The sequence below is a fragment of the Pelobates fuscus genome, chromosome 3 (assembly GCF_036172605.1).
Source record: "Pelobates fuscus isolate aPelFus1 chromosome 3, aPelFus1.pri, whole genome shotgun sequence".
Taxonomy (NCBI): domain Eukaryota; kingdom Metazoa; phylum Chordata; class Amphibia; order Anura; family Pelobatidae; genus Pelobates; species Pelobates fuscus.
This window is the reverse complement of record NC_086319.1, coordinates 378,311,732-378,424,248: the sequence shown is the minus strand read 5'-3', so window position 1 is coordinate 378,424,248 and position 112,517 is coordinate 378,311,732. Positions and strand designations below refer to the sequence as shown.

Sequence of the window (112,517 nt, the reverse complement as noted above, 5' to 3'; positions counted from 1 at the left end):
ATGCCCTCATTTCTAGCTCGACTTGTCTCTCTACTCATACAGTGACTTGCTACTAATTATGTTCCAGAATTAAATTAAATGCTAGCTTGTTTAGGATTCGTGGTCACCTTCTTAGATGTAAAACTCATAACATACATTGGGCCTGCTTAGTGCCAGCATGTCTAGCTACCATATCCTGTTATCAATTCTGGTATATATTATTAGTTGATGCAAACTGCACCAGGCTGAGAAGCGTTCTCGTAAATCTACCTTCACAGGCAGTCTAGGCAGTGGGTGTTGGAATCCGGTGGCTCAACAATCTTGCTTAAAAGTTTCCACCTTACCCAGCATGTGAAACAATTGTTTATGTTCATTTTCATTTCTACTATCCTTACAGACAGCCAGTATAGCCTGTTAATTAGGATCTGTTCTGTCTCTCCACTGTCTAACTCACTTAGTAATGTAATTGGTAAAAACAAAAAACATCCAGTTGACCCATATGCCATTTCGATGATTATATGGTTTGTTTAGCACTATGCTTGTGATTGCTGTTGTGGCCTAGCAAGCTTACTGTTACTCCATGCACGATATTAATAAAGATTGACAAAAATAAATCAATAATGAGGCCACTTTACAAAATTATAAATCCCTGAGTAATGCTGCATATATTACATACATGGGATTCCAGCATGACATCCAGACTGGAAAACGGGTCTGCAGATTGAAATAAGGAATGGGCTTTTAAAAATGTTTTACTGGCTACCTTGACCAACATTTAGAGGGAGACATTCTCCTGTAGGTTTTGTCTTTACTGTGACATTGCCTTTTCTGAAGTAACAAACACTGATAGGGTTTAATGAAATAGTTTTGCATAATTTTATAACTTTTTACATTACAAACAATTGTTTAACTAAAGTAATGCCATGTACAGAATTTAGGCTGCTATGAAAAATTTTACGAACCCCTGGTATAGAAGGACAATGAAGATGTGAAACAAGCAAGGTTGAGCCATAGACCATCTATGGTCCTTTCGATCATTGAAAGACCGAAGATATCTTCTCATTGTCCTGTTGGAATGTTGTGGTTTTCTTGTTTAAACACAATGGACACTTGAAATAAAGAAGAATATTCAGTGTAAGCCCTGGGGCCACAGCCAATTATCCCAAATAACCGGTTTAACTGGTAATAGTAGATTTCATGTGGGTGTTTAAATCACATTGATCGGTTATCACATTACCCAGTTCAGCAGCTGGAATATGGAAAAGGTGACAGCAACCTATAAGGAGTAACAATTATCTGATGATTCATTACATACCTGAATGGACGTACTTGAAAATGAGAAGTCTCTATCTTTCCTGGTAAAATATTTTATAATGACTGAAAACGGTTATCAGGAGTTTTATCAATGTATTTTAACAATAGTTTGCCAGAGGCTGCCGATACTGTAGATTATATTAAACCGTACATTTAAAGGGACACTATAGTAGTCACCCAGACCACTTCAGCTCAATGAAGTGGTCTGAATGCCATGTCCCTCAGGTTTTAACCCTTCAGATGCAAACATAGCAGTTGCAGAGAAACTGCTATGATTACATTTGGGGTTAAGCCAGCCTCTAGTGGCTGTCTTCTGGACAGCGACTAGAGGCGCATCTGCGATGCTGGAGGCATATTATGCCATTGCACAGAGCATCCATAGGAAAGCATTGAGAAATGCTTTCCAATGGACACTTTGAATGGGCATGTGCATTCGGCTCCGCTGACGTCGGCGGGGGAGGAGAGGTCACCAGCGCCTGGGGAGACTGGCACTGGAATAAAGTAGGTGGCTGAAGGGGTTTTAACCCCTTCAGCGCCACAGGAGGGGTACCCTGAAGGCACTATAGTGTCAGGAAAACCGCTTTTTTTCCTGACACTATAGTGATCCTTAAAAAAACAAAACTCCAGTATACATATTATGCCAAATGTCTAATTTATGTCTTCTTCCTATATTGAATCTGTATGTTAGAGCAGATAGAATGCTATTGTTAGTGTGTATCCATATGTACACACTATCACTGACCATGATTTGAATAGTAGCTGTATAGGGATTGGTTGGAGACAACAAATAGCCAATCTGATTTGGTATCAAATTGGCAAATAAGGATCTTATTCCACATCTTCCTGCAGTTTATTATCTATGTTTTCTGAATTTAAGGGCTACTGCTCGTTATAAAATGGTTGACAGAAGTGTCCTATACATTTTCACAAACTAGTCTGTTTGCCAAGAAGAACAGAAAACCAGTAATACAAGTACACAATAATAAGTCCTGCGCTCAAACTCCCACTACTCTTGGGCGGCAGCAATGACCATAGCACACTTCAGCACCAATGCATACATTAAAAAAAAAAAAAAAGTTACCTGCGCACTTGCATCCCAATGTATAACTAAATAAATGGAGGTTATTCTGTAACTCCTATGGCCATTAGATGCAAGCCTACCTGCCACGTCCAGGCAATGTTTCCTATTAAGGGCTAATAAGTATGTTGAGGTTTAGAAAAATACCCCTCTCTGTCTCATTAGAGATTTCTTTGCCTGAAGCTGAAGGAAGCAAGGTGAATTGTTAGTGTAGGACCCACCTGAGAGGTTTGCCTTGACGTGGCAGGTGTGCTTACATCTAATGGCCATTAGAATGGAACTAAAAACCTAAAATTTATATAAATATACATAGAAAATAATAGGGGAATCATAGATTTCCAGAAAGTTTACTTGCCCCCTATATTTAAAGGACCACTATAGGCACCCAGACCACTCCAGCTCAATGAAGTGGTCTGGGTGCCAGGTCCCCCTAGTTTTAACCCTGCAGCTGAAAACATAGCAGTTTCAGAAAAACTGCTATGTTTCACTGAGGGTTAATCCAGCCTCTAGTGGCTGTCTCACTGACATCGGCAAGGAGGCAGGCCAAACACCGTTTTGGCTGCTCAGCACTTCCTCATACAGATTTATTGAATTAATGCATCTCTATGAGGAAAATTTAGCGTCCCCATGCAGAACGTGGAGACGCTAAACGGCAGTGCTGCTTACTGTGCAGCACTGCCCTAGGAAGCATTTCCAGTGGCCATCGGAGGAGTGGCCACTTGGTGGTGTCCCTAGGGACAATGTAAACACTGCAATGATTATACTCACCAGAACAACTACATTAAGCTGTAGTTGTGGTGACTATAATGTCCCTTTAACACAAGTTATAGATTAATTTTAACTATTTTTTCCCCAATGGGGTAAAATCCAGGCAAGTGTCAATTCTTCTCTGCGTCATCATTATTCCACAGTCTGAAAACCAAGCGTTACCCTTGCACACAAAACGTGCATTCAGAAACCATATTCTATTAATTTTTTTACTGCACCTCCACGTTTTTACTACACACTTTCAAGATTTGTTTAAACTAGCAGCTGAAAAAAAAATGTTACTGCTAACTCAATACCAGGCAAAACCTTTTATTGACTTTAGGATGGCAAAAGGCTGATTTGCATTGTGGAAAACTGAGCCTTCGACCTTGATTGTTGAACAGATGCTACACTCATTGTATTAACCAACTAAACTATCGCACTGATTGATAATCATAATGCAAATTTGTGATGCTTCAGCAAATCCTAATTATTAAATTCAAAACATAACAACGGCCAAACGTAAACATGACATAAATAGACAACAGCTTTTATTAACATGCTTTTGAAAAATGTTAAATACAATCACAGTTCCTAAAAAAATATTTCTATATGAGAAAAAAAAAGCATATCCACTAAAAGCTATTCAGAAATGGGGGGGAAATTGAAAATAATATATTTTTTGGGGGGATGTTTGTTAATTATAAGGCAACAAAAAAAAAAATCAGATATACTCCAGATGTTTATTCCATTATATAATTGTTACAGAATAACTTTGAACAGCAAAACTTGTGCCCACACAACTGGTCAATATTCCAAAGTCCACTATGGCTATCAAATCATTTTAAACAGTGTGCCATAGTAAATATTTTTTTCCTCAACTACTACAGTGATTTTTGTAAAAAAAAAAAAATATTCTCCTTTTTTCCCCCAATAATTTTTTTTTTTTTACATTTTATTTTTAACACGATTAGTTGTCTATGTCCAGTGGTAAACATTGTTAAATTTACACCCGTCTTTTTGAGCGATAAACTAAGAAAATGGATTGGTTAAGTAGATCAATATAATAGCAGTACTTTGCTTCTATCTCCCCAAAATACATACATATATACACACACACACTATATATATATATATATAATATATATATATATATATATATATATATATATATATATATATATATATATATGTAAAGAAGAAATAGAACTTGGTTAAAAGATTTTTGTTTTTGTTTTGATTATAGAAAATATTCTACCAGTAACCATATTTTACACCAAGTACAGACTGAAGCTAATCTGAAAAGGCATTTTAAAATTACACATATGCCAGTCTCCATTCGGATGACCAAATGGGGAGGATGTAGATTGGACTCTTTTCAAGAATTCTGCAAAATTTTGATTCGCGAACCATGTATAAATCTGGAAATGTTTTGTATTTTTCTTCTCCCACCGGGTACTTTGCGTTAATCAAATTGTAGTCCCAACCTACTACTGAAAGTACCATCAGATCAAGGGAAGGACTGCATATGTTTTAGATCCGAGCCTTGTCACTTGAAAGAATATACAAAGGACAAACCATTATTTAAAAATGCTAAAATACTCATAGAACTAGTAGGTACTATGTTCCACCTCGGCTTTTAACATGGCACTACAAATAGTTCATCAGCCACTGTGCTACAAAGCACCATTGCATTTCACGCTGTCAAAATAAATCGGTTTAGCTTGGTAATTCTTGTTTGGACTTCCAGGCATGGTCTTCAGCTGCATGGACTTTGTCGGGTCAGATATGTTCCCATCAAGAGAATACATCATAATTTTTTTCATTATAGTCAGGAGCCCCTCGTAACTGTGTTAGTTCCAATATCTACTAGTGTATCAAAAAGTACAGAGGCCACCAGAAAATGGAAAGCCATCAGACCAGATCTGGTGAATGCCTAACTAGACAACGTAGCTAGAGAGTTCTCCTTTAAGGGATACAACTCGCCCTTGATTAGGTAAGGTTTAACGCTTCCAAATAGTCTGCATAACCCTTTGACCAGTTCCATTCTGTGAACCTTTGGTTTACAAGGGGCTGAGTGATGGGATCGTTTAATAAGTCCTGATGACTTGAGAGGGTTTTTGAAAAGGCAGATGGAAAGGGACAGAGATGGTGAAGTTTGAGTGTTGTCACCAAAACTGTGGCTTTGCAGGAGCAGTTGGAGGAGGCCTCCTGAAAAAAAGGAAAAACATTAAACATAAGTAAAATAATGTAACAGGCATATTATACTTCATTTGAAGAAATCTAAATAATAATAAAATAAAAAAACACAGTTATTAGTATTACAAAATAGATTTTTCTTTATACATTGCAACACAAATTGTATTGGAAATTTAATTCTCAAAAAAACAAGCTGAATTGCCAAATGTTCTCAAAAAGAAGAAGGAAGACACTTCAATCCAAAGATCAATATACCACCATTGACACGTTTCATGCATACTGGCATTTCATCAGAGACAATCAAATTCTCTCCCAGGTATTGACTGCCATGTAAAACTAATCAGATGAAATGGTAACATAATACATTTACCTTTTTTTTTTATATATAAATTCCATTTGGCCTCATAGAGTGCTATGTATACAAATAGGCCAATATGATGCCATGAGGGTTATATGGCTACTTGGTCCCAATTCTTGTGAACTGGAAGACAAGGCTGATTCATTCGTTTAGTTTTTTTCCTCTGGTTCTACATACGATCTTGGTTTGAAGTCTCATAATGGTTAGTGAGACACACGGCTGTTTCTGGTTAGGGATCGTCACCTCAGATTACCATAAATATAAAGTGAAGCCTGCAGCCTTTGAAGGCTCGAACAAAGATCAAAAAGTTGCCATAATAAAAAGGAATTTAAAAAAATAAATAAAAATAAATTCAAAACAAGGTTGTGGACTGTTTCTTTATGGTTTTAAGTAACCGTGTATCACCCTAGTTAGTATGTGTTTCATTCAATCACTTTCGCAGTGGGAGAGACCTTTAGACTATTTACCATAATTTGATGAGCTTCAAAAAGTATGACCTTTCTAAACTTTAGCAGAAGTTAATTTTGAGGCAGTTCAAAGCAAAACCGGCACCACCACCAATTCCTGAATGGAATATTTTATTACAAAGTATCTGTTTGTCTAATTAAATTGATGGAGTCAAGACTTCTAAACATCTGTACGTTGTGTGCACACTAAGGAGGCATATGCTACACAAATCCCGACCTTCCCTGTCCGGCTCTCTGAGAAAGCAATATGTGATAAGAGTTTAGCAAATGTCTATGGGAACTCTTGTGTATATTAAACAAGATCTTGATTTGCTTTTCTGATCAATTGAGGAGAGGCCATTACGCATCCCCCCCAACCGCTGACAGTTTTCACTTGACCCTTTAAACCCAGATTTATACTGCAAGAATTAGTACTTTTATTCCATAAATCTCTGCTGGACAGGAGTTTATGAGATAGGACCAGATGCCATAGACCAGAATAAGAGACTAGTGATTGGTGGAACCTCTACCTGGTCTGGTAGGAATCGGAATACTACTGACACTTGCCTGTGCAAATGCTCGGCTTTGGAGTTTAAAAAGGGATTTAAAATAATAATAATAATAATATATATATATATATATATATATATATTTGCTTATTCATTATCTATACAGAAATGAATCTGTTTCAATAAGATATTTTGTTTTTGTTCTAAAAGACATTTTCAGTTACATAAATGGCGGTCATCAAGTTGTGATGTCACCCACATTATTCTGGAATATCTAAGGCCACACTCATACATTGCCGTGTTGTATTTTAAAATGTCAGGAGTTATAATGTAATTTGTGTTTTGTACAACTTTATCCCACGAAATGGAAGCGGATTACTTACAAATTCACAAGTACAGAGCGTCTGACGACCTAAAACTGGTACTGCTCTTTACTACAAACAGGGAGGGGGCTAAAACTAATCTGGCTCTAGGACACTATAGTTAGGAAAACAGGTTTGTTTTCATAAAACTACTGTATTACTTTAAGACTGGTTGACTTTTGACATCACCAGCATATGGTCAAAATGCTCTTACCAAGTTTAAAGGGACACTATAGGCATCAAAATAACTTGATCTATACACCAAAACTGCTTCATTAAGATAAGTACCCTGCTGCCGCACTGCTCAATTCTCTGCCATTTGGCAGTTAAATCATTTTTGTTTCCGTTTATGCAGACCTAGCAACACCTCCCCTGGCTGTGGATCAAACGGCCTGCATGAAAACAGATGGTGTTAAATTGCTTTAGAAATTATATATCCTGCTCTGTAAATTGAACTTTAAGTACAAACAGGAGACTCATGCAGGGTCTAGCAGGCTATTACCAAAGCAGGAGATAAGGAATTCTAAATTAAACAGAATTTACAATAAAGTGTTATCATTAGATGACTCTTTACAGGAAGTGTTTAGAAGGCTGCGTGAGTAACATACAGGGAGGTGTGGCTAGATATCCATAAACAAATTGCTTTAACTCTTGAATGGCTGAGAATTAAGCAGTGAGACTGCGAGGGCATTATCTATACACCAAAACCACCCCATAAAGCTAAAGTTGTCCAACTATTTTTCCAAATTCATGGCTTGGTTGTATATATTTCCTCAAGATCTGCTTTGCCCATAATTCATTCAATCACAGGTGTGTAGTGTAAACTTGCAGAGTCGTAATTGCCTCAAAAACCTGTAATTGTACAGATGTTGATGCTGTATCTTCCTCTAATCTAAATGTTCTCTCCAGTTCAGAGGCAGATTCCGGACTTCTCTCCCAACTCATGGCTCTCAGTCTTTGTTGTAGAATGCTATTCTACTCATCTCACCTTATCAGTTTCTCAACTTCCTGACATCAAACACGTAATTATTACTTCCATATGATTACGAACTTCTCAGTTTTGTTTTTCTATTTACTTACTTCAATTTACATCCAAGCTTCTTGAATGAATGATGTTCAATAAAGCTAGCATTCTCAATTTTCAATACAGTTACATTTCTTCTCTCAGCATCCCATTAGAGAGATTTTATTGCAGGAATACACCCCTTGATCATTTTGCTGCTTTGAACATGGTGGTCAATTCACTTCTCCTTGGCCATTGCAACCTCAGTCTTTAAGAGATTGTCGATTCTTTTCTTACCCATCAGTTTGCCCTTCCACTATCTCTCTATAGCACCTCATTCTCTTTGATAGTTTGCTTTGAGTATGTCAAGCTACAGTTCAAGGATCCTGTTTTATGATATACGGCCACTCTTGAGGACTTCATATTCTTTGAATTCTAATCTCACTCGTAGGGCAATGATACCAAGATAGCATATCTTCACATATACCATGTCTCTTCTAGTAGGTTGTGTCTGCTTCCTGATAGACTACACAAAATTGTACTTCCCACATAGTCTTTGTCCATGAAGTCCTACTAATGCAGCAGATCTGAGGGACAGAATGCTCAAGTGTGGTGCCATAGAGAAGGAATAGAGATATTCTTTGAAGAGGACCAAATCTCCTTCAATTCATGTCAGTTGCCCTATTATCAACCCTACGTGCAAGCCTTCTGGGCCAACTCGCTGATGGATATGTGAGGAGGGACAACACAGTGGATATTGAAGAAAAATATATAATTCAAGGCTGTTTTTACTCCAAAACATTGTGAGTGACCAATTGTGATTGCACACTATTACTAGTTCCCTCACAGTTAAACGCTATGTTCTTTTGATTTGCATTTAGCAGATTATCCCCTACTCTATTTTGTATACATTTGCTGAAGACAAGAGGAAGTCTTTGGGGATTTACCTGGATACTTCACCTAAAACACAGGTAAGTCTTGGTTTGCTTCAAATTATATAGTTTTTTTCACTGGGGTTGTGTTCACATATATTGCTGCTTTTCTGGGCCTTGGCACTGCTATTGGAAATACTCCTTTTTTCTTCCTATCAAATCAATTTCTCATTCCTGGTACTACCACCATCTTAACCCCTTAAGGACACATGACATGTGTGACATGTCATTATTCCCTTTTATTCCAGAAGTTTGGTCCTTAAGGGGTTAAAAAAACACAGCCTCACATTCAATCCTTTCCAAGTCTGTTTACACGCTCAACAGCTACCATTTCATTTACTGTGACATAGTTCAGAAAATTAGTTAAACCACTTCTTCACCTGTTGCTTTTCTTAACCGCCTCACACCTGTACCCCAATCTTATCATTGATAATTCACAAATACATTTAATTTCAGGCTGTCCGATCAGCCAATGACTTTGGCCAAGCCTCTGGATCTTTGCACTGCATTGCCCGTTCAGCAATTTAGGTAATCCCCAAGAAACCTATTTCTTTAAAGGACATTTGACGGTTTCATTTCCCTTACTATGACAGTACGCACACTTTCACTTCGTATTAGGGTGTATTATGTCTATAACAAGTGTTGCGTACAGAAAATTATTAAAAGTGAGGCGGTCACCATGGAAAGCAGCAGGAGCATTGCACTGGTGACCCTCCCATTTCAGGCTTCCACAAGTTCTCAGAAGAGACACTTTTTATACATAACCCCAAACGTTTCTGCTTCCCATCTAGTATAACCATCTTCACCTTCACACTCTACATAAATGCATAATACATTGAGCCAATACTGCATATTGTTCTCATTCCTAGATTTCATCCTTCCTTAGGGATATATTACACGTTTTATTTTCCTTAGTTATAGACCAATCTCTTCAGACTGTATGGATCATGTTCTGTTGCATTAAATTAATTTACCTCTTGCAACCGAACGGGAGTTTTTTTTCATTAATTTCTATGGGGGCAATGATAGATGTATTTCATTTTAACCACTGGTATAGAGTCTCCACAGACTCACTAAAGAGGGAAGGAGAATTCCTTAGCTCAGTAAGGGGCAGTGTTAAACTCTGCAGAGGGTGGTGAGATTACAGCACCATAATTTAGAAGCAGCAGTTTCCATCTCCAAATGGGGTCTCTAAGCCACCTAGGTGGGTTATATTTTACAGCACCTTCAACTATAGAAGGTTTTTACCATGTACTATTCTCTTCCAATATTTAATTAACATTTCTAAATAATTTGGAGAAGGAAAATGAGTTAGAAGGGGTTTATATGAAGTTATAGGGTTAGTTTATAAGGAGTAATAGGAGGAGTTATAGGGTGAGGTTATATGGAGTAATAGGAGGAGTTATAGGGTGAGGTTATATGGAGTAATAGGAGGAGTTATAGGGAGAGGTTATATGGAGTAATAGGAGGAGTTATAGGGAGAGGTTATATGGAGTAATAGGAGGAGTTATAGGGAGAGGTTATATGGAGTAATAGGAGGAGTTATAGGGAGAGGTTATATGGAGTAATAGGAGGAGTTATAGGGAGAGGTTATATGGAGTAATAGGAGGAGTTATAGAGAGAGGTTATATGGAGTAATAGGAGGAGTTATAGAGAGAGGTTATATGGAGTAATAGGAGGAGTTATAGGGAGAGGTTATATGGAATAATAGGAGAAGTTATAGGGAGAGGTTATATGGAGTAATAGGAGGAGTTATAGGGTGAGGTTATATGGAGTAATAGGAGGAGTTATAGTGAGAGGTTATATGGAGTAATAGGAGGAGTTATAGGGAGAGGTTATATGGAGTAATAGGAGGAGTTATAGGGAGAGGTTATATGGAGTAATAGGAGGAGTTATAGAGAGAGGTTATATGGAGTAATAGGAGGAGTTATAGAGAGGTTATATAGAGTAATAGGAGGAGTTATAGGGAGAGGTTATATGGAGTAATAGGAGGAGTTATAGGGAGAGGTTATATGGAGTAATAGGAGGAGTTATAGTGAGAGGTTATATGGAGTAATAGGAGGAGTTATAGGGAGAGGTTATATGGAGTAATAGGAGGAGTTATAGAGAGAGGTTATATGGAGTAATAGGAGGAGTTATAGGGAGAGGTTATATGGAGTAATAGGAGGAGTTATAGGGAGAGGTTATATGGAGTAATAGGAGGAGTTATAGAGAGAGGTTATATGGAGTAATAGGAGGAGTTATAGAGAGGTTATATAGAGTAATAGGAGGAGTTATAGGGAGAGGTTATATGGAGTAATAGGAGGAGTTATAGGGAGAGGTTATATGGAGTAATAGGAGGAGTTATAGGGAGAGGTTATATGGAATAATAGGAGGAGTTATAGAGAATGGTAATATGGAGTAATAGGAGGAGATATAGGGAGTAATAGGAGGAGATATAGGGAGTAATAGGAGTTATAGAGAGAGGTTATATGGAGTAATAGGAGGAGTTATAGAGAGAGGTTATATGGAGTAATAGGAGGAGTTATAGAGAGAGGTTATATGGAGTAATAGGAGGAGTTATAGAGAGAGGTTATATGCAGTAATAGGAGGAGTTATAGAGAGGTTATATGGAGTAATAGGGGGAGTTATAGGGAAAGGATATATGGAGTAATAGGAGGAGTTATAGAGAGGTTATATGGAGTAATAGGAGGAGTTATAGAGAGGTTATATAGAGTAATAGGAGGAGTTATAGGGAGAGGTTATATGGAGTAATAGGAGTTATAGGGAGAGGTTATATGGAGTAATAGGAGTTATAGGGAGAGGTTATATGGAGTAATAGGAGGAGTTATAGGGAGAGGTTATATGGAATAATAGGAGGAGTTATAGAGAGGATATATGGAGTAATAGGAGGAGTTATAGGGAAAGGATATATGGAGTAATAGGAGGAGTTATAGAGAGGTTATATGGAGTAATAGGAGGAGTTATAGGGAGAGGTTATATGGAGTAATAGGAGGAGTTATAGAGAGGTTATATGGAGTAATAGGAGGAGTTATAGAGAATGGTAATATGGAGTAATAGGAGGAGTTATAGAGATTGGTAATATGGAGTAATAGGAGGAGATATAGGGAGTAATAGGAGGAGTTATAGAGAGAGGTTATATGGAGTAATAGGAGGAGTTATAGAGAGAGGTTATATGGAGTAATAGGAGGAGTTATAGAGAGAGGTTATATTGAGTAATAGGAGGAGTTATAGAGAGAGGTTATATGGAGTAATAGGAGGAGTTATAGAGAGAGGTTATATGGAGTAATAGGAGGAGTTATAGAGAGAGGTTATATGGAGTAATAGGAGGAGTTATAGGGAGAGGTTATATGGAGTAATAGGAGGAGTTATAGGGAGAGGTTATATGGAGTAATAGGAGGAGTTATAGAGAGATTATATGGAATAATAGGAGGAGTTATAGGGAGAGGTTATATGGAGTAATAGGAGGAGTTATAGGGAGAGGTTATATGGAGTAATAGGAGGAGTTATAGGGAGAGGTTATATGGAGTAATAGGAGGAGTTGGCTATATGGAGTTAGATTATTTTAATCAGCAAATGTCAGTTTAAACAGTAATAACAGAGTAAAAAATTATGACAAGATTCATAGTTTCTACTTGAAAAAGCAAGCAGGTACATGAAGTTTATTAAAAAGACAAAGTCACCAAAGTAAAGGACACCCAGAAGAGAAATCACCAGTCACTAGAAGAATAAAGTTCCCTTTATTTTAAACTTTATTAATAAGGTACAGAATGGGGCAGGTACACATCTGCAGAGTTGTGTTGATGTGTTAACAAGTCATCGCTTTCCAGTTAACAAAGAACATTTCTAATGTCAAGCCGATCCTCTCCACCTAGAAAGCTAAATTCAGAATATACCAAATCACAAGACAGCAATATAGAGCACTGAGTATCTATCTCGCTTCCCATATACCGTGCCGAGGAGAGTGTAGATTTACACATTGCAGGTCCTTCAAGCTGTATAGGACTATCAGAATGGTCAAGCCATGTATCTCAAGCTCTTCGGTCCGGGTGGGAATTGTGGTCCTACTTGAGCTAAAGACGCATGGCTTCACCACTGCAGATATATTGACCATTTTAGTTCTGCATTATCAGGAATTCAGTGATGCCTTCAGATGTATTGAAAGGTGAAATACTACCTGTGGCAACTGCAATGTGATATACAGATTTCTATACGCACATAAATAAAAGGAAAGCAGATTCCGAACGTGCTTCGGGTGAGGCACGAGAGGAACGTGTGCAACAATGGTGTAATTTCCTTGCAAACATTTAATTGGACTTGAAATATTATCAATAAAATTTTTTAAAAATATATGTATCTAAGGAGAACAGATCATGATTATTATAGACCGTGTTGTGAACGGGTTTGGGGGTCTTATACAAGGTGCAGAGGTTCTAAAATGGGAAGAATGACCCATTTTAGCTCTCGACTTGTTGATAGATTTTCATGAAGTCATCACAGCCAACATGACCGTAATCTACCAAATATGATGCCATATAAACAATCTCATATTACCATTCCGGGACATGATAGCGGCCTTTAATGCCATGTTGAGTGGTTATGAACAATCTAATGCTAAGACATATTTGTGAGCAATATCCACTTATGACATCAGTGGCCACTTATCTTTTTTCTTCAGATTACCTAATCAGAAATGTGGTTAGCTGTCCTTTATCTAATTAAGATAAGGGGGTATCACATTATTAGACATGTTGCTGGGACCTTCATACACCATATTGATATGTAGTGGGCCCTATTAGAGTACTTTCTTGCTAACCTCCTTATGTGCTAATGATAATGTGTTTATATGCGCAAAGTGAGGATATGGTCAGTTAATTTCATAACTCCTCTCACAGCTCAGAAATTGGCATAAAGGTATACTGTAGGCATTGTAACCATTTCATCTCGCTGAATTCGCTTTATAACACTAAATAAGGGCCCTGAACACCGACAGTGCGGCCCCCACTGGAGGTAAGGCTAAGGCAGAGATTTCACACTTCCGTCTACCCATGTTAATTCATACCTACGATGGGTGCTGTGATAGGCTAGACACTCTCAGTTAATCACAGCCACCCGCTGTTGCTCAGGCTAATGCTTCCTTAGTTCACGCAGCAGATAGGGGATACGATGCTGGGGACTCTCGTTTAGCATTAAAACATTAACCAGTTGGGTAGAAAGATGGCACCTTCAATTTGCAGGGTGTTCTTTTTAATAATAGGTCACATCTCCTTTACAACAAGAGGACTATGCAATGTGTTTCTACAGATCATTCCGAAAAGTGCTGGTCATGTATCTTCTATTCCACATACAATCCGCAAATCCCAAGCCCTGCATGCAGCATTAAGGCACTGATTAAAAATAATCAAAACTATAAATGCTGCTTATCAGTTGGCACAGGATAGAGCTTTTGCCATTACGGGAAAATGGATTCAAATACTTTTTTCTTAAATTTTACCTTCCCCCAGGAAAAAACAAACCCCCACCCCCCAAAATGTACATTTCATAGGGATAGAAGAACATTTTAATTCTACACATGGAATATGTAGAAGCTATTTATATTACAAAAGTTGGTTAAATACAGGATCCTGCATCCATCAGACTAGATTTTCCATATTACACACCAGTGTTGTTAAACGATTTTGTTCAGCATCTCATTATACCCTGCTTTTGTTTCTCGTTACTTCATCTTCAGTCAAAGCAACCATTTCTGGGATAGAAATAGACTTTGGAGCCCAACCAATTCATGAAAGAGTTTAAAATCATGACCTAGAACTTGGTGGTTAAAGAGTCTGCCATTTTGAAGAGGCAAGCTTGAGATGCGCAAAAGGGATTTACAAATTAGGTTACAGCTGGTAACGTCCGAGGTCAGAGCTGCACAGAAAGTAATTCTAGACAAACAGGAGGAAAGGTCTAGAAGGCAGCCATTTTGAATGAACCAAGAGTTATGCACTTTAAAATATGTTTAGACAATACAGTGCCGATTATTTTTACTCTCGGATTTATATTTTCTGTAGAGAATAGTTCTAGAAATTTCAAATTTCTAAATCAGGAAGCAACCGTGAGGTAAATTGGCTTCCAAAACATAATTGCACAAAAATTAGAAGCTTCTTTAAAATGCAGCGTTATCATTTTGTAAATAAATACAGTTATGCACCGAGGATAGGAGAGAGACTATAAAACGATCAAAATGGCAGCTTCTGTCACTTCCATTCTAGAAACCTCTTATCCCTTCAGAAGAGCGTGACTAGTCTGGACGTCTCACACTCTACAGATACTGTGGGGAGGTCACAATCTTAAGATATATTTCATTTATATCATTTTCACGAATCATAGAAAGTCTATTTCTATCAGACTGGTCAAGAATGAGGCGCATGAATTACACAGCTGGGAGGACTCCACGTCTGTGAAAAAAACGAAGACTGGAACACCCCCTGTGTATAATCCTCTCTTTCTTTCTCCCTCATCCCAAACTGATAACTGCAGAGTTGCCATCGCTAATGCCCCCATGGGCCTCTCTTGACTCTTAGTCTAGCAAAGAGGGCTCTGCCGGTCGGATTATGGTTGGCCGGTTTGGGGCGGCAGGAGGTCTCCGGCTGCAAAGAGAGATAGCGGAGGTGAGGTGGGCACAAACATGGAGTAGATTAAAGTTTGTTTAGCATATCAAAAGAAAACGTCAGGGGCATCAAGCCACCAATGTTTTTCTCACTGTTCATATAGAAAATCATTTTTATTTCGCAGTTTGATACACTCATTTATCTAATATGCAGCATTTTACATTCCCTTATAGGTAGCGGTCCCGCAGTCCTCCAGTTGTTGCACTACAAATGCTCATGAAGAGCTGTAATCAGAGAAGAAGTAGAACATTGCTTTTAAATAGTACTTCCACGAATCCACTCATTGAACTACAGCTCCTTTGATGCTCTTATGACCCATTTTAAGAAAAACAGCTGGAAAGTAGGCTACGAGTTTGCTACAAAGGATAATTAGCATACACTCATTGTCAGAGCAGAGATGCAAGTTAATTTTACAGCTGTGTTCATCATTGACATTAAGGATTTATACATTAATAATAAACACAGTGTGTTCATTACCAACGTATAGAAATTCAGCGGTAGGTAACCTTCGGCTCTCTTGATGTTATGGACTACATCTTCCATAACGCTTTAACAGCTGGAATGTTGACAAAGTATTAAGGGAGATGAAGTCCATAACATCTGGAGAAACAAACGTTGCCTACCCCTGGGGTCCACACTTAGTATTATTATACAGCACAGAGTGTTCATTATCAGTGTATAGATACTCAGGATCATTATACAGCACAGTGTGTTCATTATCAGTGTATAGATACTCAGGATCATTATACAGCACAGTGTGTTCATTATCAGTGTATAGATACTCAGGATCATTATACAGTGCAGTGTGTTCATTATCAGTGTATAGATACTCAGTATTATTATACAGCGCGGTGTGTTCATTATCAGTGTATAGATACTCAGTATTATTATACAGTGCAGTGTGTTCATTATCAGTGTATAGATACTCAGTATTATTATACAGCGCAGCGTGTTCATTATCAGTGTATAGATACTCAGTATTATTATACAGGGCAGTGTGTTCATTATCAGTGTATAGATACTCAGTATTATTATACAGGGCAGTGTGTTCATTATCAGTGTATAGATACTCATTATTATTATACAGCGCAGTGTGTTCATTATCAGTGTATAGATACTCAGTATTATTATTATACAGCGCAGTGTGTTCATTGTCAGTGTATAGATACTCAGTATTATTATACAGCGCAGAGTGTTCATTATCAGTGTATAGATACTCAGTATTATTATACAGCACAGTCAGTTCATTATCAGTGTATAGATACTCAGTATTATTATACAGTGCAGTGTGTTCATTATCAGTGTATAGATACTCCTTATCATTATACAGCGCAGCATGTTCACTATCAGTGTATAGATACTCAGTATTATTATACAGTGCAGTGTGTTCATTATCAGTGTATAGATACTCAGTATTATTATACAGTGCAGTGTGTTCATTATCAGTGTATAGATACTCAGTATTATTATACAGCGCAGTGTGTTCATTGTCAGTGTATAGATACTCAGTATTATTATACAGCGCAGTGTGTTCATTATCAGTGTATATATACTCAGTATGATTATACAGTGCAGTGTGTTCATTATCAGTGTATTGATACTCAGTATTATTATAAAGTGCAGTGTGTTCATTATCAGTATATAGATACTCAGTATCATTATACAGTGCAGTGTGTTCATTATCAGTGTATAGATACGCAGTATTATTATACAGCGCAGTGTGTTCATTATCAGTGTATAGATACTCAGTATCATTATACAGTGCAGTGTGTTCATTATCAGTGTATAGATACTCAGTATTATTATACACTGCAGTGTGTTTCGTATATAGATACTCAGTATTTATTATTATACAGCGCAGTGTGTTCATTATCAGTGTATAGATACTCAGGATCATTATACAGCGCAGTGTGTTCATTATCAGTGTATAGATACTCGGTATCATTATACAGTGCAGTGTGTTCATTATCAGTGTATAGATACTCGGTATTATTATACAGTGCAGTGTGTTCATTATCAGTGTATAGATATTCAGTATTATTATACAGTGCAGTGTGTTCATTATCAGTGTATAGATACTCAGTATTATTATACAGGGCAGTGTGTTCATTATCAGTGTATAGATACTCAGTATTATTATAAAGTGCAGTGTGTTCATTATCAGTGTATAGATACTCAGTATTATTATACAGCGCAGTGTGTTCATTATCAGTGTATAGATACTCAGTATTATTATAAAGTGCAGTGTGTTCATTATCAGTGTATAGATACTCAGTATTATTATACAGTGCAGTGTGTTCATTATCAGTGTATTAATACTCAGTATTATTATACAGCGCAGTGTGTTCATTATCAGTGTATAGATACTCTGTATCATTATACAGCGCAGCGTGTTCATTATCAGTGTATAGATACTCAGTATTATAATACAGGGCGGTGTGTTTATTATCAGTGTATAGATACTCAGTATTATACAGCGCAGTGTGTTCACTATCAGTGTATAGATACTCATATTATACAGCGCAGTGTGTTCATTATCAGTGTACAGATACTCAGTATTATTATACAGGGCAGTGTGTTCATTATCAGTGAATAGATACTCGTATTATTATACAGCGCAGTGTGTTCATTATCAGTGTATAGATACTCAGTATTATTATACAGCGCAGTGTGTTCATTATCAGTGTATAGATACTCAATATTATTATACAGTGCAGTGTGTTCATTATCAGTGTATAGATACTCAGTATTATTATACAGGGCAGTGTGTTCATTATCAGTGAATAGATACTCGTATTATTATACAGCGCAGTGTGTTCATTATCAGTGTATAGATACTCAGTATTATTATACAGCGCGGTGTGTTCATTATCAGTGTATAGATACTCAGTATTATTATACAGTGCAGTGTGTTCATTATCAGTGTATAGATACTCAGTATTATTATACAGTGCAGTGTGTTCATTATCAGTGTATAGATACTCAGTATTATTATACAGCGCAGCGTGTTCATTATCAGTGTATAGATACTCAGTATTATTATACAGGGCAGTGTGTTCATTATCAGTGTATAGATACTCAGTATTATTATACAGTGCAGTGTGTTCATTATCAGTGTATAGATACTCATTATTATTATACAGCGCAGTGTGTTCATTATCAGTGTATAGATACTCAGTATTATTATTAGACAGCGCAGTGTGTTCATTGTCAGTGTATAGATACTCAGCATTATTATACAGCACAGTGTGTTCATTATCAGTGTATATATACTCAGTATGATTATACAGTGCAGTGTGTTCATTATCAGTGTATTGATACTCAGTATTATTATAAAGTGCAGTGTGTTCATTATCAGTATATAGATACTCAGTATCATTATACAGTGCAGTGTGTTCATTATCAGTGTATAGATACTCAGTATTATTATACAGCGCAGTGTGTTCATTATCAGTGTATAGATACTCAGTATCATTATACAGTGCAGTGTGTTCATTATCAGTGTATAGATACTCAGTATTATTATACAGCGCAGTGTGTTCATTATCAGTGTATAGATACTCAGTATTATTATACAGCGCAGCGTGTTCATTATCAGTGTATAGATACTCAGGATCATTATACAGCGCAGTGTGTTCATTATCAGTGTATAGATACTCGGTATCATTATACAGTGCAGTGTGTTCATTATCAGTGTATAGATACTCAGTATCATTATACAGCGCAGTGTGTTCATTATCAGTGTATAGATACTCGGTATCATTATACAGTGCAGTGTGTTCATTATCAGTGTATAGATACTCGGTATTATTATACAGCGCAGTGTGTTCATTATCAGTGTATAGATACTCAGTATTATTATACAGCGCAGCGTGTTCATTATCAGTGTATAGATACTCAGTATTATTATACAGCGCAGTGTGTTTATTATCAGTGTATAGATACTCAGTATTATACAGCGCAGTGTGTTCACTATCAGTGTATAGATACTCATATTATACAGCGCAGTGTGTTCATTATCAGTGTACAGATACTCAGTATTATTATACAGGGCAGTGTGTTCATTATCAGTGAATAGATACTCGTATTATTATACAGCGCAGTGTGTTCATTATCAGTGTATAGATACTCAGTATTATTATACAGCGCAGTGTGTTCATTATCAGTGTATAGATACTCAATATTATTATACAGTGCAGTGTGTTCATTATCAGTGTATAGATACTCAGTATTATTATACAGAGCAGTGTGTTCATTATCAGTGTATAGATACTCAGTATTATTATACAGCGCAGTGTGTTCATTATCAGTGTATAGATACTCAGTATTATTATACAGAGCAGTGTGTTCATTATCAGTGTATAGATACTCAGTATTATTATACAGCGCAGTGTGTTCATTATCAGTGTACAGATACTCAGTATTATTATACAGTGCAATGTGATCATTATCAGTGTATAGATACTCAGTATTATTATACAGCGCAGTGTGTTCATTATCAGTGTATAGATACTCAGTATTATTATACAGCGCAGCGTGTTCATTATCAGTGTATAGATACTCAGTATTATTATACAGTGCAGTGTGTTCATTATCTGTGTATAGATACTCAGTATCATTATACAGTGCAGCGTGTTCATTATCAGTGTATAGATACGCAGTATTATTATACAGCGCAGTGTGTTCATTATCAGTGTATAGATACTCAGTATTATTATACAGTGCGTTCATTATCAGTGTATAGATACTCAGTATTATTATACAGCGCAGTGTGTTCATTATCAGTGTATAGATACTCAGTATTATTATACAGTGCAGTGTGTTCATTATCAGTGTATAGATATTCAGTATTATTATACAGTGCAGTGTGTTCATTATCAGTGTATATATACTCAGTATTATTATACAGGGCAGTGTGTTCATTATCAGTGTATATATACTCAGTATTATTATACAGGGCAGTGTGTTCATTATCAGTGTATAGATACTCAGTATTATTATACAGCGCAGTGTGTTCATTATCAGTGTATAGATACTCAGTATTATTATACGGCAGAGTGTTTAATAATAGTGTATGTATACTGAGCATTATAAAGCACGGTTATTTATAATGATATATATCGAGGGTTGAAACAATAAAGAACAAACACCGCTCCCCAAAAAGAGTGAAGAAATTAAATCAGAATAACTCATTCACTTGCACAAACTTGGTCATATCAGATATACTGCTGCTTTGCAGTATGTGTCAGCTGTAAAAGGGGTCAGACAGTTAGTATTCGGAGTTATCAAACTAACACAAGTTCCAAAGCAGCCAATAGAGAGCAATGGCCATCAAAGTAGCAGAAATAATCAATGAGTTGTGGGTAACTGAGAAAAATCAGTGACAACAAAGGCCGAATGTGATAAACAATGCAATAAAAGTACAACTTCACAAGTGTATGAAGAACTAAACCTGGATCCCAAGCAATCAGGGCAAACGTGCTCTAGCAGGAATGGATCTGGATGGGTGTCCATTTGGAGAAAGGAAAATTATGGCTTTAACCAAGATACTGTTTGTTTGTTTGTTTTTGCCAATTTAGGCCAAAATTGACAAATGGAAAAAATCCCCAAGTCAACGATGTTTTCAGTTTAAATACTTTAAACTACAAATTGAAAAAATACATCCATGGGTAGAGTATCAGCAATGGTACAGCTTGTTCTGCCTGGTCAGACACTGGCCATTGCTGTAATCCGTGTTCTAATATCAAATTACCATATTCTAGAATATTGCTCCATGATACTTGTAAACATATGGACAACTAGATGTCTAACTCAAACTCTACTATATCCCACCACCAGTCCAAAATCCCAGTACTCCAAGGAGGTCCAAGGTTGTTCTGAGGGAAAGGTGTTGACTTCATCCTAATTAGGTCCTCGATATGAATACTATTAGGTGTTTTTTTACATTGTCTCCCCCCATGTATACTGTGCTAAAGCACCCGTGATCCACCTGTGCCCCTCATTTCCAGCTGTGAAGCTACCCTGGTCATTTCCACACCAGACATTAAGGGGATGTGCCAATGTGTTTGAATCGCTGCACTGACCGTGCATATAGCTCACACAAAAAAAAATTACATGCAGAGAGCTAAAAGCTTGAATTTGTAAGCTAAATAAAAAGAATAAGGTTTTTTATTTTAATTTGTCACTGCATTTGGGTAGTACGATGTAGACTTGAAGCAGGTAAAACTTAAAATGACATACATTATGGTCAGTGCGTAAGGACAATGCACAGCAGCATGCACATTACACGGCATCACACAAGGCAGCACACACATTACACGGTATCACACAAAGCAGCACGCACATTACACGGCATCACACAAAGCAGCACGCACATTACACGGCATCACACAAAGCAGCACGCACATTACACGGTATCACACAAGGCAGCATACACATTACATGGCATCACACAAGGCAGCATGCACATTACACGGTATCACACAAGGCAGCATGCACATTACACGGTATCACACAAGGCAGCATGCACATTACACGGTATCACACAAGGCAGCATGCACACTATACTCCGTCACACAGCACAGAATATGTCTGTGATTAGAAAACACATATAGCATTTTGGCAGTCCTTACCTGGGAACACCTGGGGGGACCCCAGGTGGAATACGGGCTGGTCGAGATGGTATCTGCGGGGGCGCAGAAAATGGGTCATTGTTAGCAGCGGCAAAAGGACCTTGAGGACCTGGGCGAGATGGAATAGGTGGGGCAATATAGTTGGAACCCCCTACAGGTACTGGGATGAGTGGGGGGCCAGGAGTTGGACCTCGGACTGCAGGAGGACGATTGGGAGGGAGAACTTGTGAGACAGGTCTCCGCTGCACATTTGGACTGAAAAAGATATATATAAAAAAAAAAAAAGCACAAACTAGTTAATATTGAGCAAGATCAAAGTAAAACACATGCATGTGTCATCACGTTTTCCTTTTGTAGCAATGAAGTTTGATAAGATTTGAATCAAAACTTACTTTTTGTGAAAAACGTATTGCAACAAGTTGCAGCTCTATAAAGTATGACGTCATTTGAACCATCAACTGATGAACTTTTGGACCCATAACAATTTCATAACTTGTGCATCATGCAAACTGGTTATGTGTAGACACATTGTAGTACGTTACAATTTTGTCCCTACTAATTACTGACCAGCCACTATTTTCTAAAATGCCTGAAACTACTTTTAGAGAGTAGTGCTGCTTATTGGCAAACTTCACAAGTAGCAACAGGAAGTTACCGGCTACTAATAAAAGTTGCTTTAGTAGTGGTTACTGGCTCCCATACCTTAAAGTAACCAGCTGCCACTAACCCAAAAAGACAAACCAAGCAACATCTGGCCTGGTCTCAAAAGGTTAATGACATGAAATCCCTAAGCATTCTACTGAAACAAAACAAAATAAATCATGTTCCAACTCTGTTGCTGTTTTTACGCAGCGACTTGGCACAGAAGGTGAAGCACACCTTGCTCCGTTGTGTGTTTCTGTACATTACCAGAAAGACGCCAATATGCGACTAGTTGGCAGCAGTAGTGGCAGCTATTATTAGAAAGAGGCTACAAAGCTTAGCAACAAAGTAGCAAACCTAGTGGCTATTTGTAGCTGCCACATGCTACTGGCTGTTAACAGCGACAGACTGACTGCTATTTACCAACAAAACTGTAAACAAACGTAAAGTGGAGTAGGCAGAAGACCCCTGGCAGCAGGAATCTCACTACACCACTCCCTCTTATATCACAGTCTGAGCATGAGCCTATATTGTCTTTTCCCAAACGTACTCTGTAGTACCCAAACGTACATCACACAATAGCAAACAAACAAATACATTGACCCCCCAAAGAGGGGTGCTCAAAAGGTAGATCCCAAGAGGTTTTTTAAACTACAGCTCCCATGATGCCTTTCTTGCCGTTAGAATGACAAAGCATCATGGAAACTGTAGTTTTAAAACATCTCGGGATCTACCTTTTGGGCACCCCTGTCCTCAATAAAAGTAGGACAATTACCCTCAAACTCTTAAGGAACAAAAAATTAAATAGAAGACAGCTGATTTCTCCTTATGAAGAAGGAAAGAGATATCAAATACTGACGCAATGCTTTTCTAAAGTTTTAGACCATGAGTGCCACAGGCATAATCCGTAAGATAAAGACAGATATTTGTGATGGTTCTGACACAACGTGCACCAACAAGTGTGTTTCTGTACTGTACCAGCAAGCCGCCAATATGTGACTAGTTGGCATCAGTAGTGGCAGCTATTATTAGCAAGAGGCTACCAAACACAGCAACAAAGTTGCAAACATAGTGGCTATCTGTAGTTGCTCCAAGCTACTGGTTGTTAATAGCGACAGATTGACAGGGTGCTGCAAACATCCAAAGTACTGGTGCAATTGTATTTTTGTAAATGCTGTATTATGGAACAGTATGACATAAGTCCACAAATTCTACTCCTATTTTAATAATTGCAGTGCTCCTTTATTTGCTCAACAATGACTGCTGCATGGGTTAGTGGGAGTAGATCCACAGATATGTCTTGATTAAGGTCAACTCCCAGAAACCCTTGCTGGGCCCATAAAGAAATAGGTCAAATTCAACCTAGGGTGTTGGGTATACACGTGAATTACTCATACTAACCTGTGCCCACTGTTCTGTGAGTTTTGTAGCCAGGTGTCGTCAACTGGTGGGGGCACAGGAACAGTGATGGTACTAGTAGTGATGTCACCAATAATGTGCAGTGCCTCCTTCAGTGCATGGTACATCCTGAGCATCTCGTCCCGCCGCTGAGCCTGGTCCGCAGATTCCTCCATCAGGCTGTTTTGGTCGGCAGAGGAGTAGAGATACGCCAGCAGCTCTGAGTGGATAAATTCCTTTGACTGCCAAGTGCAGAAAATGAGACATGGGGCATGTCAAGGATCAGAATCAGTTGGCTAGTAGTCTGCAGACGTCTAGAGCTGGTCCATGTCTAAAAGCTCCTTAATTACAATGTCAGACTAAGAATGGCATTGCTCTTAGCTTAGTGATAACCTTAGGAACCTCGGCTGCTGTGGCAAACATTTTCCGTTAACCTCAACTGATGAATGTGAGACATAGGCCACAACAGTCTGACCTACACAGTCTCTAGCATTCCACCACTTTTTAAAATAGGGTGGATCTCTTATCTATTTGTATATAAAATCCATTTCAATGTAACCCTGCACATCTGCCATTAGCACACACCAAACTAAACAACTTTAACCAGCTGCCTGCTCTTCTGTCTATACTCTGGCATTTCACAATGTTTGCCTGAATTTATTTACACCCTGAAGCCTTATGGTTTGCACCCCCACCCCCATTTTTATTCTATATCAATGTTTAGATTGTTTATTGCAAAAATACTGCAGTTTTGTCACTGGCTGGCAGCAATATAGTCTATCTGTAAATGCTCCCACACACATTAAATACACCACATATTACAAACATACATGATGAATTTAATGTTAAATATAGGAGATATTCTCACATCTCCTTTGTTCCAGCGCAGCCATCATCAAGCTTTCTGAGTTTTACTCTTCATGTAACACCCACCTCTGGGCTTCCTGTCTTCTTTGGTATGCCCTTCTTGGAGATGTATTCCCAAGCAGGGATCACCTCCTCAGTGACACCAGAGTGCCCTTGTCTGAACGTAGTGACATCATGTCACTCCCTTCCTATACCCCTTAGCCAGTGCCAGCCTGGGAGTTTCCATAGCAAACACACCGCTAGTGCCGAGACTGCTATGCTTGGGAGAGCAGAAGGACCTTCTGAGGGAGGCATTATCTGCTCTCCCTTGTCAGTCAATATCTTGGCATTGAGTGTGCGGAGGCATTGACTGAGAGGAATATATTTTTACATAGCTTTTTTTTTTTTTTTTTTTACCTCAAACTATACATTTACTAGCAAAACTGCTTACAAAATGTATAGATGAAATGTTATGCTCTTTGAGAAATGTGGCTAAAAAAAACAGGTAACTTTTAAAGGTGCATTCTCAGCAGTAAGCTATCACAGTCCTAACTGCAAATCTCAACACACTCAGATGTGTATAAAAGCAAGCCATTTGTTGTGGCTGGTGGTTACTCACATTATTGATCATGAGGTGCATTATGGTCTTTGGCATGAGATCACGGATGGACTTATTGATAATTCCCATGTATGAGTCCACCAGGTTACGGATGGTCTCCACCTGTCTTTCCAGCTGTGGGTCCATGGAGAATGTGTTTTCCGGGACCTCCTCTTCATTTTCAGCCTGTTAGAGCCAAGAAAAGGAATGTTTTGTCACTGCAAGCATCACAAAAGTAACTTATTCTACATGACAACGGCGGCAGCCATCCCCTTCCTCATATGACTCTGGTGACCACCATCCCCTTCCTTCCATAACACTGGCATGAGCCATCACACTGGCATGAGCCATCCTTTTCTGCCATTACTCTGGTGACCGTCACCCCCTTCCTCCTATTCATTACTAGCTGGACATTGATAACTGCTGCCCTCTTCCTCCTACACAGTTCCACAGTGACGAGAATTTTTTTTAAATAAAAACCACATAAAAAAAAACAAAACAAACACATGGCAACATCCTTTAAAGGGTTACTCTAACCACCATGACCACTTAATTGCATGGCGTCTGTAAGTGCACTTTTTTGCTATGAAACGCTGCGCATTCTGAATTTAACCCCTTTGCAGTTTGAGGTGCAACCCCACCTCTGGCAGCGTTGTTAGAAAGCCCAGAACTACAACAACCAAGGATGCACACGGTTTTCTAAGTGGGAAGCAGCCAGTCCCTACACAACATATATACAGTCCTACAATTAGTCTATACTCAGGACACAGTTTTAACTCACTTGTGCCTTCGCAATAGAAACTTATACTATCTGCCAGCCAGATGGTTCCCCCACTATCTTTGCAGGTAGGATCAGACAGCCACCCAAGACGACAGCTTCAGACAGGCTCATCTGTGAGATGTCCACATCTATACTAACTTTCATCTTTAAGGGACACTAAACTGAAGGGGTCTGGGTGCATAGTCCCAGGTTCACTATGGAAAGGTAATTATTGCAGTTTTTGATAAACTGCAATAACTACCTTTGAGGGTCAACTCAACCTTTAGTGGCTGTCTACCAGACCACCACTAGAGGGACTTCAGGGTCATTTGGCTACTTTTGGTTGCCTGAACCCAGATGTCCTCACGCTATGCATGAGGACATCCATCATCACCTGAAACCCCAGAGGAAGGCACTGTAAAATGCTTTGCTATGGGGGAATACTAATGCAAGTACAGTCAGGAAGGAGCAGAGATCCAGCCAGTGCTAAGGGACATCCGTGCTGGACACGGGTAAGTGACAGACTGTGTTTTTAACACCTTCTGCACCACGGGAGGTGGGTGTGGGGGCTTGATGCAGGGAGGCACTATAGGGAGCTATAGTGCCAGGAAAACAACATTGTTTACCTGGCACTATAGTTTCCCTTTAAGGGACACCCTGTCACCCTTGATAGATAGTTAGAAACTGAACTGAAAGCACAAAATGAAATGGTATTCAGGAATAAAATGTGTACTCTAAAAATATACATTCAGTGTAAATGCAAAATACATGAAAACAAAGCATGCCTCGTTTGTCATCACCTTTATTCAGTAAAAACTACAAGAAATGTTCATTAATATCCAATCTGTATATCCCTCCATTTACTTGACAAGATACAGGTAACATACCGGAGGCACACATGGCTAAACAGAGAATCATTATGGTTTCAGTCACCTGGTCTTTTTCAGGGTACACTCCTGCCCGGAGGAATGATGCTTTCCAGCTGTCTACGTCTTCCTGGGTATCGCAGGCCAGCTCAATCTGCCGTAGGTCTTTATACACGTTCCTGGATCCAGGAGCAGACATAGAAAAGGTTTTGCAAGCTAAGGAGATGCATATAAACAAAAGACTCCCCCTCCAAAACCTATAGTGAGTAGGATTTAGAACCCACTGGATAAGATTTAGATGGAGTTAAGAACCTTTATAGAAATACATTTTCACAGCAAACAAAAGTCAACTGACTCATCTAAGTGTCCCTGAATGTACTTCTCAAATTTCTCTTCCTGTCTTTACAGATAACCCTCCTGATCAACCATAAATATACGGTCTGCACATTATAAAATTTATCTTATTATGTCTTAGTAAGCAGACCTCGAGTCATTTTTTTAGCTTATTCTTTGAACAATTTGTGCTGTGCGATCTTTCAAAATTAATCTCTTAAGAACTGGGCACAATATTCTATCTGGGCTTTGAAAACAGAATCAACAACTCATTTTCCAATAACTAACCATTTCCATAATATTCCCAAGTATTTAGCAATTTCTTAAAAGGACACTATAGACACCAAAACTACTACAGCTTAATGTCTGTCCCTGCAGGATTTTCACAGAAAAAGCAGTGTTTACATTGCTGCCTATTAAAACCTCCAGTGGCATTTACTTAGCCGTTGAATGCTCCCCATAGAGATGCATTGATTCGATGCTGATTGGCGCTGCGTTTTGTTGTGCATGTGCAGTTACCTCCTGAAGCTTTCCTATGGGAAAGCATTGGATTGGCTGAGATCTTCAAGACTGATTATCCCAGCCATGAAGGCAGGGCCAGCCGCAGCAAGACGGTAGAAAAGGTTGCATCGATGCAATGGGGGCCGGAACCTACATAGTTACTTTAACACTATACTCTCTGGAATCCTTTTTAGCATTCCTGACACCAGTGTTTCTTTAAAAGAACACTATAGGGTCAGGAACACAAACATGTATTCCTGACCCTATACTGTTAAAACAACCATCAAGCCCCCCCTGCCCCACCCTGCTCCCCTAATTATAGTAAAAGTCTTACTTTTATTGCAGTCTGCTGCTGCTGGCTCAGCCCCTGATCTGCCTGCTTGGCTGACATCACAAGTGATTCTCTCAGCCAATCACAATACTTTCACATTGGATTGTCTGAGCTTGTCAAGGAGGCAGTTCAGGGGCAAACCCAGCACAAGTCAGATACAGCCCTGGCCAATCAGCATTTCCACATAGTGATGCATTGAATCAATGTATCTCTACGAGGAAAGTTCAGTGTCTCGGCTCATTGAAGTGGTCTGGGTGCTGTACCAGACAGCCACTGGGCGCTTCCGGAATCGAAATGGACCTTTGGCCCGTTCTATCACGCTGGACATCCTTACGCTCTGCATGAGGACCTCCAGCATCAGATTTTCCCCAAAGGAAAGCATTAAATAACATTTTCCTATGGGGAGGTCTAATGCGCGTGCGCACATTTCCACGCATGCGCATTAGGTCTCCCCTGCCGAGGGATATGGGTGCTGGATTCAGGTAATTGGCTGAAGGGGTTTTAACCCCTTTTGGCCCTGTGGGAGGGGGGGTTGGGGAAACCTATTAAACCTATAGTGCCAGGAAAACGGCTTTGTTTTAAGTTGCTTTAAGTTCAAGTGGACTTCTTAGGGTTAAATTCGAAATTCACATTGAATGCTCAGTTTAGTGTATGACTAATCCGTGCTTAGTGAATAATTGCCATTTTCTGGGCGCAATGCTTTTGCAATTCTTGATACTGAATCTGTGAGTTCATAAACTCTCCATTAATTACACTAGAATATCTAAAGGAAACACCAGGCAGCTTGCAAAGTTGTGCTGGTGTGTTTTTAACCTGTTCAGCCAGTTTGGGCTGCAAAATGAGTAATAACTGTCAGTTCATCACAATTCACAATTCAGTGAATAATTCCCAATAGCTTATCTTCCTATTAAACCAAAAAGATTCACTGCGTAGTAGAAAATTATTACTTTTAAGCAAATTACTTGCTTTCTGAATTAAATACCAACTATCATGGTACCATTCAGCGTTTGTAATATAATACACTCAGTAGATAATTGGCACAGCCTACCCCCTTGGTAGCTCTCAGACAGGTCATGGAAGCGCTGGATGCTTACCGCTGCTCTGTGTTAAAGATGGCAAAGATGTGCTTCGTAGACATAAATCCCTTTTCTATATCTCTAATCTTCAAGTTGTCGAGTGGTAACATGTACTTCTTCTCTTTCTCCTGCAGGGGGCAATAAAGAGCACAGTCTGATATGATGTAGGGAGAGTACCTATAGATACTAGGCTTTCCATACCAGTCACCTTCGTTACCAACACAGTCACTATTACCGTTTTGTGTGCACAAGACAGCAAAGGCAGTCACCTCTCTGAGGGGCCTATAATTACAAAAACTCTGGTACCAGTGAATATGCCTTAACACAAACAAGATTAAACTAACCTGTGACAAAAAAAAAAAAAAAAAAAAAAAAATCGGCCATGTTCCCAGCTAGGCTATTTGGCATAAAATGTACGTTATAGTAAATGGCCTTGAGACACACGTCAATCTAGTTTCTGAAACCATTTTTGAAACACTAGAATAGCACAGTTCAGTGGTTCGTACTCTGGCTAGCAACGGTTCAAACCTCAAAGTAAAAGGTTTTCTCCCCAGACGGGCCAAATCAGCCTTTCTTTAGAAGTAGATAAAATGAGTGCCACTGCTTGGTTATAAGTTTTACTGCCCTCAGACAAAATCTAAAGAACACGTATAAGGGATCGTCCATGTGAAAAACAAAACTACAGACTTTATGTATGGCATTGTTTATCCTTTAGGAAAGCACCACACACAATTAAAGGACCCATTCATTCTTGTGATGTTAAAACGTACCACTTCCACCGAAGAGCTGTTCTTGTAATGACTACACTGTCTGTAATATTTATTCACATTAATTCTATTTTCTAACTTCAAAGAGTGTCTCACTATTTTCACAAACGTGACTAACTAGATTTAATGTCTTAATGCCTGCCTGTGTTGTCTCCACTCTGCACTTATGAAAGGCTCCCAAATGTATGCCATGTAGGCAAAGCTAGTCTATATTTCTACAAAGTGGATGGTTTGTTCAGGATTAGGGAAATAATAGTCCATGAAACAGTACCATATCTGTAAAACTTCCAGAACATATTGTACATTCTATGGACAGCATCCGACAAATAAAGAAAACACAGAAGACGGCAAAATGAACGTGTAACAGTATAGACGATAAAATAGTCACGAACATTCCTAGTCTCTGGATTGCCGTGTTGGCATTCACCAAAATGACCATCCTAGGACGGAAGGAGAGTAAGGGGTTAAAGGAAGAGAGCGTGAGCTTGGGACAGAGATGCAACATCTGGAACAGTTTAAGTGTCTGGGAGGATTTTTTGGCCCAAGTCTGCGCTCCTTCCACATGGTGGGCGCTGAATGCAGAGCCCCCAGCCCCTAGCCCCTTAACCCCTCCTCTCCAACTTCCTGCAAAGCCACAACTGTGCTCCCGAGGCTCAGAGCATTCACTGCCACGTCACAGCAAACTGGATATCCCCGAGCTCAGACTGCCGGTCCTCCCTTGTGCACTACTCGGTCGGAGAATGAACCCCGGATGCTGCAGAAATACCCCCTGCCGGTAAGCAATAGCTTGATTTACAGGAGGGTAAAAATCAAGACAGACGTATGGGTTAACCCTTGACAAGACAACCTGGGAAGGACCACAAAGACAGAGGAAACCTGTCGAGGTGAGATCAAAGAAGGAAAAGTCGGGAATTTGGTGGTGGACATAGTCAGAGGAGGTATCAGCTGTATAATAAGGCAATAAGCGTGATGGTAAGGAAGCCAATAGTATGCATTGGGGAGGATGCTTTAAAATTAGCATTTTTTTACTGAATGGAAGCTTTATATTAAGGTTTAGAATTAGGAAAATGTTGCTTGCACCTCAGGATACACTGGGAGCAACATTAAGCCAATGAGGGCCAATTGCCCTGGACTATGTGCTTGGAGGGTAATATTAGAGAAGTCCCTTTGGAGCTCTCAGGAGAAACACGATGTGTGCAAGGGATGTTATGGAGATTATCTTATGAGAAGGGTTTAAACACGGTAACTAAATAAATAAAAACCTCCAAACTTTGATTTTAAAACACTGTAATTGGCAGGGGGTGGTGATGACTCTCTGATAACTATACAATTACAGATACTATACTCCAGCTGAAATGAATAATGGAGTCCGAAGGATTGTGAAGATATCGGTCTGTGATGGGAGGCTGGAACTGATGGAGAAGGATCCTGAAAGATTTTTCCAAAATGGCTGGCCCAGTTCTCCCAGTGTTCAGACTACGTGTTCGTTGGACAGAACCTGAACAGTAGTCTACACACTGGTTAAACTGGGACGGACAGCGGCAAAGATCAACACTGCAAGCTCTCTTGCACGCAAACATTAACAAAAATAAAAAGAACACCAACGTTGGAATGAGAAGGCTAAACTGTAAGCATGCTATGAGCCAGATGTGTGCAAGGGTTAAGTATGCAGAGGTCACATCTCTGTTGCAAGCTGTATGGCCATTAAATTATAATCTACTCGCCTTACCGTAAAATGCACCCTCGCTACAACTAAATAACACCCCCTGGCCCCCGCATGCATTTTCAAAAACCGCTTCCTTCCTTACGTCTACTTACATAAGTCGTACAGTTTTACAGATTCCTTTCGCCAACCCCCTTAGAGTAACCTCTCTCACCTTCTCTTCTATATTTTCTTTTGCCTGCTCCCCCACCCTTTATTCCCAACTTCCTCCTCCTCTCCATAAGTTTTTCCATATGTTGGACCGAGTTGTATGGATAGACTGTTTCTGTGTACGTTTCTTGGCAAATACGGTTTTTACTGTCCTTCCCACATTCATGGAAATAAAAAAAAAGTTAAAAAATAAATAAAATGTTGTAAATATCTTACCTCATCGTCTTTGTACCAGGACAAGGACTCTGCTGTAAGCACAAACCAATATTCTTTTGATCCTCCTTTCATGATGCTAATGTTATTTATCGTTAACCAGCCTCTCCGGATGACCTGCAAGGAGACAAAAGGGGGGGAGAAAGGTGGAAGATGGGGGAAGACAAAAAGGAGCAACACACACAGGAGCCACCACTGCTAAATACATTTTGCAGAAAGCAAAGCTATCCAAAGATGTCGAGTTCTTGATTTATTCTGCCACAAGTACCAATGTTACGGCCAAATGAGCTTTTTCCTCGAGATATTGCAACTTCCCTTTTACACAGGACTGCTTGTAATAGACGTGGCAGGAGACATGCTCTCAGCCAAGTGTTCAGGGAAGATTGATCCTCTCTTCACTATGGATCATTATGGGTTTTATGGAACGTGCGATTGTCAGATTTCTAATTTTAGGTAATAGAGACAAATGAAGGGGATATGCATTAAAAAAGTTAATCCAGCAAAAAAAATAAATATATTGTGTTTTCAGGAAAAGCTTGAGGTCCCTCCTCCCTCCCCATGTTCCCCCTCCTCTCTCCCCCAACATAGGAGAGGGAGCAACCACTTTACCTTTTTTCCTGCGCCGAGGCAAAGTTCTCTCTCAGCCCAATCTTTCTCTGCTGATGTCATCCCCCCTGGTCAGGGAGGTGGGCTGAAGAAAGGACATGGGTGGCACGCTGTGTGTGTTGGACACCAATTTTGCACAGAATTAACATTAGCCAACATGGAACTTTGTTCTGGGTTGGCTAATGATGCTGCGGGAGATGCGTTACACCTGCGGCAGGCAAGTCATTAATCTCTATGTGCACTATTTCATAGCGAAACGATGAACATACAGACTCCAGGCACCGCGATCACTTCAGTGGTCATGTGCCAGGAGTAACCCTTTATTTCCCTCCCTCTTCCCTCTACAATACCCACTCTAAAGATTCCTGCACAGGAAGCAGCTGTGGGGTTAGGAGAATTTACTCTATAACGGAAGACAGCTCAGTATCTGCTATATGTCAACATTAGCAAGTCATGTCTGTTATTCCCTCCTTTTCTAATGGGGACTGATCCGCTATTTGCAAAAAGTGTCCTACAGATAAGGATATAGATTACATTTAAAATGTATTTAATGGATCTGGAGGGCCAAGTATAAAAGCTTTACACTGCCAACGCTGTTAGACAAATGGATACGTAGTCCATATGTAGGATGGCTTAGAAACATGAAAAACTAATTCAACATCAGCATTTCCAAAGGAAGAAGTTATTACAGTATGATCCTGCCAAAAGAAAATTAAACTCAGCAACTCTTCGAGAAGCTAATCAACTCACATAGTCTAAAATATTAATCTCGCACACAAAGTAGATATACATGAACACAAACCATGAAAGTTATTGTGGAGGAAAAAAAGGATTGAAAACCCCTCCCACCTGAAGTCAGTGGATAGTCAATTTATTGTTAGACACAGATCTGCACACCAGGTAAGCCATAAAATTAGCTTTTCTCATAGAAATCTTGTATTTCCAGTGCTGTTGCTACTGTAAGGGATTCTGGGTGGGTTTATGCAAATGAGTTAAACAAAGAACCACCTTTAAGCCTCATTATTCCATTTTCAACATGGATTCCTTGGAGTATGTGTCTGCTGTATACAACGGGCTGTGCAAAACAACTCAGGAAGAGATGCAAAGCCAGGTAGATATCCACTCTAACCACTAAAAGCACTGCAAATGGTGTGTGCAGATCTGTGTTTAACAATGTATTTAATATATATACACTTATTATATACTTTATTTCTTATACATACATACATACACTGTGTGCGAGGTTAATATTTTAAAACTAGCCGAGATGAATATATATAACATGTATATATATTATTTTCTGATTTGTCAGAATTCAAAGTGAATTTCAAATTTTAGGACAGAATTGCTTCGGTCTTGAGTTTGAGATAATTAGCATTTTGGCGAATAACTCATTTTCTCTTGTGAAGCGTGACTTACATATCACTTTTCAGTGAGAATAATATACTACTTTAAGAAGCTGATCTGACAAATTTGCAGTGAACAACTAGTGACGAATTCTGATAGGGAACGTACAGGCTTTGTACAGAAGTTGCCCCTTACAGAAACTCAGAAATTGTTTACATGTGCAATTAAACACATTTAGAACACACATCCTATTCTGCAGGCACTGAATTAGTAATCAGGGGACCATGCCCTAAACCCCTGCCCCCCCAAAAAACACACAACCTCCCCCCCTTACCAATAACAGAACAGATACAAACCACGGTCATAGATCGAGCGTCGGTGTCTTTTGTGGAGGGGGGAGGGAGGGGGAATAGTGAGCAGGCAGGGATTTGAAGAAAAAAAAAATTCAGAAGAGATCTGTAGCAGACTGCTTTTGAAAACCCCTAAACCAGTGCTAGGTTTATAGCCAAACTTGTGTACAACAACATTCAGTAAGAGCGTGGGGATTAATTCTTAACAGTCAGTGAGAGAGGGGGAGGGATACAAATAAAGCTTCAAAACTTTGAATCTTGTTATACCCTACACCAGACATGACCAAATGCCAGAGAAGCTGTGTGTTAAAGGCTGATTGAAGTTATGATCAAATACAACTACCTAAAGTCACCGAAAGGAAACCAGACTTCCGCAAAGACGTCCAACTGACACAAACTGCAACAATTTGTGATGTGATTTAACAACTATCCTAAACACAGATTCTTTGGTTGAGTTATAGCAGTCATTGTTTTAAAAAGATTACTGGACAGAAAAAATAAATGCATTATAAAATTGAATCTACAGCATTTTAGCTTTTATCAAAACACCACGTTTTGAGGACTAAAAAAAAAGGGTAAATTAAAATCTATGAATGTCTTTGCTAAAAGTTGCTTTAATTTTTGTGACCAAACTATTGGTTACTCACATTTAGCAGGTACTTACCAAAATCTCTCCCTGAATACAGATTAAGGAGTGGCAAGATTAAGGTAATGCAGAAGGATACAGGAGAGGAGGAGGACATTATTTGGGGAGAGGGATTTTATGACCAAAATAAGAAAACAAACGTTAAGGGGTGGGCGTGGAGGGGAGGGGATGGGAGAAAAAAAAATGGATGGTAAAGAGCAAACATGAAATGAAAGAGAAGCAGAAATGGAAGAAGGGACAAAAATTACATGCAATTAATAAAACAGTTAATATTAAAATTCCCCATTAACACTTGAGATGCCAGATGGGTTAGATATAACCTCGTGCTAAGCAATCTTTCTGGCGCTCAAAGGCGTTAAAACCCAATACAGAGGAAAAAAAGAGTCGGTTGCAAATGAATTCCAATACATGCCAATTTAATTATTAAAAAGCATGCTGTGCGGAGAATGCAGCGTGGCTTTAAGAGCTTCTGTAACAGAATGTCAGTGACAGGAGAGAAGAGGAGCGAAAGAATATGCCATAGATCTAAAATTCACAGGCCTTCTGATCATATGAAAGGATTCTAGAGGATGTTGAGGCACTATATCTATTGCCCAGGATTTGCTATCAATCAAAGGACGGGAATTAAGAAAGCAGGATAATACAAGCGGTTCTAGATCCCACTTAACCTGCCGGTTGTTCTTATTGTATCCAGGGCTTGTCCAGTACCTTGCACAACTAAAGATCTGGCTAGTAGCGTTAGAACATCAGTGACTGACAAATGATAGGAACTAAGCAAGGACTTTATGCTAGGTGAGAGGGAGGTAAGTGTCACAGGAGACCAGAGGGTCTAAGGAGGGTTTACCTGGTTAGGAATGGCTCTCTTCTTGTTAAGCTGTGTGCTCCTCTGTTGTGCACTAGAAAAAGAAAGGAGGTACACACTCAGGCTCTGTTCTAGATCACATAACCCTGCTGTATACTGTAACTGGAAGGAGAACAAGGAGGTACACACTCAGGCTATGTTCTAGATCACATAACCCTGCTGTATACTGTAACTGGAAGGAGAACAAGGAGGTACACACTCAGGCTCTGTTCTAGATCACATAACCCTGCTGTATACTGTAACTGGAAGGAGAACAAGGAGGTACACACTCAGGCTCTGTTCTAGATCACCTAACCCCGCTGTATACTGTAACTGGAAGGAGAACAAGGAGGTACACACTCAGGCTCTGTTCTAGATCACATAACCCTGCTGTATACTGTAACTGGAAGGAGAACAAGGAGGTACACACTCAGGCTCTGTTCTAGATCACATAACCCTGCTGTATACTGTAACTGGAAGGAGAACAAGGAGGTACACACTCAGGCTCTGTTCTAGATCACATAACCCTGCTGTATACTGTAACTGGAAGGAGAACAAGGAGGTACACACTCAGGCTCTGTTCTAGATCACATAACCCTGCTGTATACTGTAACTGGAAGGAGAACAAGGAGGTACACACTCAGGCTATGTTCTAGATCACATAACCCTGCTGTATACTGTAACTGGAAGGAGAACAAGGAGGTACACACTCAGGCTCTGTTCTAGATCACATAACCCTGCTGTATACTGTAACTGGAAGGAGAACAAGGAGGTACACACTCAGGCTCTGTTCTAGATCACATAACCCTGCTGTATACAGTAACTGGAAGGAGAACAAGGAGGTACACACTCAGGCTCTGTTCTAGATCACATAACCCTGCTGTATACTGTAACTGGAAGGAGAACAAGGAGGTACACACTCAGGCTCTGTTCTAGATCACCTAACCCCGCTGTATACTGTAACTGGAAGGAGAACAAGGAGGTACACACTCAGGCTCTGTTCTAGATCACATAACCCTGCTGTATACTGTAACTGGAAGGAGAACAAGGAGGTACACACTCAGGCTATGTTCTAGATCACATAACCCTGCTGTATACTGTAACTGGAAGGAGAACAAGGAGGTACACACTCAGGCTCTGTTCTAGACCACATAACCCTGCTGTATACTGTAACTGGAAGGAGAACAGGGAGGTACACACTCAGGCTCTGTTCTAGATCACATAACCCTGCTGTATACTGTAACTAGAAGGAGAACAAGGAGGTACACACTCAGGCTCTGTTCTAGACCACATAACCCTGCTGTATACTGTAACTGGAAGGAGAACAAGGAGGTACACACTCAGGCTCTGTTCTAGATTACATAACCCTGCTGTATACTGTAACTGGAAGGAGAACAAGGAGGTACACACTCAGGCTCTGTTCTAGATTACATAACCCTGCTGTATACTGTAACTGGAAGGAGAACAAGGAGGTACACACTCAGGCTCTGTTCTAGATCACCTAACCCCGCTGTATACTGTAACTGGAAGGAAAACAAGGAGGTACACACTCAGGCTCTGTTCTAGATCATTTACCCCTGCTGTATACTGTAACTGGAAGGAGAACAAGGAGGTGAACTATCAGGATTTACTCTAGATCACAAACAATCTGTTCAATATTATACGTGGATTAAAAATAAGAAGACACACTCTCAGGCTCTCTTTCTAGGTCACGCACACCATGCTGGATATTACAATTGGATGTAGAATGAGGTACACGTTCAGACACCGTTCTAGGACCACAAACACCACTGTATATTGGAACTGGAACTAACATTTGTTTGGAACACAATGACAGTAGACAATAGACAATACCCACCCTGGTATAAGCTGCTCTGTGAAACAGCTGGGATGTGAGAGAATGGGAGAGCGAGAGGTGATCGAGGACGAAGTGATACAGAGAGAGAGAGTGCAGGTCAGAAGCAACAGCAAGAATAAAAACACAGGAGAGAAATTACCGAAATAGGAACAAACTGCGAAAAGGAAGACAATGTGAGATGAGACGCACCAGGTGAAGCAAAGAGCCAGTGGGAGAAAGGAATGAAAACGCATGCATGTGGAGAGATATTAATGAAGCGGAGTTAACAACAAAAAAAAACACAACACCAGCGTCAGAGTTTTCAGCCTGGGTATGCAAGACAAGTCACGAGCAACCCAAATACAAACGTCTCAGGACCAACACAAGCGGTTCAGCTCACTCCAACGCACAAGCGAGTGATGGCTAATCTTTGGCACTTTAAGAGAACAGGAGCTCCACAGATTACCAATCAGTGAGTTTGCTTGCACAGTAAGCACACAGGGGGTGGATAGATCTTTCTTTCCACCATTGCCTGTGTTCCATCTTAAGAGCAATGAAAAAGTGTGCCAAGGGCATTTTAACACCTTGTAACAGGTATCAGTTACACTAAGACACTGGCTAACATCAAAACATTCCATAACGATCTCCATACTATAAATGCATTGTCTATCCAGTTCTATGAAATCTCTATTAAGATTTTTTTTTTATTATGTGAACATTATGTTATTGGGTAAGAACCTGAGCAGGCACAATAAGTCAGCTCTGTAGTCAGACATAAAAAGAGAGAGAGGGGGAGATCGGCTTCTTCACCGCTGGTCTGTTAATGTTTGTATGGGAATTACTTGTTGTCAAATAGCCCAGATGTATCATTGTAAGCCCTGTGGAATAAGTTGGCACTGTATCAATGCCAATAATAATATTATATAATCTGACCCTTCTGTTTAAATCTTCCTAATCCTGGGGAGAAAACCTTGATAGGCGTTAAATGCTTACTCTTCTTCAAAGCTGGCTAATGACAACCCAATGACGCTGTAGGAAGTGGAGTTACAATTCCTGCAGCAGAGGGGTTAAACGCCACATGTGCGGCAGTTCAAAGCAAAATGTTGCACAATCTGACTCCAGCCACCATGACTACTTCAAATCACTGATGTGGTGATAGGGCTAACCAAGGTAAGTGGGCAAAGCATTGCAAAACGGTTTACCCCATTGCCAGGGAACAGTGATATGGTTCTTCAACCGCGACAGCGAGCTACACTGGTAATGATGCTTGGAAAAACCCTTTAAGAGCGTTTCATAAACTAAATTTAAAGCCATTTGAGTGCCTGACATGCATCTCAGATTGATCTCAGTGGACCAATTCAAATATGAAACGAAATGTACGTGAGGAACTTCGATGAACTTTGTTAAACTGTTCATCTTGTTGGATGTTGAGACATTGGAGCCAACTGATGGGATCAAGTTCAATGTGAAGAATCGTGAGTCCATTAGGGTTCATCTCCTCTTTGACATTTACTCTACAGAGTCTACAGGACTACTACAAAGTTAATCTCTGGCTCTACCCCTGCTGTGGACTATATCATTCACTGTAAATGTACTACGTTCCAGGCACAGGGTCAGGCACATGGGGGATTTATTTAAATTCTGGGTCTACTAATCCAGTTTGCCCCATGTAAGCTCTTTTCTTGTTCTTTTCTACCCACGATATTTACAAACAACATTTCCTATAATTCTTAGCGTCCATGAACTAAAAGGTTATTTTAGGGAACTTAGATTCTTCCCACCATGTTTACACACTGTCAATATCATGCCAAATCACGTTCATGATTGTATCTCATGTTACCTGTAGTTCTCCGTCTGGGCTATCCAGTTTGTAAGGAAAATGTATTTATTTTCTGGCATGCTCGCCCAAAGCACTAAGGTTATAACTTTGTTACATACATTTCCATGCAGTCAGATTTTAGAACCCCCTGTAGCCAGGAGCATCCTATGGTCGCACTCTGCGTTGTTATTAACTTACTTGGCAAACCCAATAAAATCCTCGTGGTTAGTGTTTATGTAAGACAGCTCGATATCGATTAGCAGGAGGATCTGGGGATAAAGAGAGTGTTAGAAAGGAAATGATTAAATTGGATTGATACACAGCAATAGATAGCAGCTAAATGATGAAATATATACATATAAGCCAAATAATCATTAGTGGAATATACAGCATTTAATAAACACAGCCCTTATCACGTGCCTATTTGCAGTAGGATGCTAGTGATGTCATTTTAACCAGACTAATGCTGAAGTAGCTGCTGCCCTTTTCTTTTTTCTTTTTTGAGAGCACCGACTAATAAATAAGCAAAAATTAGAAAATACGGTCTCAAAAGGGATAAATCATTTCTCAATTTTCTTTGTACTTGGACTCTCTAAGCATTAAAAAACACTTTAGTTTATTGAAGCAGTTTTGGTGTATAGATTAGGTTCCTGCAGTCTCACTGCTCGATTCTCTGACATTTAGGAGTTAAATCACTTTGTTAATGCAGCCCTAGCCACACCTCCAGTGGCTGAGATCCACACCCTCCCTAAACACTTCCTGAAAGAGAGTCTAATTTTGTACCTTGCTTTATTGCAAAGTCTGTTTACTTTTAATTTATTCTGTATCTCCTGCTCTGTTTATAAATTGCTAGTGCATGCAAGAGGCTCCTGTGTGATGACTAATGTTCAATTAACAGAGTAGGAGGAACAAACTTTTAAAGTAATCACACTGTGCTGTAAGAGCTGATCCACGGTGGCTGTGTGAGTTACAGTCATGGGAGGTGAAACTAGGGCTGATGTATATGGCCAAAGGATCCTGTGATAGACTGAAGCTAGTTTCCATTTTACATAAACTTAAATTTAACAAAGAATCTATTTCCTTTCAAATCTTAATAAATGGGTCATTATATTAAAAACATGTGTTGCTGTGACAGTTGTCCTTTAACTTCTAAATGGCAGAGAATTAAACAATGAGAATGTAGGCACATGATTTACAAGCTAAATCCATTTCATGAAGTTGTTTTGGTGCTGAAGGTATCCCTACTATCACAGGAAATGATTTTTTTTACAATGGCTCAAATACATCCTTGAACATGCTTTCAATTTTATTATGACTGAATGCCCAGATAAAGATAATCTTGAAAAAAGTGGATTAAATAAATATAAATTAAAAAAGAAAAACAACCCCCACCCCCCCAAGAAACAAACAGTTTTTGATGCAGGTTCTGATAACAATGTAACTGATTTGAGTTACACCAATCCATAAAATTAACCCATAATACCAAGTTGCTAAAAACATACTACCAGAAATCTGTTTTGTGTGTTCTGAAAACTCATGTGTAAATGTATTTTCATGGCAGCATTTATAAACTATAAAAACAAACATTGTTTAACAGACAGTGGCAAACTGAAATGAATGGAAGTTTAAGTAAAAAAAAAAATCAATAAATCACAAATTCCTATCAGTTTTAATAAGTTATTAATATCAGAAACGTGCACACAGAGGGTTGGCATACTGAACCATCCCTCCACTGTGTTTTTGGGTAGCAACCGTGATTAAAAATTGTATCACACACTGTATGTACAACCTCTAAATCTACATATACACCAAAGGTTCTTTCTTGCACATTACATCCGAGCCATGTACTCAAACTCAGGTTGCAAAATGGACTGCTAAACAACATGTCAGTGCATCAAAGGGATACTATAGACACGGTAACTGCTTCATCTCATTGACATGGTGCCATCCTTCCATTCAGCGTCACACCGTTTTTTAAATGCTAATTGACAGTCCCCAGCAACCCAACCCCTCTATGCGGTTAGGGATAATCAGTAAGCATCAGCTTGAGTACCAATGAGTGGCTGTGATTGGCTGAGTGTATCAGCGAACTGTTTTCAGCCTATCAGTGTCCCTTGCATGTATGAATTGGAATGGTCAGAAGCAAGCATGTAATCACTGCCTTAGCCACACCTCACAGGGGAGAGGGGCAGGCTGTGGGTGACCCCGAACCCTTATGAAGGATTAATACTGCTCAAAATTGGTCTAATACTAAATATAGTGATGGGAACTCCAATGAGATGAAATGGTTATAGTGCCTACAGGGTCCCTTTAAAGCTGGACCAAATATGAGAACTTGTGACTCTCCAAGATAACTATTACAAAGCTGCTGTGTGACTGATAAAAAAAATTGAGGCAAATATAAAGTTTTGCCTTCAGATCCACCTCTTCAAAAGTTTCAGGAATTGATGGATCATAAACAAATAAGGACTACCGATGAAAACCATGCACATTATCTCACATAGCACAGTATCAAAACACACCACGTGCACATATGTGTGTAAATAATGTACACCATGCTAGTTCATTTACAAATATCTTTAAATACACACACACACAAAGGAAAATACAGGCTTATAACTAAATAATGTATATATTCACACAGGTGTTTTCACTGCAGGCTCTCATTTAAGAGGAGATGCAGTAGCAATGGGTGTCTAGTGGCTGGCCGAACACTGGGTGTTTATCATTTATTCTGTGTGCAACCAGACACTGACATTATCAGTGCATTCACAGAGACTAGCGGCTGTACAGGATTGATATCTCATTTAGTAGGAGCTAACCCTGCAAATAAAGGGCTATCCGAGGATGTTCTCCCTACTGAGGCTTAACCCGTCAGCCATATCCGAGGCGAGCCTGTCACAGCTGCACTACCAAAGAGAGAGGCACATCGAAACAGCTATTTTTACAAGAACAATATTAGCCTACTGTAGGATCAACTTATAAAAAGTATATATACACACACACACACACACACAAAAAAAATGAGTAAATCCTTGCACTCACGCTTAAAAGTCCTACTGTTATCCCGTCTATTAGGGATTCTTTGATGAATATAGTTGTAGAGATTAGTCTGCACTCAAGGACTTAGAATATGAAAAAAAGTGTATTTTATTCCATTGAACAAGAAATCGACGTTTCGGTCTGCACAGAGACCTTCCTCAGGATGAAGTGTCACTTCATCCTGAGGAAGGTCCCTGTGCGGACCAAAACGTCGATTTCTTGTTCAATGGAATAAAATACACTTTTTTTCATATTCTAAGTCCGTGAGTGCAGTCTAATCCACACACACACACACACACACACACACACACACACACTGTTTTAAATATACAATCCACAATAAATAAATTAGGGAATATGCTGACTCAATAAAAGAACAGAGGGAGAGGATGCTTAATGTTTATTCATTTTTAGATATAACATTGTTCTTAATATGGAGTTTGTAGACAGTCGACTCACCTGTTCCTTTGTTTTTCCTTCCCGCTCTCGAATGTATGTTGTAACTATTCGCTCACTCTCTTCTCTAAGCCTGGGATAAGAAGCAAGCTACAAAACAATTCAATTTTACATTTTAATCCACGTACAAGTCATACTGAATTTGTTGTGGTTTATATGTCTCATAAAATTTAATGCACAAAAAAACCAAACAGTTTATGCATAAGCCAATCAAGAAATGGTGTGGTGCAAAGAATGCTGGGTGAAGAGGAGGATTCTAGGGATAATGGGGAGGTACACTGACAGCCCAATGGGTAATGTCAGGATGCTGCAGGCTGTTTAACATGCAGCTTCCAATACGGATGAACTGGTAATATTTTCATGCCAATGATGTTGGAATGCTTAGAATCAATGAGTCTCTAACGGTCAGGTTTAAAACTTTTAAGATCGTTTTTTGCTTATCCGATTTGCAAAAATTACGAACATAAAGCAAAAGAAGGAGAGAAATGGCACTAGTTTCATTTTGGTAAATTAGGGGAATAAAAAGTAATTGCGTCTCAGTTCTAGAAGTATATTTTGTGAGTAACTAGGACATGGTGCCTCTCTCGGCAGTGAATGTGCAGCCCTAAAATGACTTCAATAAGCAACTGTAATGGATTTGTCTCGTCATTGATTCCAGAGACAAACAGAGGACAGTGTCCTTAAAATCTGATTTCTATTTTTAATATTTCTAAATATCCATTAAATCTTTTCTTAATCAGACGAGATTGTGACCGAATGGTCCACGTTAGTAAGAATCTTGACCACCAGAGGGCGTCTATAGTCACGTTATGCAAGCGAGCTGATACTGTGGCTGAACTATGCATGTTTTACGCATTAGGAGCGATTTCCTTTTTTCCTTCTATTGTAAGTATTTAAGGAATACATGGAGATTTATTGCTCCTGGAAAATGTTGGCTTCACATACAGGATAAGACGTTACAGACTGTTGAACAGCACATTCAAAAACCAGCACAAGCCCAGCTTATCACTATCACTGCTGGAACTCAGGAGGACTGGTGATGGCCACGTACCTGACTCAGAAACACTGTCATACAGCAAAGGAGGAAAAAGATCACACAAAGAAAATGTGGGCCTCGTGTCACCACTTCCAAAGGCATCACTGGAGGTGGAGTTACTCCAGGCTCCACTCATCTTGCTTTTACCCAAAACGGCTCAGTCTCTATGCCTTGCTCCTCCTAACCTTGACTCCAGCCACCTTCTCTCCTTGCACCTCCCCAACACTAACTTACCTACCTCATCCTTGCCGCTCTACAATGCATCCATGCCTTGCCCCCCACCCACTACGTCATCCCTCTACACACAGGAGTCCCACAATCATGTCTCATTGTTCTGTCCTTTCCCCAAATTACCCTTGGTCTTTGCCCAGACACAGCACCCACCTCCACACTGTCCTCCGTCATAAATTATATAGACCTTAAATAATGGTGGTGAGCATGGAGATGTCAAAGCAGGCAAACTACAGCTAGTGAGGTTATAGAAATTATGGAACAAATGTATCATGGCGAATAGAACAGCTTCACAAATGATACATCACGTGACATTATAAATAATAACATTAAAAAATTGCTTTTTTTTTTAGAGCACATTAAGGTTTTGGAAAGAGATCTAGTTCAGAAATCTGGATGCACCTGCATGCTCCATAAACAGAAAAATCATTTAAGCTTTACCCTTTGCTTGAAGTGGTACTCACTGTCCCAGTGAGGTCACAAGGAGGGACAGGCAGTGATGTCACAGGCGAGGGACAGGCGGGGAAAGCAAGAGGAGGAGCAGAGGAAAGAGGATTGACAGAGTAAGACACAGGGATAGAGTTTGACGGTGAAATCACATTCCCACTGCTTTCTCCCTCCTGGTAAATACAGAGTCCAACAGCTGTCTTAAGGACTTGTCTAAAGCCAACATTAAAAGGCAATAACGTGTGGGTTTATAATTAACAGAGTTAAATATTTATTTTCTTTCCTTCTTACATCCCGTTTTATTTATTTAAAGCTACTACCCTGACTAAAACTGATGGAAACATTTTCAATAGCAAGAGAATGTAAAAGGGTTACACAAAGCACCATAACCACTTTAGTTTGCAGATTTAAGAAAAACTGAAAAGCACCAAGGAGGCCCTGCACTATGAATAGTAGTAGCTGGGAGAAGACTCTTACGGCTTCCTGCAAAAACCCAAGTGCAAATTAAATACAAATAAGAGTTTCAAGACCAGCAATGAAGTGAGAGAGCTCTATTCCCATAAAAGTGGACTATGCAACGCTTGCTTGGCAGATGCTCTCACCCCATCAACGGCTGCCCAGTAAGAGACACAATACAGGCTACTTCTCAGATCTTTGTCAAAACATTTTTTGACAATGGGCAGAATGACAGGTTCCGGATTAGTGGAGCCTCTTCAGGTTCTGGAAAGGACTCGTTGCTGTTGCTGCTTGCCTGATGATATGCAGCAGCTGCATGGACCTTACATGGTAGCATGCCTTTTTAATTAAATATTTTGCATATTTTAATACACTGTAGTAGAAACGTGAAAGAGACACATACACACACCTCTGTATAGCACGACTAATAAATTGCAGAATATTTATAAAAGTATTACTAAAAGGAAAATGGGAAATGGAATCAGATGGAGCACACCACCGATTTCCTATGTGACAGCGCCACTTTGCGGTTAGACACACTTTTATAACTGAACGTTTTGACAGCAGTGGAACTCTAATATATCTGTATCTGATTCTCTGGGTCTGTTCTACAAAAAAAACAAAAAACACCAAAACCCAACTTTCACAGTGTTTGTTTACAACAGTGACCGAGAATGGTGTATAAGGTGTATTACATGTATTGGTCTGGACAATAAATGGCCTCTAAGCTGTGATACTAGAATAGCAGCAGTTGCTTGAGAAATGCAACTTCACAGCTTTGTAGAAAATGTGAAAGACATACAAACATAACGTTAGACTCTTACAGCGAATCACACTCAATCACTTGTGTAAGAAACTTTGAAAGACAAGGTAACAAAATGAGACGGTAGTTATTTCAGTGTGGTTGGAACAAATTAGTAGGGTAGGTTTAGTAAAGCAATGGAGCAGTTAGACAGGTTATATGTAGGGGTCGTACCTTGCTGGTGCACTGCCGTACAGTGTTTATCAGCTCCTGGATGACCAGATCTACACATTTCAGGCACGGTTCCTTCAGTTTCACAACCTGCTTTTTTACTATGGCTTCAAATGCCATGTCTGGGGTGAAAAGCCCTGTCCTGTGAGGGTAAAGAGGGAGAAACTGTGACTGGAAGGAACAAATATGGACTAAATTCCAGTGATATGCAATATATGGGGAGAGACTCCAACTAAATTGAAATACAAATAGAACAAGGACTACATTCTAACCAGAAACTCACAGCTAGAATAAAACTCCACTACAGAATAACAATACAAATAGAACAAGGGCTATATTCTAACCAAACACACAGCAAGGATAAAACTCTACTATAGAATAACAATACAAGGTAGACAAGGGCTATATTTTAACCAGGAACATACAGCTAGAATAAAACTCCACTACAGAACAAAAATACAAATAGAACAAGGGCTATATTCTAACCAAACACACAGCAAGGATAAAACTCCACTATAGAATAGCAATATAGGTGGACAAGGACTACATTCTAACCAGGAACACACAGCTAGGATAAAACTCCATTATAGAATAACAATACAAGATGAACAAGGGCTACATTTTAACCAGGAACACACAGCTAGAATAAAACTCCACTACAGAACAAAAATACAAATAGAACAAGGGCTATATTCTAACCAAACACACAGCAAGGATAAAACTCCACTATAGAATAGCAATATAGGTGGACAAGGACTACATTCTAACCAGGAACACACAGCTAGGATAAAACTCCATTATAGAATAACAATACAAGATGAACAAGGGCTACATTTTAACCAGGAACACACAGCTAGAATAAAACTCCACTACAGAACAAAAATACAAATAGAACAAGGGCTATATTCTAACCAAACACACAGCAAGGATAAAACTCCACTATAGAATAGCAATATAGGTGGACAAGGACTACATTCTAACCAGGAACACACAGCTAGGATAAAACTCCATTATAGAATAACAATACAAGATGAACAAGGGCTACATTTTAACCAGGAACACACAGCTAGAATAAAACTCCACTACAGAACAAAAATACAAATAGAACAAGGGCTATATTCTAACCAAACACACAGCAAGGATAAAACTCCACTATAGAATAGCAATATAGGTGGACAAGGACTACATTCTAACCAGGAACACACAGCTAGGATAAAACTCCATTATAGAATAACAATACAAGATGAACAAGGGCTACATTTTAACCAGGAACACACAGCTAGAATAAAACTCCACTACAGAACAAAAATACAAATAGAACAAGGGCTATATTCTAACCAAACACACAGCAAGGATAAAACTCCACTATAGAATAGCAATATAGGTGGACAAGGACTACATTCTAACCAGGAACACACAGCTAGGATAAAACTCCTTTATAGAATAGCAATACAAGGTGAACAAGGGCTACATTTTAACCAGGAACACACAGCTAGGATAAAACTCCTTTATAGAATAGCAATACAAGGTGAACAAGGACTACATTTTAACCAGGAACATACAGCTAGAATAAAACTCCACTACAGAACAAAAATACATATAAAACAAGGGCTACATTCTAACCAGGAACACACAGCTAGGATAAATCTCCACTATAAAAACACAATACAAATACAACAAGGGCTACATTTTAACCAGGAACACACAGCTAGTATAAAACTCCACTACAGAACAAAAATACAAAGAAAGCAAGGGCTACATTCTAACCAGGAACACACATCTAGGATAAAACTCCCCTACAGAACAACAATACAAATAGAACAAGGGCTACATTCTAACCAGGAACACACAGCTAGGATAAAACGCCTTTATAGAATAGCAATACAAGGTGAACAAGGACTACATTTTAACCAGGAACACACAGCTAGGATAAAACTCCTTTATAGAATAGCAATACAAGGTGAACAAGGACTACATTTTAACCAGGAACACACAGCTAGGATAAAACTCATTTATAGAATAGCAATACAAGGTGAACAAGGACTACATTTTAACCAGGAATACACAGCTAGGATAAAACTCCACTATAAAAACACAATACAAATACAACAAGGGCTACATTTTAACCAGGAACACACAGCTAGTATAAAACTCCACTACAGAACAAAAATACAAAGAAAGCAAGGGCTACATTCTAACCAGGAACACACAGCTAGGATAAAACTCCCCTACAGAACAAAAATACAAAGAAAGCAAGGGCTACATTCTAACCAGGAACACACAGCTAGGATAAAACTCCCCTACAGAACAACAATATAAATAGAACAAGGGCTACATTCTAACCAGGAACACACAGCTAGGATAAAACACCACTACAGAATGCCAATACAAATAGAATAAGGGCTACATTCTAACCAGGAACACACAGCTAGGATAAAACTCCATTATAGAATAGCAATGCAAGGTGAACAAGGACTACATTCTAACCAGGAACACACAGCTAGGATAAAACTCCTTTATAGAATAGCAATACAAGGTGAACAAGGACTACATTTTAACCAGGAACACACAGCTGGGATAAAACTCCACTACAGAACAAAAATACAAAGAAAGCAAGGGCTACATTCTAACCAGGAACACACAGCTAGGATAAAACTCCCCTACAGAACAACAATACAAATAGAACAAGGGCTACATTCTAACCAGGAACACACAGCTAGGATAAAACACCACTACAGAATGCCAATACAAATAGAACAAGGGCTACATTCTAACCAGGAACACACAGCTAGGATAAAACTCCACTACAGAATGCCAATACAAATAGAACAAGGGCTACATTCTAACCAGGAACACACAGCTAGGATAAAACTCCATTATAGAATAGCAATGCAAGGTGAACAAGGACTACATTCTAACCAGGAACACACAGCTAGGATAAAACTCCACTACAGAACACAAATACAAAGAAAGCAAGGACTACATTCTAACCAGGAACACACAGCTAGGATAAAACTCCCCTACAGAACAAAAATACAAAGAAAGCAAGGGCTACATTCTAACCAGGAACACACAGCTAGGATAAAACTCCCCTACAGAACAACAATATAAATAGAACAAGGGCTACATTCTAACCAGGAACACACAGCTAGGATAAAACACCACTACAGAATGCCAATACAAATAGAATAAGGGCTACATTCTAACCAGGAACACACAGCTAGGATAAAACTCCATTATAGAATAGCAATGCAAGGTGAACAAGGACTACATTCTAACCAGGAACACACAGCTAGGATAAAACTCCTTTATAGAATAGCAATACAAGGTGAACAAGGACTACATTTTAACCAGGAACACACAGCTGGGATAAAACTCCACTACAGAACAAAAATACAAAGAAAGCAAGGGCTACATTCTAACCAGGAACACACAGCTAGGATAAAACTCCCCTACAGAACAACAATACAAATAGAACAAGGGCTACATTCTAACCAGGAACACACAGCTAGGATAAAACACCACTACAGAATGCCAATACAAATAGAACAAGGGCTACATTCTAACCAGGAACACACAGCTAGGATAAAACTCCACTACAGAATGCCAATACAAATAGAACAAGGGCTACATTCTAACCAGGAACACACAGCTAGGATAAAACTCCATTATAGAATAGCAATGCAAGGTGAACAAGGACTACATTCTAACCAGGAACACACAGCTAGGATAAAACTCCACTACAGAACACAAATACAAAGAAAGCAAGGACTACATTCTAACCAGGAACACACAGCTAGGATAAAACTCCACTATAGAATAACAATACAATAGAACAAGGGCTACATTCTAACTAGGAACACGCAGCTAGGATGAAACTCCACTATAGAACAAGGGCTACATTCTAACCAGGAACACACAGCTAGGATAAAACTCCACTACAGAATGCCAATACAAATAGAACAAGGGTTACATTCTAACCAGGAACACACAGCTAGGATGAAACTCCACTATAGAACAAGGGCTATATTCTAACCAAACACACAGCTACGATAAAACTCCACTATAGAATACCAATACAAGGTGGACAAGGACTACATTCTGACTAGGAACACACAGCTAGAATAAAACTCCACTAAAGAATAATACAAAACAAGCAAAGACTACATTCTAACCAGGAACACACAGCTAGGATAAAACTCCCCTACAGAACAATACAAATAGAACAAGGGCTACATTCTAACCAGGAACACACAGCTAGGATAAAACTCCACTACAGAATGCCAATACAAATAGAACAAGGGCTACATTCTAACCTTACCTATAGAACCCAGCAATACACACTGAGCATGGATTGAATAGCTATAGAACCCAGCAATTCACACCGAGCATGGATTGAATACCCATAGAACCCAGCAATACACACTGAGCATGGATTGAATACCTATAGAACCCAGCAATACACACTGAGCATGGATTGAATACCTATAGAACCCAGCAATACACACTGAGCATGGATTGAATACCTATAGAACCCAGCAATACACACTGAGCATGGATTGAATACCTATAGAACCCAGCAATACACACCGAGCATGGATTGAATACCTATAGAACCCAGCAATACAGACTGAGCATGGATTGAATGCCTATAGAACCCAGGAATACACACCGAGCATTGATTAAATACCTATAGAACCCAGCAATACACACTGAGCATGGATTGAATACCTATAGAACCCAGCAATACACACTGAGCATGGATTGAATACCTATAGAACCCAGCAATGCACACTGAGCATGGATTGAATGCCTATAGAAACCAGCAATTCACACTGAGCATGGGTTAAATGCCTACAGTACCCAGCAATACTGGGAATTGGGCATGGATTGGATGCCTATAGAAGACAGAATATGATGATGATGCCTACAGAACTCTGCAGTACAGAAAGATTATTGACTGTATGACAACAAAATCTGGTAATAGAGAGCTTGGAATAGATGAAAACAGAATCAGACAATAAACAAAGAGCTAAGACTAGATGCCAACAAAACGAAGCAATACATACAGAGCAAGGACTATTTTACAACGCAACTTGGCAAAACACACAGAGCTAGGACGAGATGCCAACAGAACTCAGTAACAGACATTCAGCAAACATGGAGATTAGGGAACAACAAAACCAATGAATGCACACAGAGCAGAAACTAGATAACAACAGCTGTACATTCATTTAGAGCAGACTAGATAACAAAACCTATAAATACATACTGATACTAGATAACAAAACCTATAAATATATACAGAGCAAAAACTAGGTCCTAAATACAGAATCGGAACCCAGTCGAATCCAGAAATAGTCACACGCAGAAGGACTAAATCCCTACAAACTGCAGAAGCACACTTAAACCCAGAAAATATTTCAAGAGAACACACAGAGCAAGGAATACTTACACATATTGGGTATCAAACAATCATGGACATTAACACAAAGCAATTGATCCCAGCAACAGAAAGCAATAGACGCCATTGGATTCTGGAAACACACTGAGCATGGATTAGATTCCAGATCCAGAGCAAAGGCCAATGATAATATCCCAACTGATTCTAGGATTATGTACAGAGCAGGACTAGATCCCAAAAGAACCTTTCAATATGTAGACAGTAAATCCAGACCTCAACAGTTTCCAGGAATATACACAGAGCGAGGATTAGATTTCAATAGGACCTACCAATCAATACACAGGAAAAAAAGGACAGATTCCAAGAGATCCCATAAGTTCACAAAGAAATGGCAAGATTTTTATAAGGCTCAGTACCACATACAAAAATACTCCAATAGTTGCTCACCTCACACCGTGGATGTTCTTGATGGCATAGCTAATCTCTCGCCGTAAATCCTTCTCATCAAATTCCATCTTAATAAAAACAAACACACAAAATCCCTCAATGTGAGTAATGACATATATTTAAAAAAAAAAAAAAAAAGAGAGACAGCATACTCATTGGCCAAGTACCATCGGAAGCCATTAACAGCAAAGTGAGTTACGGTTAGAAATTACACAGTGAAATTGGAAAAATCTTGAAAGATAAATTAAGGAAAGCGTTCGGTCACCTTCACAAGCTCAAAAGGAAACCTCTCGTGAAATATTCGATTAATCCTTGCACCTCCAGATAATTCCAGGGTGTCCACCTGATCTCCAGAGCCCTCAATCCTCTTCTCAAAGTCAACTCCAAATTGCTGGACCATCCTGCAAAATTGGATTAAGGAAATTATATTTCTTTCAAATTAAAAACTAAATTTATTCAACATGTCATTCTCACACAACTGTTCAATGATCAGATAAGATGACCTGCAAAGCAAACAAACTGTGGTCAAAGATGGTAAGACAAGATCCTCCAGCTTGTATAACATAAGTAATGTAATTTGTAAACACTGTCCCCACTTCTCTGTAAGCTACACTTTTATAACTCTCCCCAAATCTCTGCATATTAAAGGAACACTATAGTCACCTAAATTACTTTAGCTAAATAACGCAGTTTTAGTGTATATATCATTCCCCTGCAATTTCACTGCTCAATTCACTGTCATTTAGGAGTTAAATCACTTTGTTTCTGTTTATGCAGCCCTAGCCACACCTCCCCTGGCTATGATTGACAGAGCCTGCATGAAAAAAAAAACTGGTTTCACTTTCAAACAGATGTAATTTACCTTAAATAATTGTATCGTAATCTCTAAATTGAACTTTAATCACATACCGGAGGCTCTTGCAGGGTCTGGCAAGCTATTAACATAGCAGGGGATAAGAAAATCTTAATTAAACAGAACTTGCAATAAAGAAAGACTAAATAGGGCTCTCTTTACAGGAAGTGTTTATGGAAGACTGTGCAAGTCACATGCAGGGAGGTGTGACTAGGGTTCATAAACAAAGGGATTTACCTCCTAAATGGCAGAGGATTGAGCAGTGAGGCTGCAGGGGCATGTTCTATACACCAAAACTGCTTCATTAAGCTAAAGTTGTTCAGGTGACTATAGTGTCCCTTTAAGGTATTGTGGGAGCGGTGTTTTATAGGTTGCCATTTCTAAACACAGATGTTTTAGAGACAACATTCCTTGATTATATGCCTCAAATGAAACTTCTATAGGGATGACATGTTTATGGAGAATACTAAATATTTTTACTCTTCCCATTTTAAAAGGGATATAGCATGCCAGCATAGCTCACCCTCCATAATTGTTTGATGGCCAGAAAAAAAAAAAAATCAGTTGTGGCGAAACCGACCTCGCCACGTGTCCTTGGAGGGGGCTGACTGCCCGCCTCTTGCCTTTGGACTATGGACCAGACTTTATGGGAATGTGATACCCCAGATAGCCATACCATGGAGCCTATTCATATAATGAAAGACTATGGGAAAGACTTTAGCTCCATGGCAATTGTACTGTGTGAGTAGGATCTGCGCGCTATTCGGTAGTTTTGTGCGCGCAGATCCCAGCTATCTGGGGATAGGTGAAATGTCTGTGTGTTATGTGTAAAGGTGAATTTATGTATTTTAAAGTGTTTTACTGTCTTTGTGTCCCCATGTGCTTAATGGAGTCTGTCTCTGTGCTGGAGATAATTAGATTACTTCTCCAGCACAGAGAAGGCTCTGTAAAAAACAGTCTGAGCTGGAAAGCCAGGGGTTTTAAAAGATACTTTACTAACTTTTGAACCCCTGGTCTGATCCATGCCATTTTTTAATATGTTGTTCCCCTGAATGGATTGATTGTGGATATGTATTTTTATGTGAATGTGATGTATGGTTTTAGATTTAGGAAAGTTGTGTAAAAGTATATTTTAAACTGTATGCCTAATGGGATTATGTGTCACACTAAGGGGAGGGGATGTGTGGGAGGTAACATCTATGTCATTGGTTCTTTTATGCCTCCCCCTGGGTGTGACCTGTATGTGTGAGTTGGAAATAAAAGCCAGGCTGGATGAGCCAGTCCAGAGTTCCTGCTTAACCCTCAAAGCGATGTGTCGTCTCGTTCTTTGGGGGAATTGGATTGTATGCCTACTGCCAGGAGTGTAAGCCGATGTCTGCTTTTCTTGTTCAGCTGTTCCAGTGTTCGTGTGGTTCCAGTCGGGAGAACGGTGTTTGCAGTAGCTGCCTGTGCATCTGGAAAGGGGGATATCGCCTAAACTGGGTTTTATCCTCTTGTAAGTGAAACGGTCCGTTACAATTGGTGGCAAGCGGCGGGATCGTTCCTACAACCAGAGGGACAGCTACAGACAACACCATTCCTGGATTACAAATTGAGGGCAACGCTAGTACCCGTACAGCGACCCTATCTACGAAGGATTTGGGGAAAATGGGCAACACGCACACCTGAGGAAGAGAGTGAATTAGAATGGAGAGATAATGCCCGGATAGAATTATGGTATGATGCCCTGGAAGAAGTCCAGTATCAACGGCAGAAGCGCTTTCCTGGTGCCGCATACCAGTTGGAGGAACAAATGGCCTGGCGGATGCCGCTTCTGGGGGACCAACCCGGAGGGGAGCGGGTAAGACAACTTGAGTACCTCGTGGAAAGGGAACTGAGCCTGGACGTCTCATACCGGGCACTGTGGTGGTGCACTGTCCAGCCAGAGACGTGGAGGGCAGAGGGCATCCAGCCGGAGGGGGATCACTACACTAGCCCTGGCCTGTTGTGGAAGGCCCTAACAGAAGACGTCGACTTCGGCAGTCCAGCAGAGTCACGGTACTGGGCTATCGTGCATTACCGGAGTGAGATGTTACAGGGCCCGAGATCTATTGGACTGGGACAAGACCTCCGCCGTTTCGCTGCCATGGAACAAGGGCTGGAGATGGACTATGTAAAACTATTAAATTCCGGCCAGCCGCAGAGCAGGGACGCAGACCGGGAAAACTGGGTGGCAGACCCAGACCTGCTAGCCTACAGCTGGGAAAACGGGGCCGAGGTACCTCCTGCTTCACTACCAGCTGCAGAAGTGGGGGACCTCATGGACTGGCCCTGGAGAGACCCACAGATGGCCGGGGGAGATGGGACCGAGATCTCTCTACCGGCCCTACAGGGATGCTGGGCAGTCGGCCCAGATCCCCAGCAGCAGTGTGTGTCCCAGGGAGCAGAAGGTGCAGTCCTTCCTCCCCAGTGGCAGTGTGTACCCCAGGGAGCTGATGGTGTCGTCCATCCTCCCCAGCGGCAGTGTGGGTCCCAGGGAGCAGAAGGTGCAGTCCTTCCTCCCCAGCGGCAGTGTGTACCCCAGGGAGCTGATGGTGTCGTCTATCCTCCCCGGCGGCAGGCTGAGTTACAGGTGGCAGAGGTAGTTGTTCCTGCCCCCCAGCAGCAAAGTGATATGCCAAGAAGGCAGTGTGAAGTGAAGGGAGCGGAGAACAGCCTCCTCCCTCCCCAGCGGCAGTGTGTACCCCCGGGAGCTGATGGTGTCGTCCATCCTCCCCAGCGGCAGTGTGTGTCCCAGGGAGCAGAAGGTGCAGTCCTTCCTCCCCAGCGGCAGTGTGTATCCCAGGGAGCTGATGGTGTCGTCCATCCTCCCCAGCGGCAGTGTGTGTCCCAGGGAGCAGAAGGTGCAGTCCTTCCTCCCCAGCGGCAGTGTGTACCCCAGGGAGCTGATGGTGTCGTCCATCCTCCCCAGCAGCAGGCTGAGTTACAGGGGGCAGAGGTAGTTGTTCCTGCCCCCCAACAGCAAAGTGACATGCCAAGAAGGCAGTGTGAAGTGAAGGGAGCGGAGAGCAGCGTCCTCCCTCCCCAGCGGCAGTGTGTGTCCCAGGGAGCAGAAGGTATCGTCCTTCCTCCCCAGCGGCAGTGTGTACCCCAGGGAGCTGATGGTGTCGTCCATCCTCCCCAGCGGCAGTGTGTCCTGCAGGGAGCAGAGACAGTCAGTCTCGCACCCCAGCAGCAGGACCAGAGAATGAAAGGGGAGACAGCTGGTCTCCCTTTCCACCAGCAGAGAGAGTGTCAGGGAGAGGAGCCTGCTAACCCCTCTCCCCAGCGGCAGTTCACCGTCCAGAGAGAGGAGCTTGTTACACCCTCTCTCCAACGGCAGCCTAACCCACCAAGGGGAGATGTTAAGCCCCACAACTGTGCAGATGGGACCGTAGTCTCTGCACTTACAGCACCAGGGGTAGGGATGGTCGGTCCTGTCCCTCAGCCACAGAGCGATATATCCAAAGTGGAGACAGTCAATCTCCAGCAACCAGGCTCCAACCAGACTACTCCCGGGGTAGTGCTGGCACCAGGACAGAGTACCGCTGGTCTCTGCACCCTCAGCAACCCACCAAGGCAGCCTACCAGTCCCCCACACAGCCGTGGTAAGGCACCTGGACATGGACAAGATTCTCCCTTACCCAGGTGTAGTAATGGTTTATTGTGGGTGGGCTGTACTGCTGTTTCTGTTTTGTGGGTGGGTTGCTGGACTAACCAGGGCACTGACCGACAGGAGGTCAGATACCCTGTTAGTCTGGGGGGTAAAGGGGAGAAGTGTGGCGAAACCGACCTCGCCACGTGTCCTTGGAGGGGGCTGATTGCCCGCCTCTTGCCTTTGGACTATGGACCAGACTTTATGGGAATGTGATACCCCAGATAGCCATACCATGGAGCCTATTCATATAATGAAAGACTATGGGAAAGACTATGGGAAAGACTTTAGCTCCATGGCAATTGTACTGTGTGAGTAGGATCTGCGCGCTATTCGGTAGTTTTGTGCGCGCAGATCCCAGCTATCTGGGGATAGGTGCAATGTCTGTGTGTTATGTGTAAAGGTGAATTTATGTATTTTAAAGTGTTTTACTGTCTTTGTGTCCCCATGTGCTTAATGGAGTCTGTCTCTGTGCTGGAGATAATTAGATTACTTCTCCAGCACAGAGAAGGCTCTGTAAAAAACAGTCTGAGCTGGAAAGCCAGGGGTTTTAAAAGATACTTTACTAACTTTTGAACCCCTGGTCTGATCCATGCCATTTTTTAATATGTTGTTCCCCTGAATGGATTGATTGTGGATATGTATTTTTATGTGAATGTGATGTATGGTTTTAGATTTAGGAAAGTTGTGTAAAAGTATATTTTAAACTGTATGCCTAATGGGATTATGTGTCACACTAAGGGGAGGGGATGTGTGGGAGGTAACATCTATGTCATTGGTTCTTTTATGCCTCCCCCTGGGTGTGACCTGTATGTGTGAGTTGGAAATAAAAGCCAGGCTGGATGAGCCAGTCCAGAGTTCCTGCTTAACCCTCAAAGCGATGTGTCGTCTCGTTCTTTGGGGGAATTGGATTGTATGCCTACTGCCAGGAGTGTAAGCCGATGTCTGCTTTTCTTGTTCAGCTGTTCCAGTGTTCGTGTGGTTCCAGTCGGGAGAACGGTGTTTGCAGTAGCTGCCTGTGCATCTGGAAAGGGGGGATATCGCCTAAACTGGGTTTTATTCTCTTGTAAGTGAAACGGTCCGTTACATCAGTATTGTAGCAATTCACACATCAGCATATGGTTTAACACGCATAACCCAATACTCTGTTCTACATCTCCTTAGTGTGTGCTGCCTCTATATTACACTCAGTAATATTTATTAAATTCAGTGTTTCTGATGTCTCCTAGAGTTACGTATATTCTAGAGCAGGCATAGGCAACCTTTGGCAACATTATGGGTGGAAGAGCATTATGGGGGATGTAGTTCACAACATTTGGAGAGCCGAAGGTTGCCTATGCCTGTTCTAGAGGTAAGTGACCGAGCACTCACTGTAATAACGCTTTGGTTTTCCGGGTGGGATCGTCAGGGCGAAAGTTCTTGTATTCCTCTACCTCCTTCTCCAGTGACAGTAGCTGGCTCTGTAGTTTGCTGCGCAGGGCAGGTAGCGTCTCCCGAATGTGGTTGGTTAGTTGCTAAATCAAAATATGAAGGAAAAGATCCATTGGCAAATCAACATCCACTTAAAAGGCAAGTTCTGTAGAAAGCTTGAGCATAAATTTCTTTTTCTAAAATAGGGTTTGCAAAACTTATTAAAAAAACAAGATAGGTTAGGACAAATATATAGCGCAAAATAAAATGTAATTACACAGTGTATGGTCTCTTCAGATCAGTGGCCTACATAAAAACATTTTAGAATATTCAAAGGACAAAAAAAAAAAATGACTTGGAACCCATGATGCACCACCAGTGGTGAGAATCTTCCAATTCTGGATCAACAGGATTGCAGGCATTTGATGATTTTAAAATGTAGGATAACTAAGGGCTGTATCAGTGTAGATAAACTGCTAAGTTAAAGTAAGAGTGTTTATCCCCTGCCATAATCACTATTACTATGTTTAGTACGATTACCGTTTGGTCTCCTAAATCTCTATTTGATGAACTGTCCTCCTTACCTGGTTTAAGGTTTTCTGCAGATGTGGTGTTCCCATTCGGTCTGCGATGTGTCGGTATGCAGGATGAGAGAGGAAAAACTTTCGTTCTGCACCTAGGGCGGCTTTAATGTCCTTCTTTCCATCAATGTCCTTCTGGCTCCTGTTTACAACTCCAACATAACCTGTATTAAAGGACAGATGAAAGAAAGGATAGGAAGAAACAGGATAAGATAAAGTTGCACATTTCTTGAGAGAGAACCAAGTAACTTCAGATTATTTACTATTGTTTGACGGAGGCGGCAGTAAATTAATCCCATCATGCGACACAAATTACATGTAAAAGGAAGCTATTGGGCCCTCAAATCATAATCTTCACGTGATGGAGGTATCAAGTCCACCAAAAGTGGCTCATTGTCTTTATGCATGATATGCATCTCAGACTAAAGCTCCAGGTACTGGAGCAGGACATTGTAGTTTGAGGGGAAAGTCATGGCGCCCTGAAACAGATTAGGTGGTAACTAAACCAAGAGTGTGAAGCTTTCTAATACGTGAGACCATCTATACTTTATTTCCACTGATGGTAGAAAGAAGGGACACACTACACAAGGAAAATGACATAAGGGTGCAACGTGGCAAAAGAACACAGAACAGCAGGACACAGCAGAGTTAAACAGGCCAATATGGTTTTGAGTGTCCTCAATTCTTTCCCTACGTGCGTGCTTCTGGCAGTGGATCATGGGATTTCTGCGAAGGTGAAGACTACAGTCATGGGGCTGGCCTAATCCTCACCAGCGTACTGCTAACTATTGAGATATGAACGATCTGGAATGAAAAATCCCAGACTCTCAGTCTTTGCTTACGTCTAACATCCAAATGAATATTTCCTACCGAGCACCGCAATTATGGAACGACTTCCCGCACACTTTCAAATCTTCCCCAAGCCTAAAATCCATCTCTACATATCTCAAAAGAGAATGCACCGGTCATGGGTGATTATATATGTCCTATCTGTTCTATGTTAAATGTTGTATATATTGTGTATTAATATTGTTTTTGTATTTTATTTTACCCTATTGTATCAATGCAATGTTTTGTGGACAAAGATCCAGGACATCCTGGAAAACGAGAGTAATCTCAATCCTTCTTGGTAACATATTTTATAAATAAATATAAAATGTGCATCGGATACTACTCTAGTAAATCAGACATCTGTGATGGTCTTTGACAAAACAGCCCGGCTGTCCTTGAAGAGTTATGAGAACTTGTGACAATGCTATGCTTTCTGCATGTGAAACAAAAAATGAGAAGTCACCTGAATGTACAACCTTCTGTTTCCAGTATGTAAAGGCAAACAAAAAATATCCAATTTTTCCAACAGAGATGTTCTCTTAACACATCCAAATCACAGGCTGGGCATTGTTTTAAACATTTAATGAAAGAACCTTTAGGTGGGAAATGCATCATTAATGGCAGATATCTACCTAGGCAAGTGTCTGTTACAATCCGCTGCTTGCTAGAGAAATAAAAAACACAACTAAAGAGCAGGTGATGTCGTTGCTGTGACAGAGAGCAGGAGAACTTTTTGTATTATTATTATCATTTATATAGCGCCAGCAAATTCCGTAGCGCTGTACAATGGGTGGATTAACAGACACGTAATTGTAACCAGACAAAAGGAAAAGAACAAAAAAAAAAAAAAAAAGCTGGTGAAACTTAAATAAAAACAAAACAGAGGAAAAAAAATCCATTTAACCCCTTCCCGCCGTTACGACGTGCTATGCCGTCACGGTTTAAGTGGGCTTTAAAGCCGTTGTGACGGCATAGCACGTCGTAACGGCTTTGAGCCCTTTAGCGCCCGGGATACTTACCTTCCCAGCGCTCCGCTTCGGGAGGACTGCCTCACAGCCCAGGCAGCCCCCCCACGGCAAATCAGGCCCCCGGGGGCCATGTGATCGCTCTCAAAGAGCGATCACATGGCCCCCTATAGCTGGCTGTGGATCTGCCAGCAGGGGGACTGTCTAAAATATCAGACAGTCCCCCTGCTGGTGGGAAGTATAAAAAAAAATTATTAGACAGGTTATAAAATAAATTAAATGTATTTATATATATATATATATACACAATACATGTATATATATTATATATATATAATATATGTATATTATATATATTTAACGTCGTACATAGTGTATTTTAATACTAATATAAGTACATATATTCGTATTAAAATACACTTAGAATGACGTTATATATATATATATATAATATATATATATAAGATATATACACATATATTATATATATAAATACGTATAATTACAATAATAAATAAATAAAATAATAAAATTAATAAATAAAATATTGAAACAAAATTTAATATAAATTATATATACATATGTAATTTCATTCTAACTGTATTTTGTTATTAATATATATATATTGGTAACAAAATACACTTAGAATGACATTCTATATATATCTATCTATCTATATATAAAATGCAAATAACCGCAAATATATAGATAAATACATATAATTACATAAAATATTACATTAGTATACACGTAGAATTTAAATACCTATAAATGCATATGTATTAAAATTCTACGTGTATATTTAAGTAATCTTTTAACATAATTAGGTGATTTGATTAATTAAAATTTGATTGACATGCCTGACAACACAGGGAGAAAGTGCTGAGAATTTAATTCGCAAGCACTATATTTGACCCTGTAACTCTCCAAGACAACATAAAACCTGTACATGGGGGGTACTGTTTTACTCGGGAGACTTCGCTGAACTCAAATATTAGTGTTTCAAATTGGTAAATTGTATTACAACGATGATATTTTAAGTAAAAGTTACGTTTTTTGCATTTTTTACAAACGAACGGCACTTTTATGGACTATATTATTGTTGTAATATGTTTTACTGTTTTAAAACACTAATATTTGTGTTTAGTGAAGTCTCCCGAGAATAACAGTACCCCCCATGTACAGGTTTCATGGTGTTTTGGAAAGTTAGAGAGTCACATATAAGGCTTGCATTTCATTTTTTTGACATTGAAATTTGCCAGATTAGTTATGTTGCCTTTGAGAGCGTATGGTAGCCCAGGAATGAGAATTACCCCCATGATGGCATACCATTTGCAAAAGTAGACAACCCAAGGTATTGCAAGTGGGGTATGTCCAGTCTTTCTTAGTAGCCACTTAGTCACAAACACTGGCCAAATATTCGTTTTTTGCTTTTTTAACACAAAAACAAATATGAACGCTAACTTTGGCCAGTGTTTGTGACTTAGTGGCTACTAAAAAAGACTAAACATACCCCACTTTCAATACCTTGGCTTGTCTACTTTTTCAAATGGTATGCCATTATGGAGGTAATTCTCATTGCTGGGCTACCACACCGTCTCAAAGGTAACATTACCAATCTGGCAAATTTCTATTTGAAAATGGAACGTTCTATATTTGACTCTGTAACTTTCCAAAACACCATAAAACCTGTTAATGGGGGGTACTGTTGTACTCGTGAGACATCGCTGATTACAAATATGTGCATTTTATTTGCAGTAAAACCTAACAGTATTATGACATTCACAGCTAAAATGTCAGACGGAAATACAAATGTAAAAAAAATCTTATTTTCTCACATTTTTTTAAATTTTATTCATAATAAATGATGTTCCATATATGAATAGTTAATGATAAATGAAAGCCCTGTTTCTCCTGAACAAAATGATATATAATAAGTGTGGGTGCATATAATATGAAAGAGGGGAACTACGGGTGAACAGACATATAGCGCAAATTCCAGTATTTGTTTACGTTTTGTTTTGATCAGAACGTGCACTATTGACTCCGTCCTGAAGGGGTTAAAACATATGATTGTGTACCTCGTCTTAAAGGCAACAGTTTGTTTTCCAGAATGTCCCTGGCGTCTGTGCCTTCATCCATTAAATCCAACTTTGTTATAACACCAATTGTCCTAAGACCTGCATGAAGAAAAAGAAAAGCATAAAATAGTAAATCACAGAACAACTTGAAATTTGCAAAATAATGTACATGTTGCTACATGACCAAAAAAAAAAAAAAAAGTATACGAACTAGATAGTAAGCATATGAAGACACGGACATGAAAGTAGGAGCCATGGGGGGGGGGGAGCATGATCAACATGGTGAGCAGTCACACAACGCATGAGCTCCAGGAGAATACTTGCTACTATAGGTCTTTTGGTTGGCTCTTTCACCGCAATTTTGGTTTTATATAGCGCTGCTGACCTGGGTGTCCCATTCAGTGCTTTTGGAAGAAGACACTGCTTCAGATCTTGTGGCCTGGCTATAAGGGAATGAGGGAGGTGGCCGATCCCTCAATCCACGTCCCAGCTGGCCCCACGGTGGACTGTTGTGTGTTGAATTTCTATATGGTGGCACTATTGTATAATGTCGATTTATTTTTAGGCTGGAAATTGGTATTAATGCAGAAAGAATCGTGGTATTCTTTTATTGTGGCCAGCCTAAGGCACACCCCTTTGCAATAATCATGCTGTCTAATCAGCTCTTGATATGCCACACCTGTGAGGTGGATGGATTATCTCGGCAAAGGAGAAGTGCTCACTAACACAGATTTAGACAGATTTGTGAACAATATTTGAGAGAACTATATTGTTTGTGTACATAGAAAAAGTCTTTGAGTTCAGCTCATAAAAAATGGGGGCAAAAACATGTGTGTTGCGTTAATAATTTTGTTCAGTGTATATATACAAATAAAGATTGACACACAAAAAAAAAAAAAGTAGGAGCCACTGCATCTAGCGTAACTGCTTGGGGCAGTGGCAAACAGAGACTGCATAAAGGTGCAAAAAACTCCTCCTAAATGTGGCCACAAATTATCTAAATTAATGGAATTGCATAAAATAAAGACATTTAGAAGCCTCCTTAGCATGTACTCTAATGCCTATGGACAATTCAATCTCCACATTCAATATTGCTTACTGTCGAGTTTATGGTGGTACAAACCTGTGCCTAAAATATACCGTATATACTCGAGTATTTTGTGCTGAAAAACCCCAACTCGACTTATACTAGAGTTAATGTCTGTATTATGGCAACTTACATTGCCATAATACAGACCGGGACCCCTGGGCTCATTACAAGCCCGGCGGTCCTGTTGGGGGCTGGCAGGAAGCGGTTACTTACCTTTCCTGCAGCTCCTGTCAGCTCCCTCCTCCTCCGTGCCGGTCCGGTCAGCTCCCTTCTCCTCCAGTGTAAGTCTTGCGAGAGCCGCGGGGTCAGAGCGTTGCCACGAGACTTACACTATGAGCTGACAGGGGAGCTGACCGGACCGGCGCGGAGGAGGAGAGAGCTGACAGGGAGCTGCAGGAAAGGTCAGTAAACGCTTCCTGCCAGCCCCCCTCCTACACAGCCCATCCACTGGACTACCAGGGAGTGAGAGCCCCCCTCCCTGGCATTCATTCACACACTGCACACACACACTGTAAATAAATATTCAATTTACATAATTTTTTTAGGATCTAATTTTATTTATAAATTTACCAGTAGCTGCTGCATTTCCCACCCTAGTCTTATACTCGAGTCAATAAGTTTTCCCAGTTTTTGGGGGTAAAATTAGGGGCCTCGGCTTATATTCGGGTCGGCTTATACTCAAGTATATACGGTACCTCTATATCCTCAGTTTTTCATGACGAGACTGGAACCTTTGCCACATATATGAAGATAAACTTCACTGAAATTATGAGGATTAAATAAAAGATATGTTTGCAACTTGCTAGCACCAAGCAACTACAATTACCTGTACACTAAGCCAGTGTTTCCCAACCCAGTCCTCAAGGCACACCTACCAGTCCAGGATTTAAGGATTACCCAGTTTTGTCCAAGGTGTTTTTAGAAAAAAAAGAAAAAACACCTTAGACAAAACTGGGTAATCCTTAAATCCTGAGGACTGGGTTGGGAAACACTGCACTAAGCTACGGTAGTTATGCTGCTTAGAACCAGTTTGCAGGATTATATTAAGTTTGATGTTCCTCACATTATTGTCCAATGCCCCTCATCCGATGGAGACACAAAGTGCTGAACAGTTTACTTTTCCTCCATGTTTCTTACCTTGAGGATCCACCTCCTTAGCCATTTTGAGGGCATCTGAATTGGCCAAGTCAGTGTTGGCTGGGGTCACAGCAAGGATGAGGCAGCTGTCTCTGCCTATGAACTGCAGGATCATATCCTTGATCTGGTACTCTATGTCCTGCGGCTGGTCCCCCACAGGCACCTTTGTTATACCGGGAAGGTCAATCAAGGTCAGGTTCAAAACTAATAGAAGGAAGAAAAAAAAAAAAAGAAATAGGGTGACAAACACTTCCTGCATCTCAGTTTTAATGAAGCATGGCACCTTCCAATTTTTTTTTAAGTAGGAAAAAATGGATTACTTCGTCTTAAATGTATCTTTATTATTTCAATTAACTAATTAGAAATTACGAATGTAAAACATGTATGTCATTTATTTATTTTGAAAAGCCTCATGATAATGCTTTCAGGTGTTTGATTTTGGTATCAGTTAAACAAATGGTGGAGATTATGAGAGTGACACAGTGTTGGGTAGAGAAGAAATTGGAAAAAACAAAAGCTTGGCAAAATAACTGCTGGTCACAGTGCGTATGATCAAGGAAACAAATTAAAGGGACACTATAGGTACCCAGACCACTTCAGCTCAATGAAGTGGTCTGGGTGCCAGGTCTCTCTAGGGTTAACCCTGCCTGCTGTAAACATAGCAGGTTCCGAGAAACTGCTATGTTTACATTGAGGGTTAATCCAGCCTCTAGTGGCTGTCTTCTGGACAGCCACTAGAGGTGCATCTGCGACGCTGGAGGCCTATTATGCCTCCATCGCGCAGAGCGTCCATAGGAAAGCATTGAAAAATGCTTTCCAATGGACACTTTGAATGTGTGCGCGGCAGTGCCGCGCATGCGCATTCCGCTCCGCTGACGTCAGACGGGTGAGCTGACGTCAGCGGGGGAGGAGAGGTAAGGGAGCCTGGTGGAGGAAGAAGGTGAGTAACTGAAGGGGTTCTAGCCCCTTCAGTGCCACGGGGGGGGGGACCCTGAGGGTGGGGGCACCGATTTGTTTTCCTGACACTATAGTGATCCTTTAAGTGATTTCAAACTTTTGGCTTGGAGCAATTCTACTTGTCCAATGATTATGCAACAGCTAAACGACAGGCCAAGAAGGACAGAAGAGTGCGTAGTGGACAATTTACAAAAAGGGTAAAAAACAGAATTGCTTCGTTGATCCATAACACAATGGCTCACATTTAAGGCTATCCATCTGCTCAGGACTACGTAACTCTGCCACCTGGCATTACCAGAATTTATGTGGACAACCCTGATGTAAGCACTGGTGTTTGCAAGCACCATAAGCACTACACGTTTGTGTTTAATTGCACTGGTTATAGTGTTAGAAGGCTATGGGTGAATCCCCTTCTGAGGTGGTTTGACAAAGAACATAAGATTTCTTCGCCCCTTAAGCTCGCTCCTCAGCTTGAGATGTTATAATGAGGATGTTAAAATCCTGCTCTCTATCACAGCGTTTGCAGATCCTCCCTGCAGGGTGAAGAAAGATTTGGACACAAGAGGATGTGAAACCTCTTCATTATAAATATCCAGAGGAGTGCGGGTCTTTGGGCCATCAGTCTATTTATACCATAATTATAAGACAACAAAGAAGTTTGGGATACGGCTGCAAATATCCCAAACTTCTTTGTTGTCTTATATTTCTGCTGTGTAAAGGTCATCTCTTCTGGGTAGTGACCTGGGAGGCTGTATTGTATCTTTTGAGATAAGTATCAATTTTTATTGTTTTTCTATTTATACCATAACCATTATATAAAGTTGGTGCTTGGCGTGTCCCTCTAAGACAATGGAGGAGGAATAAGGAGGGGGGGGATATAAAGAGCAGGTTACTTTTTTACCCATATCTAATTATTGCAAGCAGCTTTCTTTAATGAGCAGTACATATTTAAGCAAGTTAGATTTACAGTGCGTACAATCACATTTGTCTGCGTGCAAAGAACATGGGGAGATTTAAAAAAAAAAAGTAGGTAGACCGTGAGATCAGTCCAACAAAGTAGCACCAGCCAATTACATGTCTTGTCCCCTTCTATGTGTAACTAAGCTAACTAGACACCCCTTCACCTAAATCTCCCTAATGAAAAATACACAGTGTTATGTACAAGGAATCTGAAAAAGTATGGGGGAAAGAAATGCTGTTACACTCACCATGGGGGGAGTACACCCTTAGATTAATGGGTATAGGGGAGATGCCTTTATTACTTCCAGTGACCCTTTCTGTCTCTGCTTCAATCTCCGTACGAACTTCATCGAAATCTGTGAATTTCTTGGACTTACAGTGCAGGAACTCGGCATATTCTGCAGAGAAGCAAAAACAAATCGCAATCACTTGACTAAGAATAATATAAGCCCAAAATAATTATGTTGTATTCATCTGTTAATTCATTTCTGACTACTGCTGGATTAAACAATTGATTATGGAGTGCATATGGTCCACAATGTTCGCAGATTAAGAATTCTCAGGTAACAGAATTATCGAAATAGGAGTTAAAGCTAAAGTAAATGTTTGTTTCTCATGAAATCAGTAAAAGAAAGCAGTGTTCCCGTTTAATTTGACTGTGGCATTAAGTCCATTTAACCCATTAGTGAGATTGTAAAAGAGCTCTTACAAGGCCTCAATGGTAATTTTAGAAAATGCCCAGCAATGTGTCGCTACATAAAATGAGCTATAGCTCACCTACCATCTTTCTCCAAAAATAAGACACACTAGGGCTTATTTTTTTCAGGGGACATCTTATTTCTATAAAAAATGGAAGCAAGCATGTGCTAGGAAGCAAGTCTACGTTCAGGGGAATTCACCCGAACATAGACCAGGTTCACAAGGGCATGCAATCCTGCAAATCTATATTGGGTGAAAATTCCCCAAACATAGATTAGCGAACTAGCAACTAATGCTTATTTTTGGAGTAGGCTTATAATACGAGCATTTTATTAGACGAAAAGTTGAGGTGAAAATAAAAGGCATTCTTTCAATTCATTTGAACAAGGCAGTTAAATTTAATATGCATTTGCAGTTATTAATGAAACACTGCACATATTGAAATAGTTTATCCAGATGGCAGATGTGCAACTCCAAATACGGGGTGACTAACATTAGTTCTGTGCATAGAATACATCCACTGGCAGCGTGTATAGCAGCATTGTGAAGGCACCTGCAATGTAAAGATTGAAGTACTATGTGTATCATAGTCAGGGCCGGCGCTACCATAAGGCGGCCGCCTTAGGGCGCACCGGCCCTGGGGGCGCAAAATCGGGCTGACCGGAAGGAGGGAAGCGCACTGCGCTCCCCTCCAACCGACGACCTGTTGTAGCGTGGCGATGACGTCATCTTCCGGCGCCGGCATCCCTACGCGGTGCGCGAGGGAGCTGAAGAGGAAGCACACATGGGAGAGTGCTCCCTCGCGCCCGCCCGGGAGCCAGCCAGCCAGCCAGCCAGGGAGGGAGGGAGCCAGCCAGCCAGGGAGGGAGCCAGCCAGCCAAGGAGCCCAGGAGCCCAGCAGCACCACTGGACCCCAGGGAATCCCTTCAGCACTCCAAAAAGGTAAGGAGGCTGAGGGATTAAATTTAAAAAAAAAAAACATGTGTTAGTGTGAGTGTGTGTCTGCTAGTGAGTGTCAGTGTGTGTGTCTGATAGTGAGTGTCAGTGTGTGTGTTTGCTAGTGAGTGTCAGTGAGTGTGTCTGCTAGTGTCAGTGAGTGTGTCTGCTAGTGTCAGTGAGTGTGTCTGCTAGTGTCAGTGAGTGTGTCTGCTAGTGTCAGTGAGTGTGTCTGCTAGTGTCAGTGAGTGTGTCTGCTAGTGTCAGTGAGTGTGTCTGCTAGTGTCAGTGAGTGTGTCTGCTAGTGTCAGTGTGTGTGTCTGCTAGTGTCAGTGAGTGTGTCTGCTAGTGTCAGTGAGTGTGTCTGCTAGTGTCAGTGAGTGTGTCTGCTAGTGTCAGTGAGTGTGTCTGCTAGTGTCAGTGAGTGTGTCTGCTAGTGTCAGTGAGTGTGTCTGCTAGTGTCAGTGAGTGTGTCTGCTAGTGTCAGTGAGTGTGTCTGCTAGTGTCAGTGAGTGTGTCTGCTAGTGTCAGTGAGTGTGTCTGCTAGTATCAGTGAGTGTGTCTGCTAGTATCAGTGTGTGTGTTTGCTAGTGTCAGTGTGTGTGTTTGCTAGTGAGTGTCAGTGAGTGTGTCTGCTAGTGAGTGTCAGTGAGTGTGTCTGCTAGTGAGTGTCAGTAAGTGTGTTACTGTGTGTCTCTTACTGAGTGTGTTTGTTTGTGTATTAGTGAGTCTGTTTGATGTCTGTTAGTGAGTGTGTGTTTGTCAGTGAGAGTGTATGTTTTGTAAGTGAGTGTGTATGTATGTCTGTCGCTGAGTGTGTCTGTCAGTAAATGTGTGTGTCTGTTAGCTGGTGTGTATGCATCTGTTCGTGAGAGTGTGTGTGTGTCTTCAGCACTTACCTTTCTCTAGCGCCGGACTCCCTTGGCGCTGGGGATCCCTCCGCCTCTCAGCTCCGAATGCTCTTGCCGCGCACGCATTCAAACCGCCCATAGGAAAGCATTACTCAATGCTTTCCTATGGACGTTCAGTGTTTTAGAATAGCGGAAGCTCCTCTAGCGGCTGTCAGTGAGACATCCACTAGAGGCTGGATTAACCCTCGGTGAAACATAGCAGTTTCTCTGAAACTGTTATGTTTTCAGCTGCAGGGTTAAAACTAGAGGGACCTGACACCCAGACCACTTCATTGAGCTGATGTGATCTGGGTGTCTGTAGTGGTCCTTTAATTGTGTGTGCATCTGCATGCACTGGCGTACATACCGCGGTCGCAGGGGTCACAGCCCTGCAACCCCCGCGACCAGGTGCCCGCCGCCATGTGTTGGAGGGGGCGAGGATATGAATGACATCATATCCCTGCTCCCTGTGTACCACACAGCGCGGCTGGCGCCCTGTGATGGGGCTGGGCTGCAGGACAGGACTACAAGGAGCCAGACAGCATGCATCCAGGGGACAAGATTGAACTAGTATGTAATTGTGTATGTCTCTGTATGTATGTATGTATGTATGTATGTCTCTGTATGCCTGTATGTCTTTGTATGCATGTATGTGTCTGTATGTTTCTGTATGCCTGTATGCCTCTGTATGTACAAATGTATGTGTCCGTATGCCTGTATGTCTCTGTATGTACAAATGTATGTGTCTGTATGCCTGTATGTCTTTGTACGTATGTGTCTGTATGCCTGTATGTCTCTGTATACCTGTATATATGTATGTGTCTGTATGACGGTATGTCTCTGTATGCGTGTATGTCTTTGTATGCCTGTATGTATGTATGTGTCTGTATGCCTGGATGTCTCTGTATGTATGTTTCTGTATGTCTGTCTATGTATGTATGTGTCTGTATGACGGTATGCCTCTGTATGTATGTCTATATGCCTGCATGTATGTCTCTGTCTGTGTCTGTATGTCTCTGTATGATTATTTCTGTGTTTGTATGAACCTTATTTTAAACGAGGGTGGGGGGCACCAAAATGCATCTTCGCCTGTGTAACTAAAAATCCTAGTACCGGTCCTGATCATAGTATATTTGAGATCCTGGGTCAAGACAGAGGTTTCTTAGAGAGAAGAACTGCGGACCTATGGATCATGCGATACATCAATTCATTAGAGGTGTTTGCTGTGTGTGATGACACCAAGTGGCAGCACATGTGCATCAAAGTGACTACATTAAGATGTAGTAAACCCGGTGCTTAGATTGTACCGGTCATGGTAAAAACAGCTTGCACTCTTACTAAACAGCACAACATTTTCTCTAAATTGTGCCAAAAGAGTTGCTAGCAAATGCATAGACCAAGAGCAAAAAATAAAAATAAAAAATAATGTCAAAATAGGTTGGTCTTCCACCTGTCATTCAATTATACGCCATAGACTCTGGGGAACTGAGTGACAGGGAGAGCAGAAGGGTTCTCCTGCTCTCCCAAAATAGTAAACAAGTTGCTTATGCTCTGTGGGAGGTTTGGAGATCTCCCCAAGCAGGGTAAATATAAGCAGACTGTGGGCGGAACGGAGGTGGGTGTTACAGAAGCTTAACACACAGCAATAGGTCATGTCCGGTTCAGTAGAATAATAAAAATAATATATATATTAAAGTCTGATGACGTTTCTAGCGAGGTGGGCTACGAGTTGTCGCTGCAAACCTCTTCCTGCCCTAACCATTCCCCATAGCTGACTATGCAAGATGCCTTCATCAGACAGTGAGTGATTTTATGATAAATCTGCACTCATGAGACCCCATACACGAATATAGGGCATCTAGACAGCATCAACTGGTTGAGCATGTCAGCTGACCAAGAACCATGATGGTTCCTGTAGCCTGATAGCACCAGAACGATTACAAGAGGTTGTAGTAGTTGTGGTGCTTAGAGTGGCCCTTCAAGTTGCTGACGTGGCAAAAAAGCAAAAAATAAATAAAAAATGGCCATATACTTCCCTCTCCAGTGCCTAAAACAAAACTGAAGACAACATCAAACAGGTTCTACCAGTAAGGAATAGTTAATTACATTGTACAAAAAGCAATGAGAAAAAAAAGTCAAAGGATTTAACAACAGAGTAATTTCACTGAAGAACGTGCCACTCAAAAGATTCCTGGCTTTAAGTGACTGTAAAAACACAGAGTTTATGAGTCTTTAACACCTTTAATACAGATTCATTCTGGTTTAAAAATAAAAAAAATTACTGAAACACAGGAAGCAAAACTAGTATAGAAACTCGGAACAAAATTGCAATTTTGTGTTAAAGGGAGACTATAGGCAACCAGTACATTCCACTTCAATGAAGTGGTCTGGGTGCCATGTCCCTGTTGTTTTAACCCCGTTTCCCCTGAAATAGCAGAGTTAAGCGCTCCTATTTTACTCAGACAATCTCAAAGAGGACATTTGATTGGCACAGTGCGGCGTGCAAGCACACTTGCCTCTCAATGCTTTCAATGGGAAAGCATTGGATTGGCTAAAATCAGGATTGATGATCTCATCCAAAGAGGTGGGGCCAGTCGTGGAGAGAGCACCACGGCATGGGAGAAAAAGCTAAATACATAACTTTTTTTATTTCTCACGGGTTGGGGTCCCGCAACCTAAATAGTGATTATATTTTCAACGTATAGAGATTTTGCAAATAAACTGGTGGTATTTTTAAGAATGATGCGCTCTAAGAATGCCACCAGAATGTAAAGATAATGTCTCCATGTGAGCATAATGCCCGCTTTCTGTAGCTGGAGTTACACAATAAATAAACAGGCATGTATACTACATAGGGCATTGCATAAAATCCTAGAAGGGTCCTTGGAGTCTTCCCTTGCCCAACAGTCTGTGCCAAATGGGAATATAAGTATTATGGGCTAAATTTTGTTTTGCACTGGGAGGGGAAATAAAAAGTTCAATACAACCATTATTTTACAACACTTTCACCCATAGCTCCATTCAGGAAGAAAATCAGTCTCTGAAGACATGCTATCGGTTCTATAGATGTTCTCTAGCATTAAACAAACTTGTGTTATCTACTATTGTCCCATGTGACCTTGGATCATAAGTGAATTTTTACACTCATTTTAGTCACTGACCGTAGGAATTTCTAATATTTGTTAACAAGAACTTCTGCCCATTGATCCAACATAACACAATTAATTCAATTTACAGAGCAAGGGATAAAAACTTCTAAAGTAAGTTACCATCAGATTGAATAATCAACCATTTTGTTTTGCATTTAAGCTGTGTGAGTCACAGCCAGGGGAGGTGTGGCTAGGCGTGGAAACAAAAGTGGTTTAACTCCTAAATGGCAGATAATTGAGCAGTGAGACTGCAGGGGCATGATTCATACACTAAAACTGCTTCATTAAAAGGACACTCCAGGCACCCAGACCACTTCTGCCCATTGGAGTGGTCTGGGTGCCAACTCCCACTACTCTTAACCCTGCAGGTGTAATTATTGCAGTTTTTTTTGTAAACTGCAATAATTACCTTGCAGGGTTAACTCCACCTCTAGCGGCTGTCTACTAGACAGCCACTAGAGGGCACTTCCTGGTTTCTAGCACAGAAAACCTGTGCTAGAGCGTCGCTGGACGTCCTCACGCTGTGTGAGGACCTCCAGCGTCGCTCATTTCCCCATAAGAAAGCATATTAATGCATTTTCAATGCTTTCCTATGGGGAGCGCTAATGTGCATGCGAGCATTGCCGCGCATGCGCATTAGGTCTCCCCGGCCGGTGGGCAGGATCAGTCTCGCCCACCGGCCGACGCAATCAAAGGGAGGAGCGGCGCGGAGGAAGAAGCAGCGACGTGGGACATCGTTTTCACCCCTTCAGTAGCCGGGGATTGGGGGTTGGGAGAGAGAGGGAACCTGCAGTGCCAGGAAAACGGATTGTTTTCCTGGCACTGGAGTTTCCCTTTAAGCCAACATTGTTTTGGCGACTATAGTGTCCCTTTAAATGGCACAGAGAAGGCAGGCTTTGGGATAACATTTAAACATAAAACATAATGACAAAAAAAAAAAAAAAAATGTTACAATGAAAAACAAGAGTAATGGGTTACTATAACCACCATGATCACTTCAGTAATTTGAAGTGGTCATGGTGTTCAGTTGAGGATTTAATTTAGACTAATTTTTCATAGTGCTAATAAAGTCTAATATTATTTGTATGTATATTGTCCACTTTGTATTTGTCAACTTTTACATCCTCCCATTTTTTTTATTTATTTTTTTATCTTTGCTTTCCTCTCCCCCTAAACAATGGTCCAGGTATATCAGATTTGTACATATTGTTGGTGCTTTTTTTATACCAGTTTTCAGAACAATGTTTCGTAGAGAATTCCTTTAGCTGCTCATTTATCTAGAAAAATTATGTATTTTTTTTCTCTAGAGTTTTTATTACTCGATTTCAGTAAGAAACCCTTTGCTGCTGAAGGTGTAAGTTGATCTCCGGCCGCAGTTGTTAGCAACCCAGAACAGAATCTGTTGTGCACCCGAGCACCCATTGTACAGCGCTGCGGAATTTGTTGGCGCTTGATAAATAATAATCTGTGCATAAAAGGTATTTGTTAGCAGCATGAATAGCATGATGATCAATGACACAATGTCCACCACTTCAGCTCTGCCTCGAGGACATCCCTCAACCAACAGCAAGGAGGAAGGAGGTCACAGAAGGAGGATTGAGCTGCAGGGAAAACCTGCACTCAGCACTGGGTGAAAGCGGAGTATTGTCCTTTTAGAAGTTACATTTTTAAAATGTATTTATATATTTATTTTTTTAACATGAGAAAACAGTTTTAGGGTTGTTTTTTTTACTCCAGTAAATGCTATTTCAGCTCATTCAGCTGCACTTCCACATTCTGGGTGCTCTGCCGCACCATGCGGTAATCTCACAGAGAAATTCTAAACAACACTGCAAAGTAAACCAATTCACAGACTAAATATGTAAATAAAGGCTACATCAGTAAGAATGAACACAAACTAAACCATTAGAAACTGAAATCACACAACTGTGCAAATTGATTCTGTACCCAAAAAACAACCCTCCATTAACTTATGGGTCCATAATACATAATGAAATTCCTTATCCTGGAGCTGTAGCCCTGGTAGTTTCGATTTTACATCGGCAGGACTGTTTTTTTGTTTGTTTTGTGTTTGTTTATTTTATTTTATTTTTTTAATCAGGCAAGTGATGGGGCTAAAAAACAAAACCCCAAAAACCTCCAGTTCATTGCGCTATGCAAGAGGTCTGGAAGGGATCAACACACATTGTCTACATTACATTATAGTAAGACTGCTTGTTGTGATGTATTCAATACCTAGCCATGACGGAGTTTGGGTATCTTCTGAAATGCAAAAATAAAGCTCCCATGGTTCTTGAGACATTATTTCAAACAAATGTTGCAGAGCTGATGCCAAAATGTTGACCATGGCGTAATTTTTTTGATTAAACATTTTATTTACATTTTAAACATTATAACAAAAAACAAGCAATTACAAATGATTAACATTTTTTTTTTATTACAATTTGCATGAATAAACAGAAGTGACAAAAAAAAAAAAGGTAACCTTAAAGGATCATTATAGGGTCAGGAACACAAACATGTATTCCTGACCCTATAGTGTTAAAACCACCATCTAGCTCCCCTATACCCCTCATGCCTCCATAAATAGAGTAAAAATCTTACTGTATTCAAGCTTGAAGCTGTAACTCTGCATGCTGTTAGACTCAGAAAAACAAGCAGTCTGCTGACATCATCAGAAGTGGTAGCCTGATCCAATCCCAATGCTTCCCCAGATCCGGGGCAGAGCCAGCATGATTCAAACACAGCCCTGGCCAATCAGAATCTCCTCATAGAGATGAATTGAATCACTGAATCTCTATGAGGAAAGTTCAGTGTCTGCATGCAGAGGGAGGAGATACTGAATGTTTGGATGCATTTTAGGAAGCCATGACCCAGGAAGGATCTCTAACAGCCATCTGAGGAGTGGCCAGTGAAGTTATCACTAGGCTGCAATGTAAACACTGCATTTTCTCTGAAAAGACAGTGTTTACAGCAAAAAGCCTGAAGGGAATGATTCTACTCACCAGAACAAATTGAATAAGCTGTAGTTGTTCTGGTGACTAGTGTCCCTTATTTAATCTGAGACTACTTATTTTCACAACTCTAAATTGGTGTTAAATTTTGTGACATGATTGGATTATCCAGTTTCGACTGATATAGATTTTTGTTATATTCAGAGGAAGCCCAAATTATTTTAACAAGTGCACTTGGAGAAGCGTGAATTAGACACCAGACGCCAGTTTGTTATCAAAATAAGCCTCTGTCGATTATTAGTCAGCTGGGTTTTTATACATTAAAAAGTAAGTGCTTACGTGCAAAATACTCATAGGACAGTAGTAGGAAAGGAGTGAAAAGAGTACAGATAAGACATAGGGATGAACAGCATGTACATGTAACAAATAAGTTCAGAGAAAGAGAAAGAACAGACTAATTTAGGAGAGACAGCTCAGGTGGGGGCTACCTGCTCCCGGAACTAGACATATATGGTCTTAAGTGTCGTTTTAAGCATCAAGCATTTCCTGAGTCCAAGTTAACCAATTTTAATATAGGATTTCATTATATGACACCTATAAGCTTGAGCCTTGGAATCAAGATAAATGCTATCACACTACAAATATTAGAATGTTACACCACAGCTCGCTAAACACTTTTACCAATCCTCATATCAAGGAGAATTTAATGGTGCCATTTGTGAAATCTAGAGTGCGTCACACAGCAGGTGGAAATGCAAAAGGGTACCTGTTTTGGAGAAAATAAGCTGAAGGATGAGGGGACGTCGGGTCACAATTCCTGATCCACGAGGCAGGAAATCTCTGCAAGAAATCACAGGAAAAAGCAGACATTAGGAAGTATTGTAGCGATTTGTCAGAAGCATGGTGAAAACTGGAGATTAGATAGCTATTCCATACAGTTAAACACTATATGTAACAAACAAACATGATGCATACAATTTCTTAGAGCATAGTTTCACAACCCATGGTACTTGTAAACCAAGAGGTGGCTGGTTGGCCACATTAGCATCGTCCCCCAGGAAGCGGCCGGCTGGGGGAGAATGGAGGCAGAGAGGGAGCTGTGATCTTCATGATCTTCCAGCACGCAAGTAAACTGGGCTGGAAAGGGCACAAATATTGCACAAGTCCCACTAAGGATCTCCTCCAGCTCTTCCAAAGACTGGATGGACTTAAATAAAAAAAAATATTTGTGAGTGTGCGTGAGAAAATGTGTATGTGTCTATCAGTTTGTGTCAAATCAGGGAGAGTGTGTCAATGTCCTGTGTGTAAATGTGTGTGTCAGTGTCACGGTGTGAAACTAGGCTCTAAGCAATTGTATAGATCTGTTGGCATGTTGGTGTCCTTTGTGTGCATTACATTTTCATACTTCAGATTAATAGTTCATGAACGCCTTATTACATACACAGTATTCCCATCAGGGTTTGCATGGTTGTTTGTTCAAAACGGTTTGCGTGATGCACGTGACAAAGTACCATAACGTGCAGAAGCGGAACTACAGGAGTTGCTGAGGTCACGAGTGCAAATAGTCCCTCTGTGTTCTTTCTGCCATCGGGGGGCCCAAGAGGCAAGTGTGTGTGTGTGTGTGTGTGTGTATTGGTACTTTAATTCTGTAAAATACAAGGCATGTTCATGGCCAAAAAAAAAAAAAATGATACACTGCATAAAACATTTGGTGTGTTACATCAGAATATATTCGTTTGGTTCTAGACTTCTTTACGTGTAGATTTAAAATCTGTTATTCTTCTTGTTGCAAATAAATCTTTGTTAAAGTAAAAAAATATATATATCTGCTAAGTTAGTAAACTGGCTCATAACGTTTTAAGCTGGCTCCTAGATTCAATCAAATTTGTCAAACTCTGAATGTGACTTTTTTTATATCTGGCTTGTTCTCAAATATGCGATTAACTAAATATCCATGTCTACACGTTTCCATTTGAGATTTAAAGAAACAGAAATTACTTTAGACCTGCAGTGGCACTGTGGTGGAATCTCGGTAAAAATAAATTCAGTAGGCCTGTGGTGGAATCTCGGTAAAAATAAATTTAGTAGGCCGAGATTACCACGTGGAATGTGTACGTGCATATGCTGACGTATCGATCAGTTGGTTGCACGAGGCAAGATACGATCAGTAGTGTACGGAGCATGTGCAAGAATACAGGATGTAGTATTCCCCCTCCTCCATTGTGCTGGACAAGCCATGCGGTCAAACAGGAATAAATTCTTATTTGTGTTGATTGGTTAAGAGAATGTGCGGGTGGAGCTTAATATGGGAGGAGTTATGTGCCTATATAAGGAGCCTGCACTATTGTCCGGGGCTCAGAACTTGCTGTATTTTGGTGACATTAGTCCCTCTGAGTCCCGATCGGTGATCCAATAAAGAATCTCTTCCTTCCTGAAGAAACCTGTGTCCATCTCTCTGTGCTTGGCTTCCGTCAGTTTCTCCGGTATCATTTGGTGCATTGGCCGGGAAGCTCATCGTTCAACGGTAGCTGAGAGGCAGAGGCGTGAGACGGTCTATCTTTGCCCACGTTCTCTACGGCTGCACCCCTGAACTTCTGGGTGGACCTCCCTTCGTCTCGGCGCCACTGGTCTGTTGTCCAGGAGATCATCGGCCTCTACGTGAGAAGTGCTGGGGTGTCCCCGTCGATGAGTGTGAACTCAGGTTCAGGAACGAGGAGGTAAGACAACTGCTGTTTTAGACGGCAGGACCCACTAGGGGTATACCGATTGTGCGGTAGGCCCAAAGGGGTTTGAATCTGTGTATCTGCCCCCTCTGTCGGAGGGAAGGAACGAAGGCGCACCGCTCGATCGAACGCTCTTTAGTCAGACCGTTTGATTTTGTTAGTCAGGCGGGGTCCTGGTGTAAATAGCCCTAGCCGGACACCGGTGTCTTGTCTAGACTAGCGTTCTAGGGTGTATATTACGTTCGCTAGGTCGGAGGGACCGGGAGACTAAGCGGCGCCTGTGTAAATTCGGTTCGCTAGCTCTCAACCTATCTGGGCTAAGTGGGAAGGCGTGTAAATTTGGAACCCACTAGACTTTTGATAGTGCGACTAAGAGGCGCCTGTGTAAATTCGGTTCTCTAGCTCGCTATATGTGGTGATTGGGCAGTGTGGCTAACCAAAACGGGTGTATATAGTTTTAGGTAGTCCATCAAGGTACTGGCCAATAGTTTAGTTGGGAATTGTAAATGTGTTAACGATTGTTTAGTAAAGTGTATATCTTGTTAGATAGCGCGAGCTCAGCCGTCTACCGAGAGTGTTAATAGTGTGTTGCTGTATTATAGTGCACGGTACCATAACCCTGTATATTTACTGACACTGTATATAAGTACTAATCATTGTCGTCCATTGCATGTTTAACACCATAACCACTAATAATTGTATTGTGACCTTAACTTGTGCTTTGACCTATGCTAACCGTACTGTAACCGCTATTTGTAAAAGACGATGTTACTGGGGTGCGTTATAGACGGGTAATTCATATATAGAGAATTATAGCGTGGGTGACTGTATAGTTACGCCAAAGGGCATAATATTGATTATTTAGTGACTGGTGTAACAGCTGTGTGTGTACGGGAATTCCCTGAGTGTTTATTGTGTTATTGTATACGTTTCACTTGGTAACTGTACCACGTGGTGCTGTTGCCAGAGGAAACGGGTGTGACTGTTGAATAGTACGCGTGCATAGTATTCGTTGTCAACGACGTTCCATTGATAAGTATGGGCGCGTCGCAGTCAACGATTCCGGATCCCTTAGGTTGTATGGTGAAGAATTTTAAAAAGGGATTCAAGACATGTGATTTTGGGGTTAAAATGTCTCCTGTACGTTTGGTCACTTTGTGTACTAGGGAGTGTCCTACTTTGGTTGCGGCATGGCCGCCACGTGGCAGTTTGGATCCAACTCTGGTACAGCGCTTACACGTGGCTGTATCGGGTAGGCCTGAACTTTACGGCCAGTTTCCTTATATTGATTGTTGGAGACAGGCCGTAAATGACTCGCCAAAATGGCTCCAGACATGCCACGAGGAGCAGTGTCGCCTCATGGTAGCTAGGACTTGTTTGTCCACTAGGACTGGTGTTAGGCCCATTTTGGACACGCCCCCTGAGTCCGAGATCCCTTTGCCGCCCCCTTACTTTCCGTTAAGAGGAAGTGACGCAAATGCGGGAAGTCCTGCAACCCTTCCCTCATTGTCCTCATCCACTTCCGCTTCCTCCTCCAGTACAGAATCCACCCCCTCTCGTACTAAATCTCCCCTTCCGGAATCAGAACCAACCCCCATTAAATCCGAATATCCTGATTTGGCGCCACTTCAGACTTCCGGTCAAGCTTCATCTAGCTCGACTCGAAGTGTTTTATTTACAACCTTTTCCCAAAACCAAGCTCCCACATCCCCATACCCTATTTCTCCCCGACTGGAACCTATGACTGACGCCCCTCCACGTAGCCCCATACAGACCCGACAACTGACCGGTGCCCAACAATTAAAACACTATCAGATGCCTCTTCGTCTGAATCCTGGGTCAGCCTATATCGATGCCGCAGGCCAAATGGCACATGCTGACCCGGTCTTTGTATATGTCCCGTTCACGACTACCGATCTCTTAAATTGGAAGACCCACAATTCCTCGTATACTGAGAAACCACAAGCTATGACTGATCTGTTCACCTCAATAGTACAGACACATAACCCGACATGGGCTGATTGCCAGCAGTTATTAATGACTTTGTTCAACAATGAGGAAAGGACAAGGATTAACCAAGCGGCCATTAAAGCACTAGAGGATAAAGCCCGTACTTTAAACCAAGCCAATCCATCAGCATGGGCCGCAACACATTATCCCAACACCGATCCCGATTGGAATGTAAATGGTGCTGATATGGTTCAACTCAGAGCCTATAGAGACGCTATAATTGCTGGCATGAAAGCCGGAGGAAAGAAAGCTATTAATATGTCGAAGACAGTTGAGGTGATTCAGAAAAGTGATGAAGTGCCCAGTGTCTTTTATGACCGATTATTGGAGGCATACCGCTTGTATACCCCCTTTAATCCGGAAGACGCAGATAATTCCCGAATGGTGAACTCCGCCTTTGTCAGCCAAGCTTACGGAGATATTAAGCGCAAGCTACAAAAGTTAGAAGGGTTTGCAGGTATGTCTATCACCCAACTAATGGAGGTAGCGAATAAGGTATACATGAATAGGGAAACAGAAAGTAAGAAAGAGGAAGAGCGCAAGATGCGTAGAAAGGCAGACATGCTAGCGGTAGCGATCGCAGGCGTAGATAGACGGGGCCCAGATAGAGGCGATAGTAAGTGGAATGAGGAACCTCTAAGTAGAAATCAGTGCGCATACTGTAGGGAAGAGGGGCATTGGAGAAATGAGTGTCCTCGAAGAGAACAGTGTGAGAGAGACAGACCTAGGACAGGTTATGGAAACTTTAGAGGCAGAGCGAGAGGTAGAGGAGGCCCCGGAGGGAGTAATGGTAATAGAGGGAGTAATGGGAACAGAGGAAGTGTTAGGGAAGATAGGTATATCCCAGCAGCGCAAAGGTCCCGCGATAGAGAAGGCAGGGACTTTGTAGGATTGGCTGACACGGTCATGGAGGACTATTGATGCCGACCGGGCTCCATCCCCCTTGGTCGAGCGGAGCCTATGGTCGATGTATCAATAGGGGGAAAAAGGAGTGCGTTCATGATCGACACTGGTGCTGAACATTCAGTGGTGACTAATCTAGTTGCTCCTCCATCTGGAAGGACTATTACTGTAATAGGAGCAACTGGAAGAAGTGCTGAAAAACCGGTTCTTAAAAGTCGACTCTGTACATTGGGAGGCCACGTAGTAAAACATCAATTCCTTTATATGCCTGAATGTCCAGTCCAATTGCTGGGACGTGATATGCTATCAAAATTACAAGCGCAGATTACGTTCCTACCAAATGGAACAACATCCTTAAAGTTTAATGGACCTTCAGGTATTATGACATTATCCGTACCAAAGGAAGAAGAGTGGCGACTTTATACAGCGTTGACTAGCCAAAACCCTAGGAGTGATGAGTCTTTATTCAACATACCAGGAGTTTGGGCAGAGAACAACCCACGAGGACTGGCCCGCAATATTCCACCTATTAAAATTGAACTAAAACTTGGGGTTTATCCAGTAAGCCTAAGACAATACCACATCCCGCAGAAGGCTAAGAAGAACATCCAATCTTATCTGGATAAGTTCATACGGTATGGTATCCTAAAATTCTGTACTTCCCCCTGGAACACCCCATTGCTGCCTGTTCAAAAGCCCGGTACAGATGAGTATCGACCTGTGCAGGACTTGAGAGCAGTCAATGATGCGGTTGTTAGTATACATCCAGTTGTACCCAATCCATATAACCTGCTTGCTTTAATTCCGGGCGGGGCTACTTACTTTACCGTCTTAGACCTCAAAGATGCCTTCTTTTGCCTCCGAATTGCCGCAGAAAGTCAATGTATTTTCGCTTTCCAATGGGAGAATGCTGTAACGGGCTCAAAACGCCAAATGACTTGGACAAGACTGCCCCAAGGGTTTAAAAATTCACCTACCCTATTTGGTTCAGCTCTAAGTCAAGATCTACTGGATTTCGAGTCCATCCCAGGAGAGTGTGTATTGTTACAATATGTAGATGACTTGTTGATAGCAGCAGTTACAAAAGAAATCTGTCAGCAAGCAACGCACGATCTACTACACATTCTCTGGAAGGCAGGATACAAGGTGTCTAGAAAGAAGGCTCAGTTGTGTTTGCCAACTGTCAAATATCTGGGATTCCATATCTCTGAAGGTCAAAGAATTATGGGGCCAGAGAGAAAAGAAGCTGTGTGCCAAATACCGATACCCAAGAATAGAAGACAAGTGCGAGAATTCTTGGGGGCAGCAGGCTTCTGTAGGATATGGATTCCCAGCTACGCGATACTGGCAAAACCTCTGTACGCATCTATCAAAGGTACAGAGCACGACCCCTTCTTATGGACCCAAGAACAGCAAACAGCATTTGAAGATGTGAAGAAGGCTTTGATGAGTGCCCCAGCATTAGGTCTACCTGATCACACACGACCATTCTACCTGTATGTACATGAGCAAAGAAGAATGGCTGTGGGAGTATTGACACAGTACTTGGGATCATGGCAAAGACCTGTTGCCTACATGTCTAAGCAACTGGATGCAGTGGCCAGCGGACTTCCACCTTGTCTAAGAGCCATAGCTGCAGCCGCCCTGCTAGTAGCTGAAGCCGATAAACTCACTCTAGGTCAAGAACTTTATGTACGAGTCCCACATGCAGTACAGACGTTGTTGGATTACAAAGGAAATCATTGGTTTAGTAACAGCCGTATGACCAAGTATCAAGCAATGTTGTGTGAAAACCCAAGAGTGCATTTAGAGACTGTAAATACCTTAAATCCAGCTACCCTTTTGCCACAACCTACTGAAAGTCAACATGATTGTTTGGAAGTAATGGATGAAGTATTCTCAAGTAGACCAGATCGTGATTTTCCCATCCAGAACCCCGATGTTCAATATTATACCGACGGCAGTAGTTATGTGAAAGAAGGGATCCGCTATGCAGGATATGCAGTAACAACAATAGACAAGGTGATAGAAGCTCGGCCACTGGCGAAAGGAACATCAGCACAAAAGGCAGAATTGATAGCACTGACACGAGCGTTACAATTGGCTGAAGGTTTAAGAGTGAACATCTACACGGACTCCAAGTATGCGTTTTTAACCACTCATGCCCACGGAGCTTTGTATAAAGAAAGAGGACTACTGAATTCAGAAGGCAAAGAAATCAAGTACGCAGCTGAAATCCTACAACTATTGGAAGCAGTGTGGGAGCCGAAAGAAGTCGGTATCATACATTGTCGAGCGCATCTGAGAGGAGATGGTGATGTAACCAAAGGAAATCGGATGGCAGATAGTGCAGCTAAGCGTGCTGCTGAATCAGGAAGACAGGAATATGTGGGGCATATAGCTGCTCTTATACCAACTCCACTGTCCCAATGGACTCCAGTTTATACAGCTCAATAAGAGGAGTGGTTAAAGACTGAACAAGGAAAGTATTTGGAGAACAAGTGGTATCAGCTAGAAGATGGAAGGATAGTCATACCAGCATCACTAGCGGTAGAAATTGTCCAAAATTATCACAACGGGACACATTCTGGGAGAGACAGCACAGAAGAATCTCTCAGAAAACATTTCTACATACCAAGATTGTCCAACTTGACTCAGGCCATTGTACGAAGATGTGTAACGTGTGCTAAAAATAATGCAAGACAAGGACCAGTAAAGCCACCAGGAGTCCAGTTTATGGGGGGACTCCCCATGTCCGATTTACAAATTGACTTTACAGTGATGCCTAAATCGGGTGGACATCGTTACCTGTTGGTAATTGTGTGCACCTATTCAGGCTGGGTAGAAGCATGTCCTACTCGTACAGAGAAAGCAGGAGAAGTTGTGAGATTCCTGCTACGAGAAATAATACCCCGATATGGACTACCCTGTTCTATAGGATCGGACAATGGTCCAGCTTTTGTTCATCAGTGCCTACAACAACTGACTCATATGCTTGGTATACAGTGGAGGCTTCATACGGCATATAGACCCCAGAGTTCTGGTAAGGTAGAGAGAATGAATAGAACTATTAAGAATCAGTTGGCTAAAATGTGTCAGGAAACCCAACTTAAGTGGAACGTTCTCTTACCCATAGCTTTATTGCGAATCCGCAGTACCCCTACCAGAAGGATGGGCCTCTCTCCTTTTGAAATCATGTATGGGCGACCACCTCCCGTACTTGGTAACTTAAGGGGGGACTTGAGTCAGTTGGGAGAAGGAATTACCCGGCAGCAGGTTGTAGAGTTGGGTAAGACTATGGAGGAGGTACAGAAATGGGTACAAGATAGATTACCTGTGAATATTTATCCCCCAGTTCATAGTTATCATCCAGGAGATCAAGTGTGGATTAAAGAGTGGAATAATGTACCGTTAGGGCCCAAGTGGAGAGGTCCTTATGTTGTTCTTTTGTCTACCCCTACAGCGATAAAAGTAGCCGAAGTGACTCCGTGGATACATCACTCCAGGGTTAAACCAGCAGCAGTCGATTCTTGGCAAGTTACAGCAGATCCAGAGAATCCCTGCAAGATCCGGTTAAAACGCACTACTCAGTCGGAGTAACGAGGAACTTTTGTGGATTACAAATTTTGTTGTTACAGGGATTTGGTGAAGTGAGTGTTTTAGACGGCCATAATAAAGCCTGTCCACTCACCGACATATAGTGTATAAGCCAGGGAAAGTCTCGAAGGGACTCCTGTGAAGACGAGCAGAACTCCATTCCCTGCAGCCCTTACATCCTGGAAGCTGAGGTGCCTTCGCACGGACGAAGACTGAGGATGACGGCGAAAGATGTGTTGATGATAGTGTTTATTTATGTGTATTTTTATATTCAGGAAGGTAGAGGTACCGACACTCCTAGCTGTGAGGTATGCATTAAGACTACAAGAACAGGTAACCATATTTCCCAAAACCTAATTTGGCATTCACAATACGAGTGTAAAGGAGATGTATCGAGATGTAGATACCTAAATATAGACTATAGTGTGTGCCATTTAGGAGTAGGAGAACCTAAGTGCTTCAGTCCAGAGTATCAACCCCGTACAGTTTGGTTGACTCTCAGGAATGGAGATCCTCAGGGGACCCTAATTAATAAGACAGTGTTAGAATCCGTACATTCTTCAGGTGTTCTGCTATTTGATGCGTGTAAAGCAATATCAAGTGGTAGAAAGCCGTGGAATGTATGTGGGGATCTTAGATGGGAGAGGACGTATGGATCTAACGATAAATATATTTGTCCCAGTAGTAAAAATAAATATGTGAGTCCTAGATGCCCAAATAAAGACTATAACTTTTGCCCATATTGGTCTTGTGTGGGGTGGGCAACTTGGGGACAGACAGTAGACAAAGACATGATAGTGACTAAGTTGCCTACCAGCCCATATTGTAGGTCTATGGAATGCAATCCCATCCATATACTTATAAATAACCCCGATAAGTTCTTAGACAAATATGGTAATTTATTTGGGTTTCAAATATACGGGACGGGTTTAGATCCTGGGACAGTATTGTTTATAGGGATAGAGACTGATACGGTATCCTCCCAAACTCATCAAGTATATCATTCCTTTTATGAAGAGATGAGTATAGATAATAAGATCCCCCATAATGCTAAAAACCTGTTCATCGATTTAGCTGAAAGTATTGCCGGTAGTCTTAATGTTACCAACTGCTATGTGTGTGGAGGTACTAACATGGGAGACCAATGGCCTTGGGAAGCAAAGGAGGTAATGTCCGGTTCTGAGGCAGTTGACCAACTAATATCTACACAAGCCGATTATCATATGAGTGTTAGAGGTAAATCTGAGTGGAGATTAAAGACCTCCATCATAGGTTATGTTTGCATAGCAAGGAAAGGAATAATGTATAATACTTCTGTAGGAGAATTAACTTGTCTAGGGCAAAAAGCTTATGATGATGATACAAAGAATACAACTTGGTGGTCGGCTTCAAATGTCTCAGAACCATCTTACCCGTTTGCTAGATACGCCAATTTAAAGGATGTGTGGTTTGATTTATCCATCACATCTACCTGGAGAGCCCCAGCAAATTTGTACTGGATCTGTGGTAAGAAAGCCTATTCGGAGTTGCCACAGGACTGGGAAGGGGCATGTGTGTTGGGTATGCTCAAACCATCCTTCTTCTTGTTACCTATTGAAACAGGTGAGACTTTAGGTGTTAAAGTGTATGATGTGAATCATAGGAAGAAAAGGGGACCCATAGAGATAGGCGCCTGGGAAGATGATGAATGGCCTCCCCAGCGTATCATAGATTATTATGGGCCAGCCACGTGGGCAGAAGATGGTACCTTTGGTTATAGAACCCCTATTTATATTCTCAACCGTATTATAAGATTACAGGCGGTGGTTGAGATTATTACTAACGAAACATCACAAGCGCTCAATCTTCTAGCGAAGCATAATACCAGGATGAGGACAGCAGTCTACCAAAATAGATTTGCCTTGGATTACCTTTTGGCAGTAGAGGGAGGTGTATGTGGGAAGTTTAACCTGAGCAATTGCTGTCTTCAAATAGATGACGAAGGGCAAGCAATAGCTGAGCTTACTAGCCATATGGTTAAACTAGCGCATGTGCCTACTCAGGTATGGAAAGGGTATAATCCAAGCAGTTGGTTTGGTAGCTGGTATGAGTGGTTTGGAGGGCTTAAGGCAGTGGTAGGTGGAGTCCTACTGATTTTAATGTTGTGTCTACTCCTGCCGTGTCTTATACCTTTAGTAGTTAGGTCTGTGCAAAGCCTGATAGAAAATATAGCAGAGAGGAAGGCTGCTGCACAGATAATGGCAATTTATAAGTATAAGGCTCTAGATCAGGGAGAACCAATGCTGGAAGATGAGTGTTGAAGATTCACATCATAAGTTAAGTCTGGTCTGGTTCAAGGTAACTTGCGGTGTATGCAAACTAAGGTTAAGTGATGCCTCAAGTAATTGTGAAATATCAAGAGGCATCAAAGGGGGGAATGTGGTGGAATCTCGGTAAAAATAAATTTAGTAGGCCGAGATCACCACGTGGCATGTGTACGTGCATATGCTGACGTATCGATCAGTTGGTTGCACGAGGCAAGATACGATCAGTAGTGTACGGAGCATGTGCAAGAATACAGGATGTAGTATTCCCCCTCCTCCATTGTGCTGGACAAGCCATGCGGTCAAGCAGGAAGTTAATTCTTATTTGTATTGATTGGTCAAGAGAATGTGCGGGTGGAGCTTAATATGGGAGGAGTTATGTGCCTATATAAGGAGCCTGCACTATTGTCCGGGGCTCAGAACTTGCAGTATTTTGGTGACATTAGTCCCTCTGAGTCCCGATCGGTGATCCAATAAAGAATCTCTTCCTTCCTGAAGAAACCTGTGTCCATCTCTCTGTGCTTTGCTTCCGTCAGTTTCTCCGGTATCAGCACTTCTCCGTAAAAGGTCGAGAGACACTGGTTTGAGGACCAGAGAATATGAATTTTAGTCCTAGAACTCCTGTTAATAGTTTGTTTCTTATTTGCCTTCGATATGTTGATGCTATGTAAATGCCTGTAATAATATTTATTCCAACAGCAACCAATATTAGGACAGTTCGCCTGTCCATCGGTCCCCACTGCACCATCAGCACCTTCACAGCAGTGAGTCCCAGTGTGTGACCGCTGGTCTCATCTTTGTGCCTACTGCAGGTTAGTTTGGTGCTACTGTCATTTTAAGAGAGAATAAAAGACAGGGGAGTGTCCATGCATCATTTACATGCACACAAAACCAATCTGATAATATTACTATCCACAGGTTGCAGGAGGGAGTCATCAAGGCACTGGCTGCAAACACTGCACATAATGAATTATCAGACTCTGACCTGTTTATCAGAATCAAGGTTAACACACAATCATAAATGCAGAGTCATTGTGGCATGTGCTCTGTCGGGATTGTCGGTATTGTTAGTCTGGGCACATGATCAATAGGAAGTAGATACACACACACACACAGGAAACACATTGTGTCTTCCTGGATGGAGCGCTCAATATTAACCCTGAAGCCCACCTAGTCAGAACGGACTTGTTTAACCAGTTATCGCAAATAAAAAAAATAAAAAGTTTCACTGCAAATTAGACTGTACAGAGATTTACAGTCTGTATATTATATACAGTGGTAGCTCGGTATACAAACGGTTAACATAATTTTTGGTTTACAGATGAAAATCCATTGAAAACAATGCCTCAGTTTAGGAATTTTTTTTCACAATACAAAGCAAGTTTCCCCAGGTTGCATTGTGTCTGGGAGGTTTATAGCACCGCCCCCTGCATGCTGGAGTCTGTGGGTAGCACATGGCGTTCAATGTGGAGGTATTGAAGCGGTTTTTGCATAGAGTTTTGGAGCCATTCTGGAAATTTTTGGGCCCATAACTCAAGTGGTGGAAAGGTAGGGAGCTGAGCTTCGTCGTTTGCATGCCTTTTACTGTGTGTTATGCATTGTGGGTTGGTTTCCATGCCAGCTCATTTAGACTTTTTTCTGACCTCCGGAACAGATTAATTGGTTTTGAATGCATTCGTATGGGAAGCCATTTCGGTTTACAAAATTTTCGTAAACAAAACGTCGCGGAGAACGCATTAAATTCGTAAACCGAGGTACCACTGTTTATCTTTCTCAACATGGCTTTAGCTCACAGCAAACCGCGCCTGATTTTACGTCAACATTTCTGATCTATTCTGGAAACAAAAAGTACAATCCACACATACAACAGATATACAGTGTGTTTCTGTCCAAAGAAGAAGCTGCAAGTTTTGTGGCTGCAATCCCACAATGCACAGTGTAGATTCGCAGATTAGCCATCATGTGATGTCACGCTTTGTACTGCAGTACGCTGCTGCATCAAGCACAGCCCAAAACCAAACCAATATCTAAAGCAGGGCTGTCCAACCTGCGGCCCCCCAGATGTTGCTTAACTACAAATCCCATGATTCCCTGGCTGTTTCATTGAAAGAATCATGGGAGTTGTAGTTCAGCAACATCTGGGGGGCCGCAGGTTGGATAGCCCTGATCTAAAGTAATAATACCGCATTCAAAGGAGTCATTCAATGTGTTATACTAGCTTTAAAGATACAGATAGATGAAAATGAATGGTTATCTAGTTAGAAGATTAACAAACATATGCACTTGCTGTCGTTGATTGAACCCCATTTTAAATTGATTAACCTATGGTACATGACCCCAACAAGAATTATCTAAATTCTCCCCTGGATTTGACGTAAAATGTTGGAAAGGTTGATTGGAAAATGGAAGTTATGCACGAATGTAGTGGTCCTGTAAAAAAGTGTCAGTTATCTGGTGATGGGCTCAAAACATCATATCCAGATTATGTGAAGTCAATTTTCCCAAAAACCCTGTATCAATGTTACTACCATTACACTGGCCTAAATTAAAGAATAGAGATACATTTTTGATAACCTAAGGTTTGATTTCCGCGAAAAGAATGGTGGCAAGAAACTGGAAGGGAGAGCATGATTTTACTTTTATCCAATTAAAGCAGCACTGTCATGGCCGAATCCAGTTATTGCCAACTCCACTACATCTAATTATACCACCATGGGGCCATTTATTGGGGGGGAGGTGTTTTTTACTTGGTATTAGCAAAGTTGGCTGAAAGACCAATCTTGGTCTTTAAGCCTTTTGGTAGATAGCTCCCTAATTCACACGGTATCAGGGAGCTATCTACTAAGCGGCTGCAAGATGCAGCCGCGATCAGATCGGAATTTCATTCATTCAAATGAAGTTTCCAACTGAACAAAGTCCTGAATTTCATCCTAACACAAAAGGACGAACTGCTCTCATTCTATCAGGGCGAAATTCGGTAGTAGGTAGTCCCTACTTTGTCTTATGTTTTAAAGAAAACTAGAGCAGACAGGAAGAAATGAATAACAGATCCTGAGAGAGGGAGAGAAGATGAATTGATTAGGTAAGTTCGTCATGACAGTGCCGGCAAGAAAGGCAAGTTCGGCATGACAGTGCCGCTTTCACCAAATATCCGGACAAATCGTCTAGGCAATGGGACAAATGGGAAAAGGACTTGAGCAATATGCCTAGTAATATGTATGAGAGGCCCGTCCCGAAGTGACTAGGTGAATGCACGCCACCCAATAAGCCAGGGCAGAGACAACCCCTGAAAATGGTGACCGACGAGAAAGGCACACACAGCCAACAAAGCCACACACCTATGCTTACCTGATAGCACTGGAACCCACGACTTCATGAGACCCACGTATCTCCCATATGGCGATATCTGAAGCCCAAAAAGTCGTGATGAACGCATTATCTCTGTCGAAATCAGCATACTGCTTATAGTCTAACGTTCTACAAGTCAAAACCTAGCAGCTTACCTGATTAACTGCGCTTATTGTAAGCAAATAAACTAAAACAACCGTATACACACTGTTGACTAACCTATTGATGTTAGGACCTGCGAGTCCGACTTACGATATTTTGACTTTTTGCATTCAATAAACAGCTTTGAGAACCAAACATGTATGAGAGGCAAATAATGAGGGACAATTCTTCAATTGTCATGTAATATGTAACATACATTCTGTCAAAAAACCTTCATTAAGATCTTTTTAGTGTCAGAACGTTCTTCATTGCACTTAGGAAGTCAGTGTGGTTACAGTAACCAACTTATTGTGTTCAATTACCTGTGACCAGATTAACAGGATGTAACTGTTCCAATCATTTAGCATTTGGACCCCCACGGGGTTAAGAATCAGCACGCCAGTAGTATCAATTATATATATTCCTACAAACTAAAATAACCTGTGTGGGTTTGTGCACAGCCCCACGTCCATCAGAATGAAATGAAAAAATAAGTAAGTCCTTTTATTTGCTCGAATCTTAATATCTAAGGCGAAGGTTCCTCAATACAACTTTAGGGAGTTATGGGAATGTAATTTATGCAGCAATTCCAAAACATTCAGCTAATTGATCAAATTAGATATCATCGTCTGCAGTGAATTAAAACTAAATAAGAATATATACAAAGTGATTTCCTGTCATTTATGGACCCAATGTGCAATGTTGTTAAATATATTAACGCGCTATGAGAAATGCAAAAACATACAACAAACAAAAAAGCCCCTACACAGAAAATTCAGATTCCAAGGATCTCTACTTAACAGTAGACGGTCACTGCCAGACAGGATCAGGTGGAAGGAAGCTGTGAAGGTTGCTGCTGACCAAAGTGTATATAAGAGATTCTAAAGCCCAGCATCAGTCGGCCTTATGAGGAAAGGGCCTTTGTGTAGCACATCCCTGTCACTACAGGGAGCCTCCAGGAAGGACCCAGAAACGAACTAGGCCTACACCACTGCCCCCTGATTGAAATAAGAAAATCCTAAAACCACAGTGTATGGAGGGGGATTAATCCCCAAACAGCACCTTGTGGTCAGGTGACAAGTCACAAAATGTAGGCTAAGGTAGCAAAATCCCAAGAGCCTTCTTATGTTAAATATTTAAAACTAAAGATTTTTAAGACCGTTGTCAACTCATCACAATTCACCACTCCAACACACGGCCATTTTTAACCTGTGCATTGCAGTACCAAAGAGTAACATACTGACAAGGGTAAGTAAAGAGATACCATGGTTTATCTATCGTCACTAGTCACTTCTGTCACGTGATCCCAGCTATATCAGTATACAGCACAGGACTGTTCTTATAACTTTAGGTTAATTGTGTTCAAAAAGATGAACCTCAACACAATGAACAAGAATCCCCGTAGTCCAGTGATAGAATTTGTTTTCTTTTGGTTAACCCTTCGTACAGCCTAGCAAAGACAGCAAAAATATTACAATAAGTACATAAAATATTAATATAGTCCCCAAAGGCAAATATGGCGGGCACCAAGGAATCCTGGCATCATAACCACTACAGAATGCTGTAGTCATTATGGTGCTTAAAGTGTTCCTGACAAAATTCTAGGATAAGAATTCACGTGAGGCGTTAAAACCTCCTGAATGCCTTCTTAAAAGGGATACTCTCTACCATTTAGGAGTTAAAGGACCACTATAGGCACCCAGACTACTTCAGCTCAATGAAGTGGTCTGGGTGCCAGGTCCATCTAGGGTTAACCCTGCAGCTGTAAACATAGCAGTTTCAGAGAAACTGCTATGTTTACATTAGGGTTAATCCAGCCTCTAGTGGTTGTCTCATTGACAGCCGCTCGAGGCTCTTCCGCGCTTCTCACTGTGAAAATCAGTGAGAAGACGCCAGCGTCCATAGGAAAGCACGGAGAAATGATTTTCTATGGACTGACTGAATGCGCGCGCGGCTCTTGCCGCGCATGCGCATTCAGCGGATGACGCTGGAAGAGGGAGGAGAGCCCGGCGCTGGAGAAAGGTAAGAATTTATCCCCTTCCTCCCCCTTCAGCCCGGCGGGAGGGGGACCCAAACACCCTATAGAGCCAGGAAAACAAGTTTGTTTTCCTGGCACTATAGTGGTCCTTTAAATCACTTTTGCTTATTTATTCAACCCTAGCCACACCTGTCTTGGTTGTGACTCAAACAGCCCTCATGAAAAAATGGTTTTATTTTCAATGTGCTTTTACAGTGCAGTGTGTTTACTTTAGAAGTGTTTATCCTCCTACTGTTAATTGAACTTTGATCATGAAGCTCTAGTAGGCTATTAGTAGATCAGCAGATAAGAAATTGTAAGTCATACACACTGTGCAATGACAGAAGCAAAAATATTAGACTTTTCTTTTAGAAAGTATGTAGGGAGGCTGTGGGAGCCAGGAGAGATGTGTCTTGTTCTGGATGCCAAGTCCCACTCTGTTGCAGTTTTACAGGAATGGCAAGGTTTTCCCTGCAGGGTTAACAGGTTTTAGTGGCTGTCAGGAAGACAGCCACTAGAAGCCCTTCCATGGGTATAACCAACTTAAACTCTGGTATAGCTCATATTACTCTATAAGAGAATTTGATTGGTGCAACATGACGTTTTTACTGCGCTTGCAAACTAACCCCCCCAACGCTTCATCACTGATGATCTTAGCTAAAGAGGTGGAGCGGCAGAGAGGAGAGCAGCGTGTCGAAGGATGGAAAGTAAAACCTAACTTCTGGAATAAAAGGGAATCATGACATGTCACACATGTCATGTGTCCTTAAGGGGTTAAACTCCTGCAATAGGAGATGGACACCTAGCCAGGTATTCCCAACGCTATAGTGTTCCTTTAACTCCTAAATAGCAGGAAATTGAACAGTGAGACTGCAGACTATGCACTAAAACCACTTAATTCATTTAAAGTTGTTTTGGTCTTATGTCCCCTTTAACAGCTGGGAGGTATTACTAAGAGTATTTACAAAAATTTCAATTTCTCTTGAATTCTTTAACCCCTTAAGGACCAAACTTCTGGAATAAAAGGGAATCATGACGTGTCACACACGTCATGTGTCCTTAAGGGGTTAAAGGAAATTGTCAATAGGAAGTATCAAGTCATTCCAGTGAGCAATACAAAGGGGCATAAGAAAACTGCCAGAATACTAGGTGCAGCACATAAATACCAAATGTATATAAAACCAAATAAAAACTTAGTAGAGACAGCATTCATCTTTTACAGTAAAACGCTATAAGCCCAAAAAAATTAAATAAACAAGGATCACTTTTAGCAAATAAGCCAGAGGCAGCACGCAGTTAAACCTAAAGCACTTCAGCAATCTGAATGGCTTCAGGGGACCGGAGTGTTCCTTTTTAAAATCGTCTCTAAACAGAGAAGTCTGTGTTTTCCTTTGTAGGGTATCCTACTTAGTTCAGGTCAACCTGGCTGCCCCTTTTAGAGCCAAAATCCTACGTTTAGATTAAATATTAATGTGCAAGTAATCCAAAGTGGTTTGAGGGTACTTTATGATAGATACCCAAGCAGAAATGTTTATAGTGATAAATGTCCATGAACGGGTGTAACCTGTGAATGCACAACTTATCTACACTGCAAGGGAAGGGAGTTTAGCAAACAGATAAATGTTTAGTCTGTTCCAGACAGAGTAAAAAGTAACTGACATTAAACTGACAAAGGGCTTGGAATGTTTTACACTTTGCAGATTAAAAGCTTTTCTGTGTTTGACAAGGTTTTCCTTCCTGAAGGTACAAAACAAATACAAGGTAGAGTGAAAGTGTTAAGTACTGGTTGGAACAGCAATTAGTCAAAAGAAATGTGAGGTTATGTAGAGAGAAATAAAATAAAAATACACACACAAACAAACAATTTAATCGCAGTGTCTGGAGCATCAAGGGGTGACAGTCTGCAAATTCCAATTTTCTTACTACTCACACTAATACATGTTTTAGGAACATACATTAGGGTTAGGGAGTCAAAGATGGGATCGATCGGTTGAGTAAGAACTACCCGCAGGATTTCAGAGGGTCTCACGCAGTCTAGTTTGCACTGTGAGAGCTCAAAGGACCACTATAGGCACCCAGACCACTTCAGCTTAATGAAGTGGTCTGGGTGCTTGGTCCAGCTAGGTTTAACCCTTTTTGCTGTAAACATAGCAGTTTCAGAGAAACTGCTATGTTTACCTATGGGTTAATCTAGCCTCTAGTGGCCGTCTCATTGACAGCCGCTAGAAGCGCTTCCGCGCTTCTCACTGTGATTTTCACAGTGAGAAGACGCTTGCGTCCATAGGAAAGCATTGAGAATGCTTTCCTATGGACTGGCTGAATGCGCGCCTCTTGCCCCCCCTCTTGCCGCACATGCGCATTCAGCCGATGACGGAAGAGGAGGGTGGAGAGTCCCAGCAGCGGGGGAGCCCGGCGCTGGAAAAAAGGTAAGCGATTAACCCCTTCCTCCCCCTTCAGCGCCACGGGAGTGGGACCCTGAGGGTGGGGGCACCCTCAGGGCACTATAGTGCCAGGAAAACAGGTACTACAGTGGTCCTTTAAATGGTATTACCAATTCCAGAGAGCAAAGAACCACATTTTAAAAAGGAAGTGCCACTTCTACCAACCCAGTAAACACTATTACAGTATCACGGGATTGGGGTGAATGGGCTCAGTATGCAGATATTTAAAGAAAATACAGTCACTTAAAGGGAAAATATAGTGCTAGGTAAACAAACTTGTCCTACAATGCCACTCTCCCTCATGTGCCCCCCTCCCCCACTACATGATCCCGGGCTTGAGGTCCCTTGGTGGTGAGTCAGGCTCCGTCTGTGGGGACCCAATGTGCATGCACGGCCAGTGCTGCGCTCGAATTAGGACTATTCCATATGAAAGCATAGCCTGAGGACATTCAGCATCAGTTATGTGACCAAATGTCACGCCCAACTATCCAGAAGTGCCTCATGTGGCTGTCCTGGTAGACAGGTCGAGTTAAACCTGCAAGGTAATTACTGCAGTTTATCAATAACTTCATAAATTACAATTGCAGGATTTAGGGGACTGGAACAGTGCACCTAGACCACTTGAATGAGCTGAAGTAGTCTTGGTGACTAGTGTCCTTTTAACCCCTTAAGGACCAAACTTCTGGAATAAAAGGGAATCATGACATGTTCTTAAGGGGTTAAAGTCTTTTTGTGATTAAATAAATGGCATAAACTGGAAAATTAAAGCAGCAACAAATGGAATAGGACCAGGACCATCAAAAAGTTCTAAAAAGCTATCTAGACAGGATAAGCAAAGAAAACTATAACGTTTTAGGTTGGTAAACAAAAGTTTACTATTAGGTCCAACTCTGGTCCAGGGTGGCAGGGTTAGCCAAAGCAAGTCCAGGCTAACTGAGATTAACAAATGTAAATCCAAGCTGGTAAGGGTTAGCAAGGGCAAAGCCATGCTGTTAACAGTTAATAAAGGCAAATCCAGGCAGGTTAACACAGGCAAAAAAGGCTTGTGATCCCTAGGGAGTCCACAAAACAATCGGGCACAGAACCTATGGTGGTCAGTGCTTAAATAGTAGAGAGGGAATGGAAGCTATATAAATACCAATAATAATTTTGATTACATTTCACAGTTTAATACAACCTTTAATGTTGACGGAGAGTTCCTTGTTGTTATATGGGTCTGAAATGTCCCCAGATCTCTTTAGAAGGTCTCTTACAAAGCAAAAACTGTTTTGTCTAGGAACAATGACAGCATATAACACTCGTGTGTTGGGCCCACAGTGTCTAAAATTATGGAACAGAATTTTTAGCTTACTTGGAAAAAGAAACCGAAAAGTGCAGGAACAATGCCCCCCCCCCCCCCCCCCCCCCCCAAAAAAAACTCCTTCCAGCAGAGTACTGCAGTTAAAGGGACACTATAGTCAACTTTAGCTTTAAATTTTGTGTATAGATCATGCCTCTGAAGTCTCACGGCTCAATTCTCTGCCGTGTAGGAGTTAAATCACTTTAGTTTCTGTCCACGCTGCCCTAGCCACAGCTCTCCTTGCTGTGACTGACACAGCCTGAATGAAAACAAAATGGTTTCATGATCTCATCAGATGGTAACTTACTTTAGAAATGTGTATATCCTGCTCTGTAAGTTGAACTTTAATCACACACAATAGTCTCCTATTAGGTCTAGCAAGCTAATAACAGACTAGTAAATAAGTCATAAATTAAACTGTGCAATAAAGGAATTGTAAACATTAGATCTCACGTTACAGGAAGTGTTTAGGTTACTTGAATGTAACTAGGACTACATAAAAGAAAGATTTAACTCCTAAATGGCAGAGAATTTAGCAGTGAGACTGCAGAGTATGCTCTGTACATCAAAATTGCCCCATTAAGCTCAAAGTTGTTTTGGTGACTAGAGATTCCCTTTAAGACTACAGCTAGGATAGAACTCTTTTTAAACATATATATTTTTGAAGGTATACGGGAAATGCACAAAGTAAACCACACATTTAGATTACTAGTATATAGAGATGAGAGAGAGAGATTCATCATGTCAAAACATTTTACTATTACTGTAGCAGTCAGCTTTCTCCTATAGGAAGAGTGTCACTTAAAACAAGTAAAAGCACAGGATAACATAACCTGTACATAAGGATTATGGGAACAATATGTTAATTTGCAAGTAAAGTCAATTGTGAGAGCCGAGCTTAGTTTTATTAATTGAAACATTAAAAAATGTAAATGGAAAAATGGAAAGCCGTGGTAATGAATTTCAATTGTTGCAGATTTCAATTGTGCAGCCTGTAGGTCATTCAAGGACACACACAGCACGTGCCTTGAGCGGAGACAGCAGTTTTTACATTAACAGTTAGTGATCTTAAAATGCACTGTATTATAATAATTAAAAAATGGACCTTGTACTGCTTTCTATGGAGTAATCTATTTATACATTACAAAGGCAGGGCTCAAAATTCCCACTTACACTCTAACCATGGGCAAGTGAAAAGTCAGCCCTGGTCACCCTTTGTGAGTGTGCTATAACAGTGATAGGCAACCTTTGACACTCCCAATGTTGTGGACTTTGCCAGCATTATGGCAGTAAGGGCATAATAGCAAAAGTAGTCCTCAATATCTGGAGTGCCAAAAGTTGCCTACCCTGATCCTACAGGCTTGCAGTGTCAAGTCACTTTTACTTACTTTTAACCTGTTTAGTAGTGTAGGATTTGAAATTTTGAGTCCTGATGTCGCCAGATTGCTGGTAAATGTACAATTTAAATGCCGTACCATTTTTCAGTTTTTTCCTATTTCTGGACAGTTTATCAGTATGGCGGAGGTTGCCTTGCCCCCCCAAAAAGACACCTAGCATCCCACAGACCCTAGTACAGGTGTAGGCAACCTTTGGCATTCCAGATCTTGTGGACTAAACTTGCTTTAAGGCTTTGCCAGCATTATGGTTGTAAGAGCATGATGGGAGATGTAGTCCACATCAGGAGTGCTGCATGATTCCTACTCTTTCCCTAGTATGTGGGTTAAGTATTGTGAAATGACAAGTAATTTAAAGGATCACTATAGGGTCAGGAACACAAACATGTATTCCTGACCCTATAGTGTTAAAACCACCATCTAGCCCCCCCAGGGCCACTCATGCCTCCATAAATATAGCAACATGTTACTGTATTCAAGCCAGAAGCTGTTACTCTGCATGCAGTTTGCCTCAAAAAAACAAGCAGTCTGCTGACATCAGAAGTGGTGGCCCGAGCCAATCACAATACTTCCCCATAGGATTGTCTGAGACTGACAAGGAGGCAGATCAGGGGCAGAGCCAGCACAATTCAAACACAGCCCTGGCCAATCAGCATCTCCTCATAGAGATGAATTTAATCAATGAATCTCTATGAGGAAAGTTCAGTGTCTGCATGCAGAGGGAGGAGACACGGAATGTTTGGATGCATTTTAGGAAGCCATGGCCCAGGAAGGATCTCTAACAGCCATCTGAGGAGTGGCCAGTGAAGTTATCACTAGGCTGCAATGTAAACACTGCATTTTCTCCGAAAAGACAGTGTCTACAGCAAAAAGCCTGAAGGTAATGATTCTGCTCACCAGAACAAATGCAATAAGCTGTAGTTGTTCTGGTGACTATAGTGTCCCTTTAATATTTAATTTGAGTAGAGCAGCATGAAATGAAAACACCATTGTTAACATACACTGTATTCTGTTGTAACCTCTGGTAGCCTTGATTGTAAAGGTGGTATTATAATGGTACAAGCAGGGGATCCAGGCAGTGTGCATGTTCTAGACTGAATTTACTGCAAGGTTGAATGAACAGGCAACGGTGTCCAAACAATATAGTGGCATTGAAGAGAGACACGTGGTTGTGCTGTTAGTTTTTCCAGGTCCATTGCTTCCGAAATCAGCCGTTTGACCTTTAATGGGGAAGCGAGGAGGGGCTGATTCCAGTATTTGACTAAGGTTTTTCTGGACATTAAACTGGCTCTAGCAATCTATTTGGGAGTTCACACGTTTTAATGTATTGCTATATTTTAGAATGAACACACGTCAAACTTTACAACAAGAAATCTGAATGTGTTTTAAATCTGCCTCACATCTTGGCAGAAAAGCACATCATCACTTTTTAAATGATCACTCCAAAAACTCTACTAAAAAGACACGACAACAGAAATAATTGTGCTTCAACAAACACGCAAACCATGACATTCTCTTGCCAATACTGAACACATTCCGTTAACAGTCACAGAATAGAAAGACAATGTGTTTTGTTCCTTGAGAATGTTCAGATTTTCACAGTAATTTATGGGAAATTTTGATGAGTTCAGCATTTGCATGAAGTAAAATTGTTCTTGTGACCAAGCCGAAAAATCAGACTACGGATTTACCAGTTATTGACATGAAAATACAGATAATTCCATATGTTTATAGATGGAACGTATGTCAGATGAATGGAGGAACCACAATGGAAAACAGACGAAAGCAGGAATTGTTCTCATTTATTCCTTCTCACATGTGTTAGGATTCTTACTAAACTTCCACCTTTTTTGCGTGAATTATATGCATTTTATATGTATTAGTGATCAAGTCATTGTACAACACAAGTACTGTTTAAATGTAGTCTGTTCTTTCAACATACGCAACGGTCCGAGCAAACTTCCTCATATACTTTATTTAGTACCAACCCATTTTATAAATAAAGGCCAGTAGGCAGTAAGCTTTTTAAGGAGCTGGAGTTCATGGGATATGTAGTTTAACAGTTAATTCACTGCAAAGTTGAAAATGGAACCGGATCTTGGCTCCTATCAGCATCTGGATAGCTCCATTCATGGGTTTGTATAAATGAAATCTTAGGCATGACTGTCTCCTTCACAGGAATCTAAAAAGGAGGATTGTCAATGAGGTAAGTGCTATATAAATAAAATATACTCAACCTGTACCTCCCTCTACCGTAATGTAACCTATACAGTGGTATACAAATAAAATATGCATATGCTATATCCCTACTGTACTCATCTCTACCATAATGTAACCTGTGAGTGCCAAGTACACCTGTAAGTGCTATATAAATAAAATATTAAAGGGACACTATAGGCACCCAAATCATTTCAGCACATTGAATCGGACTGGGTGCTGTGTCCGTTATGAACCTAGTGCTGCAATGTAAAATATTGCAGTTCCAGAGAACTGCAATGTTTACATTGCAGCACTAAGTCTGCCCTCAGTGGCTGTCTACCAGACAGACATTGGGGGCGCTTCCAGAATCGTAACGGACTTTTGGTCTGTTATCTGCCGCTGGACGTCCTCATGCTCTGCATGAGGACCTCCAGTGGCAGATTTTTCCCCGTAGGAAAGCATTGAATCAGGAGGTCTAATGCACGAGCGGCATTTGCAACAGCGCATGCACAGTAGACCCTGCTCGTCGGGAGACGAATGAGGGGGCGGAGCTTCAACCCAGCGCCGAGAGACATCGGCTCTGGGATCAGGTAAGTAAATGGTTTTTCTTTATTTACCGGAGAGCGGGGCGCGAGTCAGAGGGATCAGTAGTGCCAGAAATATAGTTTTGTATTCCTGGTACTACAGTATCCCTTTAACCCCTTAAGGACCAAATTTCTGGAATAAAAAGGAATCATGACATGTCACACATGTAATGTGTCCTTAAGGGGTTAATACAATGCATTCTTAGTACACTAACTGTGTCACCTTGTACTATAATGTAACCGGTAAAGTGCTAAATACACCTAATAACACTGTACAACTACTGCACTTACTGGATCTCCCTTCACTGTAAGGTAAGCTGCAAAGTGCCAACTACGCCTGATAGTAATATGTAAACAAAATATACATATCTGCTGCACTTCCTGTACCTCCCTCTACTGTAATGTGGTAAGTACATCTGTTAGTGAAGTAATAAATGTACACACACTGTATACCTACTGCACTTACTGTAGTTCCCTCTGATGTAACATGTAAAGTGCTTAATACAGGGCTTGACAAATTTGCTTTGAATCTAGGAGTCAGCTAAAAAAAGTTAGGAGACAGTTTTGTTCTATACTAACAAAGCTTTATTTTCAACTACAAAAATACAATTCTTAAAGGGACACTATAGTCACCAGAACCACTATGTTAGTGGTTCTGGTGTCGATAGACAGAGAAAATGCATTTTTTACATTGCTGCCTAGTAAGAACTCTAGCAGCAGTCACTCAGACGGCCAGTAGAGGTGCTTCCTAGTCCAGTGCTGCAATCACAGTGTGCAAACCACCTTCCAATTGCGATCCGAGGGGGACCAGTCATATAAACAGATACTGACTGACAGACACACACACACTGCTGTGTAATTATATGATGTCATATCCCTGCTAACGCTATGTGTGTTACAAAGCAGGTGCAATCACATAATGTGTGAGACAGACACACCGACCAAGTATGACCGTAAGCAGTATTTTATATGAAGGGGCACATTAAGAGACACATGACATGTGTGACATGTCATAATTCCATTTTATTCCAGAAGTTTGGTCCTTAAGGGGTTACGGCATGAAGTATTAACCTTATCATCTTTTCACTTGCCAATGTTTACTAGAAAAATTCATACAACAATGAGGAAATGACGGCACAGAAAAAGCTAATTATGAGCTGAATACATGTACTTTAGAGTAAAAGTATAGAAGAGCAGATGTTATCTGATATTCAGCAATATCAGCATCAGCCTATAGCGATATTGCCGAAAAGGAGGGTGGCGGCAGAGGTCCAGCGGATACAGTCTTCGGCTCCCGAGTTTTAAAATAAATAAATAAATAAATAAATAAATAAAAAGTCCATCCCCATCTTTCAGCACCACTTATGGTCCACCAGTCACGGCAAAGCTGCGGTGACATCACTGGGTTTCAATGTACAAGACAATTCCATACTTTCAGCGTTTCTCTTGCCTCTCCCATATAAATCCAGGAAATGCCAACTGGAGTAATAAGGAACTTCACCCATCAGTCTGCAGAACCAGGATATGGACCTTCGATATCTGAATAAAATCCCACATATCTTTGCCTGTGACTACAAATCCCAAATATCTTTGCTTGTAACAAGGTGTGTTTTTCTCAGGCAAAGTTTTTAATGGTTCTGCTGTTTTGCAAATGTAGACAGAGGTAGATCCACCCATCATACCACAGTCATCATCTGCACATCTCTAGCCTATTGCACTTGTCTGCCATGAAACGGAATGTTACTGGCCTGCAGTTTACCAAGCAAAGGATTTTATTTGTCTTTTACAACATCACAGGCGCGGCTCATCTAGGTTGGAGTAATGCAATTAAAAAGAAATTGACTTTCTAAAAATAGTCTTTATCAACTTTGCAGATGGCATGGCTTACTGCAGACTGAACGAGGTATCTTTAACATTACTAAAACAAGAAAAACCACGATGAACAGAACATTAAAAAGAACAAAACATGTAAACAGCTAAAGCCACAAGATAATTTTTCAAACTAAAAAAAGATCCTATTTCTAAAGTCATGTATACAATGCTGTTGTGATATACACTATATTGGATACTTCTGCATGCACGTTTTGGTGTGTCCCTACGTATGAAGACCTTGCACCCCACCACCGTCACTTCAAATTTACAAACCCCAAATCTACATTCAAGTGACCCCCTACTGAGTACCTAAACCGCAGAGTCTCAGCCCAGGAATAACTGGGGAATCTGTAACTGCACACAGCTTGATAGGCTAAAACCGGCCTTTGGTTGAAGGAGGAAGTAATTCAATATTCTAGACGCATCACATCATTATCCATGAATAAGAACACAAACTTTTCCAGCTTTGTTTGCTTAACAATGACGATACGTAAACATTTACTTTTAACACAACCTAAGCTAGAACTGTAACTTCAGAAATTAAAAAAACAAAAGCTAACACACAGCTGGACGACATGAGATACACAACGGGTATCTGCTCACTAAACGGAGAAAAGCAGAGACCCGACAATGGAATTGCTAATTCTAGGCAAAAACAGCTCATTTGGAACATTTCCCTAGTGTTGCTATTATTTCCCACTTGACAATGCGCAATTCCTTGGCAATCCTACTCAGTTCCCGCTTTAGTGAATAAGCCTCATGGTCTACACAACAAACTACTACTATTACTGGCAGTGTGACTAAAGTGTGTTTCTACTGTGGACAGAGCTCCATTATCCTGTTGGTTTCCCCTCCCTATATTGTGCATTCATTCCTCTAAATCAGAGCGTAATCTTCACCGGATTTCCCTTTCACTCAATTGGGTTCTCCTCTCCTTGCATTCTAACTGTACTCCTCTGCGTATTGCATATTACAGAGGCACTGATAGAATATTTATGAAAAACTCACATAGAATGCTGTGGAATTTCATGGAAATTCTACGTCAATTAGAAGATGTACACGATAAGCTTTTTGATAAGCTGCTGCTGCCTACATTGCCATGTTCCAGCAGATCTCGTAGGAAAGGCACTCGATATGCCTCCATCTTCTAAGATCTGAAGATACCACCTCCATGCAATATAGTATCCCTGGAGGAGAGGAGTGGCAGTGGCTAGTTATCGGGACAATAAAGCTTATTGCAGTGGTTATGGTGCAAGGATTATTTGGGTGCAGTCCCTCTAATTTTTTATCATACCATTCGAGTAACCTGGCAAAAATACAAATTCTGCCAATGCCCAAAACCTGTCATCATGATGAAAATGTCACTTAATTATCTTCAAAAATATGGACAGTATGGACAGGCTTGACATACCCCAAGCTCTCACAGCCCATCATCACTGCCTAAATTTGTACGGATAAAAAAAGGAAGTGAAATTCCTCATTATCTCATGAAGGTAGTGGAGGCTTCTCTAAACCGTTTACTTGCCCTCGGTATTGCACAGAAAATGCTGAGTTCTAGGAGATCAACTGCTTGGAAAGCCAGTTAATAAACTAAACGCAAACTACCAAAGCTAAGCATAATGTGTCACATAACCTTTAAGCATGTAGTAAAAGCATTTTGAGGGAAACATTTGCAGATTTACATAGAAAATGTATTAATCACTAGGACTATCTTCCAAAGTCTAGAGCACACATACACACTGGGAGATTGCCTTCTGATAACCAGTTGATTCACACATTGTATGAGGAAAAGGCGTCTGTATAAAATGTTGCCGAGAAATCAATATTATCGGACAGGAAAGCAAACGAGAACTTGTAATATCAACCACGATTAAGTGATAGATAATATATGGCCTATTAGATGCACCATCATTGATTAAGCACTTTGGAGAAAACAACAAGATGTGTGGGGGAGTAGCGGAGAGACGTGAAAAAAGAAATAAAAAATGCACACTGATAGGCATCTCAATATATAGGTTACTAAATAGGCCCAACCTTACTATAAATACCATAAAAACAGGTTCGACCACAGGGAGAGGCTAAAGCATTAAAACACCCACAATGGGCTTTCAAGGCTAACTTTGGCACAGCACAGTTTTATAAACGACATTTCCCATGCTTCTCAGTCGCAAACATTCGTGATGCCAGAGGTAGCCATCGATGCTCCATACGTTGCCACCTGAACGGCCATAAAATGTAAACATAGCTATCGTCCCTTTCAGGATATCAAGTAATAACAATGTGACACTCTGGAGACGGAAGCCATGGCTGAACTTTGATACACTAGAATAGAAGATCGAATGACTCGCATGTGTGCTTAGGATAACCTGTTTATGACAGCAAGTGTTTCGTCAGTACTACACTAATTCATCCGATTACATGTTTGTACTAGGTTCTAAGATCAAACACAAGAGAAGCACAAAATGAAAGGGCTTTCTTCTCCTATGACAGAAGGCTCCAAACAATTGCTGAGGGTCACAAAAACAGCTTTTTCATGATCGTTTTAGGGGCATTGTTAAATAATATACTAAATTAAGAGAAAATCCACACACCTTAGATTTTAAAATTTCCAAAGACCAAATAAGAGAATTCAGATCTATTCAACTGTGAACAATAACGTCACACAGAAAAAAATATATTTTACTGAAAATTATTTGAAAAAAATAAACACAGCCCCTTACAAAAAAAAACAAAAACTAAAATTAAGTTTTGAAATTCTAGACATATGAGGTATTGTAACGGAGAAATGTGATGGGAGAGCTGGTATCTCTCACAAACAGGATCTAGTCAACTCAATGTTTGATGCCAATAACTTGCAAGTGCTTTAGTATAAAGCCAATCAGCAATGTGCAACATATAACAAAACATCATTATGCCAAAACCCTGTGAGGCTTGCGCTTGTGTAGTGTACACGAAACATCCCAAAGGAGCAATAATATCCCATATAAAAAACTCTTTAATGAAGCACAAGTGTTACTCCAAGCACCATAACCACTTCATTGTTCTGAAGTGGTCCTGGTTAAACAATTTAAATCTCTTTAGTTTGGAAAAACGGCGCCTCAGAGGGGATATGATAACATTATACAAATATATTCGGGGGCAGTACAAACCATTATTTGGAAATCTATTCATAAACAGGGCTATACATAGGACATGAGGTCACGCATTTAGGTTGGAAGAAAGGAGATTTAATCTAAGGCAAAGAAAAGGTTTGTTGTTTTTGTTACAGTAAGAGCAATAAGGATATGGAATTCTCTGCCTGAAGGTGTGGTTTTATCAGAGTCCATACAGATGTTTAAACAGCACTTGGATAAATACTTCCAAAAACGTACATACAGGGATATCATTTCTAATTAGTGGGGTAATAGCTGCTTGATCCAAGGAGATATCAGTCTGCCATTTTGGGGTCAAGAAGGATTTGTCTCCTAGTTTGTGGCAAAATTGGAAGCGCTTCAGACTGGGTTTTTTTGCCTTCTTTTGGATCAACAGCAAAAACATATGTGAAGAAAGCTGAACTTGATGGACACAGGTCTCTTTTCAGCTATGTGACTATGGTGCATGGAGTCTGTATGTGCAGAATTTTGCTATGTAACACTGTACACACATTTAACCCCTCTGCTGCAATACATGAATTAAGAATTAGCATGCATAACATGATGAATTTAAACATCCGGTGTTCGTTTTAGTTTAATTTTTGCACACTTTACCGTTACCAATATCAAGATAATCCAACCTGAACTGTGATGCTTGGTTGGGAGAACTTGGATATGTCCAGTACTCAGTCTGGCATTAATGAATGGATGGACCTGATAAAGTAGAAAATCCTCAATATCAATGTGATTGAGTCAGTGGCATGGTACGGGTGATGAGAAAGGCCCATTTATTGCCAAACTGCTCCATAACAATTTGTCAAAAAAACAAGAGAGTCCACAGCTTTTTTGCACCATAACCACAACAATGAGCTATAGTGCTTACACTGTCTCTTTAAGGTCAATAACCCAGAAAATGGAACATGGGAACTCTATGCAGCAACACCCAAAATGAATGACACCAATAAACAAAGTGATACTTAAACAGAAACAAGTGCCATTTAATTATAATATGCTAGCGGAAACAAAATAAAGTAAAAATGTAAAATGAAAACAGATTGTCACCTTCAAAGTCCCTGCTTTTTCGACAAATCATGACGTTGGCAGCCTCCTCAGGGTGTTCTATGAAGCAGCTCAACCCATCCTAATGCTTCCATTAATTGCATTAAGAGCCAAGCAGTGTATGCATGCCTTGCAGAGGTTTAATGGACATGAAGTACAATACGAGGCAGTAATTGCATTTAACAATACTCGGACGGGTAGAAAGGAAGCATTAGCCTCTTCCTAAAACATACATCACTGAGCGGAAACATTTTTTGCAAATCAACACATAGCAGTTATAAGGTTATATGTAAAAAGACAGACACGGGACCTCCTCACACCATAACCTATGCAATGATGATACATTGTAATGGAGCCTGGATAGTCCCTTCAAAATGTGTTTCTAATTTATTTAATTCTTAAATCCCTCGACAGGTTGTGGGCCATACCAAAAAAAATAAAACAAGTGAACCAACATGCCAACAGAAGCTGCAAATTATGTGAAACGATTTGAAAAGGGTGCGCGCTAAGGTGTTTTTTTCCTCGTCTGCGGTCAACTGTAGAAGCCTCTTAGTGATATAATTGAAAAGCTACACTGCACATTGTCATTACATCAGAACAACCCGATCAGTTCCCTTACACCCCCCCCCCCCATGTTTATTTTACGAATAAAGATTAAACCAATGACTACAATAATTTCAAAATAAAGTCCATTTTCAAAAGGTTTCTCTACTATGAAACAGCACTAACTTTTTCAATTCGATCTTCCTGCAAAAAAGTACTTAATGGGAGAAAAAAAGAAAGTGCATGAATATATTACTGCTTAAGCCTGTGATGTCTAAACGTTTCACCAAAACACGCCAACTATATGTCTCATAATGCATTTATTTTTCCACAATAAAGTTTGCACCCAGGACATTTTATTTTGTCTCTACAATCTATTCTATTCAAACTTTCCGGCCCTATAATCTTAACGGTTAAAGAAACAAGGAATTAATTATATAAAAGCTTAATTTAGTATTGTGTGGTGAAAATGGAAACAAAGGGAATGTCTAAATTGATACAAAACTGGGCAATCAAGGAGGCTGAAATGTGACCATCCAGTGTTCTCAAAGTCAGCACATACTTCTATATGTATCTTTTTGCAAATTAAAATAAATATGCAGTAGATTGTGTTCATGGAGGGAACAGTTTGTATCTCCAATTCAGAATGATGATATTCCCTTGTACAATGAAGGAGAAAAAGACCACAGATACTGCTTCAATTTGGAAGAACTGGATTCGGAATGAGAGGACTTGACGCTTTCTAAATTGTTCTTCCAAGAGGCTATGTTGAACATGTTAAATTGGTGTTTACATTATGGTGACAATTAGCCATTTTGAAATTTTAATAAATCACTTCTCTTGCAGGGAGAAGACATTATTTGGCAGATTTCCTGCTCTCGGATCTGCAATTGACCATGCAATGCTGCTCAAATATTTATCAATGGTGGGTCTGAGAATAAGTGACATGCTAAAGGGAAGCACTGCCTGCCAAGGTGATGCCAACTCGATGCACAGAGCACGAGTGCATTGCTTTTTGAGTGATCTTATTGGCAGCATGCAAGAACGCACTCTGCAAGCTGGCGTGCCAAAGGTTAACAATTATGGTATTATTATTGCCATTTATATAACACCAACAGATTCAGTAGCACTATTATGACACTGTCGTAATAAAATGAATACATAGCTCAAAATAGACATGCTTTGTGAATGTATACATTAAATCATCTTATATGGACTACATGAGGACTCTATATGCATCCATCTGCGTGTTGGAAATACTGGTATTTTATTTACCTTCTCATACTGACAAGTTCTACACTAGAACATTCACACTCACTGCAAAGTTCCAACCAACCTCAAGAGTCACCTGTTCTCAAGCAGGTTCTGGTATTGTTCCATAAATAACTGGTGTGGCTTCCCATTTTTGGATATAGAGCCACTTCCTTGTTGCAATCAGGTCACCATGCTTCAAGTAACCCCCTGTACATAGCATTTCACATGCTACTATATCCCCTGCTATTTCAGGGGTTCTCCTCTGGAAAGTAGAATCGAGGCCCCTCTGACACTGCAGAACCTAATAAAGGTGTTTTCCTGAACAATGGTACTATATATCAGAACAGTTCAAAATGTATTCACAGAGGTAATAGGCCATGCACAGCATTACAGGCCCTGTCAGCAAAGGTACGTTAGTAGCCACTGTACTAAATTGTAAGCTCTGGTGAACATGGCACAGGTCGGGCAAAAGATGAAAGTCATTAGCAAATTGCAGAGAGCATATTATTAATACAAAACATATTACAAGTTGCCTCTAATGACTTGCCTGCATAAATGAATAGAACTACACAATGTAATGAGGACAAATTTTACTGACAAAGCAAAAATTTAACTTGTTTTAAAAGGTTATCAATAGGGAACTCGCTACTTTGCAGATTTTTAGTTTTCTTCCTTGCTCATCACTTTCGAAGGCTCCATTAAAACATCTCTCTAATGTGCCTTAGTCCCAATTCCCCATATTATCTAGAAACTGGCCAATACATTTATAATGCTTTCTCCTACAGTGCTGTAAACTCTGTGCACACTTTAGTGGAATATATATATCTCAGTTCAAAAGATCAAGAATCACCGTTCCTCTTACACAGTAAGCTTACAGACAAGAATCTCAAAGCAAATGTAATGATTTCATTCAATTTGCTCAATGACATGCCTTCATGAACATAAACATACCACTTTATTGGGCAGTAAATCCCTAGATGCTGTAAGACCAACTATCACAAGCCTTTCCTGGGACAGTAGACCACCACTAGTGTAAATATATAGCACTGGGGAATTTGAAGCCATGAAATAAAATTAGCAAATCACAACAGCCATGCAATATGTATACTCTATACAACATTCTAATGGAAATCATATTTTAGCTTTTTTTTTTTTTTTTTTTATGAAGCTTGGAAACTATAGGTTTCTTAATGACTTGTATTAGTCATATGTTTATTTTTATTAGGCGGCATTGACAGACAATGTGTATATAGCCTGATTATTTTTTACAACATGTTCTCCAAATATTGTTAGTGGAGCAAGGACATGCTATATGTATAACCTGTATATCATAACAATCTATATGGTTTCATATACTGGCATTTTTATTAAGAGTTAAGGACACGGAATATGTAGAACAAGTACTGTAAGCTTGTTTGAGCAGGGTCCTCACCAATATATTGTTCCTGTAACTTTCGTAATTGTCTCACTTGTTGTTACATTTCCCCGTTTTATAATATTGTAAAGCGCTGCGGAATAAGTTGGTGCTATATAAATATAAATAATAATAATAATAATAAAATTACATACATATTCATATTGCGAATTTTTACTAAAGGCAAGGCCATGCAATCAACAGACACATTGTTAATCTGTTAGGATTTTATTCAGTGGTAAGGTCATGAAATGCTGTATTTATAAACTATTTAATAAATAAATTTTAATTTGGGGTTACCATTGGGGTTCAGAACTACCATAGATAAAACATTTTATTTAAAAAAAAATAATATATTTTTTTTTATTTTTAGCTAATTAATGTGCATGGTGGCAGGCCCCATTCCTATGTGTTGCTGCAGTCCATGCTGCCCCTATACTCAGTACTAAACAGGGAAGGGTAACCCAACTCCTGAGTCTGTTCCTGTCACTGAGTAAAGTTCTGCGTTAACAGCCTAGGGTGTGTGACGTCACAGCGCAGGCAGAGGGGGTCAAACTACGCAAAGTTCGTAACTCCGCTCTGAGAATAGCAACGGCAGAAGCAGTGCTGGGGGAGCGGCCCTGCAGTGAGTGTGTCACCGGGAGCCAGCGGGAGCTTGCAGGGGAGCCCTTACCGGCCGACGAAGTTCTCCAGCACCGAGCTCTTGCCGGCGCTCTGTCCTCCCACGACCGCTATCTGCGGCAGGTCCAGGTTACAGGACTGGCCTATGGAGCTGAAGGCGTCCTGCAGTTTGTTGACGAGCGGGATAAGGTCCTCCATCCCCCGGTTCCCCATGGTGGCTCTCTCGGTCTCCGCTTCTCTCCGTTACCGCTCGGCTTCCTCTGCCCATCCACTCAGCCCCCCAACGGCCGCCACCCGCGCTCTCCGATTGGCCGGCTGTCACGTCAATCTGCCAGCAACGCGCTCTGATTGGCGAGAGCGCTCGACACGTCAGAGCCGAGGAAAGGGCGGAGAAGCCGGGAGGCGGTGCCTAGGGCAAAGGGCAGTTCCCTCAGTTCCCATTGCTCAGCGGTGTGAAGTCAGTCAGCGGGGGAGGGCAGGGAATGGCTGGCTGGGGTTGTCGCTCACGTGATGTCATAGCCGCGCCCCTCTGCATTCAGGTCTCTCCTGTACACCCGGAAGTAACCTGCTGATAGCGCTGCAATCTGCACATTGTGAGCACTGAGCTCCTGGCTGCACCAGATATAATGGGGGGCTGTTCATTATAATGTAAATTAAAATGATAATGGTAAAAATCAGGTTTAAATAGATGAGCTGTGACTATGTAGAGAAAGAGAGGTTTCTTTTTTTTTTTTTTTGCTGGGCTAGGTTAATCTAATATGTTTATGGACAATGACAGGGTATGTGCTGGTGGGAATTGTCAGAAATCAATAGTGAATTTTAGATATTAGGCTAAAATAAGAGAAATTTAAAACATAGCAGAATTTGCGAATTTTCTAAAATGTGTCATTTTGACCCAAAGTTGTTTTTTAAAAAAATGTATTTTAAACCCAGTTTTTAAAAATGTATTATTGTCTTATATAATGCGCCAGCATATTCCGCAGTGCTGTACAATTGGGATAAAGACAATACATTATAACTTGAGTGGTCTGGGTGCCAACTCCCACTACCCATAACCCTGCAAGTGTAATTATTGCAGTTTTCATAAATATAATAATATTTACATTGCAGGGTTAAGTCCCCAGCCACTAGAGGGACTTCCGTGTTCTTAGAACACTAAAAGTGTTTTAAGCAACGCTGGACGTCCTCGCGCTATGTGACCTCCAGCGTCCCCGAAATACCCACAGGAAAGCATTGCATGCGCATTAGGTCTCCAATGACGGCGAGTTTTAACCCCTTTAGCAACATGGGTTGGGGGTGGGAGGGAGGGAGAGGGGCACTAAAGGGTCCTGCTGTGCCAGGAAAACTAATATGTTTTCCTGGCACTATAGAATCCCTTTAATCATGCAAGCTTTAAATAAGGACTTTTTTTTTATCTCCATCCCCGTTAACAGCCCCACATTCATTTCAGAGATAGTTAGTAATATTCCCTTTAACTACGGAGGGTAATAAAAGTAATGTTAAAAAAAAAAAAAACAGCCAGTAAGAAAGCTATGTTTATTGGCATATTTGAACAGTTGTCATCCATTAGCAGAGTCTTGCAAATAGTGCATTTGTTCCTTGTACATCATAGGGGAATTTAATCATAAACAGCCTACTCATTACAGGAAATAATAATAATTGAGGTGTAATTACTAAACAGGGAATTGGGAGTCAAAGGGAATAGGACTGAGGATCAAATCAGGTAGTTTCCATGGATATCACACATATCTAGTTCAGATCCACAAACAAGCTAACAGTAAAAGATGGAGCATAATTTGAGATCACGGTTGTAAAATAGCCGATCACACCCACACTTGTTATGGAGTGATATTTGATATTTTCTCTGTGTGCTATCTGCTGGGTCAAATTTCACCTGACGCAAGCAATGGCATTGACAATGCAAAGGGTAATATATACTGCAGATCACTATTTACATCTTGTGCTGTTCTATCAAGCCTTATGTATGTGTGGTCTTTGACGTCTATTGAGCACTAGTGATGTCCCGAACGGTTTGCTGGCGAATAGTTCCTGGCGAACATAGCATGTTCGCGTTCGCCACAGACGGCGAACATATGCGATGTTC

At 40.8% G+C, this 112,517-nt stretch overlaps 1 protein-coding gene across 5 annotated transcripts; it reads right to left on the bottom strand.

Moving 5' to 3' along the window:
• Positions 1 to 4,546: 4,546 nt before the first annotated feature.
• Positions 4,547 to 110,719, bottom strand: DNM2 (dynamin 2). 5 transcript variants are annotated; one of them, XM_063449497.1, is made up of 22 exons: positions 110,466 to 110,719; positions 76,287 to 76,360; positions 67,141 to 67,290; positions 64,976 to 65,179; positions 62,749 to 62,847; positions 58,875 to 59,035; positions 58,252 to 58,394; positions 52,620 to 52,755; positions 52,355 to 52,422; positions 46,507 to 46,645; positions 43,364 to 43,450; positions 40,061 to 40,131; positions 38,065 to 38,091; positions 36,210 to 36,261; positions 35,384 to 35,395; positions 32,420 to 32,533; positions 29,582 to 29,691; positions 27,390 to 27,501; positions 25,718 to 25,882; positions 24,256 to 24,494; positions 22,213 to 22,467; positions 4,547 to 5,329 (listed from the first exon to the last, which is right to left on the bottom strand). In XM_063449497.1, the coding sequence occupies exons 1-22, from the start codon at positions 110,624 to 110,626 to the stop codon at positions 5,287 to 5,289; spliced, it is 2,622 nt and encodes an 873-aa protein (XP_063305567.1). In that variant the 5' UTR covers positions 110,627 to 110,719; the 3' UTR covers positions 4,547 to 5,286. The 5 variants fall into 5 exon arrangements, with proteins under 5 accessions (XP_063305567.1, XP_063305563.1, XP_063305564.1 ...); XM_063449493.1 differs by lacking the exon at positions 4,547 to 5,329 and adding an exon at positions 12,649 to 15,559; XM_063449494.1 differs by lacking the exons at positions 4,547 to 5,329; positions 35,384 to 35,395 and adding an exon at positions 12,649 to 15,559.
• Positions 110,720 to 112,517: the final 1,798 nt, after the last annotated feature.

What these genes read in the sequence shown, in the direction of transcription:
- DNM2 (XM_063449493.1), bottom strand. Translation starts at nt 110,626, where the DNA reads ATGGGGAACCGGGGGATGGAGGACCTTATCCCGCTCGTCAACAAACTG. An exon ending in AAGGAAAAACAAAGGAACAG is followed by an intron (nt 40,132 to 43,363) that starts GTGAGTCGACTG and finishes CTTTATCCCCAG; the next exon opens with ATCCTCCTGCTAATCGATAT. An exon ending in TGCACCTCATGATCAATAAT is followed by an intron (nt 24,495 to 25,717) that starts GTGAGTAACCAC and finishes TGCACTTGGCAG; the next exon opens with TCAAAGGAATTTATCCACTC.